The sequence below is a fragment of the Hevea brasiliensis genome, chromosome 9, assembly GCF_030052815.1.
Source record: "Hevea brasiliensis isolate MT/VB/25A 57/8 chromosome 9, ASM3005281v1, whole genome shotgun sequence".
NCBI lineage: Eukaryota > Viridiplantae > Streptophyta > Magnoliopsida > Malpighiales > Euphorbiaceae > Hevea > Hevea brasiliensis.
The window spans coordinates 23,041,653-23,185,225 of record NC_079501.1 but is presented as its reverse complement, the minus strand read 5'-3'; the positions used below and the strand labels follow the sequence as shown (position 1 = coordinate 23,185,225).

Here is a 143,573-nt window from a genome sequence, read left to right as displayed (position 1 = left end):
CCTAGTAATCCTGGGAGCCTCAGGCTTTACAGGTAAATATGTTGTCAGAGAAGCCCTCAAGTTCCTCAACATCCCTTCTTGTCCCCTTAAATCCCTTGCTCTAGCAGGTCGCAACCCCACTAAACTAACCCAAGCCCTCAATTGGGCTTCCCACCCCAGCACTTCTCCTCCGATCCCTATCCTCAAAGCCGACACTACCGACCCTTCTTCAATCCGTCATCTCTGCACCCAAACCAAGCTCATTCTCAATTGCGTTGGCCCTTTTCGCCTCTATGGTGAGCCCGTTGTTGCTGCTTGTGCTCAGTCTGGGTGCGCTTATAAACTCTATATTAGTGCTTAACTCTATTCTATATTCTTTATGTAACAGTGATTTCAATTTCATTGTGTCTGTGTACTCTACTTTCTGCCCTAAATTCTATTAGGTGCGATTACTTGGATATATGTGGGGAGCCTGAATTTATGGAGAGAATGGAAATGAAGTTCCACGAGAATGCAATGGAGACTGGTTCTTTAGTGGTTTCGGCATGTGGGTTTGATTCGGTTCCTGCTGAATTGGGGTGGATGTTTAATTCCAGGCAATGGGTGTCCCCGGCTGTACCAAACCAAATTGAGGCCTATTTGAGCTTGGAGTCGGAGAAAAGGATTGTTGGGAACTTTGGGACATATGAATCTGCAATTTTGGGAGTGTCCAATGCGGAAAAGTTGCAGGAGTTGAGGCGTTCAAGACCTAAAAGGGCAAAGCCCGTGGTAAGGAGTTTATCTATTTCAATCATGGGGATTAATGCAAACAATTGTTAGGAATTAATATTAATAAAATTATAAACATTGGTTTTTTTTATACATGATATGTATTTTTGTGTGTATTATATCAGTGGGCAGTAGGCTGCAGCAGATTCAAAACATATTCATTCTCCTATTTGAATTAACAGCTCAGCTAAGCATTACTCCCATTCTAGTTCCGGTGGTGTAAGTGGAACATTTTCCTCTTCGAAGTTTTAACTAGTGGTTGCACTTTACGCTGGGATAATGTACTTTATTACTACTATCAAACTCAATCTCTTAAACAGTTCTTATAACCTTTGCTTTAATAATTTATTTTCTTGTTTCTATGTTCAATGCTGAAATGGGCATTGTTGGTAACAGTAGAGACAGGACTGCCAACAGAGTGGTTGTAACTTCAGCTATAATGCCGGAATTACATGGCGTGTCAGTGATAACATCTCTAGTGGGAGTCCAACAGTTGAAACATGTGTTTTTTTAAACTTCTTAATGCTAAGTAACAATGATTTCCATTATCTCTTTTGTGGTTGCCTCTTTATGGTCCAAATAAGGTTGCGAAGGTTTTCTTGGCTCAGGGCCTTCTTGTGAAGAAAAGGAGAAAAAATCAATGACAATTTCTGGTCGAAATTAGGTTGTGAAGGTTTTCATACCTTTTATTCTTGTGGGGAAAAGAGGAAAAATCAATGACATTTTCACATTAACTTTTGTTATTATTATGAAAGAGAATCATGTTTGAAATGCCTTGATGAACATAATATTTATGGTGAAACTGTTTCAAGTAGGTGGTAAAATTTTCACCAAGTATACTTATTTCATTAAGAGGTTATTCAGTCTCTTCTATTGCAAAGTATTGCTGCCCACTTAGGTTCTCTCTAATATGGTAAAAATTTTACAATTAGATTGCCTCTAATGTGACCTTCTTAATCCGTCTCTTAGTCAAGATGGGATAATAGCAAATATAGACTGATTTTTCACATAAAGGTTTCGAAGTTGTAAATTATTGTGCTTCAATTGAATCTACAGTGTGATAACTGCTTTGTTTGAGGAAAATATGTCATCATTTCTCTCTCTCTCTCTCTCTTCTATTTATTATTTATTTTTTTTAAATGGACTTGGATATTTTTCTATCTTTCAGATCTCTGCGAACTTTCTAATCGCGTTTGTTTTGTCTTCCTAGTTGGAGTTGGACCATGAACTATAGTTAATGATTTACATGCATATTTGCAGATTCCTGGACCCTTTCCTCCTAAAGGACGACTGATTGAACACTCAAAGGAGATTCGTCTTTGGGCTGTAAAGCTACCTTCTGCAGATTCTATTGTTGTTCGAAGAACTCTTGCAACACTGACAGAAAACCCCCAAGGTCTTCCTGGGGTTAATGAGAGTGCTGAACATATTAAAAAGAGAGAGGCTTTCTGGTCAATGATGAAGCCTGCCCATTTTGGGGTGAAGCTTGCCTCTAAAACTCTATCGGGTGTCATTCGGTTTATAACAGTTGGCGTGTTCATGGGTCTATTGGGTGGAAATGCTATTGGGAGGTGGCTTCTATTTAAATTTCCATCTTTTTTTAGTCTTGGATGGTTTAGGAAGAAGGGCCCCTCAGAGGATGAGGTGAGAAGTGCTACATTTAAGATGTGGTTTGTTGGACGTGGTTTCAGTGATGGGAATCAAGTTTCACAGGCAAACATGAAACCAGATATGGAAATAGTAACAAGACTAATGGGGCCTGAGATTGGCTATTTGACAACCCCTATAATCCTAGTTCAATGTGCTCTTATCCTTCTAAGCGAACGTGACAACCTGCCAAAGGGAGGAGTTTTCCCCCCAGGTATTGTATTTGGCCCTACTGATCTTCAAGAACGACTCCAACAGAAAGGAATATCTTTCGATGTCATTTCAAAGAAAGCTCTCCCTGCTTAACTGGTGCAGGCTTCATCGAGCTCTAGGAAATATAACAAAACTTTTACCTGTTTTAAACAAGATAGTTATGATAGGAGATAGATAATTACGATAGGAGATAGGTACTTTCTTTCATCTTTTTTGTTCAAAAAAAAAAAAAAAAGAAAATGCTATGAAATTATCTTAATTTGAATCTGGTTTTCCTCAATGGTGTTGCGTGCTTGTTCCCTTTGCATGTTTGCAATTATTTAAACGAAGAGTAAGCGCTTAAACTAGGCAGAGCAACCATCCTTCATTTCCATCTATTAGATGTATCGACTTGTAGAGACAATTCCAGATGAATTCATATCTTCTTCCATGTCTCAATGAGTTCCATCAGCCCCTTCTTAGGACTGCCACCAATGAACACAGCTCTCCTAGCCTCTTCCGTGATGTGCATTGTTTGAATAGTTCATTGCCCATCATCTCTTTAATCTTTTCTGCGGTATCTGTCCCATTCACTACCATCTCTCCACCCCGCCCCCAACTCTTCACCCGAGTCCCTAATCACAATATCAGCATTGATTTTCTGGTCTCCATGTTGTGGCCGCGCAAATATGAGCAGTCTATGCGGTATAGTCTCTGTTGCAGAATTCCACCCACAATAACTCGTAAAACCACCTACTGCTGAGTGGCCTATTATGTCTTCGTGGTTTAGCCAGCATTTGCCACCAACCTCTTTTCCTTTCAACTTCTCCATTAATCCAGTTCCAATTACCTGATCCAAGTCTTCTTCATCCTCTCGATCAATTTTCGCATCCTTCACCATCCATAAATGCCTATAACCACTCCTTGCCAACCCTTCAACCAGCTCTCTTGAGCTACTTTCTTGACACAGCAGTCCCACTAGCAAAGCTGATATATACCACGGACCCAGACGGTTGGTCATCAAGCCATGCTAACGATTGGCTCTTTTCAAGTTCACATGGTGCAACTGGAAGTGCCAATGGCAATAACTGACAGTAACCCTTCTATTACTTTTCCATCATTTAGCTTTTGTGAGTGATTCTTGCTCAATGCCCTCAAAGGTATTGACCAGAATCCCACTTGACCCCGCCATTTTCTTACCATTCTCCAAGAAAGAGGTTTTAAGGAGATTATTTGTGTTCTATAGCAGTGGTGAGGGAATCCATGATCCCAATCGGTTCTAGGCTTAGAATTTTAATTGCATCATTCTCTTCTAAATCAGCTGTGCCTTTTGAACCGATCATAGCTTGGAAGGACATAAAAAGTGTTGACATGATGTGAAGAGAATATAATTAGGAAGATCAAGAGCTTAAGTGAGAAATAGCTGGAAAGGCCAAGCTCATGTCTGTAATAAGAGCACAGAGAGGTGGAGATAGTGAAGAGAACAGAAGAGAAGGAAGGTGAGAGGATTGACAAATGCGTTCCATGCGGTAATGGAAAGGATCCTTTTAGTTGAATGGATGCTTGTCAAGAGGAAGGAGATGAAACTGCTTTTGATTGATCTGAGGAAAGGAAGTGAAGAAGCGAAATAAGGTTTGTGACTCAGCCAGGGAGACTGTTGGATTTGAGGTGATGAAGGTTACTGACATTATCGACTGTAAGCAAAGCAGCAAGCCTAAAGAGGGTGTGATATACTGTGAACCATGCCCGCACTTTGGAGGAGAGCTACGTAAGCAAGTTTTAAGATCACTGGAACTGGAAATTTTGAATTATAGTTTTATGTACAATGATTAAACTCTCACCCTTCATCATAGTAGGATCCATGTGAGACTCACTGTTATTAACTATCAGGACAAAACCATTGTGCATACTATGGATATATTAAATAATTTTCCATAAAGAAGAGTCGAATATGGCAATCAGCAATTGAATTCCCTTCATAGACTACGTTTCCATCAAGCGCAGATGCATTGAACTTGCCTGCTAACAAGAAACAAAAATAGCAAAGCCGATCGTGTTATGCACAGGTTGAAGGCCAAGAAAGTTTGAACTGAATTGATCCCCAAGTAAGCAAAACAGATTTATTCAGAATACTTGGTCTTCTGTTCACTTCTGTCTAAAGAACAAACTGAGCCAAAGCCTGAATCCTTAAATATTGTGTATGGATTAACTTCCACTAGGATATCTACTAAAAATTTCACTGTTTCCCTTTGGATCACTAATAATGACTCGATGAGAAACGGCACAATCTGCACTACTTTCATTTGCCCTGCATTTCATTATTCATGGTAATTATTTCTCTCAGCATCTCTCTACTCACGGTCGATTCCGTTTGTAATTATTTACCAGACAAGAATGCATTTGGGTGCCCCATTAGTTGGCCAGACAACCTCAAACTTGTGCGAGTTGACCCCAAGAATGCAATGCTTCTCTTATCATCACTGGGAAAAATAGCAACAAACAGGTTTTCTACTTATTAATATTAACTCATGCTATTTTTTCTTTAATTTTTATTTTTAGTTGGAGGAAGAACCACGGGATACATTGATACCAGAAAGACCAGAGGGTGAAACGTCTAACCTCATTTCAACATAGTTTTTCAATGACTCCCGTGATTGCCTTATCAGAACTTCCTCCAATTTCAGTAGCCTTCCTGGCTTCTTCTCCAACCTTCTTGGCTCTACTCCTCAGCTCTGCATCATCCATCAGCCTCACAATCTCTTTAGCTAACTCTTCTTGCGTCACCAACCTTTCAGCCCCCACACCCCATGTAGTCTCCAATATTCCGAGCCCTGCCTTCTGCAAAACTTCTGCATTCACCCTTTGAACTTTCAATTAATCAATGATTAATTATATATTTTCTAACCAAAAACTTTACATTGTAAAGTTAAAGAAATATTACAATTATACAATTATAATATAGAATTATTCTTTCTTCATACCTTTCTCAATTTATTTGTTTTCTTAGTAGAAAATAATAGAATAGAGATTCGAATATGAGTCTGTCAATCATATCATATGCCTTTGATAATTAAATAAGTCAGGCTAAACAATTTATCTCTTTTAATTATCAATATTTCTTCTCTTAATTTTTTTTTCTCATCCTCTTTCTTTATCGTTAATATATTTATATTGTTAATATAATTATAATAAAATATATAATGTGTATTGTACTCATAAATAATACAATGTGCAAATTCACAAATATACGAATCTTTAAGAGTAATAGAGTATTGAGAAAAAGTATCATCCTACAAAGACTATCGTTTAATTGCCAATCAATTAATTACTGAGTTTTTGTAAACAGCCATTAATGGAGATCTCAATTTAACATAAGTACCAATTAACCAGCTAAATTCTTAACTAGGCAAGCATATCAAGTAATTAAAACTAAATTATAGTGATAATAATAAAACATAGAAAAATAAAATCCATAGCAAATAACAAAATCAAGTCTTCATGATTTTTATAGCCCTAGTAGGGAAATTTATTTAATCAACATTATCAGGAAATTACGCAAAAATATAATAATTATAACATTAATTTTTTATATATTTAAAATATAATTATATTTTTAATATGTTACATAATAAATTAATAATTACATAATTTTATTAAATATTTAACATATATTAATTATAATTGATTATCAGCAATTAATAATCAGTTATCCATGTTTAACAGAAGTAGACCTTTAATAATTTTATTTTTTAAGACAATAATACGATAATGGAAAGAAAATCTGCCAAAACGACAGTCTCAAACAGACTTCGTCTTCTATTCTAGGCCCGCGAAGCCATATCCATAACCATAAGCCTACATCCTCTCCGCTAATCTGGGCGCCAACATCCAAAAATGAGATCCTGCGAAACCTTAACCCTAATCTGCACATCGATTTCTTCCATCGAAAAATCAAAACCACATTTCTTCAATTCCAAATCTTTCTTTCCATTCTCTCTCCGCTCTGTTCCCTTCCTCTCCCTCAATTTTCATCTCCTCTCTCGATCCCTTCCAGGTCCGCTCTACATTTGCGTTGAAATTTTTTTATATTTTGTAATTTGTTTCTGATTTATTTTCTTCATTGATCGGTGTCGCTGGGTGCAGGAACTAGTCCCTGCAGAGTCCGTGCAAGGCCTTATGGGACTCTGCAAGGAGCAATCTCGTTAGAATCCACAGAATTTGAAGCAGGCGAATCCCAAGATAACTCCGAGAAAAACAACACCGTAGAGTACTTGCTCAACAACCGCGATGATGTTTCGACACTGATGAAAATGGAGAGGAGGTTGTCGCCGGTTTTCGACAGTGGAGTTGAGCCCGCACAACTGCTAGGGCGGTGGTTTCCTTACTTGGATAGGTTTAAGTGTGGGAATGGGGTATATTTGAATAGCGGGGAAGTATTGGAGGCGGTGGGGCCGTACATAATGGAAGAGAGGAAGGAAAGGTTTAGGAGTGCGGTGAAGAACCGGAGCTACTCGGTGTGCCTGGTGGTGGAAGGATTGAGTGATTTTGGCAACGTTTCAGCCGCGTTTCGGTCTGCGGACGCGCTGGGATTCCAGTCAGTTCATGTGGTCTCGTGTGATAGCTCGAAAAGGTGCATGGGGATTTGAGGTGAAATGGATTGATGCATTTCGTTTCCCCCCCTTTTTTGGCATTACTTAATTTATAGTTAATAATAAGTTTGGATGTTTATTGGTTGTCTGTCTGGTGGATACACAACTCGAGTTTTGCATTAAAGACCAATGGCAGTGGCATGTCATATTACGGAAAATTTTATGATTCAATAGGTTGAGATGTGTGTTTTAGGATATTTTTAGGTTCAAGCTTAATGGTTGATTGTGTTGATTGGTTTGCTTTGAGCGTTTGATACGAAAGAAAAAGGGTGGGTATTTGAGTCAGAATAAGTTTTAAGTAAAATTCCAGTCCTTTACATTGCATTTGCTAGTATAGGATACTAGACCAGATTAATGTTCTTATCAAGTTTGAATCTTTGTTCAAGGATTTTTATAAGTTATTTACTTGTTCAATATCCTGTATAAGATCAATAGGATGTCATGATAGTGAGAGAAAACTGTCAAGAGTATGCCCTTCTTACACTTCCACCCGTTCTTGCCCGGTTCAATTCAAGTTTTAAGGTTCCTAATGTTGCTGCTTTGCCAATTCAAGGTTTCGGGGGAAGATTTCACGGATCAAGTGTCAACTAAATATCAGTTCCCTTGGGAGTGCCAAGAGTCCCACATTGGAAAGAAACAACAAGTTAACAAGTTAAAAGGGTATATAAGGATAGAAGACCAACTAACTGATTGGTTAGTTCTAACTTTTAGTAGTGGTTGGTCTAAGTTCGAGTATGTCCGTCTCATACTTCATGGACTATTGCCTTAGCCTAGTCATTCACCTCCACCCATTTAACTCAATTCAATAATAAAAACATATCATTTGGACTGAGGCCATATATCCATAGCTGAAAAGCCTGAAATTGATTTTGTTACATGAATTGGTGCAAAACCCATGCCATGGAGGTTTTCATACGTCTCTCATGACTTGTTCACAGTGGTACAAGGCACAATTTAGTTTCTTTTAGCTGTTCCTGGTTTTCCAGAAGCTTTAAGAGAAAAGTGATATGTTACTTCACCAACACCCCATGCTTTCTTGTTGTTGCAGGTATAGAGACAATCGCCACGTTAGCATGGGTGCAGAGAAATGGTTGGATATTGAACTTTGGGACTCAACCCAAGAGTGCTTTCAAGTTCTAAAATCACGTGGTTATCAAATTGCCACGACACACGTTGGAATGGATGCTGTAATGACCTATTCTAATCTGTTTTGCAAAGTTTTTCTCATGGAAGACTATATTTAGAATAAATAGTTTTGTAGGTTTGTATGGGAAGGCAATTTATCATCTAACAAGTTCTATTGCTATAAGTTGGCAATGATAATCAGTGTTGAACTGTATAGCATCTTTGGCAATTGAAGTGAAATGTCCTTGGTTTAGATATATGTCTGAACCGCTCTCTTGTCATGCTCAGGTATCCATTTATGACATGGATTGGTCATGCCCAATTGCAATAGTAGTTGGAAATGAAAATAGGTAACTAATTGTCTAATTTTACTATTTGTTCATAATATATAAAGCTAGAGTATTTTCATTGTGCTTTAAACAGAGTTGTTATGCTTATAAATGCCAATGTTTTAGTGTAATTTCTCTTTTGTCTTCAATTTTTTATATTTTTCCTTGCTTTGGAAACAAATTTGAATTTCTAAATTGCTGTTAAAAATGAAAGATGAGAGCATCAAAAGATGAGAACTCCATTTAAAGACTTCTTTTTGTAATTTTTCTTATGGTGATAATATTTAATAGTTTATATGCATTTTTTGTGTCGTCTGTCCTAGCTATTTAGTGTTTATAATGAATATGAGACAGATTGTGTACTTGTAAGTCTGCTTGGCTTCATGATTGTCATTTACATGCTCAAGAATATCTGTCAAGCTTATAGTTTTCTTTATTTATTTATTTATTTTTAAATACCAAGGTCCTTGAGTTGCTGATCGCAGGGGGATAAGTGATGAAGCCCTGGAACATTCAGATTTGCACTGCAGTATTCCAATGAAAGGCATGGTAGACTCTTTCAATGTTTCAGTTGCAGCAGGCATCCTCATGCATCATGCTGTTTGTGACAGAACTTCTCGGCTGGTAATGATAGATGCTTTACCGTACACTATGTTATATGGTAGTGAGTGTTGGGCACTGAAAGAGTCGTATGCATCTAAGATAAGAGTTGCAGAGATGAGAATGTTAAGGTGGATGAGTGGCCATACTAGACTAGATAAAGTCCGTAATGAGAGTATTAGAGAAAAAGTAGTAGTGGTGCCAATTGAAAATAAGTTGAGAGAAGGGAGATTGAGGTGGTTTGTTCATGTGAAGAGTAGACATACGGAGGCTCCAGTTAGACAAGTAGAGCACATTAGGTTAGAGGATAGAAAGAAAAAAAGGGGTAGACCTAAATTGACTTGAAGGAGAGTAGTACAACATGACCTAGAAGCATTACACGTTTCTGAGGATTTAACCCAAAATCGTTCAGAGTGGAGAAAGCGAATCCATATAGCTGACCCAAAATTTTTGGAATAAAGGCTTAATTGAGTTGAGTTTAGTTGAGTACTATAAATGAGATGTTCCATTCTCTGATGATGATATCTAACTTTAAAAGTGTGTAAACTAAATTAATAGCGTCATTCATCTATCATAAACCGATGAAAGTTTTGGTACAATTTTTACAGCTCTTTGAGGAGACAAATTGGATTCCTAAACTCAAAAACGCAACAAGTGTGTGTGTCAATGTAATATGGCTAATTGATACCCTCTTACATCATTCAAGTGTGTGTGTCAATGTAATATAGCTAATTGAATTGATAAACTCATACATCCAGTTGTTGTGGTCAAATGTTGTAGTACAATTGTTGCTGGTAGAAGGCAGATTCAAATAAAGCTACATGCCAAAATTTTTTTTCCCGTGTGTATTTGTCTATCTGCCTATCAGTTGGCATGTTTGTATTCATATTCATTTCATTTGTATACTCGAGTCAATTCCAATTCCGTGTTGGTGACGAGCATAATTCCTCAGTTCTAGATTTTTTATACTTATCTATTTGGTCTTTGATTGTTTTCTCTGAGACAGCAAACAAAATTATATGAACTTCAAGGAAGTTCATGTTCATCCTTGAAATGAGGGTGATCAGATGCTGTTGTTCTTGGAGCCAACTAATTTGCTTATCAGAAAGGAGAATATGAGAGAGGACCATTATTTTGTCTGGTATCCCAGATTTATAAGTTCATTGCATCCGTTGGCAAATGTTGTTAAAATGTTATGCTTCTTGATGCTATCTGCAAGACAAGGAAGGGTCAGAAAGCCAATGGGGTGTATTTCCCCGTTGGCACTCTGATGATTGTGGATTGGTACCATGGTTATTCGGCTATTACTTCTAATACTTAACAATGGTTATCATCAAACTCTGATGTACATGAATCCCAATTATTTATGTAATTCAATTTCAATTAAAGCTTCGATCCCAAACAGGTTGACTAGGAGTTATTTTCCTTTCTTCTGTTCTTGTGTGGGGCCGAACTTTTCATTTGCGGTTGCAATTTTATTTTAAAATTTAATGAAAACATTAAATTTTGCATTAATATTTGCAGGGCTGTCATGGTGATTTGACATCAGAAGAAAGCCAGATCCTACTAGCAGAGTTCTCACTGCGGCATAGTAAGAGTGCAATAAGCATTGCTCATGAGTATGCAAAGCGCAAGGCAGCTGTGCCCTTGCCAAAGCTTTGATAGAAAGTGAACCATGAAATGTTTGAATTTTACATCTTCCAACTTTAGCATTTATATTGCAACTTAAGAAACTGATGAAGTTGTGCCAATTGGTGTGAATGCTATTGTGGATCCATTTTAAGTCAAATCAGACCAAGTTACTTGATTGAGATATTACGGTGGAGAAAACCCCAGCTTGCCAAAAAATCTGTTAATGGGAAGGGTGAGCAGAATAGTTCACCTAGTGGCCGGGAATGCCTAAAGTTGAAATGTATTTTGGGCTGAAAATATTGATCAAGAAAGAGAGGACATTTGTTCATTTGTCTGTTTTGTCAAATAATTTTAATATCTTAGTCGTGTTTGTCATGAATAGGACTAGAGAAGAAAGAACATATTTTTACGTTCCTATTATTTTGGAGGGGTAAATGCTATTTAACTATGATAATTGATAGGCTGCCAAGCAATGTATTATCAGCTTTATGCATCCATTTTTGTGGTATAGTAAAAGATCAGTAAACTTTGTCAATTTGAATCAAGTGTGCCGATATGTTATTATTGAAATGCTTATTTTATTTTATTTTATTTTATTTATCGCAAATTTTATAATAAATAAATATTATTAATGTGATCTAACAAACTTCCATGAAATAACGTGATTAGCTACTCATAATTTATTGCATTTAATACCCCTACTCCGATTTCTTTTTCCCATTCTTATTTGACAATTTTATTCATCAATCTTCATTTATCTATTATTTTTAGCAAATAGTGTGTTTGATAAAAGGTTGAAAAATCAGAAGTTAAATGCTATTTTTGTAAGAAGTTGTTTGGTACGAGATTAATATGGGGTTTATTATTATTCATATAAATTTTAACTTTCATTAATGTTATTTAAATACTTAAAAGAGAATAGGTTAATTTTTTACCTCATTAATATTTATACCTTTTTGAGAGGATAAATGTTAACTTTGGTAGCTTAGGTTAATAATTAGATTCCTGAATGGTGTGTTTGATAGAAGGCTAAAAAAATTAAGGATGAAATATTATCCTTGTAGATTAAAAAATTAAGTATTAAATATCAATAAAGTGAAAAGTTAATTTATTCTCTTTTAAGTATCTAAATAATAATGATGAGAGTTAAAAGTTACAAGGGTAACAATTACCTTTTGTTAAATTCATACCTAACACCCTAAAGGTTAAACTACAAGTATAACATTTAATCCTTAATTTTTTAACTTTTTATTAAATACACCTAAGTTTTAATTTTTAAGGAGAGTAATTATTAACCTAGACCCTCAAAATTAATATTTAACCTCCCAAGAACATAAATATTAATGAGGTAAAAAGTTAATTTAATTCAAATAACATTAATGAAAGTTAAAAGTTATAAGGATAACGATTATCTCTTATTAAACTCATATCAAATAGCCTATGATCTAAACTCAACTCAAATCAACTAAGCCTTTATCTCAAAAATTTGAGATCGGCTATATGGATTCGCTTCCTCCACTCTAAACCCCATGATCTAAATAATAAAATCAATTTTCCTTTTTATGTCAAGTGGATAAAAAAATTGAAGAATGTTCAGCACTAGACTACGTATCGGTACCCCAAGTAATAACTCTTTTAACATTACTGATATATTTTTAAAAAATTATTATGGAAAGATTTTACAATCAATATTAAAGAATTGATTAAAAAAATAATTTTTAAAATTGTAAACAATTAAATTTTCAGTGACTTTCAATAATAATAGTAAAATAGTCACTTCCTGCTGGTGAAATTTTTCAGATGAACGGCTAGACCCAATCAAACACATGCAAAAGATCAGAAGATAAAGGAACAAGAAATAGATTCTGAGACTTGCAGCAAATTTATAGAAGACAATTTTGAGGATTCACAAATTAACCGGGTAAAACCTATTGCACAATGTGACGAGTGAAGTTGGCCAACAGTTTGGCTGTAAATAATAAATTAACAAGCACTAAAAAATCAAAAAGCTTTCGTCTGAAACCATTTTGTCATTTTACATTTGACATTTAGAAGTCGGAACTGGGATGCCCCAAGGTAAAAGCTTTAATAAACTTCTATAAAAGCTCTAATGCCCTAGTCAATTAACATGTCTCCAGTTGTTCTTTGTATCGCCGCTTTAGAGCTCTGCATGCTGAAGTCATCCCCGTGCCTTTTTAATTCTTGGGATCTAATGAATTCCTCAATTCTTGCCTTCAACTCAACATTTGGAATCAGCATGTCCGCAGTGAGATGGGAGCGGTTGAATGGATCACTCTGCAGTAGTGCAGTTCACATTAAATCAATTTGGATGCCTGATAAAATGTAGGCTTTTGTGATAAAATTGAACATGAAAGCATGAAGCAAGTGAAATTTTACATTGTCACTAAGAAGATGCCTTTGAATGACAGGTCTGTCTACTGTGATTCTTGAAGAAGGTAAGATCACCGGATCCTTCATCAAAGTGTACTGCAAAATACAAAAATACATACATAAAACATTATCGTGTTGTGTTATACATCCTTGATTCACTGTCCCCCTTCATAAATGGCAGATCATTATCACGCCTCACTCACCAAGACACTTTCAGGGAAACTAAAAAAAAAAAAAAAGAAAAAGAAAAAGGTGCACAGGACATACCTGAATTGGATCAAGGAATTCATCCGGTATCTCTCCAAGGGCAGCTTCAGTGTCCATTGCCTCAGAAGCTGCCACTTTGGCTTTGACACCGAGCTCAATGAATTCCTGTATAACCCTCCCATCTTCACCAATTCTCCTAAGCACATTAGCTGCAGCATTAAATAACTAGAGCAGGCAAATAAAGTCAGATTGTGTTCAATCAACTAGTACAGATTCTCTCATGAAAGTTTGGATTCTAATAGCACATTAGAAGTTTGTGGAGAAGCTTCAAAACAGTTACACTACCTGCTCATTGTATGATCGACCATCCTTAGAGATAGCAGCTGGAAATATGTTTTCTGTATCACCCCTTGCCAGATGAACATATACATGGACAATCTTCAAGTGAACGAATAAAAAGAAAGTAAAATAGTGATAACAAAACAGAAATGTATGTATAATAAATTTTATGGTGATACCAAACAAAAATGCATTTATAATTTTCACCCAGTTTAGCCTGATAACATAATAATAAAATTTCTCCTATAGAAGCAGAATCTGTTGATCCTGGATTAAAAATTCACTTGAGCAAGTAAGCACTAACACAAGATGTCAGCGGATTCAACAGAATTAATTAGAGCTGCATGCTAACCTGTTTAAGCAACTGTTTTGGGCGGAATTCATACTTTTCTGGGTCTTTAAGAGTTAGAGATTTTCTTTGGGGACCCACAAGTTGGAACAAAAAGTAATTGAGCATGCTGGCCACTCTTTCAACCTGTAACACGGAAACATGTAATCAGTCAAAAATACATAAAAAGGAAATAACATTAAGCCATTCAACTGCTGATTGATAGTAGCATAGATAAGCAAGCTGGAGAAAAAGATTGTACCATCTCAGGAAGTAGAAAAGGTGCTGTAATTTGCTCTGATGTAAATGCTAGCATGCTCACATCTTCATTTGCCAATTTCATATCAATCCGAATGATCTAAAAACAAGAAGAAATATCGACCCAAGTACTTTAGCTTTCTTAAAGATTCTTCAATAAAGTTATGAACATTATTACATATACCAACATTCTCTTGGGAATGGAAAAGACGGGTCCTCTCCTGCCTCTCTTGAGCTGGCCTTCGCTCCCATTCTGTAGTGTTTGACATCTCAGCTTCCAACTCTTTAAGTTCAAGAATTTTGTTCAGACTTTCATCAAGAAGAAAGATGCTATCATTGATCAGGAAGTTTAAGAAATTCAGATAGACACCCTTTTCCTCTTCCTTAGCAATCTGGAATGACATAAAATAGAGTGTGCGTGAGAGAGAGAGAGAGAGAGAGAGAGAGGGAGAGTAGATAATTCCAGCCCTTGCTACTCTACCTGTCTCCAAGAATTTCGATGACTAGGGACCTCCCATAGGTATTCAAGAAGTTCTGCAATATTATGTCGGATGTTGAACTTATCATAAAACTGCACAAGATAGAAAACAGAACAATTATGGTCCATGGAACCCAAAAATTCCATTATTTGACATTGAAGACAGATAAATCATTACTTGATAATTCAATTAGATAAAAATGCAACATGAAATACAATAAAAGGGATGCATTGAGAACTAGTCCTGATAAAAGGAGTGAGCTAAATGCCTAATTAGAATATTCAAGAAAGAACGTAGATCATATTCCTCCTGACATATGACAATACCAGACAAAAACAAGAGAGCCAGTCCCCCACCACTGTTGACTCTAGATTGTTTGTCAAGTGTATAGCCAATATAAAGAAATTACTGCCTGTGGGATTAAAATATATCTAGAATAAATGCTTAAATTCAATGGTATGATAAATAACATTTGCACAAATCAGCTGGTTGCAAAGGATTAATGCTACAGTTTGCTTCCAGCCAAGTGATGAAAACAATTGTCTCTCAGAAAATCAAATGTCATGGAAGTCACCTGGGTGTGAGAACCAGTAAACTCAATGTCAACATAAAGCTTCAAGAGGTTCCTGACAAGATACTCAAGGGACAATTGATGCCCTTCAAACAGAGTAGTCGCAGGAGATGAACCACTGCAATTGCAACAACCAAATGTTGTGAAAACCTATATTTACATGTTTCCAAATTCAAATGAAAATTTTGAAACAATCTATGCATGCAAAATGGAAGACATCAAAATCACCTTCTACGAGGCATCCAGCAGTTCAATACTTCAACCATCTTTGCTCTTAGATAAGGGTTTCTAATGTATGTTGGACTTGCCATGAACATGATAATAAAGTTCATAAAATCATCCTGCCAAGCAAGGATCATATGAACAAAAAAAAAAATCCATATTAATGATGTGAAGTTTGTCAAAAATGAAAAAGGCATAATTTCAGTATAAAGCATTTTAACAAAAAGCCTACCAACAAGACCCCATCCAAAGCTTTTGGAATCCGGGAAGCAAATATAAGCAATTCCATGGCATCATCCACAAAATGTTCAGGCAAGGATGCAAACTCCATAGGGCATGTTGGTGGCAGAGGCATTTTAAATCCACCAACCAGACCAACCAACCAAACCACGATTAACCGGTAGAAAGAAAGTGCCCGCTGAATAAGTGCTTCATCCTTTTAAAAAGGATAGAAAGAAGACATCAGCATAATCAGAAAGAAAAGATAGCCACTTAAAATTGACACATTAAGTCGGTAAGTGTCACACACAATGGATAAAAACATTACTTAGATGACAATAAAGCAGGGAGAAGGTTGAGAAAACACAAAGATGGCAAATATCCTGGACAAAGTGCTACATAAAGCTTAAGAGTTGGCCTAAAACAAAGGTTCCTAAAATAAAGTAACAAGTCATCAAGCAGCAACTTCCATCACTGATCACACTTATTCAATCTTCTTCCGTAATAACATGATTACCCTTTAACTCTCAGTACACTAATGCTCCACATGAGCTCCACACAAAAAATAAACAGCTGGCATTAGAAGATGCCATTGCTTAGCACATTTTGTGAGAATGTGTATATATGCAGGTGCATTTTGAAGAAGAGGAGTGAAAAACAGAGAGAAGGGAGATCATCTACCCTTAGTATCTGAGCTTCATAGCAAAGCTTTTCTTGTGAATACAACTCTAAATCTTTCTCAAGGCGAGCAATATCCAGCTGCAGTTGTGGAGAAGGTGACTGCTCTTGCATGGCCTTCAGCGTCGAGAGACTGTCTTCACACCTTGAAATGTCCTGTAATTATGTTTATTAGTAAAGATAAGTCTCTCTCTCTCTCTCTCTCTCTCTCTCTCTCTCTCTCTCTCTCTTACACACACACACACATATGAAGCAGTCTAAATGATATATAACAGAGAACCAACGATTACAAATGTGGCATACCTCTGCCTAGGCATAAAGGATGTATCCATTACCTGAACTAGATGCTTAAAGTCCGAAAATGCTTTTAAGAGACCCAAGTTGAGCACTCTTGCAGTCATAAAGAAGCATTCACAGATAAATGTGTATTTAGCCTTTTTACCACTACTTGATGTAGGGTTATCAGCACCACTACCAGAACTGGAGGCTTCATGAGATTGAAGCAAGCGATTTTCACCATCACTAGAATGAGAAGGAACAACTGCTTTCCCATGATTATCTTTATTAATCCACTCAGCAACTTCTTCTGATGATGCATGTAGTGCTGTCAGCCCCCTACAATACATTGAAATCAATTAAGAACTAAAAATCAGGACAGCAGGATAATCAATAATATCATAACAATAATTGAACTGTATTAAGCAATGCATCACCTTAGATCCAAACGATTACCATAAAACACATATTTTGGATCAATCTTATCCCTTTTTGTCAAATTTAGATCCAAAAATGGTTCACAAAGCTTAAGCATGACAGCACTTAGATTAACAAACATGCCTGAACTTGCACAAGATATAGGATCAACCTGAAACAAATGTAGAATACATTGTCAAAGTAGAGGGGGGAAGATATTTGTATAATCTAAGGGATATTATTACTTAGAAAATCATCATGCACACGCCAGGTTAGAATAGAAAGATAAATTTTCAAAAGCATGTTAATTTACTGGAATTATTATTGACCGAGATAAAGAAAAAGTAACATTCTTGTTTAAATCATAAGCATTCAAATCCCGGCACAAATAACCCATACATGAAAGAAAAGTACCTGTATATGGGCTCTCGATGGATTTCTATTGATCACCTCAGCAAGATATTGAAGAACATTCTCACGTGTATCACTGCTTTTAAGCAAAGTGAAGAGAACCTTTTCTAGATCATCATATAGATTATTCATAAGAGTCTTAATTGTGGTGAATGAAGATAACAAATCAGCTTGTCGACGAGTCGATACTTCAGAGAAACACTGCTGTCTGGTGTTTTCAGGAGATCAAGAATCAGTTAGATACTCTTATTTGTTAATAAACATCCCAGCCAAGAGAACTTGACAAAATTTCCTTAAATACAATCCAGCATAGATGACAGTGTTCTATATTTCTGAAAAACACTTTTTTTTTTTTTGCATTTAAATTGTAAATGGCAAGAAAAGAATAATTAATGAATCTAACAATAAGAGAACAAAACTTCAATTATGACTAAAGCATCTAAAAAGCACTGTGCCATGCCTTAACTAGAGATATCTAAGAAATGAAAGAGACCCTCTTTCAAATCACTTAAATTAAACCCTCGATAATTCTCAGAATGCAATGATTCTAAATAAACCAAAGAAAAGCACCCAATGTCAGCATCCCCAGCATATACCTCCCCCATATCTGAACCTGTAATGCCTAGAGACAGAGGGAAAGGAATTAAAGGGAAGAGTAAGGGAGGGACATGTGTAAAGAAGGAAAGGCCTAAAACACTTGGCCAATTAAGCACTAGAAAGACCATGTCAATTTTGTGAAGAACGATAATTGTTCTTTGCCCTCAGCATCAACGCTGGAAGGGAGGGGAACTCCATGTGTAAAGAAGGAAAGACCTAAGCACTTGGCCAATTAAGCACTAGAAAGACCATGCCAATATTGTGAAGAACGATAGTTGTGCCTTGCCCTCAGCCTCAACGCTGCTCCCACCCAATGAAGAGTAATGTATGAGAATTAAAGAAAAATTGAATTGGAAATTAACCAAGTTAACATCATAGCCTTGCAGTCAAAACCTTAATATAATAAACAGAAAGCAGCAAAACATAAACCAAAATCATTTGTAAGTTTATTCTACCATGACCTCATTCTGTATAACAACAATATATACCCACTTTACCTAATCCAACAACAATCAAGAAAATTTCTGAAGAATACTAGCAACCAGAAAATCTAACACGGGGCGATTGGTCATTGCCCATTGGTTGAACAGGCAGACACCATTGCAAATGAATAAGAAATAGCATACTTATGCTTATCATCCATGAAGTCTGTAGCAAATCTCACAAGCCTAGGCTATACCCTGCTAAGTTTACTTCATCACAAGGTCATGGAAACAAACTACCAAATGATCTAACCAATACACGTAACAGAAGGCTATAATTCACTGCCCACCTCAGGACCATTAAACCTCCTTCCAGGCTTGCAAATCTAGAACAAACAAGAGATGATGGACATCCAATGCCATTAATTTATAGTGCTAATTTGAAACGATAACTTCAGTCTGGCTGAAATTAATTATTTCAAGGATAATTTTTGTAACATTTTAATGGCAAAATAATGGCGTTACCGTTGCATGAAATATGAGGATAGAATTGAGTAAGAGAACTAGGCTCTAAGCTGCATTGTCAGAGGCAACTAAAACTAATTTATCATTGCAAGCAATATTGAATTGATTAACTAATGATAGATGTATATATAGCAAGGCAAATTAAATCTAATTAACATCATTACTGAACTTCTGCTTGGCAAGAATCTTTCATTAAATCAAGTGCAACACATGTTGTCATCATATTTTTTCAGATAGGGAAAATGAAACTTATGCCATCTCATTCATCCAAAATTGCTAATTAAGTGTCGCTCCCATGTACTTAATATAAACTACAAAGATAAAAAAAAAAAAAAAAAAAAAAAAAAAAAAAAAAAAAAATACAAACAAATCTCTGAACGTTTTAGGACTTCCTAATATAAATATTGCAGTTTGTAGAAGCCTAAAGAATTGCATTTATGTGGCTGTATGTTCAATTTCCATGCGACACTTCCATATTTAGCAGCAAAATGAGGTCTGGCATGACTATCATTTATCTTATAGAGACATTAAAATTAAAGGGGGCAAAAATCCAAACCTTGATCAAATTTACAAATATCGCCAATCCTTTTTAATTTTGTCAATTATAGACACAGTCTTTCAAATTGGTGTCAATAAAATCAATACAAGCTAACTTCAAAATATACTTTCCTTTACTTTTACATATCAGACATCAAAATTCGTTTACTTTTCTCAACCTCTCAACAGCCAAAAAAAACCTTAATGACAAGCAAATGTACAAAACAAATCAGAAAAATTAATATTCTACTCACCCAACATCCGGCTCGCTCTTGAAAATGGTGTGATCAGGCAATGCACTAACATGAAAAAAGGGCCCCAAAATACTGGTCATTTCGATAACTCTTCCATTCAAATAAGCCCCTTTGGGAATCCACCACGGATGATTCACAAGGGACTTAACTCCCACGGGAAAAGTAAGCAAAAACTTCAACGCCCTTAAAGGCTGCTGAAAATTCCCCAACACTGATACCTTTATAACATTCCCTCTCAAATCCTCGTAAAGCCCCTTCAATATGGGGTCCAAGCTATCAAAATCCCCTTCCAGAAACAAATCTTCCAAAAACCTCGGAGGCGGCGGCTGTGTTCCGCCGCTGTTAAACTCATCTACGTCAGCGAAAATGAGAGGAAGAAGCGGCGAAACATTGGATTTTTTAGGATCAGAATTAAAAGGGAACATGTCTGGATTCCCCAAATGAATTCTACAATAAGAAACGAACAACTTCTTCGCTTGCTTGATTGAGGATTCCAATTCTAATTTGATATTTTTGTCCTTCATATTAGCAATTTTCTTCTCCTCTTCCGTCGCGCGGCGATAGCAGCCAAGTAGGTACTGGAACGGAGGCTCAGCTCCTGGGAATTGTCCCGATAGGCGATCAATCAGCACGCGTTCCACCAAGTCGCGATTCACCTTCAAGTCTTTCCCTTCACTAAGGATCTCTGCTGCGGTCATCTCCAAGTAGACAATTCGAGAATCAGCAACTATGGAGTCGGTGAGGGAGACTAGCATGATTTTGCGGAGGATGATATCCTCGATTTCCTCGAGGGACCTTTGGGGCTTCTTAGAGGAGGCCATGGAAAATAACAACCAAATTATATAAAATAACGAGAATAATAATTAAAAAGTGTTATGATTTAGAAATTTTTCTGGAGAAACAAACGGAAAGGGTTTAGGGAAGGCAGAGCCCAGAGGAAGGAGGAGGCGCAGCTGAAGGGAACCGTGCGTTGTTGAACCCTTTTGTAATGCTTTCGTTTTCAGAGGCCTCTAGGCCAACCCAAACATAAACCGTATCCAATTTTACTTGGAGTAGGAGTAAAAATAATGATGATGATTATTCTTCATAAAATACAAGAATTTATATTTTTAATGAAGTATAATTTTTTTTCTTTTATATGGGATAATTAAATAAATATTAAAAATTAAATTCGAAATTTTTTATCTATAATATAGTGAGAATATAAAGAGAATGATGGATTGAAAAAAATATTAATAATAATTTAATATTATAATAATAAAAAATTAAATTTAATTAGTTATTAAAAATAATTTATTTTAAATTTTTATTATTTAAATTAATTTTAATATATATTTATATTTATATAATTTGTAATCCAACCTATACTTAAATTTTACAACATTTTAAACAATAATTTCACTTATATAAAATTATAATATTATTTTTATATAATTTAATTTAATAACTAAAAACATATTATATATTTGACAGGTTTAGGTTTAAATTTCTATTCTCCAAAGTTTTTTATTTAAAAAATTATATAATAATTTTATCGTTTATTAATTACTTCTTGCTACTTTCTTTCTTCCAAATCTTGCCCTTCCTTCTATAAATTTTCTCCCCCTTTAGCTTTACCCCACAAAAGAAAAATAATAATAATTACAGTAGCAAGGGCGGGAACTTTTAACTGAAATTTGGATTTCTCTTTTTCATATTTAGATTTTGGATTTTACTGAAAGCTGGGATGAATTTACAGACAAATTTAGCAGGAAAAGAATTGATTTTCGGAAGCAAGCAGATTCTAAGACATCACAAAAAGTGGATGAACGAAAAATAAACATTTTATTTCCTTGGGAAGACTGCAGCTATTTTCCAATGCTCACATCATACAAAAAAGAAAGTAACTATTCCATGGCTTACCATGGTGAAATTTTTTGCCTAAAGAAAGAAATAATACTTTTATTAAACAAGGGAGAGAAGAGAAGAGTTGGTAAACAAGTTCTTATTCGAGGTGGTCATGTGGCCTGATTGACATGAACATTGCAGCATACTGCAGTAGCCGACGTTCAGTGCCTCCATTTTCTATTACAGGAATCATCGGACCTCTAGTCCTCGTCCTGTATCGCCGCCAAGCAAATTGTATATTCACTGCTGCCCATGTTCGCCAATTCGATGAGTAATACCTCGCAGTTCGCTTAAGCCTTTCGTTGGCAAATTTGTAGCGGAAGTGATCTGTGATGTAACGAAGATGGTCTGCACCAAGACCATATGCTTCTGTGGATTCTACACAAACAAATGTAGCAGATGAGGCTGGAAGCCTGTCTATGAATGGGCGACGAAGGCACCAAGAGAGCAGCTCATCACCCAGAAACCCTCCTGGTTCAAGCACACTTGTTGCTACCATGCCTTTGCTGAGGCTTTGGCTTCTCTTTATACGTCCGCGAACAATGAACAGCATCCTTTGCACAGGGTCTCCTTCTCTAATTATCTGCTTCACAAGGCCAGGAAAATTTGTCACACACTTATTACTATTAAGGCAGCGAAATGATATAAACTAAATCTGGTTTTGCACCTTTTCATCTTTAGAGAATACAAGAGGCTTAACCCGATCACAGATGTTGTCAAGAATAAGATCATCCAAGTTGTGGAATAGAGGTACCTGAAGGGAATTTCAAGTTATGGTAAACAATGATTAACAAAATGATATAGAGGATTAAATATTTCAATGGCAATGGTTATGTCCGCTACCTTCTTAATGAGGTCTAAGCAAAGGTAGCGTTTGATATCTCTTCGGAGTCCTTCAGGTAAGTCTTTGATTAATTCCATCTCATCATGTCCTCCCATGGCTGCCCATCTTTGTCGTTCAAAATGGCTAACTCTCTGCCTCAAACGAGATGGTAACTGTCTCCGCCTCATCCACCATTCCATATCTCTGCATCTCAGCTGCATTTTCCTCTTCTTTGCCATGACCGCGTGCAAAAACACCTTCATTGATTAATCTATTAGTTTGAATCAGATGTTTAAAAATTGTTAACAATTTTTCAACATATACATGAAATGAACCTCACCTGGATATTCCCAATCAACAAAGTAAAGAGCAACAAACCACTGAGCACTATGCATATACTGAACATCACTTCTATCCAATTGCTGGTGGGTTCAAGATCATTGCCAAAGGTGCTGCAGATTAATAAGGACAAACTCATGACTTCAATTCTATTTTAGTTTTCAGAGACCAAGAATTGCTAGAAATGACTTTCAGTTTTGTTGTATCAAATACCTGAGGGTTATTAAACCCCAGAATATGGGATAAAGGATCTTGACAGCAAAAGAATTGCTAGAAATGACAGGAAGAGCAGTCTTATAAATTCCATATTTGAATGGCCCTGTAGTATCCAAGCACATTGGCTTTCTGATAGTGGTAGTAAAGTTACCAGCACATGGATTTCCAATTGTGCTTGCCGGTACCAGAAACCGATAACAGATCTCCTCTGAGCAGGACAAAGAGAGGTCACACTTTGGTCTTCTTTGACACTGCTGCCTGAGGCACGAAGCGGCACGTTGAATAGCAAGAACATACCAACATCCTCCAGCAACCTGTAAATTAACAAACATATTTCTTTCTAATCCCAGAATTTGTCGCATGAAGCAAAATGTATTCAGATAAAGAGGAAGATTAATTATTAACATACGTGAGATGCTATGAAGTAGGCAATGAGATTAAGGCCAAAACCCCACCAAATAGTACCGAAGATGTAACCTGTGACCTTCTGCATTTTTCTCATCAAGTAAATGCAGTGATACACTTTAGGCAGGAATTGGAACATGAAGATCAATAGAAGTATTGTCATTATGAGCTTAATCTGCTCTTCTCTGATCAATTTGGGAAGAACTAACCAGAATACAAACTGCAAAACCAAAATGAACAAAGAAAGATCTAATTGTGAGCTTAACAGATAGTAATCACCAGCTGGCCCTGAAATCAAACAAAAGATTTGGCGGTGGTTTCATTGTCAACTCAACTAAAGCTAGATAAACAGTGAGTAGATTCTTTCACCTAGAGAAGTGGAATCTGCTTAATCATCATAATCAAAATCAAATGACGTACGTATCCAACAGTCGACAATGCAAATTAATCACTTCAATTCCCTTAGTAAAATGCAGGGTGGGGTATTGTGGAACCCAGAACCCAACCACTTATTCCTTCCACCAAATTATTCAACTCTGGAGATCACTGTAGAGTGTAGACATTGTCATAATCAGCAAAAACACAAAATCTCCCACTTACCTTCCTCTTTTCTTCTTTTATATTATCATTCTCTCACGGTAACAAATCTTAACATTCATGGAAAAGGACAAGCATGACCATTATACTAATCTTCCCAAAATAATTTATCCATAAAAAACTTTGGATACAAATTGGTTAGTAAAGCAAAGTCCCACTACATAATTTTATATATAATTGGTTTTAGCTGATATTTAAATTGGAAATTTGATGATATTAAAGACAGACTCCAATATTATTATATTAAAGTTAAGAAATTTTTGGCTCCACTTATTAAATAAATAGGTGAACCTCACATATTATGTATCTTTGATTCATGGTCCACTTATTAAATAGGTGAAGCCCACCTATTATGTGTCTTTGATTCATTGTGGATATTTTAAATTAAATTAATTTTTTAAATTGAAAAAAATACTTTTTAAAAAATAATATTTTAAATGTTGTTGAAAATTTATTTTAAAATTTTTATGTTTAAAATATATTAAATTTAATTTTAATTAATATATATAATGAAGACAGAACCTCAAAATTAACATTCAAAATATTCAAAACTACTCTGAGCCTCTCATCACTAACTTGTAGAGTTGAACTGAAATTACAAATAATATACAATTAAAATTCAATCAGATATATGAAAATAAATTTGCTCAACGTTATAAAATAGCGCACCGACAACTACAAAACTGTAACTGAATCGTAGCATATTAACCCAGAAATAAACAAAACGACAAACGACATGATCACCGTGCACTACGCCAGACAAGCTACGCTTAAAATTAAAACCCGAACCGGTAACCCACACCCTTTTTTTATTAATCAGCCCTATCATAGTATATGGAGAATGATATTATACTCTTGGATTTGTGTAAATTTTCTTATATGGAATAATAAATTATTAATAATATATAAATATATAAAAGTAAAAAAATATGATAATTGTCAAATAATTTTATAATTTTAAAAAATAATTTTTTTTTTAAATTGCAAATAAAATCTATTAGTGTACATGTGTCTTCATGTAATCTTCTTACATGAAATTACAGTATTTCAAAAAATTACCATACACCCTTATGCTTAATTGTTGAAATTTTCTATTTGGTAAAATTGATGTATTTAGAATAGTTTAAGCTTAATTATTAAATATATTGAAAATATTAAAAAATAATATTTACTTAAATATAATAAAGTAAATTTTACTTAATTATAAGGAGATGAAATTCATATTTACGAAGTGAAGATGCATGTCGTAATAATCTTTTTAGTTTTATTGTTCACTTAAGTTTCCACGTGGCAAAAAACGATTGGACAAGTTTAAGGCAGTAACTTTGAAGAAACAGAGCTGAGCTCTACAAAGTTCACTGACCTGTGGGACTGGCACTATCACAAACGCATCGAACCAGAACCCTCTGAGGGAGCGCACGTAATGGGAGGCGATGGCAGGTGCGTCCCACACGAGTTTCCCACACCCAATTACTAGTGACTCTCGCGACACGTACGCCAACCTGAACTGCAACCACAGGTGGCACAAATGCACGGCGTCCACGCACGTGCGGAGAACAGTCAGGATTGCGGCTAACGCACCATCCATGTACAGGCACGGAGCTCCACCTCTTCCGATTGACAACGCGTAGAAGAACAATGGATCAATGGCCACAGCCATGCCACGTGCCAGAAGGAAAGCGCGGTTCCACTTCTGGACGCGCTTGCTACGCGGGTCGAGGACGGTTCCGAACGGGCCTGTGGGTAGGCGCGATTGGGCCCGGGATGAGGGACACTTCTTGGGATCCGGCCGGTTCTGAATAGGGACAAGAGATGAACCAGCAGAGGCCACCCATTCGGGCTGATGGGCGTGGTCGCAGCTAGTGGAATGGAAGACAGGGACGCCAACCTGGGTGCAGGCATAACATTCTATGGAGTTAGTGATGGGGTTGTCATCCATATTGATGTTATTGTTACTGCTACTGCTGCTGCTGTTGTTAACGCTATTGTTGCTACTCTCATTCTGCTTGTTCCCCCGGTGGCAAAGCAGTCCAATCCACCTGCCATATACATTAGAATAATTTATTAAACATGTATTTATACAAGCAAGAGGGAAGGAGGGAGTAGTGTGCATAAGTACCTTGGGAGAGAGAAGTGGAAGTGGGGCTGAGAAGGCATGATTGGAAGAGTAGAACCATGGGAGAGAAGAAGGTGGTGAAGAGGAAAAGAAGGAAAGGAAGGAGGAGTTTAAAGAGAGAGAGAGAGAGAGGGAGTTGATAGAAGAGGTGGGAAAGAAGAGGGGGAGAGGGGAGATGATTTTGGAGGCATTATAATGGAAAGAAGTCTGTCACGTAGCACATGAAGAGTTGCAAGAGGTGAAGGGCCAATGGAATGCGAAAGATGCGGTGGTGGGGTTGATGTATGTCTGGTGAACCACGGCGCTGGGTCCACCATGCACCTTCATGTCACTGCTGTTTGGACCACTACTTACCAACTCTAAGCCTCCTGTATGTTAGACAATTGCTTGAGTTACAGCAGCGCCAGTAGAGGCAAATGGAAAAAATATACACTCAGAGTATATCCCTTTCACTGTGTTCCACTTGCATGGGATTTTCTGTTATCACTTCCTAGAAATTTTGCAACAAAACAATTGGTAAATTTGAAACGTAAGGAAACAAGATATACTTCTGGTAAATATACATTAACATATGTTTATCATCTCATCTTAATATAAGAGAGGAAGTATGTGTTCCAATTAGCTAGCTTTAATTACACTAAAGAATTAGCAGCGTACGTCTTCTTCATTGAAAAATAATAAATTACCCAACAGTTTAAATAAACTCTAATTCAATATCAAATGTTAAATCATCACATCTATGCATAGCAAATTAAGATAAGATATTTTTCTAACTAAAACTACATATATTCAGATTTATCTACCTAACTTCTTTCAATCAACCTTCGCCTGTAATTAGCCATCAATTAATCCTATGAAAATCAGTACTGACTGGATATTCAGTGCAGTACAACTACTGATTTTGTGTATTCAATGACTTTATATATTTTAAGCAATACCTCTCTCAATTCTACTTGGGATAATACTAAAGATGTTAGGAAAAAGTGTTTAAAAAATTGACATTGCATTTATTAATGAGTTTCAGCTCATTGATGATAATGGAATCGTTTTCAGAATTTTTAAAATTTTAAATTTAAATTTTAATCGGATATATTTATAAAAAAATTACACATTATATTTCAATAATTATATGGAGGCTTTTGGAGATTATCATATATATTTATAAAAAAATTAGACATTATATTTCAATAATTATATGGAGGCTTTTGGAGATTAGTTCCTATATATATATATATATTATCAATCAACTTCTGTCAATTAAAAATAATGTGAGGCTTCAAAATAATTACAAACAATAATTAATTAATATCTTTTACTTATCAAAAAGAAGCAATTAATTAATATGTCAAAGTTGGCATAACCTAGTGTTTGATGAAATCAATGCAACTTAATTAGGGCAAATATGACTTGTCAATTGATAATAATTAACCATGGAAGAAGAAATAATGTGCTAAAAAAGATTATTGATCAATTTTTTATATATGAGACTCGATTTATTATAAATTTAAAATTTATTTATTAAATATATAAATTTATTTTAAATTTATAATATTTCTCATATAAATAAAAATTTTCACAAAGAGTGATAACACCGCATCATGATTGATCCTTTGATATTAATTAAATTCTGCCATTTCTAGGAGAAATATCTAGCAAGGTTTTTTCTACAACACAATAAAAATTATACATTTGTACAAATAAAAACAAATAATTTTCATATATATATATATAGAGAGAGAGAGAGAGTAGAGATGTCCTCTCTTTATAGGCCAACTTATTTTTTGTTAGTTTCTTAAAATAGGATAGCTCTATTCAGCTGGCACAAGAGTGCACCAGTGGCCTACGCTTCCCCTAAAATCAATTTTCTACGCGGAATAAAGTCCAATTTCCCACGCGCGTAATTATTGAGAGGTTTAATTTAACTTAATTTTAATTTTTAATTTAATTTAATTTAATTTAAAATTTTAATTTATATTTAATTTAATCTAAATTTAAGAAAGGTATAACTCAACTATCACTTTAGCGCGTGAGTTATTATTATTGTTTTTAAATATTTTTAAAATTAATTATCTTTTAATATTAATTACTTAGTTAATTATTTTTAATTTTAATTAATTATAATTAGTTATTTTTATATTTACTTTTTTAATATTAATTAATAATATAAAAAAAATAATATTTTTAGTTTTATTTAATTATAATTTTCTATTGTTAAATTAAAAGCATGAAATACAAAAATCATATTTTCTCATTTAAATAATTAAAATTAGTTATAGTAATAATTTTTTATTTTAATTAATTATATGAAAATATAAAGATATTTTTTATATTTTCAGTTTAATTAATAATATTGAATAATAAAAATAATATTTTTATTTTTTATTTAAATAATTACACAATATAAAAAGTAATATTTTAATATAAAAAAATAATTAAATATTAAAAAATGACACATAATAGTTAATCGAGCTAATTTGAATATAAATCAAAATTTATGGATTAAATTAGATCAAAAGTTAAAAATATATTAAATTAAACATCCTAATAAATATAAGGAACAAATTGATCCTTATTCGAATTTTAATTATGAATTGTTTAAAATTAGGTTTCAATAATAATTGAACTACAAGAGAATAAATAAACAAATAATTTAATACAAGCAAATGAAAGACAAAGGGATACGGATGAATGGTATCTTGTCCCTTACCAATAATGATTTTATATATTTATATATCCATATTCTAAAATATGTTCGTTGCACAGACGACATTAGTATATTCTTCGGTGTATTCTCTCTTCTAATCCTTAAGCCCGCATGCATATATATATATGAGACATTTTTTCACAAAAAAAAATACTTTATTAAAGATTTTTTTGTTATTATTTAAATGAGATTCAACCAATATAATTAATAAATTAAATAATAGATAATTTTTTTTATATATAATTATTACGATATATAAGGAATGACTTTAGTTAAAGATTAATAAGTTTTTAAGCATTCTCCCATTATAAAATGAATTTTAAGAGTGAATTTTACCTAAATGACTTATTCCTCACATGGGTCGATGCAATTCATTGTGTACATTAATTCATATTAATTATTAATTTTAATTAGAAAATAAATTTGAGACCTTAATTTTTATTTAAAAATAATAAATTTTAAAATAAATAATTAACTAGGAGAATTTAAATTTAAAATCATTCTGTATTATACATTTTTAAAAGATTGATTAAAATTTTTATGTTTCGAATGCAAATTTTTCCTTTATAAATGTAATTTTTGGATAAACAATTTTATTTAATTGAATATTTTATTATTCAATAAAGTATTTTAATATTTATTTCTAGAATTAAAATTAAAAAAGAAAAGAGAGATCCACAAAATTTTGATGCTGTCAAATTAATGATGATGTGGTAAGGAAGTCACGATATTATGGGTATTAGCTTCTTAATTATATAACTGTCTCAAAATCTTAATTTTGTAACAGATAAATTATTCAATTCTTCCCCTCTACCTCTATTATTTTCCTTGTCCTCTTCCTAAAATCAGCAATATCAAGATCCTCTCCCATTGTAAAATTATGATACCTTCATTTTATCTCCATTTTCTTTATTTTCTTTTTTTTTAAATACGTATTATAAATGTGTAAATTTAAAATTAATATTTTCAATTTTTTTTTCATTTAATGTCATGTTAATTTAAATTAAATATATTTAAAGAATTTTTTTTTATTTAAATTCAGTTCGGTATAAATCAAATATACAAGATATATCATAAAATTTACTTATTAAATATATGAATTTCATATATTTATATTTTAAAATTATGATAAACTGAATTTAAATAAGAATTTTTTGTATTTAAAATTCTTAGCAACCCAACAACCTCACTGTGAGGAGCTTTATGAACCTGTAACCTTCCATGGCTGTAGACCGCAAGATTCGCAAGCTTGTATGCCACAAAATTTGCCTTTCGAAAACAATGGAAAATTACCACCTCCTAAGGCTTTTTGTAGGAACTGCTGGCAATTGGCAATCACACTTATCTGATGCAAATTCATTTTTTCTTAGCTGTTCAATAGTACGCAATTCATGAGTATTTCCATAAGTTCCAAATTCAATATTTTATTTCTTTTTTATCATATTTGGAAGTTGGTAGCATATTTATATCAGAAATTTTGACTTTTAGTGTCATTATTGTTGAAAGAAATTCTTAAGCGTGAGCAAATATGTTACATCAGAAATGAAGAATTGAATTTCCAATCAAAATACTAGAGTAGAAATAACTTATTAAAATGCTTTTTTTTTAACCTTTTGGGATGCAATTAGAATGCAGCCTAATTAAGGCTGATGTTCTACAGGACGTTTCCAATGCTTGGAAAATAGGCAATAATTTATCAATATTTGTTTGATTCATTATTGATAAATTTCTTGAATATAATTGTTTAGGTGATCAAAATTGACTTTCGTCATCCTCTCAGTTGCTCAGTGACATTTGAATGATCTGTGAATAAATATTGATTTTATTTATAACTTCAATATTACTAAATTATATTCAAGGTATGCTCATGCGTTCACTTATAAATATATATATTAATAGTTAAATGCTAGGTATGCTCTTGTATTATATATTTTATTGATGAACTTGGTTGTAGATATCACCTTAAAGTAATTTGGAGCTCTGTGTGTGTTGGCGTGCGTGTAGTGTGGGTATAGATATGGATAGGATGAGTTGTCGTGCCTGGAGCTTGACTCGCTAGGACCCAATCTTTATATATGAATAAGTCGGGGTGTGTCACGACCCAACCTATGGGCCGGACCGGCACTAGGACCTGAGCCGGCATAAAGCCCCCGAGGCCCGTAGTAAGCCTTACTGTTCTCAAATCCATAACCAAGCCCACAATTTAGGCCCAATATGCATATAAAATAATTTTAAATTAAACTGTTATAATTTTATTTCGAGCCATCTTAGCTCAGAAATTATCAGAAACAAAAATTAGGGAGCCTACTCAACCTCAAGTACCTCATTTATAACCATTTAAAACTCATAAATTTTTTTTTTTCATTTATTAATATGAAAACTTGAATTCATACTGATCCTCGATGTGCTTAATGCTACTACTAGCACATGCGGAGTCCTAAATTACAAATTTAGAGAATAATAATACAATTAAGTAATCTTTTCATAACCTGAGAGGAAAGGGACAGGTTATTCTGAAAAATGTCTCCTCCTGTAGCCTGGAAAAATATGGTGAACAGGAGTGAGCGTTCGACTCAGAGAGTAAAATATCAATTTTAACCATAATCTCTATAACTATCTAGAACTAATGCAACCTGTGGAGTGAAATTCAACAGCAATAATATTTTCACATCATAACAGCAAAAAGGTAATTTGGAGCACTCACACACCCAGTAATGTCAATCATAATATATATGGGAGTTGATCCCCTATACAGCTCTCTTAATTCCAACTGTGCCAGCGAAGAACTCAGCTCGGACTTCCACTTAATAACCAAATCGAGGGTCCCAGCGAAGAACTCAAGCCGTGACTACCCCCCGAAGGATCGGGTCCCAGCGAAGATCTCAAGCCGTGACTACCCGTCCTATCCATAGTCCACACCACATCACACGCACGCCAACGCACGCACACTGCTCTAAATTACCACAACAACATCCATGGCACATTGCCAGATATGAATGCAACATAAATCGTGCCTAGAGTTTAACTACATAAATATATGCATATAAGTGATGTGTGGGCATGCTTGAACATATAATAATATCGAAATTACAATTAAAATTAATATTTTACTCACAGTACACCGATGATTATTGTAGCTACTGGATGCAGAAAAATAGCTGACCTCGATCATCTAATAATTAAATTATAAATTTATTAGTACTAAGTTAAGATAAAACTCTAAAGAGGCAATAGACAGCCTAATTCATGCCGGAAATTCGGCAGAGTTTCCCCTATACCTGGGACCTACCCAACCTGCAAAAAGGCTCAAATAACACTTCTAGATTCTCAATTTTCACAATCACATCTCATCAATATCACATGGCCCCTCCTGGGCCCTCCAAATCAGATAATACTCAAAATCTTAAAAATTACGTTTTAGTCCCTATAATTGACATTTTTCAAAAATCCACTCAAACAAGCTCTAAAAATTCTAAAATTTTGCCCCGCGGTCCTTAATAATATTATAAGGCTATTGCAAAATGAATTGTAATTTTCTAATCACCCATGAATATTTTATTCAAGAATTTTACTCGATTCCATAAGTTTCCAACATCTAACGTATTCTTAATTCAACCCAATTAAATATTTACATATTTAAACTTCCATCCTCAAGCTTCAACCAATTATATAAAATTTAATTATCTTAATTTCAAATAATCTTATATGCCCATATGCTAAAAATCTAACTAAAATCTATCTATATTTTTCAAAAATATTCTACAATCACTCAAAAATTCAACAAACACCATAGAATATCTCCAAATAATTTTACTTTCATCATATATTTTTCTTATAATTTTTCTCCAATTTTTCCTGTTTAAGAAACACTGTATTTATGCTCCGCAGACAGAGAAATAATAGAAATTGTCTTACCCGAAGCTTATCTGTGTCTCAAAAATTCCAAAAATTTATGAGGAAGCCTCTGGAAGTTGAATCATCTCCATAGCTCATCGGAGCCACTGCCGGCACCACCGAGTACGGTGGCCGGCCGCCGGTCTCCGGCGACATTTGCCGAATCTGATCATACCACCATGTTCCTCTCCTCTTCCTCAGTCCATAGGTGGTCTCGGATCGTCGATCCAACGGTCGGATCGTCGTAGATCTGACGAAAAAACTCGAAAAACCCGAAACTTCTCTCCTCCATATCTCACTCATCCGACCTCCATTTGCTGCAAAATTGGTGTCAAAAGAAAGCTCTCGGAACAAGCTTTCCAACGCCACCGGAATCGCCTCGATCGGACGTCGGATGAAGCCGGAATCGCGCTGGAAAGTCGCTGCCCACTGTGCGCGCGTTTTCTCTCTCTTCTCCCTCTCTTGCTGCCGTTTCTGGTGGTCCTGGTGGTCGCCGGAGGGTCGCCGACTGGTGGGGAGTTGCTTGGGACGTCGCCGGCCGGTCACCGGAGAAAGGAAGAAGAAGAAGAAAGGGAAGGAGAGGAGAGAAGAGAGGTTCGGGGGGGGAGGGGTTCCTCCTCCCGATTTTTGAAGTTTTTTTTTTTTTTTTTTAATTAAAAAGGCTGCTGTGACAGTGGGAAACCCACTGTCACACGCCAATCCCATCATTCAATTTTTTTTTTTTTTCTGGATGTTACATTCTTCCCCCCTTAAGAAAAATTCGTCCTCGAATTTTCGAATAAACAAGAGATAAGGAAAAGAAGATTATTAGAACAAGCACAATCATTACTCTGATCGTCCTTTCATACTTAACACTAGGTATGCACTTACTGTCATTTTCATATCAGGAAATTGTATATGAATTGGTGCCTACCAAACTCTCAAATAACTCGGTCTCCTTGACTCAGTCTCTGTTCCTTATATAACCTTCTAGAACCAAAAGCACAAGCTAAACTTGAAAAGAAAGAAAAATATCCTCTTATATTCAATTGCGCCCAATTGTCCATATAACAACGTTTAACCTATGTTTCTTGGTCTCTCTTTTCAAATTTCATCATCTCCTAGCATAATTGTCCTTTACCTATAAGATATCATCTGTATGAACCCTTTATCGTACTATTGTCCTTCCTGACATAATGTTTTATAATTTATTAATTTTACTTATACTCGACCTATGATTCATATCTAACATCGTTTATATTATGCCCTTAACTTTTGTTGATTCCTGAAAGATTTCTCTTACTAATAGATTCTTCCAACACTAATTCCACCCTTATCTATGGTCATTAATTTGATCCTTGAACTTTCTAGTGATTTATAACCACCCAGACTTGTCACTTCTCGTTCTACCGCTACTGTTGTTCTGTCGTTATTGCTTCACTGCAAAGTGATTCTGTTGGTCACACTAAAAATGCTTGCCTGACATTCATAATGAACCTCTAACTACCTTCTCAATATCTCAAAAGTCTAACCTAAAGCCTATGTGTCATTATCTATAATTCTTTCCACTCATCATACCTATTTGATCCCTTAGACTGACTTTTATTCAACTTACTGCTTACTAACTTCTCTTTCTCTACCTATTTAGGTAGTCCGCAATACCATCGCACACCTTCTAACATTTACTCATTATTATTGTATTCCATACCTCAATCACTGTTCTCACTAATGTGGTCCCATTTTGGGTTTTCCATCATTGTCATTCTCTAATGTGGTCCGCAATACCATCGCACACCTTCTAACATTTACTCATTATTATTGTATTCCATACCTCAATCACTGTTCTCACTAATGTGGTCCCATTTTGGGTTTTCCATCCTTGACATTCATAATGAATCTCTAACTACCTTCTCAATATCTCAAAAGTCTAACCTAAAGCCTATGTGTCATTATCTATAATTCTTTCCACTCATCATACCTATTTGATCCCTTAGACTGACTTTTATTCAACTTACTGCTTACTAACTTCTCTTTCTCTACCTATTTAGGTAGTCCGCAATACCATCGCACACCTTCTAACATTTACTCATTATTATTGTATTCCATACCTCAATCACTGTTCTCACTAATGTGGTCCCATTTTGGGTTTTCCATCCTTGTCATTCTCTAATGTGGTCCGTAATACCATCGCACACCTTCTAACATTTACTCATTATTATTGTATTCCATACCTCAATCACTGTTCTCACTAATGTGGTCCCATTTTGGGTTTTTCATCCTTGACATTCATAATGAACCTCTAACTACCTTCTCAATATCTCAAAAGTCTAACCTAAAGCCTATGTGTCATTATCTATAATTCTTTCCACTCATCATACCTATTTGATCCCTTAGACTGACTTTTATTCAACTTACTGCTTACTAACTTCTCTTTCTCTACCTATTTAGGTAGTCCGCAATACCATCGCACACCTTCTAACATTTACTCATTATTATTGTATTCCATACCTCAATCACTGTTCTCACTAATGTGGTCCCATTTTGGGTTTTCCATCCTTGTCATTCTCCTTGTCAAGAATAATACTTAGCCTATCCTATATCTTAACTTTGTTCCTTTTATTATGCGCTCTTTAGGTTGTCCTTTCATTTATTTCCTTTGTCTTACCCAAAATAGAACTTGACTATTCTATCCCTGGTTCTATTCTTCTTCCTAACATAACATCTGTACTTGCTAACTATAGCTTTCAGAGTCTCTATCGCGTTATCATATGTCTGTGCTACTCAGGTGTGGTCTTTTGACCACTCTAGCTAGTACTCCCACTGGCACTTAGATTATATTGCATCTGTAATCAATTATCCAAATTTTTACTCTACACTTTCTCTATCTACTGGCCTTCTGTGATTTATCTTCGCTAATTTATTACTCTTAACACTATTATAATTAGATTATACTACTGTTTGAACAATATGAAGTCAGAAAAGAACTTAGGAAATTATAGTCATACTTTTATTGTATGATCTCTATTCTTATCCTTTAGCTTACATAATACCCTTACTACCTCGAGAACTGATTCTGTAGTAATTATTATTATTATTATTATTATTATTATTATTATTATTATTATTACTATTATTATTATTATTATTATTATTATTATTATTATTATTATTATTATTATTATTATTATTATTATTATTATTATTTTTCATGTTTACTCAATTAGCCAAAACTTAAGATTCCGGGCACCCAAACCCGTCATCCAATTCAAAGGATTTACATCCATCGTGATCTGATTATATATGATTCCTATAATGAAACTTGTATCCTCTGCAGGATACCCTAGCCAACTACTCTCTACTACACCCTACAGTCCTATCTGGGGTACTATTTTGTTGGTCACCATTATTAGTAATAACTTTCGATCCCGTATGAAAAGATAGGACTATACCCTAACTTGCTGCAACAAAGTAACTACATTTACCACCTTGCCCAAAACCATGTCAATTTAATGTCTCCTTTATCATATCATAGCTCTGTAAATCATCCATTCATAATTTCGACCTTCTCTAGGTAGTAGGGTTGTACTTTATTCCTTACTGATACACACAAGGTATACTATGCTCACTAAGCTCTAAGCAAAATGTTTGTCATACTACAAAAATCATCCAAAATTCCATACCGAAGATTAGATGGTCCCACTCCATAGGTGTCACCTTTACTTTGCAACTAGTCCGAAACCTCTGGTCTGATGGCAACTCTTGATGTAACTCTAGCTCATGTTAGGGTAACTGAGTCACTGACTCTAGTTATCATCCCACTGTGACCTTTCAATATTCTAACTCTAGACTCTTAACCAGGAGTTCCCAACTTCTCTGCAGATATAGAACTCTGTTCTGGTATTACTGTACCAAAACAGAAGCCATCCGCAAACACCCTCATTATGGAGCACCATGGGGATGCACGCAGCTCTACACAATAATCTCATGTCGGTACTGTAATCTGCAGCTTACAGAGCAGACATCGAGAACATTGTATAGTTACTACGATACGTCTTGACAGACTAGGTCTCTTAATCTCTTATCTCTCTTGAATCTTCTATTATCATAAACTTATTCTGACTGGGTCATCCACTGATGACTACCAGCAGTGGTATCCTCATCCTTATCTAGGGCAACTGTACTTTCAAGACTCACCTTTATGTACACGTGCCTTGCACGAAATGGGCACACCATTTAAACCCATACTGACAGAAATATAATGTTTCTTGGAGTACGTATCCTCATGATAGACCTCAACATGTCTGCTAACTCTATTTCACCTTTCTATGTACTCCACGAAAATCAAGACACTAATTAAAGCATTTTATATTTCCCGAGGTATAACGCAGAATCTAGAAACAAAGAATTACAGAAAAAGACGAAACAGAATCCTATACTCCGCATGTAACATCCTAACAAGACTCCTTTTTCACTCCCAAGTATTTTATTTCTCATGAATCTAGAGCCTAAGCTCTGATACCAACTTTGTCACGACCCAACCTATGGGCCGGACCGGCACTAGGACCTGGGCCGGCATAAAGCCCCCGAGGCCCGTAGTAAGCCTTACTGTTCTCAAATCCATAACCAAGCCCACAATTTAGGCCCAATATGCATATAAAATAATTTTAAATTAAACTGTTATAATTTTATTTCGAGCCATCTTAGCCCAGAAATTATCAGAAACAAAAATTAGGGGAGCCCAGCTCAACCCTATTACCTCATTTATAACCATTTAAAACTCATAAAATTTTTTTTTCTTTTCATTTATTAATATGAAAACTTGAATTCATACAGTCCCTGACAGGCTTAATGCTACTACTAGCATATGCAGAGTCCTAAATTACAAATTTAGAGAATAATAATACAATTAAGTAATCTTTTCATAACCTGAGAGGAAAGGGACAGGTTATTCTGAAAAATGTCTCCTCCTGTAGCCTGGAAAAATATGGTGAACAGGAGTGAGCGTTCGACTCAGAGAGTAAAATATCAATTTTAACCATAATCTCTATAACTATCTAGAACTAATGCAACCTGTGGAGTGAAATTCAACAGCAACAATATTTTCACATCATAATAGCAAAAAGGTAATTTGGAGCACTCACACACCCAGTAATGTCAATCATAATATATATGGGAGCTGATCCCCTATACAGCTCTCTTAATTCCAACTGTGCCAGCGAAGAACTCAGCTCGGACTTTCACTTAATAACCAAATCGGGGGTCCCAGCGAAGAACTCAAGCCGTGACTACCCCCCGAAGGATCGGGTCCCAGTGAAGATCTCAAGCCGTGACTACCCGTCCTATCCATAGTCCACACCACATCACACGCACGCCAACGCACGCACACTGCTCCAAATTACCACAACAACATCCATGGCACATTGCCAGATATGAATGCAACAATAAATTGTGCCTAGAGTTTAACTACATAAATATATGCATATAAGTGATGCGTGGGCATGCTTGAACATATAATAATATCGAAATTACAATTAAAATTAATATTTTACTCACAGTACACCGATGACTATTGTGGCTGCTGGATGCAGAAAAATAGCTGACCTCGATCACCTAATAATTAAATTATAAATTTATTAGTACTAAGTTAAGATAAAACTCTAAAGAGGCAATAGACAGCCTAATTCATGCCGGAAATTCGGCAGAGTTTCCCCTATACCTGGGACCTACCCAACCTGCAAAAAGGCTCAAATAATACTTCTAGATTCTTAATTTTCACAATCACATCTCATCAATATCACATGGCTCCTCCTGGGCCCTCCAAATCAGATAATACTCAAAATTTTAAAAATTACGTTTTAGTCCCTATAATTGACATTTTTCAAAAATCCACTCAAACAAGCTCTAAAAATTCTAAAATTTTGCCCCGCGGTCCTTAATAATATTATAAGGCTATTGCAAAATGAATTGTAATTTTCTAATCACCCATGAATATTTTATTCAAGAATTTTACTCGATTCCATAAGTTTCCAACATCTAACGTATTCTTAATTCAACCCAATTAAATATTTACATATTTAAACTTCCATCCTCAAGCTTCAACCAATTATATAAAATTTAATTATCTTAATTTCAAATAATCTTATATGCCCATATGCTAAAAATCTAACTAAAATCTATCTATATTTTTCAAAAATATTCTACAATCACTCAAAAATTCAACAAACACCATAGAATATCTCCAAATAATTTTACTTTCATCATATATTTTTCTTATAATTTTTCTCCAATTTTTCCTGTTTAATAAACACTGTATTTATGCTCATGATGAGAGAAATAATAGAAATTGTCTTACTAAGTTTATCTGTGTCTCAAAAATTCCAAAAATTTATGAGGAAGCCTCGAAGTTGAACCATCTCCATAGCTCCGGAGCCACATGGCACCACCGCAAGACGGTGTGACGCCACGGCGACATTTGCCAAATCTGATCATACCACCATGTTCCTCTCCTCTTCCTCAGTCCATAGGTGGTCTCGGATCGTCGATCCAACGGTCGGATCGTCAGAGATCCGATTTAAAAAGCTCGAAAAACCCAAACTTCTCTCCTCCATATCTCACTCATCCGACCTCCATTTGCTGCAAATTGGTGTCAAAAGAAAGCTCGAACAAGCTTTCCAACGCCACCGAATCGCCTCGATCGAAGTCGGATGAAGCCGAATCGCTACGGAAAGCCGCGCCCATCAGGCGGCATTTTTTCTCTCTTCTCCCTCTCTGCCGCCGCTCGTGGTCCTGGTGGTCGCCGGAGGGTCGCCGGCCGGTGGGGAGCTGCTTGGGACGTCGCCGGCCGGTCACCGGAGAAAGGAAGAAGAAGAAGAAAGGGAAGGAGAGGAGAGAAGAGAGGTTTGGGGGGGGAGGGGTTCCTCCTCCCGATTTTTGAAGTTTTTTTTTTTTTTTTAATTAAAAAGGCTGTTATGACAGTGGGAAACCCACTGTCACACGCCAATCCCATCATTCAATTTTTTTTTTTTTCTGGATGTTACAGGGTGAGTATGGCTTTGAGTGAATCTCGCTGACCCTCGTATTTGGATTATTAAAAAAAGTCCGATTTGAGTTGACATCGCTGACAGATATTGGAATTAAAAGAGCTGTATAAGATATTAGCTCTCATATATATATATATATATATATATATATATATATATATATATATATATATATTATGCTATGTGACACACAGGTGTATGAGTATTCTAAATTATCTTTTATGCGAATACTATTTGACTTATTTGAAATTATGTGAGTATGTTGCATTTCATACATAGGAATGCATTAGGTTTAGGTATTTATAGAAATTGTATTTAAAATCAGTATCTTGCTCTATGAGTTGAACACTCATCTTTGTTCAACTATTTTTTCTCAAGTGACAAATGAACTTATTAAGAATAACATGTTTTCTTTCTTGCAAGTTCAAGCATAAAAGCTTAGCTGTATTTTTATTATCCTTGTTTCAATTTTAGAACTCCGTATGTACCAATAGCATATTATTTTTATTTTTAGTTGTAATAACTTAATTTTCTGGAGTTGTAAACTTAGTCGTGTTGGATAGCTTGTATGATTGGAATTTTATTACTGTGGATGGAGAGAGCTAAGCTCCCAAATATTTATTTATCTGTTTGAGGATTGTGAGGGTGAGTTAAACTCTCCAGATTTTGATTTTTGTGTTTACAGGTCAGGTAAGTTAATGTTCTCCATTGAATAATCCAATTTATGGTTGGACTCTATCTGTTTATTTTCTTAAATTTAAATTTGGACTACATTAATGGGCTTTATAGTTAGGCTAGAAAAAATTAGGTTTACTATGAGTTTCGGAGGCCTTATACTGACCCAAGTACTAGTGTCAATTCGATCCAGAAATCAGATTGTGACAGCAAGATTTGCAAGCTTGTCTGCCACGAAATTTGCCTCTCGAAAACAATGGGAAATTACCACCTCCTAAGGCTTTTTGTAGCAACTGCTGGCAATTGGCAATCACACCCATCAGGTGCAAATTCATTTGATTTTCTTAGCTGTTCAAAAGTATGCAATTCATGAGTATTTCCATAAGTTCCAAATTCAATATTTTATTTCTTTTTCTATCATATCTTAAAGTTGATAGCATATTTATATCAATAGAGTCATCATTGTTAAGAGAAATTCTTAAACATAAGCAAATATGTTACATCAGAAATGTAGGATTGAATTTCCAATCAAAATACTAGAGTAGAAATAACTTGGCAAAATGTGCTATTTTACTTTTTGGGATGCAATTAGAATGCAGCCTAATTAAGATTGATGTTCTACAGGACATTACCAATGCTTGGAAAATAGGCAATAATTTCTTTTCGCTACCTTTGGCTTTGATCTATGGCTTCAATTTTACTCTCATCCTTGGGGTTCATTTCAGTAGGATAAGTAGAGCAGGATTTATAGACAATGACAGCACTCTTGTACAATAGGACCCCACTTTTGTTGAATTATTGAGAAGATTATTTCTTGTCCTTTTTTTTTTTAATTTTTTACCTCCTATAATCCAAATTAGTGGGTCCTAAGTGTGTGTGATTGATGGTGAAAAGCTCTTTTGTTATTATTACTTTCTTATTTATTTTCAAATTTCACATGTCGTAGAGCAATATCATTGTTAGGTTAACATTTACGATGATGCTGCGTGTGAGACACATGTCATATTTTTTTGTGATCAATATGATTTTGGAAGTATATATCTAATTAATTTGTTGACAAAATTAAAATTCAGTACTAGAGTAGGGCAGGGTCATGATCCTAATTTTTGAACGTGGCACTACTTCACAACCCCACTTTATAATATTGCATCAGTACATTATTTCGTGCCTTCATTTCTTCACATAACTTAATAAAGTGGAGTTTTGAAATTCTTGTATATATAATTAGGGTGTTATTAACAGGAATGAGCATTCCTAGATTCACCCCATACATCTATTTGCTGAACTACTGCAACCTGTCGATGAAAAAAACCCCACAAGAACAAGACAAGAAGTCTACGGAACTGCTGGATAAAGTAACCTCAGCTAGCATCCTGTCCTTGTAGACAAACTATTTAGCACAAGCAGAAATATCACAAAGTTCAAAGCAACTCCCAGCCTGGTTCACTTGTGTGCTTTTAGAATTCATCCTCCTGAAAGAACGCCATTGTTTCATGTAGGACGCGGTCATGGACTCGAATCAGGCTTCCCTGGGAGGTTATATTCGACTCGGGCTTGCTCCAAAGATTGAGGATAATATTTGTATTTAATTTATAATTTAAAAGAAGTTTGAAATTAGCTACGAGTATGAGTAAACTAACAGGAGTGATTCTATGCGTTCTCTCTCCGTCTCTCTCTCTCTCTCTCTCTCTGTGTCTCCTATACGTAGCCAATCCTCTGCTTGAGTTACTACTAGATATGGCACTGTTAACGAGTTTTTCATTTGTGGCTACATATTTTGATAGCTATATCTCTAGTTTATGCTATTACTAAGTTTTCAAGGGGAAAAAAAAGGAGGAAGATAAGAAAGAAAGAAATGTGATGTAATTCCCATAAAAAGAAAAGAAAATAGTAATTCCATTATTTGATATGACTTAGTTTATCCGCATTTGGAATAATTCTGTAAAATATTTAAAATATAATATATAAAATTATATTAGAAAAAATAAATATTTTATATTTAATTAATTATTTATACATAAAATCTGAACTTATCAAAATTCAGCATAAATATAATTTTTTAAACTCAAACCATCTAAACACAATAATATATGTAATATTCAAACATGTTTCAAAAGAATTGAATGAATTGAATATTACAAAACACTAGACCTATTATCATTTCTATTTCATATACACAATTATAATTATATTATTTATAAAATATAAATTATTTATTAATTAAATTTTTTAATATAAAATAACTTATAAGTATTATATTAGAGATATAAAATTAAAATTATTATTATTTATAAACTTAAACTTTAAATTAATTAATTTTTGGAGCAGAAGACTCCAAAGTATTAGAGAGAATATTAATAAATAATAATAAAAGGCTTGGAAGCAAATCCCAAGTTAGCTTGGCTTTATCGTTGTTCTGTATGGGAAGAGCAATCACTTTTAAATGAGACGTGCCTCACGTTTGTGCTGCTGTTGGCCATGATTAGACAACAACTATTTCCTTTTGAAAATTATTGCTTCCTTTTTACTCCATTTCATTCTTTATTTTTTTTCCTTTTCTTTCTTTGACGTAACTTTTCTTGTGAAAATGATCAGCAAAGAGAGAAGATTTTGTAGGCCATATCATTTAGGCAGCTGGAGAATAAATAAAATCAATCAATTTTTTACGGAAGGTAATTTGCTGTGCATAAAACGAATAGATTTTAGCCATAAATTATGATGGACTCAACATAATCAAAAGAAAATCATTATAAATCGTAAAATTAATACACACTCAACCATAAATTTACTGGCCCAATGGTTCATCGAACACCAGAATGAAATCACCTTATTACTTGCTTATTTTTCTATATTGGACAGTACAAAAGCAAAAGAAATGAAAGAAAATGATAGGGAAGTTAGCTCTTTCCTTTTTCTTTCACTCACTGTCAAGTCATACACCAGTAAATTCTATCCAAAAAGAATCATTTGGGACAAGAATCTTTTCTTGAAATTAGTTAATTTGTTACTTTAATTTCTTCTATTTTGGCAACTCAAGCATCCAATCATCTAGTCAGATGTATAGTCTGGGCAGCAACAAGTTTGGTGAGATCCATCAGGAATCAATATAAAAAAATCAAAACGCATTATGAAATGGAATGTGGTCACAGAATGCACAGTATATCAAGAATCTGTATGAGAGCTGGCTACCTAGCAGCAGTGTTATAGCTTAGCTCTCATAATAATTAATATTCTTATCACTAGCTAGTGTACATTAGCACACATGCACTTTCCTGACCAATTACAAGCAAACATATATTTATTCTGTGAGGACCCAACACTTTGATACATCTTTTTCTACATATTTACTTTTTAAAGAGCTGATTGGATCCACAACACTGTTCCTTTCTTGGATTATTTAATAATCATGCATTTGCAGCTGCACAGTTGCCTCCTGAATCCTCTAGGAAGCTTCCACTTACGTTCAAAGTGAGAAAGGAACATCAAGATTCAACACACAAGTTGCCTTCCACATAACTACATGTATATATATTTCCCATCATCAATTAATATGATATAATTATTTGTGAAACATCGTGTACTTTTTTTTTTCTAGTTTGTTAAAATATTTATTTAATTTTAAAGTTTAAGTTTATAAGTGAGTGTCTTAAAAATAATTTTATATCTATATATAATTTACTGCGAATGCTACTAAACTCGAATAGTGAATAAATATAAATTTATTTTATTTTGTATTCTAAATATTTAATTAATAAATAAAAACAGAGTTGGATTTCTTATTTTTTTTAATAATGGGAGTCTCAAAAATTAATATTTTTTTTTTATATCTCTAATAATGGGTTTCACTCACAGGATGAGATGGAATTTCTCTTTTGACCAAATAAGCAAGAGGGAGGGAGAGATTTAAATCCAGGAAGCTGAAGTGCAGGAGCTAGCCAACAGGTCAGGCCCCACCCCAGTAAACCTGTTTTTTCACATGTTAATGTTACATAGAGAGGTGAAATTCTTGTTTAGAGTTTCTCTTACCTAAACTCGATTTATTATAGACCTAAGGTATAAGATATATGTGAGTTCATGATGGACAAAGTCTACACAAGAATATGCATATATGTATGTACATGTAATTAACTCATGCTCATAAAAAAAAAATTGCATGTATGAAATTAATATGGTGAATATACATGTCAACCTATCTATTCAAAAAAGGAAGCATGCATGCATTTACTGAGTATGCGTGTGATAGCTTGCATTATTAGCCATGCATGCTCATACAATAGAAGGGCATCTTCTGGGTGACCTCAATAAGCAAATTGTGAAGTACATGATATTTGTAACCTAGCTAACTATAGCAAAGAATTACTTTCTTTCTGGAAAAACCAGCAGTGACCCAATAATAGCCAATAGACAATATATTTACAAGACGATAATAATTAATAATAATTAAGTACATTGGCAAGTTAAAAGGAAAGAGCAAAGAAACTTCTGTCCTTTTGGAATATATATTATAAAGAGCAACAAAAAATGAGAGACTCCATTAATTGTTCTCTTTGTTCAATTTCCTAATTATTTTGCTTTTTATTTACTGCTCTTTTGTTATCATGGATTAAAGCAAGCGTTTAAATCAAGATTAATTAACCCTTATAATTAATCAAAGCATTTTGAAAATTTGAGACAAGTGTTTAGAATTTAATCCCTAAATAATCATATTATTGGCAGACTGCGAGGGGACTATTTTTAAGAGCTGGTAGTAGAAAACTAGAGAAAGAAAGAAAGAAAGAAAGAAAGAAAGAAACTGTGGAAGATGACAGCAACTTTGAGATTTCCAAGGCGTGTCGATCCCATCTCTCCTCTCTATATCTTCAAACTTATGGTGGGCCGTAGATCTCATAAAGCATGTGCAGATTAACATTCACATATCTCTAGCTAGAAGCAGCTGCAAATATATACACTATCAGATGAAGCAATTATTGCTCGTGATTTGTATATATTAATGTTTAAAGATTGCATTTATACAGTGCAAGAATATGTCATATCTAAATATCACTACAAGTTTTCTACAGAAAAAAGACAATCAAATATATATATATATAAATCAAATACAACAAATAATCATAAAATCTTTCCATGCATGGTAGGAAGCAAATGGCTGTTAGAGAGGAGGATGTTGCATGTTTAATTACCCTTTTGTCTCGTCTTTAAAGATCTGCTGTTGAAGCTTATGAGATCAAAATCAGGTTTGCAGGAGAGCTCTAGCTAGCTACCAGATTATGTTCTGCTACCTGCTTCAAAGGAGATGCCGGCCACTAGTAGTAATAGAGCAACAGGAGATTGGTACGTCTAAATTTGGGTAATCTTTTACATTGTTTGGTTGCTTTTCTTTTATATTTTAACCAAGAAAAGAAACTTGCATTGCATGGTTTATCTCTAATTTTTTATTATCAAATTTAGAAGAGAATCAATTAAGTTTCTTATAGTTAATCATTACAAAGTAAGTAATTACGCTAATTATGCATAAAGACAGGTGTGCGAACACATTAGCCAGATCATCACTATGATAAACTTTATTAGATTCTCGATAGATTTTAAAATTGACATTTAAAGATTTGGTTTCCGTACATATAAAAGCAGCAGCGCGCAGCCATGATGAGTGAATTATTAAATCCCTCGAAAATTAGTTTCCTTGCATATATTATCACGGCCGGACAATTATTATTTCTTATTAATTTTGATAGGTTTAAGTGGAATTTCAGTCAATCACGACAAAAACAGAAATTATCTGTCACGTTAATTATGGATAAATTTTAACAATTGTTCCTAAATTTATGTAGTTATAATATTAGAATTTTTCAATTTTAAAATTTAACATAAAACCCTCTAAACTTTTAAATTTTGCACAGTAAAATCTCTCTGACTTTCAAATGCTTATTTTTCAGTTAGAAACTGATGTGAATAGCTCTCACATGACACTTAGTCAACATTTCTCTGTCCTCTCTTATACAAAGTATAAAATTATTCTCTTTATGCATAAAAAATTATTCTGTCTATAAAGAGTAAAATGATTCAATTTACACATGGCTTGAAAGAGAAAAGAGAAATACTGACAAACTCCATGCTGGAACTGTCTAAGTCAGCGTTTAACTAAAAAACTGATAATTGAATGTTAGAGGGATTTTACTGTGTAAAATTTGAAAGTTGATGAGGCTTTATGTTACATTTTTAAGTTGAAGGACTGTAATGTTACAATTAGATAAATTCAAGGACAGTTGTCAAATTTTATCTCATTATTTATAAATTAATTTATAAATTTTTTAATGTTAATATAATTTATTATGAATATATAATTTATTAAATTACAATAATACAAGAAATTATTAATTAATTAATTAATTTATTTATTTATAAATGACATGATATACTAAATCTAAATCCTAATGATTAATTATTGATTTATTTTTATATGTAGATGTTTAATTATGAATTTAGAATTTTTTTATATACCTAAAAAGAGACTAGGAAAGCATATTGATATATATACCTCTCTCTAGATTCCTAGAGAGGGAATTTCTCTTTATGGAGTGTTTTTATTTCTTGGATTAAATCGAGCGTTTTGAATTCAGCGTTGGCTTCCCCTGCCCTTTCAAGTTCTCTTTCAATTCGAGTGTGGGTCGTCATTCTCCCTAAGCTTAGTTTGCCATATATATATATATATATATTTTTTGTTTGGGTTTGGCTTTAGTTTGCTGACCTTGAGACTCAAACGTGAGGACAATTTCTTTGAAGGTTAAAGGGAGGTTATCATCTGGAAAAGGCTAGTCAATTGGTTGGTGCAGTAGAGGCTAAGTCGAAAGGATCATCTCCTTTGAGTGATGCAATGTCACACCTTACCCCTCTGTAAGGCATAACATGATCCCGTAGAATACCTAATGAACTACCAAACTTCACCTACCGATAACTCATTAAGTACCCTACAAGGGATTTTACAACAATTTTCTTACTTTTATAAGTAGTGAGCATTTTCTAATAGGTATTAAAATCATTTATTCAAAGTTTAACTAGTTAAAATTTTTTGCTCATTTTATTTTTCCGTAAATTTTATAAAAATTTCGGCAGAGTGCCATCTGTATTTTGAGAAAATAGTTTTTCAAATACCTGTAAAAAGCACTTCTAATAATTTATCTCAACAATTTTAACAACTCCACAACAATCCCAACTAATTTCTCAAGTTTCAAAATTCAACGATCATCATTTCTCAATTTCCAAAAATTCAGTAATCATCAAAATACTATCAATCAATTTCATTCAAATTAAAATAAAATATTTCCATTCATATTTCTTTAAAGATAAAACAATTTATATACATCATACTAAAAATTTATATTAGGAAAATCCAAACTAAAATTTATTACAAACTTTATACAAGCTGCTCAAGCCCAATTTTACATGTCCATACATTTACGTGCATTACATACATCAAAATAAATATTTACAGTCAGGGTATAAATTATACTCGGTAGCTTTAAAGGTGTAGCTCCTCTGTCTCAAGACTCACTCCGCTTCTTCTAGTCTCTATATCTGATAAAGAATAATACCATCTGAATACTAGGACTCAGTGGTGCACAACATACTAAAATAATCTTTATGCAAAATTTAAATCACATTTATTCAAAAATTGGACTGAACATGAGAATTAAATACAAAATATGAATTATGAGATTTTAATCCAAATAAATTCATTTCGAAGTGTCAAAACACATTTCATAAAACCCACAGTTATATCATGCCATTCGAAACAAATATAATCTCAATAGCCAGAGGCTAAGGAGAAGTCACATCACAAGGCTAGCTAGTTCAAATATATGGATATCCATTCAATTTCTTCTTCTACTAGCACACACCCCAACACTTCAGTCAGAGAAGCAATCAAAATTCGAAACTGATAACCCCCACTAGTCATGCTAGTGAGGTGTTCAAATATATGGTCATAACACTGTGGTTTCAAAACTTATCTTAACAATTTACTAAACATTGCCAATTCAAATATACACAAATAAACTTTCAACAATTCAAAGTAAAAGTAAAATACATATTTCATTCACTTTGTCAATAAATTTTAAAGCATGTTGAGGTTGTGCACAAACCTTAAGCGAGTCGCCTCTTGGCCTTCACTCGATTCCTCGGGTTCTTTCCCGGTGTTCTTTTCCACTGAAACATATAGTTTCACAGTGTTTCAGCATCATAACTTAGCATAAATCCAAAAATAAATTTAAATTCACTTTTACCTAGCTCTAATGTGCTAAACTTGACGTTCTTTAAATTTTGTGTTTCGGGGTTACTATTCACTATACTATTCAAGTTAATTTATTGACTTTCTAAGGCTTAATGGGTATGGGAATTCCAACTTCACCCACAAACCACATTTTGGTCACTAAATTTGTTAGTTTTGGTTGTTTACTCAAATTCTAAGTCTTTTAGGCAAATTTGCAAATTTTCAGTTTTGGTATCTTAAGTTGCACTGTTCCATTGGTCATTTTTCTGTTAGAATTTGGAAAAACTTCCTTCATAGAAAATGTTCCCTATTGTCTTAAATTTATTCTCCTTTTTGGATCACTCCAATTGGAATTTTGTAGCTCAAGTTATAGCCATTTGAATCATGACTGCCGAATTGGACTTAACCCAAATTTTTGGGCACCAAAATGGTTCTGGCAGTTTTAGGTCACCAACTTTGGGTGGCCAAATGACTTAGTTAAGGGCATAATTTGGGTTTGTATTCTTCATAAAAGTTTTAGGTCTATATCTCAGCTGTCCACTGGTAAAATTTCAAGTCATTTAGACCTGACTATCCCAAGTTATGGCCAAATGAATAAACACTATTTATTTGGTCATTTTTGTACAGGTCAGACTGAGAAAATTCGGATTTGGTCAATTTGTTCACTAGGTTTTGGTTACTTTTTGGGCATGATTCCTAAATAAAAATTGTGTCATTTTGTGTCTATTTTCATTCCCAATTGGTCTGATACCAATTGGACTTGTAAATTTTCAGTTTTGGTCCCTCAAAGGGACCTTGGTCCTGTTGCCAGCAGCATGACCACATTCAATCCGAATTTAATCTCAATTCCAACACTTTCAACACACTTCATTTAGTCACAAATGACCATTTCTCACCTCAAACTAAGTCAAACACATCATTTCACAATTTCTCACATTTTTGACTCCTAAACCCTAAGTGCCAAACCCTAACCACACTAGTAGTTACATTTAACCAAATCTAAGCATATCAATCTCACTTTCACATTCATACAAGCTTGCCTACACTTTTAATCCAATCAAATTCATGCATTATCATAGCAAACCCTAGCTGACCAAAATCCATTATTAGTCATCTAATAATTAATTTCATTTCATTTTAAGTTTATTTCTAAGTTAGTTAAGCTCTAAACACAACTAATAAACTAAATTTTGCAACTTAAATCACTAACATCAACTTGGATGCTAAATCTTCAATTTCCTTCTTCTTTTCCTCTTTCTTTTGTGATCAATCTTCTTCTCAAGTGAGGTTAACAAGTTTTTATGGAAGAATTTGGGGTAATGTAGGGTTAAATGAGTGTTTACAAGCTTGAACTCAAGCTTTCATGGAGGAAAACAATGGTGAAGCTTAGGGAGAGATGGCTATCAAACTGGTTGGGAGCAGAAAATGAAACTTTTTTTTTTTAATTTTATGTATTTTAGGTCTTACTTTATGTATTTGAATGGGTCAAAAATTGTGGGAATTTAAAAATTAATTTTGACATCATTTTGATGTCATAAAAGTGATGTAATTAACTTTTTAACTTTTTTTTTTCTTTTCTTTCTTTTTTTTTCATTTATTTTTCCTTAGTTCTTTAATTTAATTTTTGATCCCGAAAATTTCTTTTCTCTGATTTTATTTGACAGTTAGGTCAGGAGTCAGCTCTCGGGGTCAATTGACCAAATTGCCCCTCGCCGGTTCAACCCAGTTTGCAAATAATTTAATATTTCTTCTGGCTTCCTGACCTAATTATTTGACTAGCTTAACAACCCTTTTCCATGATTTTCTCTTTTCTACTGTTGTCGACACCATATTTTGGCCGATCCCCAAAATCAACAAGACTTTGAAACCGATCCCCAGCACTAGGTCTCCCTGGGCCAGCCAATGACATTTCCGACTTCTCTTCATTTTTCTTTACCAGATGACCATATTTCCGAACTCTCCTTAAAAGGAATTGAATCAATGCTAAGTCCTAACATTCATTAAAGCCCTGCCGATCTCTCAAATCATTTACCGATCTCTTAAACCCGCTGTCGAATTTCCGGACCCGTCGGGTATATCCCTGATCTCTGTTGATAAATGAAGTGAACTAGCACTAGATCTTTTCTTACCAGTTTTATAGCCGATCTCCTTTTCGGAAGATCAAGAGCTAAGGTTTTGGTTCGGTTTAACGAGGGTTCCGATCTTAAATTTTCAATTTTAATCAAGTCCCGTTCAGCATTTCTTCCCCACCGATCTCATGCTTATTGTGCCTTCCGATCTCTTATACTTAGATTAATAATTGCATTTTTGTCTTGCTGTGCTCATACAATCAAATACTCAGACAAACAATGGTTTAAAATGTTCCGATCACAACCCTTCATTGAACAAAGAGGCATTCTATTTCATTTCATAATTTGTACAAGTTATTCGGCTGGGGGATCACCCCCAGCCTGATTTACATTCTGCTCACTCTCTCTCTCACCCTCGGCTTCCTCCTCACTGTCCTCATCGTCGCCTCAGAGCCAGTCGGCCATCCAGAGAAGTCCTCTTGAGTAGCGCTCGAGTTCGGTCAAGAGGTCCTTGTGAGCATTCACATAGGCTCCGACTATCCCTGTCACCATCTCTTCGTCTTTCTCCTTAAGCTCCTCATCCTTCGCCTTAAGCTCCTCGTCTTTCTCCTTAAGCTCCTCTATGAGTTGGGCGACCTGAGCAGCTTCGTTGGCCTGAAGTGCCTGGACTTCCCCGAGAGCCCGATCCCTTTTAGCCAGGACACGAGTCTGTTCGGCCAGCCTGTCTTCATAGTACTTTGCCCGTCCCTCAACTTGAGATATATAATCCCGAGCGGATGAGAGTTGGGATCGGAGGGAAGCCAATTCCTGATTTTTCTTCCCGATCTCCTTACCTGCAGCTGGACCTTTTCAAAACCATGGTCCGATTCACGGGCACTCCACATTCGCACTCATGGAGTGAGTCAAGATGTCATCAAGGTCGCTCGAGGATAGCTTTGTCCGATCCTCGAAGAAAGATGGAAGACCCCAAGACTTGGGCAAAGCAGGGTTCTCCGTCTGATCGGTTATTCTTCAAAGACTCCATTAACCAGGCGCCACGAGAGGAGGTCCTCCCAGAAGATTGAGAAGGCCCCCTTTCCGTGCTTGGGACAACTGAAAGAGTCTGAGGATGCGCTTCAGATCTAGGAGGAGATCGGACGGCCTTGACGGCAGATCCGAAGGTGGAGGCGGGTCTCCTTGTACTTCCCCAGGTTCACGACCAGGTGTTCGAAGCATTTCCGAACGCTTCATCTCCTTTATCTTCCGGGAGATCTCCCTTTCCTTCTTCCGCTTCCTAGAACCCTCACCACCCGCCATACCTGCACAAAGAAAAGGTTAGTGAGATCGCTAAGGTCGTGAGAACTGAGATATAGAAAATACCAATGCCGAGGTCAGAGAGCGGAAGTTCGTGGTGTTGGCCGGTGAGCAATTGAATAGTCCAATGGTGCAGCTCGGCAGTCACCGCATCCAAACAAGAATACTTTTGAGTGGCGGCCTGACTCTTCAGATCCATCACTATTAAACTTTCCTCCTGACTCAGGGTAATGTGCTTCGGAAGCAAGGGCCCCTGGTACCACCAGCTACGGGGGAAGTCCTCAAAGCAGCTCGGATCTTTGCTCCTCAGAATGAAGAAACGGTTCTTCCAATTCTTAAGGGATGAGGGCAGATCGGAAAAGAGCCATAATGAGGCTTACTGAAAGAACCAGTGTTAGTCATCCTTTCGTGAGTTAGTGCATGCGGCTCGGCAAACACCTTAGCCGTAGGTCTGATTCCCTTAGCTCGGCATAGACCTCGGAAGGCTACCAAGATCCGCCACGAGTTGGGGTGAATTTGAACAATTGATGCTCGGTGAAGTTTTAAGACCTCCTTGTAGAAATCGTCTAGAGGGAACCTCAGACCGGCCTTTAACTGTTCCTCGTACACCATAACCATGTCATTCTCTTCAAAGGAGTGATCGACACGAAGATCGCCGTGGCACTTGATTAGCTCGTACGAATCAGGCCGAATGTTATATTCTTGGCTAAACGATTGTAGATCGGATTCTCGAAGAACCGACGGTAGCTCGTCTATAGGGAGAGTCTCTCTCCCTGAAGAAGGTGCGAGCCTTGATGGTATGAACGCCCCCGAGTTGGAGCGGAGGCCACAGGAGGTTCTTGTTGAACGCTTGGCCCGACTGCCTCTTCTTCATCAGACGATGACCACGAGAACTGAATCGAAGGAGGGCTCGCCGCTCTCTGACCTTCGGCACCGTTCATTTTCAAAAGAAACAAAGAATTTAAATTAAAAAGAGGATCAAAGCCCTTACCGGAGTCTGATCGGCGTCGGAAGAACTTGAGGAAACGAGAGAACTTCGAAGTTGTGAGCAGGGGATTGAAAATGGAATGAGAGAACAACTGACTAACCCTCCCACCCCTATTTATACTAGTCCGAGCATTTAATGCTCGCGAGGTTCTAGGCAGCGCATCGATTGGTGGGACTCGACAGTTGTTCTGACACTTCTCTCAAATATCCGAATGTTCAGAGATCGGTTAATTGGAGATCGGCATAATAAGTTAAATATTTTGAATAAAGGATCAGTTAAGTGTCATTCAGGTAAAGAACCAGATCGGATAACCACTTTAGAGATCGGGAAAATAATCAATGCAAAAATAATAAGATGATAACCGATAAAATAAAGTCTTTATTTTCAAAAGATCGGATTACATCATTTGGGCGATCTCTAGGGATCGGATTACACTAACATTGGATCACATCATTTCTGTGATCTCTAGAGATCGGATTGCATTGAAAATAAAATACATCATTTGGGCGATCTCTAGGGATCGGACTACAATAAAGGTCTAACTACATCATTTGGGCGATCTCTAGAGATCTGATTACATTTTAGGATTACATCATTTGGGCGATCTCTAGAGACCGGTGGAACATCCTATCTAAAAGGCCTATGTCAAAGCCTAGTCTCGTGGCTGAATCAAAAGATGTGTTTGACCAGGAGACCGGCTGTCGGCATCGGATAGATGTGCAGCTCAGATGGGGTGACTATGACTCCCATGAAGATGAGAGATATCGTCACCGATGTTACCACCCGAAACCGACCCGCTGTCGGAACACCCAATGTGGAGGAAAACCGCTGTCGGAACACTCAATGTGATGAGAAACCGAATGAACTCAGTTGAGCGACTCGAGATCGGTACAACCAAGGTCCGCAATACAGATCGGTCAAATCCAGTCCTCTCACCATCGTCAGTTAAGGTCATTCGATCACCGGGATCGTGAATTTTCAGTCGGTGAGTAAAGAAGTTCATCGGAAAAAGATCAAAGCCACAGTTATAGCCAGAACTTCCACCGGAGCAGCTAGAACAGGGAAAGTAAGAAAAGAAGAGAGGAAAATCAGATGAAAGAAATGTCTCTGTCGACAGGAGTATATATAGGGGAAAATGAGCATTTATTGCTGAGCAGAAAAGGCTTAACGCTTCGGGAATCGAGGGACAATTAATACTTTGACCAGACCGGACTTGAAGAAGGGAAAAGATCGGAATAGTAGATCGGAAGGTGGGAGACCAGCATGAAAGGTCAGAAAGAACATGTGAAAAAGATCGGAAAGAGGAGGGATCGGTAGGCAAAAAGAATAAGACAAATTCCAATAACCGTCGCCGAATCGAGCCGAGGTAGTTAAGGCGTTGCAGCGAGATCTCGCCGACGCCTAAGAATCGCCGCAATCTTGACAGTGCGAGTATGTCATGACAGTCCTGTACATCCCAATCTCCACCGTTGATCCCACTTGTAAGGACAAACCCGGAACCCTTAGATCAAGAGAGAAGACGACAATACCAGCGTCTTTCGCTCTTAGCCCTCGGATCGTTCCGGACAAGGAAATTTGGACCGTCAGATGGAAAGAAGAAAAGGACAAATATTATGAAGAGTGATCTCAACCATTCATTTTGATTCTCTTTAATTCCTGAACCTCCGATCATGTCCTTCGAAATCTTGACCCTCCATCTCCCTCAAAATAAATCCTGACCCTTCACGAAGAGCACCCGATTCCTATAAATACCTGCATAAAAACTGTTCAAGGGACGGGCAAGCAAAAATAGACAAGAGGCTGTTATTATAGCAGAGGAACTCTGAAATTTCATTTAGTTTACTACTCTGCTACTTAGAAGTGTCAATCAAAAAGACTTTTGAAACAAGTTTTCTGAAGTGTTTTTCTTGAAAAGATTCTGAATACTGGAACTCTACATTTCCAGTTTATTCATTATCTGGTCACACTCTCACTTTCTGCCTTTTATCATCTCTGTTTTCATTGTCCAAGCTCAACTTCATTCCACTCGGTTCTTTTCATCTTGATCTGGTCGCATTTTAGCTAAGCACCCTCCAGTACACGAGGAACACCACCCCTCAGGCCAATCAATCCTTGCCTTATCACTATTTGGCACCCCATAGTTATTTTAGTAGCTTTGGCTCCTTACAGGTAAGAGCTCATACTCTTGCTTTATTAAGTGCTTACATTTACTTTACGCATTTTCCTTGTTCTTCTCACATCTGTGACTTCCTACTTTTGTACAAACGATCCCCAAAGAATGTTCTTGTAAGAGCTCATATCACTGCTTTATCAGTGTCTACATTTACTTTCCGCATTTTCCTGTGTTCTTCTTACATCTGCAACTTTCTTCAAGACTATTTTTGCACAAACAATCCCCAAAGAATGACACTCTCAAATCATCTATTTAGTGATCAGTTCATTTTTATTAATCTTCATCTTTTTTTGAAAGCAAGTTTTCTAACTCCTAGTAGTATGTAAGTGGTTGGGTAAACGTAGGTAACTGCAACTTAGGGGTCTCTTTTAAAAGAGAGAACATGAATAACACGTCAGGAAGATAGCCAAACTATTAGGCCGACGTAAACAGCAATTCGACAAAGATGTCATAAAGTGGAATAAGACCAAAGTAAACGAAACAGAGTAGATCGGTCATTAATAGATATCGGTAAAATGAACGCATGGAAGGTCGATAAATCAAGTCTAGTTTTCCCTATCTAGTCAAAAGGTATCGAGAAGCCTTATCCCCAGCATCTTAGAACGCCAGAATCTTTAGCTTTAGGTTCTTATGTCATGTAGTTGAAATTAAAAATCCGGGAGATCGGAGAAATCCCTTCCAGGCTCCTGTCAATCTGAAAGAGATCGGAAGAGAGTTCTTATCCGGTCTCAATCCAAATTTTAATAAACGTAAAAAGAGATCGGAGGAGAGTTCTTATCCGGTCTCCCTTCAAAATTTTAATAAACATTAAATGGGGATCGGAGGAGAGTTCTTATCCGGTCTCAACTCAAAACATTAATAAATAACTCTAAAGGAGATCGGAGGGGGTTTCTTATCCGGTCTCCCCTCAAGATTTTAATAAATAACTTAAAAGAGATCGGAGGAGGGTTCTTATCCGATCTCCCCTCAAAATTTTAATAAATAACTTAAAAGAGATCGGAGGAGGGTTCTTATCCGGTCTCCCCTCAAAATTTTAATAAACAACTTAAAAGAGATCGGAGGAGAGTTCTTATCCGATTCTCACACCCGTACACTAAGGTTGTCTCATTTACTTATGTATCTGGGTGATCCAAATTTAGTGAAAAATCAAATATTCCTTTTACCAAAGGATTAACATTGCCGTCTAAGCCCTCCTAACTAATTTATAAAGGACGCAGAATTAAATCTACTTACCCTTATTAAGGGACGAGGTGGGGTGCCTAACACCTTCCCTACCCGTTTACGGACCCCGAACTTAGAATCTCTGTTTTGAAGTGGTTTCATTTTTAATTTAACTTATCAAATGGTTTTCTTTAGTTTCCCTCAAAACTAAGGTGGCGACTCCTCACTTTTTCCCACTTCGGTGAGTGATCGTCCAGGCGACCGCAAAATCTATTGCATACGACTTAGCGACTCAATCGGGAACATCCCGGTCTAGTGGTCCAAAAGTAGATTTAATTTTGTCCGATCAAATTATAGTTAGATGGGCTCACTCGGCGATGTCTTATATGTTAATTATTATTACTGCTAACTATTTTGTTTACTTTGTTCTATCTCTTACGGCTCTTCATTTCAAAAAGGAAAAAAAAAGGAAAAAAATAGAAAAATAAAATCCCCCTAAATTGGGAAGAGGTAAAGGTGTCCCTTCACACACCGAACACTCACACAATGTCCTCACATACTATGGTCCTAACCCGGGCTTTCTTACCCTTTTAGGAAAGTAGGAGGGAGTCATGTAGCGGTACCCGTGGGTTTTACCCCGTTAGTATCCGTGAAGGCTTCTGCTCAAATTGAAACTCGCTCTATCCACTGTGATACTCGTGGAATTTTCCCGATAACATCACAGGGGTAGAATAGGGCTCTACTGTTTCTGATGAGGGGCAATTTGGGAACCGTGGCTTTTAGAAAATTAGTTCCTGAGCTAAACTATCACAATAGTTGAAGGCCGTAGTAAACTACCTCATAAGATATAACTATCCAGGTAGGTAGCACTCACCCGGTGTTAGGAGTCTCCCTACTATAGGACAAAAGGGGCATACTTTCTCTTACCCTATTCTGCTTTAATTTCCTTTTGTTCATTTCTTTTGAGGGTAATCTTGAATCCTACTAGAACACCTACACATTTTCCTACTTTGATAAATGTGTACGTGTCACTCTGTCAACAGTATGATTCAAAATTACCCTAATTTGTCTTACTAACGAATTTTCTCACAGGCATTACCAAACCAAGAGTCTGTAAAAGGATAGGCATCATTTTTATCATGGCATCCTCGAGTCAGTCGGCAGAAAAGGTTCAGAATGCTAAGTTTTGGTCCAAATCAGCTCATAGTCCGGTACCCTCGCAAAATGATGCTTCCGAGGCACCTGCTAGCTCGCTACCTTCGCTAGATCTGAATAAAATAGAGGTCAGAATGAACAGCCTAGAGGGTCTGTCTAACGGATGGAGGTCACTTCCCGATCAGGCCAAGGTACGTTTTGAAGAGAAGTACGGGAAGATTGCAACCTTAATGCAAGTCAAGGTCCAAATCCCGGCATTAAAAGCCATGTTGTCGGTTTGGAATCCTAAGTACGGGGTATTCTCTTTCAATGACATTGATACGGTCCCCACTATGGAAGAATATCAGGCATTGCTGGGGATTCCATACTCATTGCAGAACCGGATCTACTTACACCTCGAGCATAGGCAAACCTGGAAACGGTTGGCACATATGTTGGGGTCTCCCCCAGAAGAAGTAAAGTCCAAAGAAACTGCCAAGGGAAAAACACATGGTTGGTATTGGACATATCTCCAGAAATGTTTAGATCAATGCCTCCAAGAGAAACAGTGGGACCGGGCTTGATGGCTCGCTTTGGGAATCTGGTGCGATTCATTCCGGGACCATTGGGAATCATAACTTGCAACGCGGTGGAAGTGTTCTGGACGGTGGAAAGGCAGCAGATTAACCCGATACCTGCAATCCTTGCGGAGACTTTATTAACCCTTACCTACTGCAGACAACAGGGCAGAGGATCCCTTAAGTGTTGTTCTCAACTGTTATACCTCTGGATTATCAGTCACATGTGTCCTGTGGAGACAAAAGGATTGACTTGGTACCTTGACCAGCCCCCCATTGAGAAGATGATCCGATTAGTGATCAGCCCGAAGAATGAAAAATAATGGTGGAAACGGATTTTGAGTTTCAATAGTCATGATTACTGTTGGAGGAAGCTGTGGACGTCAAGCCAACCCGTTTTGATCGGTACAGGGGGTATTCAGTCGGTGTCCCTGATCGGAGTAACCGGATACACAAGTTACACTCCGGCGTTGGTAATGAGGCAGTTCGGCTCAACACAGTCTGTTATCAACATTGAAGAATACCACCAAGGTCGCTTCTACCACGAGCTCAAAGGAGAAGAAGGGTTGAAAAAGGCTCGCAAATCGTGGGAGAACGTCACTCTGATGGAGAGATCGCCTAAGGGCCCAAGCACCTCGGGCGATTATCTTAAATGCAGAGCTGACAGGGACCGAGAACATTCAACTGTGAAATTCGAAGACAGTAACCCGCTCCGAGATGTCCTATTAGAAGAAACGAATGGCCATCTGGATGACTCACTACGAGAGGCTAATACTGAGAACTCACAATTGCAGGAACAAATAAAACAGCTGAAGGACCAACAGCAGAAACTTAAAAGGAGAGTAAGAAGACTTAAGGAAGAGGTAAGGGCCGAAAGGATGGGGTTCGAGGAGCAAGAGGTACAGTGGGAAAGGGAAAGAGACTCTCTCCAAGCTGAGGTAAAAGAAGCGAAAGTACAGAATAGCAAGTTTCAGGAAAAGATGAAATACCAAGAGGTACTCGCCGAAGAATATAAGCAAGAAAGTAAGAAGAAGAAGCTCGAATTGAAAGAACAAGCACTACTCATCAACGATATCTTGAAAGAGTGTGCTAAAGAAAGGAAAGAGAAAGAAAAACAAGCTGCTCTCTATCAAGGACTGAAAGAGAATGTTGACCAGCTGGAGAGAACAATAGCACAGGGAAAACGAGAACTATTACCTGAATCCGAGTACGCTCTGAAAGCATTCGACCCCGCCAAGCAAGAAGAAAGGTTATATGAGTATCTCAGAAAATGTCATCTTATTATAAAGAACCTTCCAGAGCTTAGGCCAATGTAAAAGATACGATGTACAAATTACTCAGTTAATGAAGTGATTTTTGGACCATTGTTTAGCAAAATTTGTGAATGAATAGTATGACTCCCGTAGGAACTTCCTCGCTAGGGTTATGTGAAAAATTGAAATGCGCCATATGAACAGGTATCATAAATGCGCATTCAATCCCGTCATTCACAGTCAGACTATCGAACGATACCATGATAAAGCTGAGGCGATTATCCTTTTTACAGATTTCAACCTGGCTCTCAAATGCCACTGTATCCTTCGTCCAGACCAGGACTTTTAGTTTCTTTGCAAAATTCGAAGTTTATTTAAAATTTTCTTTTTTTTACTCCTTACAGGAAATCAATATTGCTTCTAACAACGCAAGTCTGACCAAGCACACGGTTCAACCCCAGCGAGTGTACTTAACAAGATCTCGAACAAGAAAACTAATGGAAGACCAGAACAAGTACAGTAACCTACAGGGGCAAGTGTCCGAACTAAAAGACTGTGTTTGAACTTATGAAGATGATGAGGAGATGTCCCAAAATAGGCCCACTGCACCCTAACCTACCATTACCTCCCCCACCTCCTACCTCGGTTGATTCTCACTACGCTTCAACCTACTTCACTTTCCAGCCATCAATCCCGGAACCGACCGTCACTGTCAATCCGGTGACCATAAATAATGACCTACCTTTTTCCTATTACCCGGCTATCTCAAATGCCGAGCCTCACCCTTCAATCCCGATCCTCCAGCTTACTCCACCCTCGGCTCCCGTTGAGGAGCGCATCATACGGTGGAAGGAGAACATAGGGCGAGAGAAAACGAGAAACTATCGGCTCTAGAAGAAAGATCGAGGGCAATAGAGGGGCTGAACATGTATGGTTCGATCGATGTGTCACACCGAGATTGGTGCGGATGTGGTGGTACCACCCAAATTCAAGGTTCCGGATTTCACAAGTACACCGAAACTCAGATCCTCGCATCCACTTGGCAACCTACATTGCCAAAGTGTCCGCTTTAACAGAAGACGATAGACTTCTCATTCACTTCTTTCACGAGCCTCTCGAGCAGCCTCCGAGATGGTGTATACAATTGGACAGAGCAAGTCGCACTCGGAAGGATTTAGCCGATACCTTTCTAAAGCAGATAATTTCAATTGTGATGCGGCACCCACAAGGAGGGACCTCCGTAACTGCACAGAAAGACCGGAAGGTTTCAAGCAAGATGCCCAACGATGGAGGGAGAAGGCTGCGAAGTATATCCTCCGTGGATCGACAATGAACTCGCTCCCTATTCATCGAAACATTGAAGGCTCCTACTTCAACTCGATGATTGGAAATACCTCCAACAGCTTCTCGATATCATCCAAGCCGTGAGAGAATTGAAGCTAACGAGAATAGGAAGACTACAGAGTTGGCCGAGAACCTCAGAAAGAAGACGCCACTTTGGCAAGAAGAAGGAGGGTGATGTACACTCTATCACCCGTCAGAATAATTACTCCCAGTTTCCCCAAAATAACTACCGGCCATATCCTCCCTCTCATGGCCAAACCATCGCAAACATTCCACCTTCTTTCCCTAATTATCCACAACCACGCCCACAATACGCCCCACCTACAAATTTCCAACCAAGACCACCTCCTCCTCCAGCTCAAGTAAGACCACCACAAAACAACCCGAGACCTCCAAGGAACCCTGATCCACCTCTTCCCCTCCCTCTCAGTGAAATATACCGATACCTTGTCGGTATAAACCAAATTGTACCAGTCCCCTTGGACCCAATCCAACCGCCATATCCCAGGTGGTATGATGCCACTGCCCGTTGTGAGTATCATGGAGGAGCACAAGGGCACTCAACCGACAACTGCGGGGCACTCAGAGGAAGAGTGCACGCTTTAATCCGAAACGGGTGGTTGAAGATCGAGGGAAATGGTTCCCTCCCCAATGTTACCTCAAATCCACTGCCTAACCACAATGCGGGCAGTGGTGTAAATATGATAGAGTCTAAGGGAGAAGGATCAACACCAGAAGTGGATAAGCTGGTTCCATACTTCGAGGAGATTTTTACTGTAGCAACGAGGGAAGGCTACCTTTGCCCTCAGGTAGCGGGATTCGAAGAGAGTACGAGGTGTCCTTACCATGGAGGGGCAGCTGACCATGAGCTGCGAGATTGTGAGGGGTTCAGGCAAGAAGTCCGGAACTTATTGTCACTCAAGGTTCTGAGATGCCAGACAAGGCTGAAGACGGAAAAGGGAGTGAACACCACTGGATGCAGTCAAAATGCTTCTACCTCCAAACCCAGAATCACCTTCTCGCCCCCGGTAGCCTCATCGCCGGTAACGGTTATCCGAACTCCACCTCAGCTCCCCATCACCAATACTCACGCTGTCCCTTGGAACTATAACTTCCAAGTTTACACTCAGGGAGCGTCAAGCAGTACATCCGCTCCTTGTCTTGCCTCACCTCCGGCACCACCAAAACCATGTTTCGCTCCTCACGAGCACTTCAGAATGACTTATGCTGGACCTGCTAGCAACATTACTCCCCAAACCTGTTCTCGACCCGTTATCACAACAAAGCCCTCTCTACATGAGCAAGAAGTCGAGTTTATAAGTCGAAGTGGGAGGTGTTACGGGAACGAAGAAAGAGAGAAGAGAAAAGGGAAAGTAAAAATGGGAGAGTCATCAAAAAATACAGAAGAGGAGGTTGAGAAAGCAGGGGAAGTAGAACCTACTGAACATAAAGAAGAAGAAGAACTACTGCTCCAAATAATGAAACAGAGTGAGTATGATGTAGTGGAGCAATTGAGGAAGACACCTGCCCGAATTTCACTGTTATCGCTGATCCTGAGCTCGGAAGTCCACCGACAAGCCTTACAAAGAATCCTGGATCAAGCCTTTGTGAACCCTGACATCACACCGGGACAGTTTGAGAAGATAGTAGAACAAATCCAGGCTTCCAACTTTGTAGCCTTTTCTGAAGAGGAGGTAGATCCCGCAGGCTTAGGGCACAATAAAGCTCTACATGTAACTGTGAAATGCAAGGGTTGTATAGTGGCCAAAGTTCTCATCGATAACGGATCGGCCCTTAATGTACTGCCTAGCGCAACCTTAGCCAGGCTGCCGGTCGACCAATCATATATACGTCAGAGTGCTATGGTGGTAAGAGCCTTTGACGGTACCAGGAGAGAGGTGCTGGGAGACATTGACTTGCCAATCCAAGTCGGTGCATGTACTTTCAACGTCACGTTCCAGGTGATGAACATTGAGCCGGCTTACACTATGCTGTTGGGGAGGCCATGGATCCATTCTGCGAATGCTGTTCCTTCGACTTTGCACCAGAAAATCAAATACATTAAGGACAGCAAAATCATCACTGTAAGGGGCGAAGAAGCCATACTGGTCACCAAGCCGCAATCACTTCCTTATGTGGAAGCGGCCGAAGAGTCATTGGAGAGTTCTTTCCAGGCCCTTGAACTGCAAGATACCGGGAAGGAGGGGGCTATGGCTATGGTGGCCAAAGTGATGTCGAGGAATGGGTATCAAGAAGGGAAAGGCTTGGGCACCACACTGCAAGGAATCGTGGAACCCATACCGGCTATTCAGAAGGTAGGCCGTTGTGGTCTGGGATATGAGGAGGATGCCCTCGTGGATGGGCGATTCTGGATGAGGAAAATACTTCGGGATCAGAGGTTTGACCAGAAGATGGGAAAGATGAAAGTAGTCCCGAGGATCACGGAGATCTTCACCAAACCGGTCATTCAACATCCGGCAAATACAGAAGAATCACCCGATGATCCATCCATCGATGTCATCCAAGCGACTCCTTGTATGAGGCCCTAGTCTCGCCAAATGGTTGAGGGGCAGGAGCTTGACAACTGGACAACGGAGGATATCCCTGTACTCAATCTCGAGTAAAGTACCTCTGGTTATCTACACTTGATCACTTTGTCCATGGTGACAAGTGTAATACTGTAAATGGACCTTTTCTTATGGCATTAATATTATTAATGAATTGATAGCGCATTTTTTAAATCCAACACTCTCTTTCTTTCCTTTTTAAATTCCATCCTTATAACATGTTCTATTCTTTATTCATTCAGGACCATTCATCAATTAACACCTAATAATCCAATAGACTCAGAAATTCCTCTGGTTAATTTTGAAATCCCCATAACTGCCATTACTTCAAGTGATTCTGAGGAAGACCTTCTGTAAGAAGACGATGAAAAAGATGAACCCTCCCTCATGCCTTGTGAAAACGAAACGCGCACAATAAACTTAGGCACGGAGGAAGTAAAAAGGGAACTTAAGGTAGTGGAGAGTGAGGAATTGGGAGATATGATCAGTCTGCTTAAAGAATTCATCGACGTGTTTTCATGGAGCTATGATGATATGGTGGGTTTGGACCCTCAGATAGTAATGCACAAAATTCCCTTAATCCCAGGAACAATTCCGGTGAAGCAGAAACGAAGGAGAATGAATCCCGACACACTGCTCAAGGTTCGGGATGAAGTCAAGAAACAGTATGATGCCGGATTCTTGGAAGTGGTCAAATATCCCCAATGGGTGGCTAACGTCGTTCGGAATGAAAAAGACGGAGAGTCGAGTGCGTTGACTACAGGGACCTTAATAAAGCTAGCTTGAAAGACGATTTCCCTCTCCCCCACATTGATGTGTTAGTTGACAATGCTGCGGGATTGGGCAGGTGTTCGTGTATTGATGGGGCATCAGGGTACAATCAGATCCCAATGGACGAAGAAGACAAGGATAAAACTGCTTTCATCACTCAATGGGGAGTATTCTGCTATCGGGTCATGCCCTTCGGGTTGAAAAATGCAGGGGCTACTTACCCGCGCGCAATGGTCACATTATTCCATGACATGATGCATAAAGAAGTGGAGGTGTACGTGGATGATATGATCATTAAATCCAGGGGAGAAGAGAGCCACGTTCAGGTGATGAGGAGGGTATTCGAAAGGCTCAGGAAATACCACTTGAAGTGAACCTCGCTAAATGCATATTCGAGCTAAATCGGGAAAGTTGTTGGGATTCATAGTAAGCGAGAAAGGGATAGAAGTAGATCCAGACAAGGTTCGAGCTATTCAAGAAATGCCATCCCCAAAAACAGAAAGGGAGGTGCGCAGTTTTCTGGGAAAGCTGAACTACATTTCGAGGTTTATTTCTAATCTTACTGCCAAAGCTGAGCCTATTTTCAGATTACTCCGGAAAAACAACTCTACTCAATGGGATTCAGTTTGTCAAGAGGCTTTTGAGAAAATCAAGCAGTATCTGTCAAATCCACCAGTATTGGTTCCACCTGTGGCAGGCAGGCCTTTGATACTGTACATGGCAGTCCAGCAGAATTCAATGGGATGTGTTTTGGGACAACATGATGATACCGGCCGAAAAGAGAGGGCCATTTATTACCTAAGCAAGAAGTTCAATGATTGTGAGTCAAGGTACTCTTCCTTAGAAAAGACTTGCTGCGCGTTAGCCTGGACAGCAAATCGCCTCAAGCACTACATGTTGAATCACAAGACATGGCTCATCTCCAGGATGGATCCTATTAGATATGTATTCGAGAGCCCATTCGTGCCAGGAAGGATAGCCAAGTGGCAGGTTATACTCTCCCAGTACGACATAGTCTACATGACCCGGAAAGCGGTGAAAGGCAGCGTAATTGCTGACCTCCTAGCAGAAAATCCTATCCAGGATTATGAAGCTCTGGATTTTGAGTTCCCTGATGAACACATTAATGAAGTAGACTGCGAAGAAGGGGGGCCAGCCGATGTATGGGAAATGTATTTTGATGGAGCAGTCAATTTATCCGGAAACGGAATCGGAGCTGTACTGGTATCCCCGGACGGAAAACACTTCCCGATAGCTGTCAAGTTGAGGTTTGACTGTACCAACAATGTCGCAGAGTATGAAGCTTGTGTGATGGGTCTACAAGCTGCTATCGAAATGAAAATCAGAAAGTTGGAGGTGTACGGAGACTCGGCTCTGATAATTTATCAAGTCAAGGGAGAATGGCAAACTAAGGATCCCAAGTTGATCCCATATCAGAAGTACTTACTGGAGCTGATTAAGGAATTCGAAGAAATCTCTTTCACTCATCTTAGCAGGGACAAGAATCAATTTGCTGATGCTTTAGCTACTCTAGCCGTTATGGCTCAAATGGAAGAAGGGCAGACAACTCAAGCATTGAGGGTTAAAGCAAGGGATGAGCCAGCTTATTGCTTCACGATTGAAGAAGAGCCCGATGAAAAGCCTTGGTATCATGACATCCTGGTCTACTGTAGAACCAGAGAATTCCCCTCAGGGGCAACCAAAAATGAAAAGAAGATGATTCGGAGATTAGCATTGGGATACTTCCCCAGTGGAGAATCCCTATACAAGAGGAGCTCCAACGGCGAATTACTGAGATGCGTAGATGCAAAAGAAGCAAAGAGAATCCTCTTTGAGACACATGAGGGAAATTGTGCGACCCATGCCAATGGACACATGATGGCTAAGCAAATCATGCGACGTGGGTATTTTTGGACCACAATGGAGAAGGATAGCATCGAGTATTTCCGGAAGTGCCATAAGTGTCAGATCTATGCCGATCCGATAAACGTCCCACCTCATAAACTGTTCAACCTCGTCTCACCATGGCCTTTCGCAATGTGGGGCATCGATGTGATTGGTCCTATCAATCCTAAGGCATCCAATGGGCACAGATTCATCCTAGTGGCCATCGACTATTTCTCCAAATGGGTGAAACAGCGTCGTATGCTCACATCACGCGAATCGTTCCTTAAATTCTTCAAAAGCAACATCATCTGCCGGCATGGTCTCCCGAATGAAATTGTCACTGATAATGCCAAGAACTTGAATGGTCCGAAGATTCAGGAATTATGTGATCAATACAAAATCCGGCATCTCAATTCCTCCCCGTACCGTCCCCAGATGAGTGGAGCGGTAGAAGCCGCAAACAAGAACCTCAAGAGGATAATCTGGAAAATGACGGTCACATATAGGGATTGGCATGATATGCTTCCCTATGCTCTTCACGCATACCGGACTTCCGTGAGAACCTCAACCGGGGCAACTCCATACTCACTGGTCTACGGGATGGAAGCAGTATTACCTATTGAGGTCGAAATTCCTTCCTTTAGGATTCTGAAGGAATCAGGGATTGATGAATCAGAATGGATCCAGTCAAGGTTGGATCAGTTAAATTTGCTGGACGAAAAAAGGTTAACAGCAGCATGTCATGGGCAATTATACCAGAGGAGAATGGCTAGGGCATTTGATAAAGGTGTTCGCCTACGTGAATTCCAACCCGGGGACCTAGTGTTGAAGAAAGTGCTGTCGAACCAAAATGATCCCCGGGGCAAATGGTCACCAACTTATGAGGGACCCTATGTGGTTAAAAAGGCATTTTCCGGAGGAGCCTTAATCTTGACCCATATGGACGGTGAAGAATTCCCGAGACCCGTGAATGCCGACACTGTCAAGAGATACTATGCATAAAATGAGTGAAGGACGAAAACCCGAAAGGGCGTCCTAAAAAAAAAAAAAAAAAAAAAAATCTTAGAGCGAAAACCCGAAAGGGCGCCCCAAGAACCAAAGTGGAGAAATAAGGAAGAGGGTATGAAACCAAGGATGGAGAAGAGACCATTATGGCATGAGGCTGCAGAGAACTTGAAATAATGGCAGTTAAAAGACTTCAAAACCAACTAAAAGGAACATGTGAGATCTATCTTTGTACCTTTTTCTTCTCCTTTGAAAGTCTATTTTTCCTAATAAAGTTATACTTCATTCCTTCTGTTTTCCCGTTTACCCACTTTTTAATGCTATCCTTTCTCTTTGTTTAACGCGCTATTGATTAGTTAAAATTTTTGCCATAAGATTTGAATTCGAAGATTGATAACCTCACGTACTTTATTATGAGATTTGCAGGAAGTGGCCTTCAAAAAAAAAAAAAAAAAAAACTAGAGGTGAAAACCCTAAAGGGCGCTTCTGGTTAAATGGACGGAAAGAAAGTGAAAACCCGCAAGGGCGCTTTCCATAAAATAAGAAGAAAAATCGGGAATAGAAGAGGGGCATTTGAAGCCTTGAAGGTCATGGGCCAAGTCTTGCAACTCCTTTTCCATTAATCATCGGCCTTCGGTATCTTGTTAAGTACACTTCATCAAGGAAGAACTTCATGTGTCAGGGTTAGACTTGCTTTGTAAGTTGATTTTAATTTCCAGCAATCTAAATTTTCTGTCATCAACCTCTGGTTCCTTGATCTAAGTTGATTTTAATTTCATGCAATTTAAATTTCTTGCTATCAACCTCTAGTTCCTTGATCTAAGTTGATTTTATTTTCATGCGATTTACATTTCCCGCTATCAACCTCTGGTTCCTTGATCTAAGTTGATTTTATTTTCATGCGATTTACATTTCCCGCTATCAACCTCTGGTTCCTTGATCTTAGTTGATTTTAATTTCCTGCATTTACATTTCTTACTATCAACCTCTGGTTCCTTGATCTAAGTTGATTTTATTTTCATGCAATTTACATTTCCCGCTATCAACCTCTAGTTCCTTGATCTAAGTTGATTTTAATTTCATGCAATTTAAATTTCCTGTCATCAACCTCTGGTTCCTTGATCTAAGTTGATTTTAATTTCCTGCATTTACATTTCCTGTCATCAACCTCTGGTTCCTTGATCTAAGTTGATTTTAATTTCCTGCATTTACATTTCTTGTCATCAACCTCTGGTTCCTTGATCTAAGTTGATTTTAATGCAATTTACATTTCCTGCTATCAACCTCTGGTTCCTTGATCTAAGTTGATTTTAATTTCATGCAATTTACATTTCCTGCTATCAACCTCTGGTTCCTTGATCTAAGTTGATTTTAAATTTCATGCAATTTACATTTCTTGCTATCAACCTCTGGTTCCTTGATCTAAGTTGATTTTAATTTTCTGGTACGTCAACCTCTGTTAACAATTTCTAGGTCATTAGTTCCCTAATTTCAAACACTTAATCGTCCAAAATATGAGTCTGAATCTTTACATAATTCCTACACGGAAATTTCTTTCCTTTAATAGAAATTATGTAAAGAGGGGCAGCTGTCGACACCATATTTTGGCCGATCCCTAAAATCAACAAGACTTTGAAACCGATCCCCAGCACTAGGTCTCCCTGGGCCAGCCAATGACATTTCCGACTTCTCTTCATTTTTCTTTACCAGATGACCATATTTCCGAACTCTCCTTAAAAGGAATTGAATCAATGCTAAGTCCTAACATTCGTTAAAGCCCTGCCGATCTCTCAAATCATTTACCGATCTCTTAAACCCGCTGTCGAATTTCCGGACCCGTCGGGTATATCCCTGATCTCTGTTGATAAATGAAGTGAACTAGCACTAGATCTTTTCTTACCAGTTTTATAGCCGATCTCCTTTTCGGAAGATCAAGAGCTAAGGTTTTGGTTCGGTTTAACGAGGGTTCCGATCTTAAATTTTCAATTTTAATCAAGTCCCGTTCAGCATTTCTTCCCCACCGATCTCATGCTTATTGTGCCTTCCGATCTCTTATACTTAGATTAATAATTGCATTTTTGTCTTGCTGTGCTCATACAATCAAATACTCAGACAAACAATGGTTTAAAATGTTCCGATCACAACCCTTCATTGAACAAAGAGGCATTCTATTTCATTTCATAATTTGTACAAGTTATTCGGCTGGGGGATCACCCCCAGCCTGATTTATATTCTGCTCACTCTCTCTCTCACCCTCGGCTTCCTCCTCACTGTCCTCATCGTCGCCCTCAGGAGCCAGGTCGGCCATCCAGGAGAAGTCCTCTTCAGGGTAGCGCTTCTGGAGTTCGGTCAAGAGGTCCTTGTGAGCATTCACATAGGCTCCGACTATCCCTGTCACCATCTCTTCGTCTTTCTCCTTAAGCTCCTCATCCTTCGCCTTAAGCTCCTCGTCTTTCTCCTTAAGCTCCTCTATGAGTTGGGCGACCTGAGCGGCTCGTTGGCACAAGCGCTGGACTTCCCAGAGCCCGATCCCTTTAGCCAGGGACACGAGTCTGCTCGCCACTGTCTTCATAGTACTTTGCCGTCCCTCAACTTGAGATATATAATCCCGGCGGATGAGAGTTGGGATCGGAGGAAGCCAATTCTGATTTTTCTTCCCGATCTCCTTACCCACGCCTGGACCTTTTCCAAACCATGGTCCGATTCACGGGCACTCCACATTCGGACTCATGGAGTGAGTCAAGATGTCATCAAGGCTGCTCGAGGATAGCTGTCCGATCCTCGAAGAAAGATGGAAGACCCCAAGACTTGGGCAAAACCGGGTTCTCCTGCTGATCGGTTATTCTTCAAAGACTCCATTAACAACTGGGCGCCACGAGAGGAGGTCCTCCCAGAAGATTGAGAAGGCCCCCTTTCCGTGCTTGGGACAACTGAAAGAGTCGGAGGCTGCTCTTCCGATCTAGGAGGAGATCGGACAGCTTCAGTGGACGGCAGATCCGAAGGTGGAGGCGGGTCTCCTTGTACTTCCCCAGGTTCACGACCAGGTGTTCGAAGCATTTCCGAACGCTTCATCTCCTTTATCTTCCGGGAGATCTCCCTTTCCTTCTTCCGCTTCCTAGAACCCTCACCACCCGCCATACCTGCACAAAGAAAAGGTTAGTGAGATCGCTAAGGTCGTGAGAACTGAGATATAGAAAATACCAATGCCGAGGTCAGAGAGCGGAAGTTCGTGGTGTTGGCCGGTGAGCAATTGAATAGTCCAATGGTGCAGCTCGGCAGTCACCGCATCCAAACAAGAATACTTTTGAGTGGCGGCCTGACTCTTCAGATCCATCACTATTAAACTTTCCTCGACTCGGGGTAATGTGCTTGAAGCAAGGGCCCCTGGTACCACCGGCTACGGGGAAGTCCTCAGCGGCTCGGATCTTTGCTCCTCGAGAATGAAGAAGCGGTTCTTCCAATTCTTAAGGGATGAGGCGGATCGGAAAGAGCCCGCATAATGAGGCTTCGCTGAAAAGAACCGATGTTCGTCATCCTTTCGCGAGTTAGTCTGTGCAGCTCGGCGAACACCTTAGCCGTAGGTCTGATTCCCTTAGCTCGGCATAGACCTCGGAAGGCTACCAAGATCCGCCACGAGTTGGGGTGAATTTGAACAATTGATGCTCGGTGAAGTTTTAAGACCTCCTTGTAGAAATCGTCTAGAGGGAACCTCAGACCGGCCTTTAACTGTTCCTCGTACACCATAACCATGTCATTCTCTTCAAAGGAGTGATCGACACGAAGATCGCCGTGGCACTTGATTAGCTCGCATTTAATCGGGCGAATGTTATTTTATTGGATAAACGATTGTTGATCGGATTCTCGAAGAACCGACGGTAGCTCGTCTATAGGGAGAGTCTCTCTCCCTGAAGAAGGTGCGAGCCTTGATGGTATGACCCGCCCGAAGTTGGAGCGGAGGCCACAGGAGGTTCTTGTTGAACGCTTGGCCCGATCGCCTCTTCTTCATCGGGACGATGACCACGAGAATCGAATCGAAGGAGGGCTCGCGGCTCTCGACCTTGGCACCGTTCATTTTCAAAAGAAACAAAGAATTTAAATTAAAAGAGGATCAAAGCCCTTACCGAGTCGATGGCGTCGGAAGAACTTGAGGAAATGAGAGAACTTGAAGTTGTGAGCAGGGATTGAAAATGGAATGAGAGAACAAGCGACTAACCCTCCCACCCCTATTTATACTAGTCAGAGCATTTAATGCTCGCGAGGTTCTAGGCGCATCGATTGGTGGGACTCGGCGGTTGTTACGACACTTCTCTCAAATATCCGAATGTTCGAGATCGGTTAATTGGAGATCGGCATAATAAGTTAAATATTTTGAATAAAGGATCAGTTAATTGTCATTCAGGTAAAGAATCAGATCGGATAATCACTATATAGATCTGTAAAATAATCAATTAAAAAATAAAAATATGATAAACTATAAAATAAAGTCTTTATTTTAAAAATATCGTATTACATAATTTTGGAGATCTCTAGGTATCATATTACACTAACATTGGATCACATCATTTATGTGATCTCTAGAGATCGTATTGCATTGAAAATAAAATACATCATTTGTGCGATCTCTAGGGATCGTACTACAATAAAGGTCTAACTACATCATTTGGGCGATCTCTAGAGATCGATTACATTTAGGATTACATCATTTGGGCGATCTCTAGAGACCGGTGGAACATCCTATCTAAAAGGCCTATGTCAAAGCCTAGTCTCGTGGTGAATCAAAAGATGTGTTTGACGGAGGCCATTGTCGGCATCGGATAGATGTGCAGCTCAGATGGGGTGACTATGACTCCCATGAAGATGAGAGATATCGTCACCGATGTTACCACCCGAAACCGACCCGCTGTCGGAACACCCAATGTGGAGGAAAACCGCTGTCGGAACACTCAATGTGATGAGAAACCGAATGAACTCAGTTGAGCGACTCGAGATCGGTACAACCAAGGTCCGCAATACAGATCGGTCAAATCCAGTCCTCTCACCATCGTCGATTAAGGTCATTCGATCACCGGATCGTGAATTTTGATCGGTGAGTAAAGAAGTTCATCGGAAAAGATCAAAGCCACGATTATAGCGAACTTCCACGGGCGGCTAGAGCGAGGAAAGTAAGAAAAGAAGTTAGGAAAATCAGATGATAGAATTGTCTCTGTCGACATGAGTATATATAGGGGAAAATGAGCATTTATTCGAGCGAAAAGCGTTAACGCTTGGGAATCGAGGGACATTTAATACTTTGACCAGTCCGGACCTGAAGAAGGGAAAAGATCGGAATAGTAGATCGGAAGGTGGGAGACCATCATGAAAGTTCGGAAAGAACATGTTAAAAAGATCGGAAAGAGGAGGATCGGTAGGCAAAAGACTAAGACAAATTCCAATAACCGTCGTCAGAATCAGAGCCGAGGTAGTTAAGGCGTTGCAGACGAGATCTCGCCGCACGCCTAAGAATCGCCCGCAATGCTGACAGGTGCCAGGGTATGTCATGACAGTCCTGTACATCCCAATCTCCACCGTTGATCCCACTTGTAAGGACAAACCCGAAACCCTTAGATCAAGAGAGAAGACGACAATACCAGCGTCTTTCGCTCTTAGCCCTCGGATCGTTCCGGACAAGGAAATTTGGACCGTCAGATGGAAAGAAGAAAAGGACAAATATTATGAAGAGTGATCTCAACCATTCATTTTGATTCTCTTTAATTCCTGAACCTCCGATCATGTCCTTCGAAATCTTGACCCTCCATCTCCCTCAAAATAAATCCTGACCCTTCACGAAGAGCACCCGATTCCTATAAATACCTACATAAAAACTGTTCAAGGGACGGGCAAGCAAAAATAGACAAGAGGCTGTTATTATAGCAGAGGAACTCTGAAATTTCATTTAGTTTACTACTCTGCTACTTAGAAGTGTCAATCAAAAAGACTTTTGAAACAAGTTTTCTGAAGTGTTTTTCTTGAAAAGATTCTGAATACTGGAACTCTACATTTCCAGTTTGTTCATTATCTGGTCACACTCTCACTTTCTGCCTTTTATCATCTCTGTTTTCATTGTCCAAGCTCAACTTCATTCCACTCGGTTCTTTTCATCTTGATCTGGTCGCATTTTAGCTAAGCACCCTCCAGTACACGAGGAACACCACCCCTCAGGCCAATCAATCCTTGCCTTATCACTATTTGGCACCCCATAGTTATTTTAGTAGCTTTGGCTCCTTACAGGTAAGAGCTCATACTACTGTTTTATTAAGTGCTTACATTTACTTTCTGCATTTTCCTTGTTCTTCTCACATCTGTGACTTCCTACTTTTGTACAAACGATCCCCAAAGAATGTTACTGTAAGAGCTCATATCACTGTTTTATCGAGTGTTTACATTTACTTTCCGCATTTTCCTGTGTTCTTCTTACATCTGCAACTTTCTTCAAGACTATTTTTGCACAAACAATCCCCAAAGAATGACACTCTCAAATCATCTATTTAGTGATCAATTCATTTTTATTAATCTTCATTTTTTTTGAAAGCAAGTTTTCTAACTCCTAGTAGTATGTAAGTGGTTGGGTAAACGTAGGTAACTGCAACTTAGGGGTCTCTTTTAAAAGAGAGAACATGAATAACACGTCAGGAAGATAGCCAAACTATTAGGCCGACGTAAGCGACAATTCGACAAAGATGTCATAAAGTGGAATAAGACCAAAGTAAACGAAACAGAGTAGATCGGTCATTAATAGATATCGGTAAAATGAACGCATGGAAGGTCGATAAATCAAGTCTAGTTTTCCCTATCTAGTCAAAAGGTATCGAGAAGCCTTATCCCCAGCATCTTAGAACGCCAGAATCTTTAGCTTTAGGTTCTTATGTCATGTAGTTGAAATTAAAAATCCGGGAGATCGGAGAAATCCCTTCCAGGCTCCTGTCAATCTGAAAGAGATCGGAAGAGAGTTCTTATCCGGTCTCAATCCAAATTTTAATAAACGTAAAAAGAGATCGGAGGAGAGTTCTTATCCGGTCTCCCTTCAAAATTTTAATAAACATTAAATGGGGATCGGAGGAGAGTTCTTATCCGGTCTCAACTCAAAACATTAATAAATAACTCTAAAGGAGATCGGAGGGGGTTTCTTATCCGGTCTCCCCTCAAGATTTTAATAAATAACTTAAAAGAGATCGGAGGATGGTTCTTATCCGATCTCCCCTCAAAATTTTAATAAATAACTTAAAAGAGATCGGAGGAGGGTTCTTATCCGGTCTCCCCTCAAAATTTTAATAAACAACTTAAAAGAGATCGGAGGAGAGTTCTTATCCGATTCTCACACCCGTACACTAAGGTTGTCTCATTTACTTATGTATCTGGGTGATCCAAATTTAGTGAAAAATCAAATATTCCTTTTACCAAAAGGATTAACATTGCCGTCTAAGCCCTCCTAACTAATTTATAAAGGACGCAGAATTAAATCTACTTACCCTTATTAAGGGACGAGGTGGGGTGCCTAACACCTTCCCCACCCGTTTACGGACCCCGAACTTAGAATCTCTGTTTTGAAGTGGTTTCATTTTTAATTTAACTTCTCAAATGGTTTTCTTTAGTTTCCCTCAAAACTAAGGTGGCGACTCCTCACTTTTTCCCACTTCGGTGAGTGATCGTCCAGGCGACCGCAAAATCTATTGCGACAACTGTGTTCGCAATGGTCCTAAGGACCGACGTCACATTCTGATTCAAAAGTCGAGTTTAAATCGACTTCGTAATCCTTCCCGAGAAGGTCACCCATTGCTGTGACTCTCGGCTCGCTTAACTTCTTATGTTCTGTTTTTCTTATTTATACTTAAATAATTGATAATTACTAATTATTTGTATTTATGGCTTATCTAGTTGTCTTAAGTGTGGTTCTAATCCTCTTAATTGTCTAGACCGACTCCGGTTACCGGAACAGTGAAATATACCAAGCTATACAAATAGGGGTGTTACATGCAAACCTTCTAGGATCTGATGGGAAATCAACTCTGATGATATATGATCCGTGAGGCTAAACGAGACTAAGATGTCGTGGGAAGCTTTGCATTTTGTCCCATTCTAGAAGCCTCCGACGATAGCTCTGTTTTGAGAGGTTTTAGGCTTATGTATGATCAGCCGGGGTAGAGTTTTTGTCACGATTCGATTCCACAGGCCGGATCGACACTAGGACTTAGACTAGCATAAAGCTCCCGGGGCCCGTAGTAAACCTTGTTATTCCCAAACTCATAACTAAGACCAAAAATTAAGGCCCAACATACCAACTAAAATAAAATAAAATATTATAAATTTATTTGGGCTAACCCAACCCAAAACTATTAGAAATCCACTATTAGGGGAGTCTAGATCAATCCTGATACACAATATGTACACTTTATTTAATATCATTAATTAATATAATATATTCATAAACTAGTGTCACGACAGAGTTCCAGTAATCAAATAAATAGATAAATAAACAAATAAATAGATAAATAAACAAACAAATAAATAGACATAATAAAAACTATTTTCGAAACAGGTTAGATTTGAAAATAAATTCGCTCCTCCTGCAACTTGGGAAAAAATATTTGAATAGAAATGAGTGTTCGTCTCAGAGAGTAGATATTGATTATAGATGCAATTTCTATAATTATCTAAAACTAATGCAATCCTATCGTAAAATGCACATTCGTCACATATAACAGTAATTCATTTAATATTCGCATGAGAAAATAATTTGAAGCTACTCACGCACCTAGTATGTCACATTAATACATATATGGGAGTTGATCCCATATACAACTCTCTTAATCTAATATCTGCCAGCGATGTCAACTCAAGCCGGACTTTCACTTAATAATCAAAGTGCGAGGCCAGCGAGATCAACTCAAAGCCGTGCTCACTCCAACTTATTCATATATAAGGATCGGATCCCAGCGAGTCAAGCTCTAGCTATGACTACCCATCCTACCGATATCCATATCCATATATAAATAATACACCTAGCTCCAAATTATCTTCAAGGCGGCAATAACAAATAAATAACAACAATTAAATATACAGCGACCAAAATGCTTCTAATATATTAATTATTTATGTGCATAATTAAAAATTTATAAAATGCATGAGCATGCCAAATATATAATTAATATTGAAATTACAAAAATAATCAATATCTAACTCACAAATTGGTCGACTCGATTGCAGCTGGTCCGACTGAAGAGAAGAAAGGCTAGCCAGCACCAATCTCTTATATAGACACACCAACCTCTATCAATTTACTGGCAAAAATTAACTAATTAATTTAATTAAAGAAACAAGAATAATTTTTATGGTCTTGCCAAAATTTTAGCAAAGTCTTCCCTATAACTGGACCTAACCCTTTGCGAAAAAAATTCAACTGCAGCAATACACAAGGCCTCAGGTCTACAACAGCAATTATAATGCCCATCCAGAGCCTATAAAAAACCTAATTTAGGTCCAATCTACCAAACTCCAGCTCAGGTCCCTAACTCTTTTACAATGCAAATAATTATTTTCAGCGCTTCAAAAATTATAAAAATATTTTTGGAGGTCCTTTTACATCATTTTTGTATTAATTAAAGTTATTTTACTTAATTTTACTAAGTCATGAATATTTTATAGATTTAACCAGCTAACTTAATTAAAACACAAACTACATAACTTGAGTTAGGGATTACCTTTACAAATTATGTTACTTGAAATACTTTCAAAACGTTTAAAAATGCTAGGATCGACTGTAATATTGACTATATTTTGGGACGGGCTGCTAGGCTTTTGGATTAGACTGAAAACTCAGTCCAAAGAGCCTGTGAGCTATCATCTATCCGAGTGCATATTCAGGATGCCTATGAGTTGCTGGTGAAGGATTCGTTGAAGGTTCATAAAAAATCTGCTCCGATCGCCTGATATCGACCAATTTAGTTCAGGCTGTCCAATGAGCATCTTCTCCATTTGATCTCTGATCAAGGCGTAATTGGTGTCAAAATGAAACTTAAGAAGTGGAGATCATGATCCTCGGGTCCCATCATCTAAACTGGCCGCCGATTGTCTGGGATCTAGCCGGAAAGTCACGAAAACTCAAAACTTATCTCTTCTTGATCTCACTCATCTGACCACCAAATGTTGCAACATTAGTATTAAAAGAAAGCTCACGGAATAAGCTTTACAATGCCACCAAAAATGCCTTGATCGAACTTTGGATGAAGTCGAAATCGTGCCTACAAGTTCCCCTAACGGCGCCACCTGGGTGGTGGTGCTCCTTGTTGGCCGTCGCTGGTGGCTAGGGGCTTGCAAACCAAAAGAAGAAGGGAGGGGGAAGTAAGGTGACTTTGAGAGAGAGGAGATAAAGAGGGAGAGGGAGAGAGAGAGAAAAAAAAAAAAAGAGTTGTTTTTTTTTTTAATTTTTAATTACCTTTTCAGTCATTGAACTTGTTAGGTATCTTCAAATGGGTCTAAAATTCTTCTATTATATTTAAATTAATTAAAATTTTGGTAATAATAGTAATAATAATATATGCAAAATAATATTCATAATAAAAAAAATATTATTATTATTATGAAAATATTAATTTACCACCGTGAATATAATAGTAATAAATTAATAGTCTAATTAAGAATATTTTATATATAAAAAAAATGGTTATTACAGTTTCGTTCGAGTGTTTGTGCAAGATTTGGCATTATGCTTGCTCTTAATGGCAAAGCTTCGTTTCTTCCATTGGTTGATTATTTAGATTCAGGAATGGGAAGACCGACGGCGCCATATGTTTCTGCTCCTTGTGGTTTTTGGTATTTGGGGCCTCTAAGGAGAAAGAGCAGTAGGCTCTATTTGTTGGGGCTGGATTGTTGGGCCTTTAATTTATTATTTAGCTATTAGGAGGTCCTGCTTTATGTTGTTTTTGTGTAATACTGTAATGTTCAGTGTGCCTTGTCCTTGCTTTCACAGTTGATGTCCCTTGGATTGATGCCACTTTGAGGAAATTTATTGAATAAAAATAGCAAGTGGATTAGATATCATATCACATCCTCTTCTCAGGCTGCAAATTGGGTTTAAGAAGTTTCTAACTTCCAATGGGTATCAATTACTTGAACAAGATATTCATTTTATGGCTCAACAAACAGGATTACAATTTAAACTCCTATTCACAAGCTTAGCCTGATATTAAATACATTACAGGACTTGAACAAGATTGAAGTTCAAATCCTTCTCTTCTCCCTTTTTCAACATAAAAATCAATATTTGAGCAACAAATTTGATTTCCCAATTCATGAGTTATGTTTAAAACACAATTAATTAATAGGGTAGGGCACAAATTTTTATATTTAGGGTATAAATTTATAAGGTCTTTGGCTTTGCTTGGACGCTTGTTATAATAGCTTATTCAATCAATTGAAATTATACATCCTTCAAAGAATTTTGAACTTCTCATGATATCAATTGAATATTGGACTTAACAGTAATGGAGTTCGAATTTGAGGCTAGATGAATCACGACGGACCGTTTTGTGCTGGTAATAAAAAAATACCGACAACAGCGTCGGCATCAATTTCCATGGAACGACCACATTAACTCTCCCCAACCAATAGAAGCCACGTGGACCACTAAAAAAGACTCATCCGCACCGTTTTAATCTGTTACCCAAGATTCCAAACCCCCTAAACTAACTATTTGTCCAATCTTTATAGTTTCAGAGAAAGAGGGAGACGAAGAGTAGAGGGTTTTATTTGAATCACCCTCTTTTTCTTCTTTTTTTGTTTTTTTTTTCCTGGATCAAGTATCACTGGTAAGATTATAGAGTTTCACGTTCTCTTTATTTTTTTATAATATTCAAGTTCTTCGGTTAACTATTTTTTTTTTTTTTGGGTTAATTTTTGCTCATCAGGCTTAGATCTACATGGATTGGTTGTTTTTATGTTCCATTTTTTTATATACTTTCTTGTATGTCTTGATCTTGATTGGATTATTAATTGTGGAATTGCTGCTTGAGTTAATAGTGTCTTTTTGGTTGGATTATTATTGGGTTTGGGTTATATTGAAATGGGTGTTTCTTAAACTGATCATATATGCTATTCTCTCTCTTTGCCTCTGTTTTTGATGCTCATGTTGACTGAGAACTTTGAGTGGTTGTTAGGATTAGCGCAAGCAGATTACTCAGTTGATCAATTACAGAATCATATTCACATCCATTTGTATCTGCATTCTAATATAATCAGTTGATCAATTAGTTTATTCCTTGTCATTGTCACTATCTTCTTTATTATCTTTTGTATTTGGTTCTAAGTGTAATCTGTCTTTTCATTGTAGCTGCTAGCTAGCATAGCATGTAGGTAATGCAAATTTTCCAAGGATACAAATTGTGCAATTGAATTTGTGTGACTAAAAGGTAAACAATGTAAGAGCTGTGTGTTTAATCAAATAAGCTGTCCCAATCTTGTGGTTATCGATGAATATGCCCTGTTGCTGTGGAGTTCTTAATTCCTTAATTTTCTATTTTGCTCTGGGGTTAGAAGCAATGGTTCTGTTTTGGGCAAAAACTGGAAGGATCCCTTCATCATGAAGTTAAATTTTTTTTTATTGAGCCCTTTTTGGTCATCTTATTCTTCTTCTTTCTAATCGATTGATTCAATTGTCCATTTTTTATTTGGAGTTTTTTGTGCTATTATATTGATATTCTCTACTGTGGGTAGCATTAAGCACCTAACTAGGCTATCATTATAATATCTTATCCATTGGCAATTTGTCAAGTTACAATGGAAAATTGGAAATGGATGCCCAACTGAACTTGACAGTTCTAAATTACCAGGAAACTAGTTTGCTTCTCATTCTTACTCCTATTCTTGTTCCAGGTGCACTGATTGTTAATGGTGCTAATAATAGCAAGGGGAGGCCTTCATGGTATGAGTTAATGGTTATTGAGTTCATTTTCTATAGGCATAGAATTAGAATGTGATTCTGCTTTCACAAGTTACTTGCCTTTGCTATCAAAATGTGGAATTTCACATCCAATTGCATTGCTGGAAGTGTTGGCTTGAACAGTACTCCAAAGCTAACTCAAGCTGCATCAGATTACTCAGATGATGAGTTGTCATCTGTCATTAGCAGAGAAGAAGGCCTAGAGTGCCCAATATGCTTGGAGTCTTTCAATATTGTGGAAAATGTGCCTTATGTTTTATGGTGCGGCCATACGCTTTGTAAAAATTGCATACTAGGACTTCAATGGGCAGTTGTGAAATTCCCCACATTACCAGTTCAACTTCCGCTCTTTATTTCCTGTCCGTGGTGCAATGTCTTATCCTTCCGCCTTGTCTACAGAGGCAACTTGAATTTTCCTCGCAAGAATTACTTTCTACTTTGGATGGTTGAAAGAAAAAATGATGCTGGACATAAGTCCCATAATACCTTCTGTGAAGATCATCAACCCCTATGGTCATCAGACAGCAATTTAGCTCCCAGAAATGAGTCAAGTCTCAATAACATCAGAAGTGGACGTCATCCAGAGCCATCAAGAACAAATCATTATTATAATCAAAGCAATAACATCCTCAATTTCGGAAGAATAAATTCTACCCTGCAGAAGTCACTGGTTTTCTTCATTCATCTGACAGCTAAGTTTCCTTTGGTCATTATATTCCTGTTGATTATTTTATATGCAATACCTGCTAGTGCAGCCATTTTGGCCCTGTACATTCTTATTACGGTTCTATTTGCTATCCCATCATTTCTAATACTGTACTTCGCTTATCCTAGTTTGGATTGGCTTGTCAGAGAAATCATCACTTGATAAGGCAATTAGCATCTTAGTCTTAATCTTTGTGAATAGAAGTTTGCACCGAGAAACAGTCTTCTATTTATGTAGAGGCCTAGACTTTGTAATTTGACGACTTTCCAGTTTCCAAGGCCGCCTTTATTCTTTGGCTTCCAGGTGGCTTAAGTACACATTCTTAAAATGCTTCATGATAGAAGCACTTCTGCTTTCTTTAGAATTTGGCTGGTATCAAGGTTGTGCGTAGTCTGGAGTTTTTGGTGACAACGAAGGCCCACCACATGGAAACCTCACCTGCCAATTCAGGGTTGTTTTGCGGATTAGCAAAGCTATTGTAAGTATACAAAATATTTAATTAGTGCGAGGGCTTTTACCAAGGTGCTGGATTGCTTCTTTGTATTGAGACCCATCCCATGTTTATTGAATCTATATTATGGTTTTGCTCCCATGTGTATAATTTCTCTGTATGAGTTCTGATGGATTCTGGAGGAGGATAAAAAAAAAAAAAAAAAAAAAAAAAAAAGAAGAAGTTCTGGTGCTATATTTTAATGTCTTTAATGTTAAAAACTATTTCAACCAGCTATATTCTGATTTGATATTGTTCTTGCACTGGTGAAGAAAAGTGGAATTTCAATTTCAAATGGCTGTAATTATATTGCGTTTTCTCGTTTAATATCAAATCAAACGATTAAACGTTAGTATGAACAATGGTTTACACCACATTGATCGTGTGATCTCTCCAACACTTGATTATGTTACGCTCGAGTTAGTACTATTTGTGCAAGTGAAAAATGAGGGCCGGCCCATTCTTCATGTTGCTGCTTTGCTTTGCTTTTCAGGTGGAAACTAGGCATGAAAAATTTTGCAATCTGCTCGTCAATCCGTAAAACATGATATGATATTGCGACTTGTGCTTGCAAACCTAGTTAGGAAACAGAAACAGCAAAGGACATTTTGGATCAGCTTATTGATTAGCGAGTGCATTAGTCCAACAAGCTCCGGCGATTCTATCTTCATATGTGTGAACCAATGGATTAATTTCTTTCTTTTTGAACTTAGCCAATCTAATAACAACCTCTGAACCCGACTTAAGGTTCAAATTTTTTTTTTTTTTTTTTTTCTGGTCTGATTCAGTGGTCAAGAAATTGAATTTGTAATTCATGGTTAGAGAAAGTTCAAAGGCATTCGTATTAACCAATCTAAAAAGTCCATAGGAAAATCCAACACAAACCGAACTCCACGTGTCACAAACACAGCCCCGAAAGATGCAACTATAGATTCTGTTAACTTCATGCTCGCCCCACTCACTTTGAACTTCCTGGTATATTGTAAAAACAAGAGCAGTTTCAAAACATGGTGGCAGGGATCACCATTTCTTCTCCAAAATCCACAATCTTGCAGAATCCGATCTCCTTAAAAGAACCAAATTCCAGTTTTCCCGGCGGTTCCTTGAAGGGTCTTTCTTTACCATTTAAACACAGAAATAAAATAAGAGATAACGTTAGTTTGGTGGTTGCTGCAGCAATTAGTACCCCCTCCAAAACTAGCACCACCAGCACCAGTCGCGGCAGGTTTTATTTTAACTTTACAGGGTTTCCTTTTCCTCTTGGTCCTTTCCTCAATAGAAGTACCATAAGGACTGAGGTCAGTATCTTTATTTTATCTTAAAGTTTTAATTGCTCCCACTCTCTTGTAGTTCTAATCGCCATCTCATTGAAATTTACATAATTAGAGAGAAAATATTGTGACTGCATTCTTTATTAGTGCATTAATCTGTCTTTCTATTCATTATTTCCCCCATATGCTACTTGGTATGTTTCAATTTGAGGTAGATGAGCTGACACTAATTTTGCACGTATTGCTGTTGTTACAATGTGTTTTGTCTGTTGAACCAACATTCTGGTATATTTCTTTTGTCTGTAATTCAGCCGCTGTCATTTTTTCTCTTATATTAAGCCATAAAATATTTTAAATATATGGCTTGAATCGGGCAGATAGAGAATAATTTTGTAGTTTGTATGATTGATTTTTGGAGGGAAAGGGGAAGGGGAAGGAGAAGGAGAATGGATGGGAAGAAGCACTTTTTATTTTTGAAGTCTCTTAGCTAATAGTTTTAATTTGTTCCTTTTCTGAAGAAAGCTTTTTCCAGCCTTTTCCATATTATAATTCTGGGATGCTATGTATTTGTACGCCATTGGCTCAAACTTACAAATTATTGTATTTCAAATACCCTTGGAAGAATGAGAAAGAAGCAAAACGCTCTTTGCAAGCACTTCCTTTCCTTTCTGAGCTGGGGTTCTCAATTGACACAGGAGCTTTATGTTATCATCTAAAGTTTCAAGTTGTCTTTGAACTGGCAATAAATGACATTTTGGCTTATTCAATCTAGATTGCAGAACAGCTGTGTACTAGACATCTATGGGATATACAAATACGAACTATACCCAAGAAGTTGGCCTAAAAGATAGGACTTATATGTGGAAAAAAATTTTTTTTTCCAACTTCTACATGATTGAATGTGTTGTCAACCTGTTATTGACTCTGTAAGAAAGGAAAGAGTCCAATTTGACTGGATGAGAAAAATTAATGTTAAGGACATAATTTTTATTTATTTCATTTGATAAAGTTTTTTTTTTCTTTTTCTTTTTATTCTGTTAATGTACCTTGTAGGCTGTGAAAGGTTCCATATGGCTATTCGAACAAGAGCAAGCATTAGGCTTCAGCAGTGTGTCAACAAACATTCGAATGACAGTCATCAAACTCAAATCTGGAGGATTATGGGTCCATGCACCTATTGCTCCAACCAACGAGTGTATTCAGGTTCTCTCCTGTTTTCTGATTTTAGCCTTTAACAAGGATACTAAATAGTCAACTTAGCACTATTATTTGGAATTTGTGCACATATGAATTTTGAGTTTATTTCCACATGTGAAATGCATCTTTTATACCTTATCTCTTCTTTTTAATTTCGTAATTCAGCATTGAATAACGCATTCAAGGTTTCAAACATACTTCTGAATTTCTGGTTATTATATCTTTGTATTTTTAATGGTTAGTTACTACATTTGGCTAGCACCTCCTATGAGCTTATACAGATGAGCCTTTTAAGGACAACTCAAGATCACTGCTTAGAAACCAAAACACCACTTTTCAGACAGATAAAAGGCAAACCAAAAGCCTTCTGTGTAGTTTTTCTTCTTATTCTGTCTCTCGTGTTTGAAACTTTATGGCAGGAAATGTTAACTATAGGCAGTGTGCATAAAGATCATTATTGTCTATTGGCTCTGCATCCATACATGCAGAACTTTTAGAAGGAGATCTGATTCTGACCATATTGCTTAGATGAATTAACACAGCAGGATTTTAGTTCTTGAAAAGAATTACTTTTTTAGGCATTATGTAGTCAAAAATATGAAAGTACCTGCTTTTAATAGGAATATAACCTATTTTTTTCCCCTCTTAATGGCCAGAAACTAAGAAATGGACATCCAATAGCCCCTAAAGTGTTAGTTGCCTAAGAGTGACCTGGAGAAACACCATCCAGTATTCATAGAAGTTGATATTCTGTGGTTACCAAATTCCTTTGGTAACAGAATTTTCTTCACAGTGTTTAGTCCTTTCTATTAACATTAGTTCTCCATCTCTAATTAATTCTGCATGGTCTGCACTTCTGCAAACTTGGGTGCCTCTAACAAGAGGGCTTTCTTTCCAGCTTGTGAAGGAGTTGGAGGCTCCAGTAGAATACATTGTCCTGCCTACATTTGCTTATGAGCATAAAATTTTTGTTGGCCCATTTTCAAGAAAATTTCCACGGGCCCAAATATGGGTGGCACCAAGGCAATGGAGTTGGCCATTGAATTTGCCACTTGAATTTTTTGGGATTTTTCGTGCCAAAACGTTAACAGATGAAGATTTGTCTACCCCATGGGCTGATGAGATCGAACAAAAAGTTTTAAGCTCACCAGAAGTTGGTAATGTGAATTAATTGCACGCTAAATCAAACTTCTTTTGGATGAATAATATTACAAACAAATTTACTTGTGGATTGTTTCAGGAATTGGACCATATGTAGAGGTAGCTTTCTATCATAAGCGTTCAAGAACACTGTTGGTAACAGATGCTGTAATTTTTGTCCCAAGACAGCCACCTAAATGTATTGGCAAGGAATCCTTGTTAGCATCAGCAAAGAATGGCTTGGCTGTAAAACTTCTGAGTAAAGGAAAGGAGGTTCCTCAGGAACCAGTTGTTGACAATCAGATGAACCGTCAAAAAGGTCAGTTCTTTAGTCCCAGGTCCAATAGTAGAATTGAGTGTGCTTTTGGTGCAATAGAGTTAACATGCTTTTTTATGAAAAAATTGAAGAAATAGTCTTTGGTGCAGGGTGGGAAAGAATGGTTCTCCAGATATTGTTTCTTGGACCATCCAACCTGTTGGAACCTAATGCTAGTTTTGCTCAAATGTCACAAAAATTGATTGTATCCCCTATTGTGAAGACTCTAGTCTTCAGCAAGGTTCCTGAAAAGGTAAAGAAATGATTCTGATGCAAAATTCCTTTTAATGGGTCTATATGGTTTTGATGATTATAACAGCCAGAAAATGACCATGCTGCCAACTCTGTCTTGAGATGATATGCTATGAGTTGTAACTGATCAAACCAAAGGAATGTGGTGAATTTTATTTGAATTTTTTGTCTTTGCATACTATATAGTATGCAAATGAACTAAATTTCAGTATGGTTAACATTCTTCTAAACTATGCCAACCTTTGTTCTTGTTAAAACTTCAGGTCAGGGATTGGATTGATAGAATTGCCCGGGACTGGAGATTCAAGAGAATCATCCCTGCTCATTTTGCTGCTCCAATAAATGCAGGCAGGTCTGATTTCTTAGCCGCATTTGCTTTCCTAGATGACCTTTTGGGTGAGCGTGAATTTACCTGGCCTTCACTTTCTCTTCTATTCACATCCCTTATGGGAAAGGCTGCCAGTTACTTCCCACCTGATGACATGAAGACCTTATCCTCCCTCGATCAATTTTTAGTCTCAGTGGGAGCTGTGAAGAAGACAGTCTCGGGGAGGAAAAGAGCAGCATGACAGATAAATTTAGCCACAAAAGTTTCACCAACCTAAACTTACAAATACTTTTATGTCAATAGTTTGATGGATCATCATTGTATTCCACGTTCATATTTGAATAGAAAAAGCGTATAGCTTTGAATTTCGCTGCCAACAAGTGTTATATGTTCAGATGTGATGATACCCATAAGTTAAAAGATAAAGCCGAAAATTGATTTCTTCTTCGAGTGAATTGCTAGTAAAAGGAGATTCTTTAAAGCAGGTTCTCTTGATTTCCAACAGCTTTAACTTAGAAACAAAGCAAAGAAAAAAAGTAGTTACAGGCTGGAGGACCTCAAATGGGGTATCTTTGGTAAGGCCTGAAGTTTCTAATTTTCTATTTTTCTATTTTACTCTATAGGTGGCAAGAAAAGCATGCAATGCTTAGCTGGTATGATGTTCTCTACCCCATTACACCTGCCAAATGAAAGAGAAATTGTGAAGACAGTATCCAGATTCTTGCCAAAACACAGTTAATCTGTTGATCTTGATCATATGCAAATCCCTCATAAAAAGAGCAGCATCCTGCTATTTTCCTATACATAAACCTGTATACTTAGGGTGCTTGTGCTTTTGTCCTTATCTGATCAGTGATCACTAAATGGACAGCCTTGGCCATTGGCTTCTTAAAGGCATCCCAAGACATGTGCCCTTAGGTCACCCTAAAACTCTTTTCAACCATATGACTTGCAATTTATTTTGAGCTGTGTTTAGTGGTCCAGTAATCGAATATTTATTAATTATGTTGTTTTTAAATTATAATTTTGAAATTAATAGTTGAATATCTATTTTATAATATAAGAGATTAAAGTTATAAGAAAGAGAAAATTCAAGCAAGAAGCAGAAACTTTTGGACCATTTCTCATATTAGTCCTTGTTTGGTGAAGAAAACATCTCTTCTTATGGATCAACTAATGGACATGTTCCATTAGAGAAAATCAGAAATCTAAAATAGAATGAAACATTGATTGATTGATAGCCCTAAACAATATTATATATACCTACAAATTTGGTTGGAAGTTGGAGGGTCATGGGTCACCTTCCCAACTAAGCCACCAACTATATTGAAATTTCATTCTCACACGCTCACAAATGAACACACGTGCAAACCAACCCTGCAAAATAAACATAAGAAGAAGTCTCATGTTTCTTGTGGTCCATCTCTCCTTTTAAAGGGGTGTGATGACTTTCCTCAACATGATGAAAGCTAAAGAACATGCTAGATTTTGAAGCATGGGCCATGAGAGATAGTGTGTGTTAGAGAGAATCCAAGGTGATTTCTCCTATTACTCAATTGTCTTTTTCCTCTCATCTTCCTTCATTTTGGCCCATAACTTTGACATTAGGCATGGTTCCATATATTGATGCAATCATCTTCTCTCTTTACTCTTCCCCATCTTAGAAATGATTCAAGAAACATACTTTTTCCCCACAATGGAAGCCAATGGCTTTATCTTGGAAAAGCCAATTGTGAATTGTCCACCCTTGTGAAATTCCAAGCAGAAACCACTACAAATTTTCCTTTTCCTTTGAGGAACAGTATCCTTAAACTAGCCAACAAACAAGACAATATAAATTTTTTTTTTTAATATAACAAAAATCTTTAAAGAGATTTGGAACTTTCATTTGAAGTTTAATTATTCTAATATTATTATTATTATCATTAACACATTGGATACCCTTCATCATGAAATCTTAATTTGATGCTATCAATTCATGCCCTATAGGCCAACTTTCCTTGTGCCACGAACTTATCCTCAGTTTGAAAAATTGGTCTTCATAATGATCCACAAGAAAACCCTAAAAAGAACATACAAAAATTAATTCTTTAGTAATGTTACTTAACCTTAATACCAGTGTATTTACGGAAGCGGGAATTCAATTGTTAATTATTCCATTGCAAGAGGTCACCTTCCCTAAATATTGGACTAGTTGTCCATTTATGGGCATCAACATTTTGAACAGAACTTCAGAAAGAAACTTTCAATAGTCTAGTTAAAGAAGCTTCGTATGAAATTTCCAAGATATAATGTCAAGCCTTTGTAATATATAAAGGACTATAAACTTTCATTTTCCATATCTTGAATTTTATTTTATCATATTAACAAAAATTAAATGAAAAATAAAATAGTTTTATTCCAATTTAAGACTTCACTGTCAATATAATTTTTTTCCCGTTTCCTTTTAATACTTAGGTTCTGTTTATTTTATAAAAAATATATATTTTTTTATAATATATTTAGCATTTTTTAGTATTTAGATACTTAAAAATTTAGTTAATAAAAAATATTTTTTTTAATTAAAGGCAATACTAAATTATTTTTCATTTTTAATATTTTAATAATTTTATTAAAATATGAAAGTACTTATACATATATGATATAAATATATACCATTTATTTAATATTATAATTAAATAATAAAAAATATTTACATGAAAAATATTTATTTTCAAAAAATATTTTTCTTCTACATATAAGTTATTTTTCGTGAAACAAATAAAGTTTTTATGAAAAATATTTTTATAAAAATTATTTTTTTATATTTTCTAATATTTTGAAACACTAAAAAAGTAGGTCAATAAAAAATATTATCTGATCAAAAAAAAATTAAATTATTTTATAAAAAATAATTTATATATGAAAAATATTTGTTATTATGTATATATATTAACTTGATTATGTTATTCACTTGATAACATGAGTGACATAATCCGAGATTGGGTTGATAAACAAATAAGTAAACTCATGGAGGAAGTAATGATGAATCATTAACCAAGTCAAATAATATTATTAGTAACCGACCAAACAATATAATATAATATAATATAATATAATATAATATAATATAATATAATATGCGAAGTCATTAGAAGATGTTATCCAAAATCATCTAATGGTCCTCAAATCTCATTTTAATAGTAATTAAGATCGTGCCAAGCATCCTTGTACTTTGTATACTTATCGTTGCAATAATAAACTCTTTATTTTCTTAAATTAACTATCATTAATAAAATCTAAATAAATAATATTGAAATCATTTTAAAATTCTAAAATTTCTAATTTAAATATTTATTGAAACTCAATTAAAAAACCTATAATTCATAAAAAAAAATCTATTAATTACTAAAAGTAAAAGAATTTTATAATCTAAAAATTATATTGGCAATATAGATTTTAATAAAAAATAATTAATCAATATGAGATATTAACACACTCTTCACGTTTAAATTCAAATATATCAAATATAAAATATATGAAAAATTAAAATATTAATTAAAAAAACTCTGATATCATTTTAAGAAAATTAATTAGGTCTAACTACAATGATATATTTAAAGGGCTTGCTTCACTTTTATATTATTCAAATTGTAATTGTATAGTAGAATTATACCACCTAATAATTACTATTTATGTGTGCATCAATATTACTAATATTTTATATTTAATCAATATATCAATTTTTACCATGAATATTTTGTCTATCAACAATGAATATCATAAATGCATTCTTAAATTTCTTAACTAATAAGCAAAATATTTATTGGTCCATTTTTGTAGATAAAAACAATAATTTTTTCTTATTAATAATGGAGTTGATTTGATTTAAGATGTTGATATTATAATTTTTTATAAGAAAATGATATTACAGATTGAATTTATAATATAATATGGCAACCATATGAATACTGAATTATTGATTAACATGTGAAACAAAAAAATAATAAAAATAAGATTTTTCACATAATAATCAAAATAAATGTGAGATTCAATTTATATTTTTATTAATAGAAGGAAATTTCAATTTTTTGCCAAATTAAATTAGCCAACTGCATTCCTTATTAATCCATCCCTTGGATTGGTGGGTACTTGGCTCCAAAAAAATAGTCTCTCTCTCTCTCTTTCTATCTATCAAGTCGGCGAGATGTATATAAGGAAACTTGCAACCAACGCGTATTTAGCAGGTAATAGCGCACCAAACTCCGAGAACTCAAAAACGGTTGCTTGCACGATCTCTCAAGTTGTCAAGCAAAACTGTTTTCATAGATTTCAGTTGCCTTTTGTTTCCTTCGCTTTCTTCTAAAGCACAGTTGGAGTTTTGGCACAACAAAGGTAACAGATAGCTTTCCATTATTTCTCTCTATTAAAGCTCTGTTTTGACACGAATGTAAGGTGGATTCTTGTTTTCCAAAAACGGGTTAGCTTCAAAATGGGATTTTGATGATGGGTTTTTGTGAACTGCTTGTTTTATTCTTTTTTTCGATTTTTGTGAATTGAATTTGCTTCTACATGGGCTTTTTTTTCTTATTAGTGCTGCTCATATTTGAATTCTGCTCTGTTTTTAATTTGATGATTTGGGTTGGGAGTTCTATAAGATCTTGGTGGTGGATTCAGAGCTTAAACTGAGTTGATTTTGTGCTGTTGGAGTTTCATTTTTGTAACCCTGTTGGGTTTAGATAAATTCTCTTAATTGCCGTTATGCTAATGCATATGGTGAGAAGTGATTGGAAGTGCATGTTGTTTTGAGATAAATTTCGCTTTGCTATTCGCTTGTTTAAATCAGCTTGTTCAAGAATATCTATTAGGTTTGCTAAGATTTCTGGATTTGACATTTCAGAGTTTCGGTACATTACCAGCTCCTAGTTATACCAATGAGGGATTTATATGAAAAACTAAAGTTTGTTTGTTATATAGGATTACCATGATATTTGTTTTGGGCTGTGAGTACATTTTTCATGTGATTCCACTTAACTATCCGTTTAATTGCCTTTATTGATTCCCTATTGTCAATTCATTGTGTCACGGATAGCTAACTCATCTCTGGTTAAAGTTTTCTCAGTTCTTGGCTATTTGGTTTTTAATGGATCCAGTCCAAAAAGAAATGATGCTTCCATTTACCCTTCAAATGGTTACAACAACATTATTGTCTCTTTCCAACTTTTCCCCATACTTGCTTCAGATTTTAAGGGTCTCAAAAACATGAAGTCAAGACATCCTAATTGTTATTAGAGTTTTAATATATTTAAGTTCAGAAAATAGAATTATTTGGGGAGTGTCTGGTTTGCTATATTCTATCTCAAAGGGTCAAACCTTGTAAAATTATCACAAAATTTCATATCTCATTAGAATCATGATAACATATTCGGTATTAATGACATTATTAACGCTCACTGGTGCTTATGAATTGATATTGATCTCAAGAGATTTTTTGTTTTTTTTTTTTAATTTATTTTATTTTTTATTCCATGCTGAGGATTAGAATTTGGTCCAGTTTGAAGTTGTTTTTAACTTGCCATAGACCAGGATACATCTAGTTGAATTCTTTTCTTATTAATGTTGACATTAGTTTTCTGAATTTTGTTGTATAAATAATGCAAAATCAACATCATAAATGGCTATGCTTGGTTTTCAGGGTTGTGTATTCCATTCATTGTTTCTGTTCACTTTGCACCTAATTAATAGCTGAGCAGAGCATCAGTCTACCAATGACCCCCAAATCGAATGAGTCAGATGCAAGTAATTCAAGAAGGCACTCGATAGGAAAGGCCACTTCTTCAGGAAGCGGAGAGAATATCCTTCCTCACTATCTCCGAGCTTCTACAGGTTCCTGTCATGATTTCTGTAAATATGGGAGGAAACATGCATTTGAAGAGAAAGCAAGGCGTCCATTTCTAAGAAGGAATGCAAAGAAACCACCTGATGAACAAAGCTCTGTAGAGTTTCAGCCAGAGAGAAATAACACGTCAAAGGATAAGCACAAAATTGGTAACTATACTCCACCAAATACTCCAGAGAGCATAAAGACGGAAATGTCTAGAAAATTACTCAACAGACAAACTCCTGCAACAAGTGAAGTTATGGGTGAGAAGAAGGCATCATCAGGGGTGTTGTTGACGAAATCAGCTGACAGGCAAAGTCCAGTGTTGAGGGAAGTTCTGGCCAGGAAGAAGACAGTGGCAAAGGAAGTGTTAACAAAATCAGTTGACAGCCAAAGTTCAGTATCAAGTGAAAATTGGGCTGAGAAGAGTAAGAAATCAACCCAGCAGAGGAAGAAGACAACAGCAGTTGAGCTCAGAACTTCATCTGAATCTAAAACCCGTTTATCCCCAAAAATAATGAAACTGGAAATGTCATCATCTTCTGAAAAGCTAGAGGTCTCTTCGAAACATGCTTCATCAAAAGTTAAAGAAGAAAACATGTCTGCAAAACATGCTAGTTTTCCAGAGATGAAATTGTCTTCTTCTGATTCTTCGAGAGTATTAGATGTCAGAGAAAACAGTGATACTAAAATAGGGCGGAGGACAGTGACATCTGAAATAGCTGTAAAGAGAGAACAGATACCCCCAAGAGCTTTGCTGTCCCCTAAAATATCCAGCGGTGGAAATGCAAGAGGACTGGCATCCCCAAGAGCTTCCTTGTCCCTCAAGCCTACTCTCAGATTACAGATGTCTCCGAGAGTTTTGTTGTCCCCTAAAACTTCCAGTGGTGGAATTGTGAAAGGACAGGCATCCTCAAGAGCTTCCTTGTCCCGAAAGCCTTCTCCCAGTAAAGTTTCAAACCTAAAAGCAAGAAAGCATTGGGGCTCAGAAATCGCACCTCCACTGAAGAATCAGAACAAGATTGGCAAGGCCAATAATGAGCATCCCAAGATTAAGAATGCTGATTCTGACCAATCTACTGAAGGACTTAGCAATGATGTGGTCGAGGAGAAAACCCTGTATGTCATCAAAATGGAAACCGAATGCAAATGTTTGGAGTCTGATCATAAGGAAAATCATTCTGGTGAATTATCTCCACCTCCATTTTTGTCAGCCAAGTCTCCAGTCCTCTCAGAATCTCCTTTGTTCTCATCTCATAACGAAGAAGATGAACAGGAATCTGAGTATGCTGTAACTGAAGCAGAAGATGACCCTCTCTCTGAATGTGATGAAACGGAGTACATGGAAGAGTCTGATACTTTGGAAGGGGGATGCAAAGGATTGCAGCAGAAGGTTGGGATAATTCCTTCTGAGGATAAGGATGACCAAGCCGTGAAATTACAATTCAGGAGGGGAAAGGTGGTTGATGTTCAGACTAATCATAATGGTCCTAGGAGGCTCAAATTCAGGAGAGGAAGAATGTTGGAGGAGAACCGAAATCTCAAAGCTGAAGCCCAAAGAAGCTTCAAGAGGAGAGGAACTGAAGGCCACGCAAACATTGAGAAGCCTGATTCAGAAAAGGTTGTTTTGAGACATCAAGATGTGCATGGCAAGAAAGATGCGCAGGGTCTGTTTAATAATGTCATTGAAGAAACAGCAAGTAAACTTGTTGAAACCAGGAAAAGTAAGGTTAAGGCCTTGGTTGGTGCTTTTGAAACAGTGATCTCGCTCCAAGATAGCAAACCATCTTCAAACACTGTATCATGAGTTGGAAGGCAAAAAATAAAATAAAATAATAAAGTAAATAATTTTTTTTTAAAGTCAAAATAAATAAGACAGGAAAAAGAAAATGCTTTGAAGTGCACGTTCTTTCATTAACAGTCTTTTGGTTTTTGCAAAGGAATGGTGGGAAAATAAACCTAAGCTTGTAAGGAGAGAAGTGCAAGTTTACAAGTTTATGAAGTTGCAGAAGGATAAAAGTAGATTGCTTCTGTTGACATTAGACAACCTGGATGTAAAGTTTGACAAGAAGTCCTGTGAGTATTGATCTTGACATGCTTCTCGTGTTTTCTTTGAGGGTATGCATCTTCTCCCTTTTATTTTGTACTTGATGTGATTTGTTTCTATCTGTGAATGAGAAAAAATGTAGTTTGATCAGGAAAAGAGAGCTACACAACCGGTTTTAATCCTTGTATGATTTGGGGGATGTTGCTTTTTATCATTCAATGCAATGTCTAATCCTGTTTTTTTTTTTATTACCTTTTTCTTCGTGACTGAAGCTGGTGTTAGTTTATTTTGATTCGTTATCACACAATGTGTTTACAGGAGGCATATCAATTATGAAATACCGGTTGTATTTTCCTAATAACATCAGGGTATCTATGTATCTAAAATACCATATATAGCCATTTTGCCATTAGATTCTCTTTTATCAATTCTCTAACTCTCTACCAGCCAATAAAAATATCTTTGCTTATAAGTGTACAGCATTTCAAAACATAAAAATCCCTATTATATTTTCTTCAATATTAGTTTTTGAATGATCTCTCCTCTTGCTTCATCGGTTTGTCAGGGTTCTGTGCCGGCTTTAGCAAGAGAAAAGGCATTGAAATGATTGTTCTCTTCCCTCTAATGAGCCTTACAATGGTTTGAGGAAATAGTGAACACTTGGTGTATCCTACACCATGTAACATGAGTCTAATGTAGGAGAATAGAATGTCCCAATTTAGTAGGTGCATCCACCCATCCCTCAAAATGGGGTGGCATAACACATCAACCTTTTAGTAGGAGGATGAAGGGTTTCAATCAACAGACCAGTAGTATTGGCATGTTAACATAAATAAGAGTTGGATGTTCCATATTCAACTGAAGGCCAGTTTTAACTCTACAGGATGGCTTAAATGCACAAAAGCTGGGGCTACTGACACTCAGCTTCTCAAGAAAGCTAAGAAATAAAGCTTCATTGAAAAATGGAAAGTGTCTAAATGGTCGTAGCAATTATATTTTGGAGAAGGTTTAATTTAAACCAACCTTAATATCGGATTAAAAGCTGATGTTGAATGTGAACTTTAAATTTTTGATGTTGAACTTGAACTTTAATCGGATCCCTCTAGTTTAGGCTTAGCCCTCTTGCTATTCTTTTTATTATTATAAAAAAAAAAAAAGAAAACCTACCTTCTTATGCTTTTGAGCCGATCATTGAAAATTGAATACAAAGAGTTCAGCCTTGGGAAAAGAAATTATAGACTGGACTCACAAATGGATCTAGAAGTCCTCTCTCTAATGGGTTCCTCTATCCTCTTTGGATGATCTTATTCTTCTTTCTTTCTTTTCTAATGGCAAAAATTCATTCATCTAATTTATATTTGTATGTGTTCATTTTCTTTTCTTGATATTGAAAAGTGATGATCTAATATATTTTTTTCCAAGATAGAAAGCTTTCATTCAAATAATCAGAGTACAAATATGAATAATACTCATAAAATATATTAATATGCCTACATCTGTACTCATCAACAAAGGATGAAGAATAAAAGAGACACTCTTACAAAGATTTAAAAAAAAAAAAAAACATATTTTTTAGATAAGTGAAAATCGCGTTCATCTTTGAGCAGATCAATCTAAGGATTTTCTATTATCCTCAAATTAGTGGCATAATAAAAACTCACCTTGATACTCGGTTGCTTGAAAATCATCTCGTCTATTAAGTAGATTGTGGCAAAAATTTTCAATAATTTATAAAAATAACTAATCTTTTAAATTGAGAAATTTACCTAAGAAGACATAAATAAAAGTCAAAATAGGTCAAAATCTCCATGAGGAATAAAAAACAACTAAATTCAAGAAAAAAAAAACCCATGGATCAAAAAGAGCTACTCTTATTAAATAAGGAGAATTGAAAATACAAAAAAAGGGAAGAAAAAAGGGCTGTTGCCAATTAAAGAATAACTATGATAGCCCCTCAAACCAAGAACAAGAAAGAGGCTGTTTTAAGAGAGAAATGGAGAGAGAAAAAAAAGAGAGAGAAGAGAAAGCAATTCAAATTAATATCGATTTTACTAGCTTGGCTAACTACTTTTTCAATTTAGAATAGGAATGATGATTAATTTAGTGTGTATTTGAAGTCAAGATTATTTTTTAAGAAATAAATATTATTTTAAATGTCATTTGAAAAAAAATAATTTTATTATTTTAATATTATTATGATTAAAATTTATTAAATTTAATTATAAATTATTTTTTAATATTTTTAATTAATATATTTAAAAAGATATTTTTATATAACAAGAATAATTAAACACATTCTTAGTGTTTTATTATTTTAAGAATAAAAATAAATTTAATACCACATATAAAAAATATGATAATATTAAAAAAAATATTAATATGTTTGATTGTGCTGAACAATATTAATTATTAGCCATCATATGTTACGAAAATTTGTTTGTTTCCACGAAATATTTTTATTTTTTATTTTTCAATTACCACTTCTCTTATCTTATAACAAAAAAAAAAAAAAAATATATATATATATATATATATATATATAGAGAGAGAGAGAGAGAGAGAGAGAATGTTTGAATTTAGTCAGGGTGGTCTTAAGACAAGTTGGACAAGAAAGATACTACCAATGAGGGGATGCCAAATAAGGAACAGTAATCCAATGATGAAACCCAAAAAAATATGCAAGTGACACGTGGACAACGTTAGGGTTTAGAATCTTTCTGTAGACTGTGTACTGCTTTGGCAATCGGCATTTCCCTTTCGAGGTCCCGACACAAAATTTTTAAATACCAAAACCATACTCGCCGGCTACACTTAAATCACCTTATTGTCATTTTCGCTATAACCTCCCCAAATTATTTTCTTGACACATCATACAAACTACATCCAAGTCATCTTCCAAGAGGCGACACCTCATTCTCCTTGCTGTTATGATGGTGACATGGCTTAATGTAATTTGTCCTTGTTTTAAAGAATGAGCTAGGCTGTAACTTTATATTTTTTTTTAATAAAAACGCTGTGTAACTCCGTCGGTTCAAGTACTATTATAATCTCTTTTTTCCTTTAATATGGAACCGGAGGCCTCCTCTGCAATTTCTCCAGCACCAATCTGTCTGCGCTTGCTCTCTTTGTATCCATCCGAAGCGTATTATCTTTTCTTTTTGGACGAAAATATCCTTCTGAGGAAGCAAAAGTCTATACCTTTTGATTTTTTAGCGTGCAAGTATTTATCTTTGAATTTTATTTTGGATTTTTTCAGTTGATAAAATGCTAATCTGTTTTCATTTTCTTTCAAGCAGAGATTTTCTTTTTTTTTTTTTTAAGGTTTTTCTGACGTCATGAGAAGAGGATACTTTTCTTTTCTGAGGTGAGAAATTGGGTCTTCATTTCGAAGAAATTACGATCCAGCCTAGTATTAGTTTATTTGTTCTTGTTTTTTCAGTTGATTTTGATGTGTGTTAGGGTTTTGTCGAATCTTCAATTTGAATGCTGATTTCAAGCAATCTAGTGAATGCTTGATGTGGGTTTGTTTTGGATTTAGTGACTATCAAATTTGTAATGGGTTTTGTTAAAATGCCTTGAAGTTTGATAAGTGGGGTGATGTTGGATCTGAATTTTAGGCAGTAACTGACATGCAGTGAAAAATCTTCCAAACCTGTTTTTGTGATTGGGTTGCTATGGATGCTGGGATTTAGAGAAACTTTCAATGCTTTGAATGGATACTAGGCGCTAGTAGTGCTGCTTTTATTTGGAGCTGCTGCCTTCTTTTTTTCTTTCCTTTTTTTTTTTCTTCTGTTCCTCAAAACAAATAAAGAAAAGGAAAAACGAATGGCTACTAGTTTTTTTACCTAAAAGGTGAGTATGTCAGTGTCATTATTTTAGAAAAGTGCTTTTAAGTTCAGCTGCAAATGCAGAGCAATCTTGTCTCTTTGAGTTTTCCTTCTGTGGATTGGGGCAGCTTCTCTTATTTTTATCTTTGAAGTTTGATGGCAGATGACTATAGAACCTGAGTACTACGGTTCTCTGCTAAATGGGTTTGAGCTCTTCAAAAGGTTGTAACTGTTGGGGGAATTTTGAAATGTGAGAAATCCCATTAGCATGAATTTCCAGGGAAATGTAATAAGCTGGTATTCTACTGAAATTGAAGTTGAGCCAATATGTTGCAACATATGGCTCTCAAATATGTATTAACAATTCTTATGGGCTTGTTAACGTATTTAATAGGCTTCTTTTGAAATAATGGTGGATGAAATTTAAGATTAGTTATTATGGAATAGAGTGGAAACTACGAAAGAAAATGAATTAGTGGATAAGTGGAAGCTGTTATGACTAAAACCTTAGATAGCATTCTTATATGCTAAATCCTGCAATTTTATTTTATCCATATTGCTATCTGCGTATGTATTTATTTTGATTATCGTTGAATGACAACAGTGTGCCTAAGTTTAATTGAATTAGAGTCTCATTGAATTTAAATTTTTCTAATTTTGTTAATCTTGCTCTCTTTCTTTAATGAACATATGTGATGACTGGCTTGACTTGCATGTGGTAATTGACAATGCATTTCATATGTAATGCCAGCCCTAAAGACTTGAAAGTTGAAAGCATCTAATGTCTTGTTTGCCAGGTTCTGAATTTTGATCGAGTAACATGTCATGATCACTTTACCTCATAAGATGTTTTAGTTTGGGTCTTATTTGGTGCATTATGTTATTTGGATATCATATACAGGTATTTGTTTTAGTTAAATTGGAAGTTTTCTTGTTCAATAAATGATTTTGGCATTAAGCCTCTTCATTATGAATTCGTCAGATTTACCTTTTGAACTTATATGACTGTAAATTGTATGGCAGTTTATCTCCTTTCTTAACATTGTCATTTCTTGTTCTCCTATTCTGAGCACTAGTTGGTAAATCTTCAGCTTCAAAGTTTCACTTTATTCAGTTTTTTATTTTATTTTATTTTATTTTATTTTATGTTTTTTTCCTATTAAATGGATGTATTTTCCTTGAATTGGATATAGGTTTTACCAAAATAAAAACTGGTTTAGGTTTTCCATTTCACTTGTAATTGATACAATAACCTTAAATGTTTCTTGTTTTACTTGGATTCTGAGAAAGTTGTGGACCTTTGTGTACTCTCTCTCTCTCTCTCTCTCTCTCTCTCTCTCTCTCTCTCTCTATATATATATATATATATATATATATATATATATATTTGTTGTGGGCTTCTTAACCATTTGATTTCATAATTCAACAGTAATTTTACTACAGGGCTTATAAATGGGACCTCTATTGTTTTGTTGAGAAATTTGATTGGCAAATGTGGAATGCCATAACTGTGATTGTAGACTGTTGATCCTTAGAGAAATATGCAACAACAGCTTAGTATCCTTGTTTCTTTCTCTCATACTAGGTGGGGACCATGATTTTAACGAAGCAATATCGTTGCATACACTCGTCAAGCTGTCAATGCACAAAAGGGCATCTAAGCGAAGATGTGATTTTTTTAGTGTTTCAACAGCTGAACTGGAACCCTAAATTGGTTGCCACCTTGTCCTGTGTATGTAAATGGTTTGATGATTTGGCCAAGCGAGTGCTATGGAAAGAGTTTTGCCGAGCAAGGGCTCCAAAAATGATGCTGGACCTGCAATCTAGTGGAAGTCACAGTGTTGATGGGAATTGGAGAGCACTTGGAAAGTTGCTTATTTACTGCTCAGGATGTAGCAAGGGTGGCCTGTTCAATAGCATTCATATACCTGGTCATTTTGTTTACAGGACTCGGTTTTCTAGGACTTCAGGGAAGAGCTTTCTTTTGCCGCAATGCAGAACAGATGTTTTGTATGTCTCTGACCCTTGTGAACATCTTTACCAGGGGGAAGAAGGTGATGTTGGTTTTTTCCGTGGAATTTTCAAGTCATTCTCCATGTCAAAGGTTCGGAAGATGCTGATTAAAAGGAGGGCCCAGCTTCATCCAACAGAGGTGTGCCCTTATTGCAAGGCAAAGTTGTGGAGCATGCTGCAAGCCAAAATGATACCACAGAGTGCCAGCTGCAGGTTGGGTGCCTATGAAGATTGTGTCGAGTATTATGTGTGCCTCAATGGACATGTGCTTGGAGTCTGCACTCTTTTACCCTTGTCTGATTCAGAAGAGGCATCCGAGTTGGAGTGATAGTTGGCATAGAAACCAGGTATATCCTCCACCAAGCTCTTTTTTTCCTTTTTTTTTTTTTTTGTTGAAATCAAAATGTGGTAGAACTTTCGGGAGCTTTTGAAAATGGTAAGCTATTCAAGTTAAACAAACTCTTGTTATGGAAGCTGAAAAGGCTGGTTTTCAGCCTTTTGGCTGACTTGGACTAAGTCAAAAGAATTTGAGCCCATTTACACTTACCTTATTCTGCAGGTTGTTTATTTGTTACATTTTATTGGCTCTCCAGCCAGAAGTATAAGCAATTATGGGAAAAGATAAATGAATTGATGCTGAATTAGAAGAATCAAGAATACAGGACATGCCTTTTGAATATGGCAAAAAGAAAGGTCTTGGGTTTGTGCCATAAAGAATAGAGTGCTGATCGTTTAGATGAGATACATTGTATTTTGCATTGTATTGATGAACATTTGGTGGAAGTGCCTGTATAGGCATCTGTTATCTGTTGAAAAGTAGACATCTGGATCTTAAACCATTGAATAACTACCAAATTATTGGTGAATAATCACATCATACCTTGTAGTGATTAAGAATGATATTTAACAATAATGTTGAAATCCGTGTTCCACTTGGTAATAGCTGAAAGTTAAGCATTTTAAAAATAAGAATGAATTGTGCTAGGACAATCCTGACTGACTTTGGTCTTACATAACCCTTTATTGGTATTCAGTAGAATGTATAATTTCCTAATGGAGGGAAATGGCATTTTCGCTGGCAATGCATGGTCCTTGTTGTACTCTCTCTGCTATGCCCAGCACCCATATTACAGAATAGTCCAGAGAGTAATTTGATGTGCTTTGTTTATGAGAAAATTGTAACTGACAAGATCTATATCCTTTTCTTTGACAGTTAGCGTCATTGTTGGCATGGATTTTGCTTCTTGTGGAATTGACAAATGTGGACGAGACATGTGATAGACTTTTGGAGCTTTGCTGAAGCTGAAACCATCACAATCTCATCTGAAGGAAACTACACTACTTCCCTGTCATACCCTGGCTAAATGTTTCATAGTGAATGGATTGGAGCTTTTTCTGACCATCTTGTTTTTATCATCTATTAATTAATGTGAGCATGTAGTACCGTGTACATGTTAAGTGTGCGCCCACATAAAATTTCCATATCTGGATAACAGATTGATATCTGGATAACAGATTTGTATCTGGATAACAGATTGGTATCTGCGATAATTCACTATCTGTTTATGATTAATCAGTTGCTTTACCTTGTTTACTTGTTTTTGTGTTGCAAATTTTAATACAATTTAGAAGGTTAAATCTTCTGTACCTGCTATTGGCAGATGGATTATTTACATGAGTCCCAGGGATGCATAGAAGCCATTGTGGTAGAAGTGCGTGACAGGAAGTTAATGCATCTTCTCAAAAGTTGCGTCTTCGTTCTTATTTATCTCTGCTGTGATGGAATGTTTGATGTATTGGTCACTGTCTAGTATTGGCTTCATTTTCCTGTTGCCTATTCCTGCATCAAAGGATGGGTGGGGGGCCAAGAATGTGCAGCCAGCCATTGGTTTCTGCTATTTAAGAATCCATTGTCGTTAACCTACCCTGTAATAACTAGGGATTTTGATGTCACAGCCAACTTCCATCATACATGATAGGGTTCCATTTTATTACTCTGATTTCACTGTTTAGTTTTTTTTTTGGGCAAAGTGCATTACCTGTTGTACGCTTTGTATCAGGAAAGACAAGGTGAATCCATACCAAGTAGAATGCGGTATCAGTTAATGCAAGGCGCAAGTGTCAGGAGCAATGGTCTCCTGACGAAAGAGATACACAATGTCGTATTCAGTATTCTTCCCATTTTAGGGTCTGTTCTAAAATTTCTGAATTCAATCGATCCCTGTTCTTCATTTCCTTACAGTGAATCTGAGTAATGGTTGTTTGTGTCTGGTATTCATTCTATTTTTGGTTGGTTTTTGTCAAAGTCTCACATCTATTGAGAATTAGAAACTTCATCCAAATGTTTAGTACTGCAAATTTTTGTTGTACAGGTTTTTTTTTTTTTTTTTTTATACTGCTTTAAAACAGAAAAAGCAAGTTGTTGAAACTCTGGTGACTGGTGCCCTTTTTAAAATATTTAAAACCACAATCTAGTGGGAGTACTGTTCATTGAGTTTCTATTCCTTAAATTTATTGCATTGTGAATTTATTTATTATTAAAAGTGAAAAAAATTGTAAATGACGGTATTTAAAAAAAAAAAAAAAAGCGTGCTGCTTTGCTTTATAAAAATTTCACTACTTAATAGAAAAAAACTCTAAAATGTAATATAGTAACAGTCACATATATATATATAAAAGATTTCCTCAATATATATATATATAAAGATGCCATGCATCAGCTCACGTCATCTGTTTCATGGCTTGTCGTCCGCTTCGAAGTCCAACCCTGATAGCCTCATTTGCCCAATATTGACTGCATGTTTCCAACATCAGCAATCAGATTTAACAAGCCACTTCAAGCAATAAATATTTCACATAAAGTCGTAACTTGATAAGCGTACTAGACCACAACATTGGGAGGGCATGATTAGCCCAGTGAAAACCAGAATAAATCATCAATTGCAAGGATCATCTCATTACTTCCAAGAAACAGACTGTACAATCCAACATGACCAAGGAATATACCATCACCAGTCATTGAATATATTAAAGCAAATCGATTGTTCAAGGGTCGCTAGAAATATGTCTGCTTCTACTAAAACGGTTCAAAGCACTTCTTTCCCCTAAATATTGCACTATAGTTGGCCTTTCTTTCCCCAAAAATCGGAGATCTACAACTTGGCATGAGGAATCATTAAATAAGAAAAGATATTAACACGGAAATTCAAGATTGGCATGCATTTTGAGTTTTAGCGGCATTGATCACAGGCCGTTATAAGTCATGAGTCTTCATAAATGCTAGGGGTGCCAACTGCCAAACCATGAGCATAATTTTAAAACAGAACTGTAACAATCAGTTTTTCAATTCTTTGAACCTTAACCAGCCATTTATATTGGATAACCGGTTAACTGGTTAACCGGCTAACTAGTTAACCAGTTTCAACGGTTCAATTAACCATTATTCAAGGGTTAACCATTTATAATAATCTCTATAGAAAATAAGATAGTAAAATAACTTAATAAGCAAATAATACTCACTAAATTAGATATTTTCAATAGAAATTACTGCAGAAGAGGGATAACTAGTGATACCGGCGGCATAACCTCCACATGTTAATTTATTATTGGATTTGTTGTCATATATATATATATATATATATATATATATATATATATATATATATATATACTATCCCAGGTAAAAAATTCTTTAAACCCTTTGCTCTAAATTCCTCTGTCTTCTGTCTCTTTTCTTTTCTACCTTGTACCAACTTAACCATCGGATTGCCAAGAGGGAATACCCTCGGCTCTCTAACCCTTTGTTGCCTTGCAGGAAGAGTAGTCATAGCCAGCCTCTAACTTCACTAAAAGCGCACGAAAGCAATCGTATATACACCCTGCTGAGAATTATGGACCCAAGAGTATGAATATCAAATTGGGAAACTATAAACTGAACTTGACCTAAAACTAGGTTCCCCACCAACAAAATGATGCAAGCCATTTTAGTTTGGTTTGCCGACACTCGTATGCATTTTAGTTTTCTTGTGCATTGGCAATGTGAGACTTGTTCCCCCAAGAAATATTCCACCACTCCCTCCAAGTGGCAATCGGACATTTGATTGATACTTGGAACCTAAAATTGAAATGTGGCGGCAACACCAAGAAATTGAACTGAAATTGAAACGAGGCCCTAACCTACTTTGAAATTATGTTAAGAATTATGGACCCAAGAGTGTGAATATCAAACTGGTAGGCTACATACTGTATTGGGCTTGAAACTAACCTCCCCATCATCAAAATGACCTTCGTGAGGCACACCTAAGTGTGCCTCTTGGAGATCGTGCACCTTTGGGTTCTTCGAGCGCTAGGGGCCTTGCCTGGTGCACCTTGCGCTTCGGGCACGCTTGAGCCATTTTAGTTTGATTTGCCAATACCTATATAACCTTTAATTTTCTTGTATATTGCCGATCTAAGACTTGTTTCAACAAGTGATATTCCAAAATATCACTAACTTGAGATGAATAGGCAAATGCAAATAAGTGAGTTGAGATAAGAGTCTGTGAAGTATGAGATGAGTTTACTTGAGCTAAGACCAACCATTACTAAAATGTTAGAACTAACCAATTAGATAATTAAACCTTCACCCCTTACAAGCCATTTGAATTCTTTGTAATCTTTAGATGTAGGAGTCTTAACACATCCCAATTACTCGTATTTCTGCTACATTCTTAAATAGTACCCCGTACAAATGTCCCCCATCCAAATACCTCCAATATCCCCAGTTATATAATAGAAATAAAGTGCCCACACTAGAATTTTGAAGTGATCAAACTAAAGTTATACAAAGTTCAAAAGTAAAACACTAGAAAAATAATATATGTGTGTGGTTTGGTTTAGTTAACCGACCAGCCTTCGAATTTAAAAACCATAACCAAACTAGATTATCGGCTTTTTGAAATATTCAAACCTAAATGATTTGGTTAACCTATTTTGTGGTTCAGTTTTGCAGTTTTCTTTGCTCACCCCTAATATAAAGCCTAATGTAGGCCAGCTAAAAATAGTCTATCTAGTTGTGATCAATTATGAGTTTCAGTTCTATTAATACTCCAATAAATGATCTTATTATTTGTAAGATTTGGATCACAACATGGATTAAACACTGAGTATAGTGTTTTATTTTCCTTATCTTTTTTTTTATTTTATTTTTTTATTTTTTGATAAGCCACTGAATATAGTGTTAATATATCTAATATTGCAGAAGGGAAATAGAAATAACCTTTTCAAATGATAAGTAGGTTCAAACTACCATATCCTAAGCAGCTGATGGGCCACAGAGAGCTGGAAATGTAAATCAACAAAAGTTTTCTTCACAAATCAAAAGGGTTGTGAGATACATACCAACAGCATCTAGCCCAGCTAATTTTGGCATGAACTTCCTGATATGCTCTTCTGCAGCTTTCTCAGCTTTCAGTGTCTCACACTCGAATGAAACAAAAGTCTTTTGCTTCCCATGCTTTTGTTCTGCCATAGCTACAATGTCCTTTTCCCAGCTGTAACACAGGATGTGGAACATGAAATTGCAATTCACAAGGAAAAAATCTTGAGCAAAGTGATATGAGAAATGAAGTGGAAGTTTATCTAATGCTCAGCCCCAAAACAATACTCTCAACTAAAATTGGCTCATATAACATCAAGCATTACCCATTACCAAATAATTTCTGAGAGTGAAGTTTTTAACTGTTATTCTGTCCATCTCCAAACTTGGTCTGATCATTTGATTTTTTCAGATAGATTGCTTGCTTAAACCTCTTTTTTCTTTAAAGAGAATAATTAGCAAACAAGAAATTCACTTATGGAGTTATGGACAATTCGAAAATTAAAAAAAAAAAAAAAAAAGAAGAATAAATAAGTTACACAATATACAAACTGATCATCAAGCACAAATTACAGTAGTCAGTAAACTAACATCAATTTCCTATTTAAACAAAACATTACAAAGTTCTCTCTTTTTTTCCCATTAAAGTTTGCAAACATAATTTTTTTTTTCTTTTTTCATTTGTTATTATAATATGACTTTTTTGCCTACATATCCTGCTAGAGTGAATGACTGCAGATGTAAGAAAACAAGCAGTTAACAACTAAGCATTTTAAGGTCTAGTAGTAAAACCAAGATGGCTTACCCATCGGCATGATCAATGTTATGGAAGCGAGCAGCATCATGGCCTCTACACTCAACAACAACAGCTTGCTCTTTCCCACTCTATCATACCCCCAGAAAAAAAAAAATGTATTAAAACATGGTCATAAACATAGGAAGAAAAGCAGGAAATAGGAAACAAGGAAACAAAGACGCAAACAGCCCCATACATTGTAATCGGTGATTGTAAGCTTGATCAAGCGATAATCCTCACCCCTGCTGCACTCCCTATCACAAGCCAACTCTTTTCACCATAAAGAAAAAGGTTCAGAAAGGAAAAACACTTAAAAAGAAAATGCCCATAGAAAGAGCTCCTACAGTATTTTTTTTTTAAAGCAAGAATTCCTACATTTTCTCACTCTAGTTGAATAGCGTTTAGCCATGGAATTTTGTTTCAGTAGAAGACACCAAGAAGGAGAAGTGAACCTATTTATATCCAATCACTATCCAAATCCCAATACTACTTATAGCCAAAATTTCCAAAAGGAACACTCACATGCTAAATACACTAAATATAACCAAGCTTCCCCTGACTAAAAAACCCACTGACTGAAGAAATCAAAGCTTTCAGCCAGTGGCGGATTTACCACACAAAAAGGGGGGTCAATTGACCCCTTTTTTTCTTAAGAGTGTGGAAGGATTTACCACACAAGGGCTTGAGTGTGGAAGCATGAGCACTTATTCAAATGTTGGAATGCTCACTGCATCTCATAAACACAGGCACACATACGCAATAAATACACGCAAGGAACTGACAGAAGTCGAGTAGCAAGATAACTTAAGTTGCAAAGGTGCATTTCACATATGTTAAAGCTCTTGGTAAAACTTTTACAGGTCCCTACAGATAATGGGCAAAGTAGGACATATATTACTGCATAAATACAAAAGGATTAATTTTGTTTGTTTGGACACAAAATCAACTATTGGAGAGAAATGGATAAAATTAACAATATGAAACTTGATGAGACATGACTCCAAGTTCCTAAACTATTCATAAGCACATGCATCTTTACTTATGGTCAATGCATAATGCATCCTAAAGGCACCACCAATTCTCATCAGCAGTTTCAAAAATATTAGTTGCAAAGCAATGCTATAAAAACCAAATAGAGAAGAAGTACCAGTGCCATGAAGACCATAGCAAATGGACTGGGGAAGCTGGATGAAGTGGCCAGAGATGGATCCACATGGCAACAATGCTATTGATGCCACTCCTTCCTTCAGCTCCTCCATTTTCTCTCTATTTGGTTTTACTTGCTCTTCTCCTCCTCCTCCTTCCTCTGACATAGGTACGGACAGACAGACAGACATATAGAGTGTAAATTAATCAATTCGAAGGAAACCCTTTAGGAAAAACAAAAGAATGAACTTACCCATGAATTCAAATCTCTCGCGAACCGACCCTTCGGCTTGCAATTGATGATAGCTGTTGTTCCATTACACCCAGTTTTGATGAATCCTAAAAAGTTAAAACGCTGCGCATTGACGGGCGTGATGTGATAAATTGGGAATAAGCTTCGTAAGTAGAGTTAGCAAAACGACATGTCCTTCATTAGTAATTGATGACTTCTTCGGCTCCCAGGGAAAACCACTTAACGTTCAAGCATCAAGTCATTGTATCATTATCTAGACGACGAGTCGTTGACAATCATAAATCTTTGAACTAGTAAACAGACTTGCATCTGATTTTTTTTTTTTTTTTAATTTAATTCTTAACTTCAAACGCCAGTTGTTCACTTGGAATTACTTCGATTCTCTCATACTTTTAAATGGCCTATCATTTTCAACGACATGTCATGTTAGGGATCACTGTTCGTACATAAACAATGGTTGAATGTACAAATTGGTAATACAAAAATATAATCTCTGTACAAATTCAGTACTGTTTGATAATATAAAGGCAAATTTATGCAAATTTTCCAGATCAAAAGTAATTCTTCTCCCTTGCTTTGATTGATCAAGAAAACAATAGCAAAAGTTACACAAGGCTTAATATCTTGAAATTGGATGTTATTAAATATGAAATAGATTTACCAGTCAGCTTTAATTAAGTGATATTGGATTCGTCTCCAAAGCTATTTGATCTCAAGTTCTAGCACCAAACAGGGCAAGTTATACCCAAAAGAATATGAATTAGATTTATCACATTGTTTCAAATCTTCAAAGTGCATAGTCATTATTGATTCTGTGGAATAAATAACCTAGCAATACCATAGTTTGTATTTTCATATAAAATTTGTGTATAAAGAATCATGGTTTGGCTGAATGAAAAGCAAAAGCTCTGTTGTCTGCAGCCAGATTATCTGCATCAGTTTCAAGTCGCCTGAAGACGAGCTTTTGCCAAGGAAGTTGGTTATCAGATACTGCAGCAACTACTGTGTCTATTAGCAAATTGTCCTCATCCTTATTTCCCATTTAAGATACCCTTGGCAACTTCATCACTGCTGAATCACCGCTTCACTGGCCTTAGCATAGCACCATATTTGAGATATCATACCCAAGACTCCCTAAAAAAAGTAGCAGATTATCAGGGTTGTGATTGCTCCCTTAATATGTTCAGAGAATTAGGAGGGTTTTCCAGATACAGGAATAGTATTGATGCCAGTGTTTATAACACGATGATGTTTGTCTCTGGAAATGGAGGGGTGAAATTGGGTTGATGCAGAGAGGGAAAGTGGGATTTAGCTCTAAATATTTTCCAAAATATGTTGAATCGTGGGCTGAAACCAAATCTTACTGCATGCAACGCATTGATGAATTCACTTGGAAAAGCTGGAAAACTCAAACAAGTACTAAGGTCTTTGAAATAGCTAAATCTTTGGGTCATATACATGATGCATATATATGGACGCATTGCGTAATGGGCTATACACGGCAAGTCAACTTGCTGATGCCCTTCAGCTGTTTGAGAGCATGAGGAGCCAAAATGGAATCTGCTAAGAAGCTATACATCCAAATGCGCAGGAATGGTCCCAAACCTGATTGCAAAGCATGAGTTTTAATGCTTCAGAACCTGCGAAAGGTTTTGAACAAAGAGCGCAGGTTGTCTTACTCACTTGTGACAGTAACTAAGTTATCACCAAGCATCTTTCTTGAGCTTATCAAAAATGTCAAGCATTTTATTGACTTTTATCAGTAGTACTGGAGAAAAGAAAAGGGAGACTACGAAAATGTCCTGAAGCCAGGCAACCAATAAAATGCTTCCAAAATGGAGAAAATATTCCTTGAGGCTTTATATTTTCTGTAGGTGAAACATTGTACAAGACAAAGTTCCTTCAGTATCCTGCTTAGGATCTCCAGCAAGAACCTGTTTATAACAGCGTAATAATTTACAGAAATTCAAAGAGTCTGTGAAACAGCTTGGTTTTCTGCAGCTGAAGCATCTGCATCACTTGCAAGCCGCTTGAAGACTAGCTTTTGCTGGGGAAGCTGGCCATTGGAAAATGCTGTGACCTCTGTGTCTATTAACACAGAGTCCTCATCCTTAAATTCCCCTCTTAAGATACACTTGGCAAGTTCATTTTCAACATACTGCTGAATCACCCGCTTAACTGGCCTAGCTCCATAGTTGGGGTCATATCCAAGACTCCCTAAAAGCTCGACAGCTGCCTCAGTCACCTGTATTTTCATCTTCCGATCTGCAATCCTCTTCTGCACACGTTCCAACTGCAATACACACATAAACATGAAGTAAAAACCTGAAAATACAAAATAGAGAATGACCTCACACTGAGGACAACACCAGCGAAATCCAAATTCAAACACCAATCATCTCAGAGAACAAAAATTTGTGTCCCATAACCTTCATATAATGTTGTCGAATATCCAACGAAGCTCACATGTATGCTAACATATGCATGACACAATCTACAGAAGCCTTAATATGGCTGCAATTAATCAATTGGCTATACAAAGACAAATAAAGAACTAGTACACCCAACCAATTGTTAACCTTTCAATCATGATACAAAGTGAGTCCAGTAAATAAGATATAACATAAATCAAATTTCCAAAATGATATAACAAATATTTGGTCAGTCAACAGATTTCAGATTGTCTGCTGATGTTTTATCTCAAACAATTTCTAGCAGAATGAAAATTAAATTAACTGAATTAAATGATCCATGACAAGCAAACTTCAAGGTAAGAAAATTTACCTGTAATCTGACAATACTGTTTATCTGATTGCGATCCAGCGGCTGGAAAACTATGTACTCGTCAACCCTGTTCATGAACTCAGGTCGAAAGACTGATCTTGCAGCTTCCAATACCCTCTGCTTGATAGTTTCATAAGCTACCTCCTTTGGCATGTCATCATCTGTGTCAAGTATGTATTGTGAACCCACGTTGGAAGTCATGATGATGACAGTGTTGGTGAAACTAACAGTGCGACCCTGCGAATCCGTCACCCTTCCGTCGTCTAAGATCTGAAGGAAGACATTGAACACATCAGCATGGGCCTTCTCTATCTCATCAAAGAGAATAACTGCATATGGCCTCCTGCGAACTGTCTCTGTCAATTGTCCCCCTTCCTCATATCCCACATAACCAGGTGGGGCACCTATCAGCCGTGAAACTGCATGCTTTTCCATGTATTCACTCATGTCAATTCTTACAAGGGCTTCTTCAGTATTGAACATATAGGAAGCTAGTGCTTTAGCTAGTTCTGTTTTTCCAACACCAGTGGGACCCATGAACATGAAGCTAGCTATTGGACGCCGGGGATCTGAGAGACCAGCACGAGATCTCTGAATTGCCTCAGCTACTGATTTCACTGCAGGATCCTGACCCACCACACGTTTATGCAGCTCTTCCTCCAAATGTAGAAGCTTCTCTTTTTCTGATTGTTTGAGCTTGGAAACCGGGATGCCAGTCCACTTACTGACAATTTCAGCAATATCATCTCCAGTAACTTCTTCTCTTAACATGGATTTTCCAGATCTCAAATACTCATCCAACTCTTTCTCAGCACTTTCAAGTTGGCGTTGCAAAGAGTTCAGGCTACCATATTTCAGTTCAGCAGCAAGATTAAGATCATACTCACGCTCAGCCTGCTGAATCTCAAGATTTACCCTGTCTATCTACATAAAACAGGGGGAAAAAAGAGTTAGATAAGCAATGCTTGTATTTCACTTATTTATATAATTTGAGGTGAATGTCCTTAAGTATTGCAAAAATTTTCAGAAGCCAGCATAGTAATGTCAGTTTTCTGTTTTCAAAATTCATTTTTTTAACCTTGCAGACTAATTTTAGACTGTTTAAAGCACAGATTGAAGAGAAAGACAATTTATTATTAGATAAAATAAGTTAAAAACAACATAGTAGTAATAGTAATAGTAATAGTAATACCTCTTCCTTAATCGACTGAATGCGTGTCATGACTGTCTTCTCATGTTCCCATTGCTCTGTCAGCTCCCCTTGTTTCTCCTTTAACAGAGACAACTCCGCATCAAGACGGTTCAACCTATCTTTTGAAGCTCTGTCTGTATCATTTGCAAGAGATAGTTTCTCCATCTCCAATTTTAATACTGAACGGTCAATTTCATCAAGGGCAGTAGGTTTGGAAGTGATCTCCATCTTCAGTTTTGCAGCTGCTTCATCAACTAGATCAATAGCTGCAATTTGAAAAATGCATGAGCACGTGCTTAAAATGTATTTTGCAGACAATTTGGTGTTGATGCAAAAAATGTAGCTGGAAACAAATATTTTACCTAAAACCTAGAAATTTTGCAGGAAATTACAAAAAGTGAACCAAATGAAAACAAACTTTACAAAAAATATATAAATTGATTTTAAATATCCCTCCTGGATCCTGGGGAAAGCAGTTGAATCCTGAATCTCATTTTCAATACATTTAGCTCATTATATTGATATTTGACACTTTTACTTAGTTTTAAATGCAATGAATGTTTCAGGAGAATCAGAAAGTGATGCAATTTGCAAGCTGCCATCCATGGAAAAATATCATTAAACACAACCACCCTAGTTTAACCTTTGTCAGGTAAAAATCTTCCACTGATGTAACGGTCAGAGAGAATTGCAGCTTCCACAAGTGCACTGTCAGAAATACGAACTCCATGATGCAGCTCGTATCTTTCACGTAGTCCCCGAAGAATGGAAATTGTATCTTCAACTGAAGGTTGATCAACATAAACTTGCTGGAAACGACGCTCCAAGGCTGGATCCTTCTCAATATATTTTCGATATTCATCCAGTGTTGTTGCACCAATACACCTCAACTCTCCCCGGCCAAGCATTGGCTTCAAGAGATTGCCCGCATCCATTGCACCATTTGTAGCACCTGAAACATATAATAATATATTATTCATAGATATCCAAATTATCACCACCACATCTTCAATAAGCCTCAATTTCATAAGCTAGGGACAGCTATACTGCCATGCTGCCTGTCCTTTAAATTTTACATGTGCGTCACAAAGTAATAGAAAATTTCGCTAATATTTTATCTTTGATTTAAGAGATCAATTGGTAAACTCATAGAAACTAAAGAAAAAAGAGAAAAATTTGATATTTGACATGCATATTACCTGCACCAACAACTGTGTGGATCTCATCAATGAAAAGGATAATCTGACCATCTGACTCTGTAACTTCCTTAAGTACAGCCTTCAGTCTATCCTCAAATTCTCCTCGATATTTTGCCCCAGCAATGAGTGCACCCATGTCAAGTGATATTAGCTGGAAAGAGGAAGTGGGCAATATCAGCACCAAATTTAAATACAGATAGGATGGGTTACAGCCAATGCAGCAATATCCCTCCTCACAGCAATATCTCCACAACCCCACCCCTCAAAGAGGGGGGGAGAGCTGCAGGGGGGTAAGGAGAGAGCTATCAAAGGAAGTAAATAGTGCATAGTATAACAGAACTAAATTTGCAAACTAAGAACACACCTTCCTATTCATCAGAGCTTGAGGTACATCCCCTTGCACTATTCTCTGAGCCAGCCTGTCCAAGAGGTGCATTTAGATTAATTCACAGAAGACAGAAATAAACCACCTAGGTAAGGATTATGAAGTAATTTGGAGTCACACTAGACCAAAACAATTCAGTGTCCTCAGAACTTCCCATCAAACCCACAACCTCAAACCAAGCCCATAGCAAGCAAGCAATCATGACTCAGTGCATAAGCATTTATTGCAGATACATAGGATATTGAATTCCAAAGTTAATAAAGATTAGGGTAACTAACAGTTTCAGCAAATATCAAACAAGCAATGGCTGGTTAGGTTATAGACAAAATAAGCCATAAACATGCCAGAACAAGAAGTCAAAAAATCCATTTATCTCAAAAAGCCTAGGATCCTAGATTCTTCAACTCTTATGACAATGCCCTCTAGAAACATGCAAACACTTGCCTATGCTTACCCTTCAGAAATTGCAGTTTTCCCAACACCTGGTTCACCAATCAGCACCGGATTGTTCTTTGTTCTCCTGGAGAGAATCTGAATACATCTACGTATCTCATCATCCCTTCCAATAACTGGGTCAAGCTTTCCAGCTTTTGCCATGGCTGTCAAATCTTTTCCATATTTCTCTAGTGCTTCATACTTCCCTTCCGGATCTGTAACAACTGAAAATGTGAGACTTGCTAATATTATCAAGCTTACAACACTTGAAAGCAACAAAAACCAACAAATGACATGATGTAACACATATCAATAAATGAACAACTGAATAATACAGATGAATGAAAGCAAAATTTTTTATAAGCAATCATCTGCTTTTATAAGTAAATTTATAAGCATTATATTGATGATTAAAGTTCAAAGCTAACACAGTTAAAATTTGAAAATAGAAAGCTTCAATTGACTTGTCACTTGAAAGAATCAAGACTTTGACCTTACTAAAAAAATGCAATGCTACATGAATAAAAACTAAAGAACTAGAAAACAAATATAACACGCATACAACACAAACACGATCAGATAAATGCACACGCAGGTTTGTGCATGTGTGGATGTACACAAGCTTAACAATTATTCCACCTTGGTCTATAACTGATTGGCGCCCCCTTATTGATTCTATTGCAGATCTCAGTGTCTGCAGAGATATCTGAAAATCACGAAACAACTGCTTCCCGAATCGTTGATCCTGAGTGAACGCAAGAACCAAGTGTTCAACAGAAATAAATGAATCCCCATAGTCTTTCTTATATTCCCTGGCTCGCTGGATCAAAGCCTCCAAATCACGTCCTAACATTGAACCAGCAGATTCACCAAGAACCTTATGTAATTTGACAGACAGACAGACAGGTAATGCAATCAGATAATTGTAATAAAGTTATCTGACATTAAATGTTAAAGAATTGAAAATTGTAAACTTATGGAACTGGTGAACCTAGTGCAGGCTGGAATATCTCGCAAACTGTGTATAAATAAACTTGGAAATACCTTGGGTTGCCGTTGGATAAACTTATCAGTAGCTCCTAAAAGACGAGTATTATCAACCCCAATTTTTGAAAAGATCCGTCGAGCAAGTCCATTCTTCTGCTCCAATAGAGCTTTCATCAAATGCTCTGTCTCCACTATCTGATGCTTGTTATCTTTGGCCACATCAGGAGAAGAAACAATTCCTTGCCATGCCATATCCGTAAATTCTTGCTGACTAATCTGTTTAAGCCCCAGCAGCCCAAGTAAAACAAACCACATCACTTCTAATGCAAATCCCAAATCCCCAGTAAAGTAAGATAAGCACCAGAGAACTTACCCTTCCATTAGAAGCATCACATCTGACGATGAAGGACCTTCGAGTCCTGGAAATCCTCTGATAACCAACGCCCCTCCTCTTCAATAAAAACGACTTGAGAGAATTCCGTTTTGCAGGGAAGCTTAAAGACTGCGAAAACAACGCGTTCCTATTACTCTGATGTGGGGACGGAGGACGGAGACTAACTCCACCAAACGACGCGGTAGTTGCCGCTGCCATTGCCGGAGCAGCACCCAGAAAGGAATTAAAGAAAACGAATAAAAAAAAACACACACACACACAAAAGAAAGAGAGGAGTTACAGGTAATTAAAGAGAAAGGCAAGGGATTTGCGTGGGAATAAAGAAATTAAAGATAGAGAGCTAGTGTTGTGGAGTGTTCGTGCCTTTTTCACCATGTGCATATACGTGGCTGCTTCTGTGTATCGAGCTATGGATATGACAGAGAAATGAGCGGAGTACATTTGAAAATTCTTCCAGATATCGTTCGTTTTCTGTAATTTGGTTACAATTTGTGGGCTAAATTTTAAATAATCTTATAATAGAACATTTTCATTCCTACCCTTATGGCAACGACAAGTCGTTTCTCTTTTTGGTTCTAACGCAAGTCATTTTTTCTTTTTGAATTTTTCATCGAACCAAATAAATGAAGACAGCCTATAAATGACATGTCGTTATTCCGTAGAAAATAATTCTAGTGGGCTTCGCATTCGTGTCCGATAGCCCAACACGGTCCACTAGAAGGCCCTTTATTAGCCTCCTTTAATAGGATTTTTCATTTTGACGGTATATTAAAAAATAATATATAAAATACTCTAAATAATTCTTTATTATTTATCATATTTTAATAAATTTTCATCAAAATCAATATAATTTAAAAAAATTTATTTAATGTATAAAATTTATTTAGTAAAAGTATTGATGTTTTATTTACATAAACAAGTATTTGAATTTAAATTTACATTTTAAATAAAAATTTATAAATATTAACCAAAATATCATATATTTTAAATTTTGTTATACTCACCAGAATTATACATCTTAAAATTAATAAAATAATTTAAAATTATACTATAAAAATTATCACATAGAGTTAAATATTTTGTTCTCTTATCACATGAAGTTAAAAAATTTATCCTATCTCTCTTTTTTATATATTTAATAAATTTTAATTTATCTTGATTTTATTTTATTTTAACACATATTTAATAAAAACATATTTTTAATTATACATTGAATGTTATATATATATATATATATATATAATAAATTATGAAAAAAAAATAAAATTTTATTTTCATGGCAATGAAAAATAAGAAATTTATGTTAATATTTAATTTTTATTATTTTTTTGATATTCTTTATAGTATAATTAATAAATAACTAATATTAGTATTAAACAATATAATAAAATTAGTAATTTAAATATTTTAAAATTTATAAATTTTGTACACTAATTAAATATTTATCATTTTATATTATATTTTAAATTTAAGTAATAATATATTTTAAGATAAAATTATTTAATTAAACATTATTTAAAATTAATAATTAAACTTATAATTAGAAAAAATAAATTAAAATGAAATTTTTAAATAAAATTATTATTTTTAAGTATGTCAAGTGTCAATTAATAGTGGATCTAAGAGTAAAAAAATATTTTTAAATCTTTAACTTTCATATATATATATATATATATATATATATATATATATATATATATATATATATATACACATTTGGAACCTTGTAATTTTGTTTTGACAAAAAAGTTCATTCTGACCTTTTAATTTTACGTCAATAGTTATATTTTTGTATTTTCTTTCTTGATAAGTTGGAGAAAAAAGGGGTTTCTCTTTGAAATACTTTAATATTATCAAATTATTTTTTATTGGATAAATTTGAAAATTAAAATTAAATTTATGTAATTTTCATTTCTTAATTTATAATTCAACAGATTTTAATTTCAAAATATGCTAATTAAAATATAAAATTTTAACCCCTAACTATCAAAATTTTCACATTTGATTTCAAGGAATAATTAATTCATCAATTTAATTTGGTATTATCATCCTTATGTATTTACTTACAAAATTAGAAGTAAATTCTTCCTTTTTTTAATTATATATATATAAAAAGGGGAAATCGAATGTGAGTCTTCCAAATTCAATATATATGCAGCTGCTACTGACTGTGTCCACCGCTGCAATAAATTCTTCCTATGATGCTGATTTGTTAAAGATTACCTGCTCCTAAGGGGAAGACTAAATGAGCAGAACCTATCAAAAAAAAAAAAAAAAAAGACTTAAAAGCACCAAAATCACCCAAATCCACTGCATTTGACAATTCCTATCCACCCACTTGCCCCGTTTCCCTTTACCAGAAAAGGGAAGAAAATAACTGTTTCATTACCTGCTTTTGACCCATTAAAACTGACATTTTAAGAGCTAATGCCACCAAACGTCTTTGAAAGAAACTTGCAGGCATTCTCCAGCCAAATCCCACTCATAGAAATAATGTAATTGGAATTCCAGGGATTATTCAGGCTGGAAGGAGTCTCATAAAATAAATAAATCAATGTCTACACATGGTGATACCAATCAAATTTGGCAAGAAAGTTGCAGGCAATTCAAAATGGCTGAGCAACAATTTACAAGCCTAAAGTTTAATAAGGGTATTGGTTTTTGATATTTCTAAAAAAATATGCCTTGTTTATTTGGGCATTTGGTGGAGAACATGTCATCATCTATAATTTATACACTGATAGAATAAGTTTGCGTTATTTATTCAGAAAAAAAGCATAAATATAGAAAGCATCAAACAACACTTCATTTCTTATGGAATAAAGAATCCAATTTTCATTTTTATATAGCAGTATAGCTTTTGACTACCATGAAAAGACATTCAGATGAAAAAGAGAGAGCACTCAAACATTTGTTCAGAACATCATAAGCACTACAGATGTGGTTAAAAGTTGCTGATGAAAAACTAAATGAACTCACTTGAAATCCTTTCTGAAAGGTAAGGACTCTTCGGACTAAATTTCCCTCAATATTCAAATGCATATAAATATATTTGTCCAGTACAAGCCAAGAATTTTATTGCATGTCACCACTCAGTTGGTAGCTTTCAGTGCTTCAACTTTCAACTTGGTAAAATAATGACCATGGACATGACTTGGAATACATTTGAATTGTGCAACTATGAATGATAAAAGACAACATGACACAAGTTTTAAATGAAAATATGATAATATGCAACTACCAGTAATTTTCAACATATAAATCAGAGATCCAGTAGCATACAAACCAAGTAAAAATAAAGCTTAACATTAATCACGATATAAAAAATGGATTGAAGCACGGCTATATGATGAAGGCAAAGAATGGCGCCAAAAGATGACCTAAGATAAATGTGCATGATGCCACTGTCTCTCATCAATATAAGCAATTGCTATCTAAACCATCTCCAAATTCTTTACCTGCATAATAAGAAACGGGACAAGAGAGAGAGAGAGAGAGAGAGTTAACTTTAAGAGCCAAACACCTCCAATGATGATGAAAGGGATATCAAGCAACAAAATTTACCTTGCCATCCAAGATCGTGGAACTTTTGTTATAATATAACACAAACACATTTGTTCTGGTTTGATTGGCTAGTTGATTTCTTTTCTGCTCCAACAGAAAGAGATACAATTCAAATAAGAGACTTTAATAATTATTATAACAGTTCAACTAAATGCATTTTAAAAGGAAATAGCAGAAGAATCCATTCAAAAAAACTTAGGACATTGAGAAAAAGCCAATGCAATTATAGGATATGCAGTTGGCAAATTTTAGTGCATTCCCTTATGAGGTGACCAATAATGGCAAATTAACATATATTATTGTATTAAAGAAGGCTTTTGGTGGATACACTAATGTAATAATGTCTGCTTGCTGTCCCTAGCCCTTAACGTGTTGATAAATGCCTAAATGGGACCAAGAAATGAAGCCATCATTCAACATAAACTAGAAAACAGAAGAAAAGAATTGGTTGGATTGCCATTCTTAAAACTATTAAAACAGCTTTTTCTTTCCTCCTTTAAAAAAAGGGGGCCTATTGGAGTTATTCAAAACAAAGGGGGAAAATTTATATTCAAAAGTCTGAGGCTCCCAGAAACAGCTAGGAAAAAGAAATATAATATGAAACTTTTGGCCATAGTTTTTGGAAGGTTACGGAGATTATTAGTACCTTTATCCAAGGAAGATGGTTGAACAATTACATGCATGGTTGTAACGCCACCGGGGATATCACACAGGGGGCTCTGGCATTCCCCTACAGTTCTGTTGTTCTCCAATATTTTTCCTGCACTGATTAACTTGACATCTTTCACTGTCCTTGGACCATTCTCCTTCTCTGATCAATTATATATTAACAAGTTTAAATTTCTTTAATGATACAGGGCAGAAAGTACTTAATATTAGACAAAGCATCAAAGTTTGAGGTTTAAATCTTGGGTTTAATAAACAATAAGAGCAGTGATAAAAGAGAGACTAGATATGGTTGACCTAGTACCAATGAGCCGAGCAATCAGAAACTATTTAATCATATTTGCTGGTTCATGTTTCCTGTTTCTCAATAAGCTGAAAATTAAAAGTTCATCACACTTGGGCTATAAATGGACCTAAAACCAACATGATTCACAACCTGTACTAAATTCTTCTCTCTCCATGCCGCTATTCTATTCTATGCCATGTTAATTTCTCAATTATTTCATTGAAGAAATAACAAAAACACAAAATCAACAACTCCAAACTAGAAAGAGATGAGATGACAAAACAAGTAAGACAACAACTCAACTCAACTCAACTAAGCCTTTATCCCAAAAATTTGGAGTCGGCTATATAGATTCGCTTTCTCCACTCTAAAAGATTTTGGGTTAAATCCTCAGAATTGTGTAATACTTTTAGGTCATGTTGTACTACTATACTCCAAGTCAATTTAGGTCTACCCCTTTTTTTCTTTCTATCCTCTAACTTAATGTGCTCTACTTGTCTAACTGGAGCCTCCGTATGTCTACGTTTCACATGATCAAACCATCTCAATCTCCCTTCTCTCAACTTATCCTCAATTGGCACCACTCCTACTTTTTCTCTAATACTGTCACTACGGATTTTATCTAGTCTAGTATGGCCACTCATCTACCTTAACATTCTCATCTCTGCAACACTTATCTTAGACGCATATAACTCCTTCAGTGCCTAACACTCACTACCATATAACATGGCCGGTCGTATGACTGTACGCTAAAATTTTCCTTTCAACTTATTGGAAATCTTGCGATCACATAAAACTACAGTGGCACGTCTCCACTTCAACCATCTGTCTTTAATCCTATGACTAACATCCTCCTCACATCCCCCATCTACTTAAAGGACCGAGCCGAGATATTTAAAGTGATTACTTTGGGACAGTACCACTCCATCCAAACTAACTCCTTCCCTATCACCAGTTTGGCCTTCACTGAACTTGCAATGCATGTATTCTATTTTCGTTCTACTTAATTTAAAGCCCTTTGACTCAAGAGTACTTCTCCAAAGCTCTAGCTTTCTATTGACTACTTCTCGCTTCTCATCTATCAGAACAATATCATCTGCAAACATCATGCACCAAGGAATATTGTCTTGTATGTGTTTCGTCAATTCATCTAAAACTAATGTAAAAAGGTAAGGGCTTATAGCTGATTCTTGGTGTAATCCAACTGAGATCGAAAAATATCTTATGTCTCCTCCTACTGTGCGCACAATAATAGTTGCTCCTTCATACATATCTTTCAACACTTATATGTACCTAATAGATACCCTCTCATGTACCTAATAGATACCCTCTTTTGTTCTAACATTTTTCATAAGACATCTTTTGGAACACTATCATAACCCTTCTCCAAATTAATAAAAATCATGTGTAGATCTTTTTTCACATCTCTATTTTTCTCCATCAAGCTTCTAATGAGAAAGATCGTTTCCATAGTTGAACGACCAGGCATGAAGCCAAATTGATTGAGAGAGATAGAAGTATCATGACGTAGTCGATGCTCCACAACTCTCTCCCATAACTTCATAGTATGGCTCATGAGTTTAATTCCCCTATAATTTGAGCAACTCTGTATGTCTCCCTTATTTTTAAAAATAGGTATTAAAATACTCTTCCTCCATTCATCAGGCATTTTCTTTGAGTTTAGAATCTTATTAAATAATTTAGTTAACCATGCCACTCCCATATCTCCCAAACAATTCCACACTTCAATTGGTATTCCATCGAGTTTACAGGCTTTACCCACTTTCATTCTCTTGAGTGCTTCCTTTATTTATAAAGATCTAATCTTTCTAGTATAATTCACATTTTTTTCTATTGTTCTATAGTCTATATTCACGCTATTACCATTTTGACTATTATTAAATAGATTATTAAAATAATTTCTCCATCTTTCTTTAATGTCCTCATCTTTCACCAACACTTTTCCTTCGTTATCCTTAATGCACCTAACTTGATTGAGATCTTGACATTTAATTTCTCTCCTCCTTACTAATCTATAAATATCTTTCTCCCCTTCTTTAGTTCCAAGTTTCTCATATAACTTTTCAAAGATTTGTGCTCTTGCTTGACTAACTGCCTTTTTTGCATCTTTCTTTTCATGATATGCCTCATTATTATCACATTTAGGTAATTTCTTATATCATTCTCTTTTTCTCTTCACTGCCTTTTGTATTTTCTCATTCGACCACTATCTCTCTTTTGAGGGTGGTCCATGTCCTTTAGACTCTCCAATTACTTTTTTAGCTACTTCTCTAATCTTTGATACCATCTGTATCCACATATCATTGGCCTCCATATCCAGCTTCCATACTTCGGACTTGAGAAGCTCATTTTTGAACTTCACTTGCTTTACTCCTTTGAACTCCCACCATTTTGTTCGAGCTACACTATTTTTTCTGACCTTACTTGAATTGTTCCTAAACTTGACATCCAAGACCACTAACCGATGTTGACTTGTTAAAACCTCTCCTGAAATGACTTTGCAATCCTCGCATAGAGCTCTATTTGTCTTCCTATTTAAGAGGAAGTCGATTTGGCTTCTATGTTGCCAACTCTTTTTTTTTTTTTTGGTTTAGTTGACGGGTTATAGCAGTACTGAAATTTATTACAGGTCCCATCAAATAGCAATACTGAAATTTAATTCAGGTCTCTTCAATATGCATAAGAATTCAATTGCATAAAGTTCATATATTCCCACAACTGCACCAAAACACAAATATTTCCATGAAAAACAGACCGCATCATAATAATTAACAGGTAAAGTAACCAAAATGCACATTCACCAAACAATAATCCATCACATAAGCACCATAACATGCTTTTGTGGCCTACTCGGACGGTTCTAAATTTTCAAGCAAGCCTACAAGCTACTTTCATATGTTTCATAGTTAGCATTTTTTTTTCTGTCCACAATTGTGGCGTCAAAAGAAACATGGAAGGAGGCAAAGCAACAGGGGGTCTAGTCCAGGCCCCCAAGCACTTCCTGTCTCCATCATTTGCTGCACTCACAAGAGCATGCATGCCTTTTCAAGAATCCGAGTTCGAGTAGTTGCCTTCAAAGGACAAACCAGAATCAAGAATTTCATCAAGTATGCTAATTCAACAAGGCTATCACTAATTTGTTGATCTTATAATATTATATGGAGCTTCATTCCAAAGGTTGTATTAGAGCCTATATATATGATTCACGGCATAAGTGTGAGAATTAGGATATATGCAAAGGTTCTTGCTTCTGAACTGTCACCATCAAACAGAAAGTTGGAAAAATTTTGAGAACAAATCGAGCACTAGGATTGTTCTATTCTAGAATACATGTTATTACCCAAAAAATAAACATTGAAATTATTCAAAAGAAATAAACACTTAACTCACCTTTTGGCCATTGAGCGAGAATACTCTCCTTCAAGGTTGCAACACTTGTAGCAGCAGCAAAGGTTTTGGGACCAATATCAGATCCATCAGTCAATCGAAACTTGATCTCTAACTGATCTTGCACCCCAGCCATCTTTGGAGAATCACCAACTTCCAACCTAATCTATCCACAAACCTCAGGGGAATTTTCTATCTGAGTTCAATAGCCCACCTAAATACTTATTTGTGGTCCTCCCAAGACAAAGATTTCACCAAATTATCAATCGGTTCTGCCAAATTAAAAATAAAAAAAAATTAGGAAAAATGGTCCTTCAACCCATAAATTTAGTACATATAAGCCACAGAAGCATAGAACAGGAAACTAGAGTCAAAAAATAAACACCATGAAAGATTTAGCTTTAAATTGGGATTTCCAGTAGTGAAAATTGACAACCAAACTTGATCAGTTGAACCTATCGAGAAATAGAACCATTTTCTTGCAACAAATCAGGCCTAAGAAAATGAAAGAAAAAAAGATAGAAAAACCCACAATCAGAGTACAAACTCTAAATTCCAACGAATCACCAAATTATCACAAAGACCTGCTATGGTCCTGAACTGGGTCTTCTCCAAATTAATTCAAACAATTGTTTTAATATCAAAGATCCTGCAAGGAAAATATATAAAATCTGTAACAGCCACTAGCTACAAACACCAATAGGAACGCCACCAAATCACCAGTTGGATACCCTCGAGAACACAAAAGTCAACTCAAATCCTCAACTTGGTCATACCCAATTCCAAACCACTCAAAAACCAAAACAAATACCCAAAAGAATTGGAACTCCTTAATGGGTAAGCTTGCTTGCTGTAAAGCTGATCTGGGTCAATCTCTTTTTGGCTAAAAAAAATCCACAATTTAGAAGAAGAAGAAGCAGAAGCAGAGACAAGTGATGTGTATATCAATAGTGAATGGCAAATGCAGAAAAAGAGATCAAATAAATCCCCATATACAGAAGGCTATTTCGGAGTTTTCAAAGTCTTCCAAATCTGTGGTCAATGCTCCCATTCTTGCTTCTCCTAGCAATTTCCTACGACCATGTAAATAGACAGGTTTCTCTCTTTTTAATGCAAGGACTGACCTTTTAGCTTTTGGCCTGCTTCCCACCATCTCACCTAATGTTGAAATCAAACCGTACCATTATGTGTTTCACATAAATTTCGTTTAAGCACCATTTTAGCCATAGATCATGACTATGATCCACTGTTTTCCTCTTTTTATACAAGCCAGTAACTTTGATTTTCATCCAATGAAGTGTAAAATGAGTAACAGAAGTGCGGTTTGAGATGTGCTGTTAAAAGTATTAGACTAATAATTTATCTATTAATTATTAGATTTACAGTTTAATCATCATGTGTTTGTTTCTTAATGAAGTAAATTAAGCATTTAAATCTTAACAACTTACCCTTCTTTAAAAATTTTAATTTTTTTTAAAAAAATATTAATAAAGTATTTAATTCATAATAGAATAACATAATATATATATATATATATACACACACACACATTAAAATAAAATAGATTTAAGAATTGTCTTTGATGTTGTCTTTTGAACCCCTCCATCATCTAAGCGTTGAGGGGGCAAAATGTTCTTTTGCACATAAATATGAATTAACTGTTCATTGATAGCTGCTAATTTTGAATGAAGATACTAGAGCACAATAATTGGTTGTATGAATGCAAGCAGAGTATGAGATGGGGTTGCAAACCGCAATGACCACTCACTCAGAGACATTTTGTTAATAGCTTCTGTACTAATTAGCATTGCAGATATTGGGCCCATCCAAGGTATCTTTACTTCATTAGAATGGTCTGAACTGAAGTCAGCCTAAGCTAGGAGACTTCTCTCTACACAGAAGGTGAATTTTCATGTCATGTGAACTCTGACCAAGGAAATATGGGACATAACCCATCATCAAATGAAACTGCAATTCTTTTTGCTGGTGATAAAAGGTTTTTTTTTTTTGGATGGTGGGTTGGAGGTGATTATCATGTGGCAGTTGTATTGTCAAAGAACCTTTCAGATTCTTCTGCTCTAACTTTGTTAGAATCAACTAATATCTTATATCATTAGAACTAAATGACAGGAGTCCAGTTCTAATCATTTAGTTGATTTATTGATTAAACAATAAGAAAAGCAAAATACAAAGAGAAGGTCCAATCAAATGTGGAAAAATTTTTGAGATAATTAATAATGTGTTAGTGCACATGAAATCCTCCACCTTGAAAGATGAGAAATTCAGAATTACCAAATTAGGCTGTTGGAAGCTTAAAGGAAGACAATTATAGTAAATGGATTTCTTGTCATCATCAACTTAGGAAATTCCAAGAATAAGAATAACCTTTCTTGTTGCTAAAGACATTGTAATTAAAATCACTTTCTCTATGTCAAGGGTATCGTTATGGACAAGGCTCCTTTGGACATCCAATAGCGACCTCGCGTTTTCACAGGCATTATACAATGATGGTGGTTGTCCAATGAACTCAGAATCTCAATCTGGGCCCAAAACATGGGCTGCCAAGGCATATATTAATGTTTTCTTGTTCTGCATACGAAAATATATTTCCTTATGCATTTGAATCTGAAAAATAGTAGTCTTCAAGACTGAGAATATGGGCTTGAATATCAACAAAAGCCTAATAAAAAAAAGAATCTGTTTCTCATATATTACAGCAGGTTTGGTAGTCCTTCCCTAGCTTGTACCAAAAAAAGATAAAATGAAAGCAAGGAAGATGAGCTTTTCTGCAATTTCTTAACAAAATTATTGGAGACATAATAAGAAGTTTGGAAAAAGAATTTTCTGCACATTTTAAATGTATATATCGTGAATCGTATATAAAAAATACTGCTACAAACAGTTCCCCAACTACAATGGGGCCTGTAACAAAGCAATCTCCATTACCTACTCCTAAAATTTCACTATCATGATATCAAAGTAACTGGAAAAAAATGGGAAATGCTAACAAAAATGAAACCACAGGAGAACAAAAAAAAAATGAAGGGAGAACATTTTTGGGCTAATGTGGCAGCCCTCACAAAAGACCCATGCTAGCCTTCCTCTTCCTTGCACCAATCAGCATGATATATTGACATATGCTCTGGTGTATATCTCGTTTTATTGGAAAACGTAAGTGCCAAGAAATCAGGCTAGACTTCCTGCAGGAAGACCAATAATAGTATCCTTTCTCCAGCCAAAAAATTAAATGACGGATTACTATGTTACAGATCAAAAGAATGAATCTCATGCCCGTGCTATTGATATGCAGGCCTTATCATGCAATAGTGAGGGATGACAGTGAATTCAGACCTGAAACACTACCCTTCTTGACAAAATTCTGCTTGCCTTCTCAATAGATCTCAACAAAATCCTGAGCCATGAAATAACTAATGTGACCAAAAATCGTTGGTGTTGTTTCCTGTTCCACCTCTAGTTTCTAGCAGCTATGGACCTATGGTTGATCAGCTATGACTCCAAGATGTGGCAGTTCCTCACAAAATCATTGGAGTAATTAACATACTTAGTCCAAAACGGTCGGAGATGCTCAAAGCCAATCTGCAGCCATGGTTTTGACTGGCCATTATAGTGAATAACAGCAGCCTTTTTCACACTCTCAATGTTTGTCTTGTTCTGATAGCCCAAACCAAGCATATGCCAAGATGGATCAATAGGGCGAACATGACCTTTAAATGCAATTAACGCTGGTGGTAGGGTACCGAGTTTCCACATTGTCAGGTTGGACTTCAAGTTCTGCAAAGAAAAACCCGAAGATACACAATTTATTATCAACAATAAATAGCCATTGGTAAATACAAACAAAACAAAACAAATAATAAAAATTTGAGGATTCACCATGCTAAATATTGGACCTAAATTCCAGTTCCACATTGTCATAATATTCCATCAACCTACCAAGAAAGGATGCAAGACTTGGAAAGTGCAAGGATTTGAAAATATTTCAAGGGAAAACAACACAAAGTGATTTACATTAATTACTAAGTAATAGAGCCAACAATATAACTTCAAGCATATGCATGGCATGGTCCTTAGTCAAGTAGATAGAGAAAAGAACTAATGGTGATAGAAGAATATTGGCAATTTTGAGATTCACTTTCATGCAGAAAGTGCCAAGGACTCTCCAGATCAGGCCAGTGATAAACCATTTGTTAAATTCAGCTTATTCAGTTCTGTTGTCTTAATCCTCATTATACACCCACAAAAAGGTGAATAAAGAAGGCAAAAACAATAACGCACATGAGCAGGAGAAGAGTAGTGAAGTTCTTACCTCTTTCAGCCAGGAATGGTAGGTTTCCCTAATATTTGTTTTCCTCCAAGCACGCAGATCAAATATATTCATTCCATAAGCCCACGCACATTCACTGGGATCCAAATTCTTTGCAATGAGGGGATGAGAAAAATTGAAGTAGTTTTTGAAATGCTTGGACATTACCCACTCATCTTCTCCTTTACAAGTTTCAACGGCTCCATTAACTTTTCCCTCAAGGTCAATTTCCCAAAGTGGAGACAAGTCACCCTGAATGACAACATCATCATCTAAGAAGACCACCTTGTCAAGGTTTGGAAAGAGCTGTTGAATATACATAATCAGAACAACAATTTTGGGGCAAAGATGAAAGAAAGAATGAATGAATCAATAGCCCAAAAAAGAAAACTGTAATACACCCATGGCCACCCTCACTGGCATAACAGATTATAATACACACATTTCTAGGAACCAAAACCAATGTCCTTAAAATTAACAGCAAATTAAATATTCTTGTCAGCAACATAATCAAATTTAGCATCTTTTCTTGATAAATCACCCTACATTTCACATCTTATCCATACATGACCTTGTTTAGCTGACAAAAATATGCTTTATTAGCGTAAGTTGATTTGCATGAATTTAGGAAATTTCAGTATATTCACATTATCCCTATCTACACAAATTTAATGTATGTTCATATAGCATCCCAGGATCTTTAAGAAGTGTACCAAATTTATTTTTCCGACTTATTTGGCTGGTAAGAAACTAGAATTCTTTGAAACCCATATTCAATGACAGATGTTGGTCCTCATTAATGAGAAACTATAAATCCATGCCGACAGAGTAACTGCTCAAAGGCATAGTCTTATATCAAGCATCGTAAGTCTTTTCCCCTGTTCAGTTTTTATTTTGTAGTTTTCCCCTTTCTGTCCCCATTTCATTATGATAGACATCATAATACAGATTCTAGCCCCTGGTAAACTTAAATGAAATGTTTCAAACTATATCTGATTACCTCAGGTAAATATATGCGGAGATGGTTGAGCAAGGATATGTACTTCGGACTTCTAGCCTGCAATTTTGAAGCAAACATTCGAGGAGTCGTAGTACTGAGATTGGCCCCTGCAATGTGATTCCCGTGGTAGTAATTCCTGATACCATTATGGTTCTCTACAGCTTCAAGCACAGGCACATTCTCCCTTGTTAACCAGTCAAACTGGTGAACACCTTTCACTTCAACAATAGCAGGGGAGACTGAATTAAGTGCAAACCATGAGTGCATACCCGCATAAGTTTTCTTGTCAGTAATGACATGAAAGACTATCTTTTCAGGTTTTAGAGATGACTGGACAGTAGAAGTGACAACAACTGAAGCAGCTAAAATGTTATCGGTGGACAGAACAAAGTGATGGTAAGAATTGTCAGAAAGCAAAGGAAGCAACTCTGGAGAAGGCAACTGTTTGCGTGCATGAGCATTGGAGGAATATTCATCGGTCAAACGTAGAGAGAGACAGTGGATGCCTTTGGGAATGGAACTTGCAGCAAAGTGTTTGTTCATCAGCTCTGAAAATTTAGATTCCCTGATTTCCCTTTCGAATTTCTCCATCTGTACCCAAAAAAAAAAAAAAAAACAAAAGAAAGGCATTAGTTGGAATTTTCTTTTCTCTCAACACCCATTGACATATTTTTCTCCTGTTTTCTTTCTGAGTATGTGTAACTTCATTCCATGCATTTATTTATCTATTTAAGAGCATATGAGGACATGGACAACTGGAATCAAGACATAAAACAAGTATGTATGCTTATACACATGAAATATTGAATTGATCTGCCAATAATCAGAGTCGAATAATCAACATAGACAAACAGACAACATAGATAAAACTTTTATATTTCACCTCTCCCACTCCAACTATAGGAAATATCACAAACAAATTGCAGTCAAAAGATCTAACGCTAAATATTCAGTTATCCACCAGTACTAACACTCATTACTATACCACTTAGGCTTCAACAAAGTAAAACCATTAAATTTAATATTGAAGAAAGAAGATTCATTTAAAGATATTATGGACTTGTTTGGAGGAAGTAGGGTCAGGAAGTAGAACTTCCTAGGAGTTGCACCAACAAACTTTGTCAAAACTCAAGAAAATAAGAAAATTATTTTACAAATAAAATAAAGTAATAAGATAAATGAAAAAATAAACATAATTTGCTACCCATCCAATCTCATCATTGCCACCCCCCCCACCCAATGTTTCTTCCATTCCCACCTTCCCCTCCATCTCAAAATTCACCAACATGCACCAATACCATTTGATGTAGAGCAAGAAAAAACCAAAGATCTAGAGAAACAAATTCTCTAAACTTTATTGATTCTCAATTGTCAATAATATCATACTAAAATCTATAAATATGTAGAGATCCTAATCCAATACTAATTAGGAATCCTAAATAAAACAAACTAGAAAAATAATAATAAACCTAATAGAATAATAAAAATTCTAAACCTAATAAAATTCTTAAACTTAATAATTCTACAATGACTATAATTCCTAAGTTTAATCCTCTTCCAATACTGTATCATTCTCTCGTGATTGGATAAAACTCAACCTTGAGTTTTGAAGTGCGGAAGGATCAAGAACTGAGTGAGAACACAGATTCTATCTTCTTGGGAGACAGCAACAAAGTTGAAACAAAGAACTCTATTTCTTTCTCTAGAAACATCAGAAAAGATAAAATCAATCAGAACAACTTCCCTACCATCTCCCCCTAACTCCTCCTTCCAGCCACCCCCAACTACAAAACCGTCAAATTTTGATTCAAGCCACTGAAGTAAAAATGTGAATGTGTGTTAGGCAGAGTGGAGCGGAGGGGGTTTGATAGGGAAGTAAAAGAGAGAGAGAGAAAACGAAAAGAAAGAAGGAGGAAGACAAGGAGGGGGAGGCTTGGGAAAAAAGGGAGGCAGAAGAGAGCTCCAGCAGATCTTGAAAAAGTCTTTTATACTAACTAATACCATAAAAACCATATTTCTTATACCTTAATTTGAACGTGAGCATGTTATTGTCTTTTGTGGCATTACTTCCCAGCAAAAAGGAATATGAACCAAATGAATGAAAAAAAATTCTAAATCGCTAAGAAGTTAGCAAGTGAACCTAACACATTTATGTCCTCCTTAGGAATTGAACCTCCCGACTCCTGATAAGTAGATCATTTTGAAACAAACAAGGCTTAAAATCTTTTGCTAACAATTTTGTCAAAAACATCTAGTGAGAGATACAAAAGAAAAGTGGAGAGATGGTATGGGAATATTATATCTCCTTTTGAGTGGGCAGTATGATAAAGGGCCACAAAAAAAAAAAAAAAGGAGGATGCAAGCAAATTGTAAGAGAACTTCTGAAGAAACAAGTAAAAATTCAAAATACCCCAATTAGTTAACAATAGAATAAGAAGATAATGTCAGTGAATTTTCTGATTGATAAAGGTATCTCCACAGTAGGTAAAAGAAGAAGATACCCCACTTAGCTAAAGATAGAAGAAGATAAGGTCACTAAACTTTCTGATAGATTAAGGTAGCTCCAAACTCAGTAAATGTATCCTTCCCTTAATTTATGAAATCAGCCAACTTCATAATTGTGAACTAAGAAATACCCCTAACATTAGCCTTCATTAGACCCTAATATGATCATCACATAATAAAGGTACAAGAATCCCTGCTGCATTATGACCTAAAGAATACAGAAAGAATGAGGTCTCACAAACAAGGGAAATCCCTAAAACACTAAGCAACAAGCAGAGATGTTAAACAAAGAAAGACATAACACACTTGGTTCCCAAATTAATACCACTCATTTATGGAAGTATCCAAGAAATAGAAAGATGGATAAGAAATGCTGAAGCAATAATAAAATGCTTACAGCCTACAACATGAACTATTTGGAAATCTGTCCTCGGAAGGAATCTCAGATTTAGAAGAGCCTGCAAAGATTGTGTTATGTGATATGTCAGAAAGACGCGTGTAATGCTTCAACATGAAAATGGAAGTTCTTCAGTTTATGAACATTTGAGCTGCGCATTATATGTCTTTATAAATTTAAGCTAAACATATATCTTTTAAAAAGAATAACAACAAATAAGATATCTTAAATGTATATCTTCTTTAGTCTTTGGATGTCATGGTAGAAGAATATACAAAACTAATATTCAATTCAACTCAACTCAACTCAACTCAACTCAACTCAACTCAACTCAACTAAGCCTTTATCCCAAGAATTTGGGGTCGGCTATATAGATTCTCTTTTTCCATTCTAAACGATTTTGGGTTAAATCCTCGGAAATGTGTAATGCTTTTAGGTCATGTTGTACTACTCTCCTCCAAGTCAGTTTAGGTCTACCCTTTCTTTTCTTTCTATCATTTAACCTAGTGTGCTCTACTTGTCTAACTGGAGTCTCCGTATGTCTACGTTTCACATGACCAAACCACCTCAATCTCCCTTCCCTCAACTTATCCTCAATTAACACCACTCCTGCCTTTTCTCTAATACTCTCGTTACGGACTTTATCTAGTCTAGTATGACCACTCATCTACCTTAACATTCTCATCTCCGCAACCCTTACATATACAAAACTAATAAAGACAACTAAATGAGATAAGCCATACACACTTTTTAAGCATCCAAGAAGTGTCATGTCAAGAAACATGCCCAATATCATAAAGAAAAAAAGTTGTGGACGACACAGTAAAAGGGCACAACTAAGTTTATAGATATACAAAGAAGAACGGCCAGAAATGATTTGGCAAATGATCATGAGGAAAAATAATACAAGCTGCTTGAATAATAACATTATCTACAAAACCAAAAATCAGGCAATGATTTCGCAAATGAGATTGAGGAAAATCATACAAGCTTCTTAAATAATAACATTATCTACAAAGCCAACAAATCAGGCATTGGCTCAGACTAGCTTAACAATTCTATGTGCATGAATAAATATACCTAGCATAAAAAAAACTGTGGAAATAAAATGTGACATATCACCATGGAGGAGACAATTAAGGGCATGGAAATTAAGAAATGAAATACTAAATATATATGACGCGAGCAAGGCCAACCAACTATAATGTGATTTATCATAGAGCCCATACATAATATTCTAACTTTTCCAGCCAAAAACACTTTCAACAACTGTAAATGATAATATATATATATATATATATATATATATATATAGAGAGAGAGAGAGAGAGAGAGAGAGAGAGAGAGAGAGAGAGAGAGAAACGGATCTTATCAATTAATTTGCAGACAGCTAATCTTCAACTATATCATATTCACCAGTAAATTGCCGTTTGCAACCATTCTGTGATACTCGGGCCATTAAGAACCAAAATGGCCCAAGCAAACAGTTTTGATCTGATCAATCATGACTTCAAGGCATATAAAGGAGAAAACTTGTGCATCTTCTACACTCCATCTTCGCTTCTGATAATCTCATTTGTTTTGCAGACAAAAACAATAATCACCAATGCTACTAAGTTCACCACCAAATATATATTTACCAAGTATCGTTCCCATGGTATAAAGATCATGGTCAACAAAAGGCACAAGTCTAGAGTGAAGGAGGAAAAAAAAAAGGTTCTTGCCTGTGAACTTAATAGTACCTCACTCAATAACAATGCCACTTAAAAACAACATATGAAATGTGCAGTTAGCAGAAGTTCAGAACAATAAGACTACCTCAGTTTTGAACCCTACACCCCTCCAAGAAATTCCAAGGCAAAAAGAAAACAAACAACACTAGAGAATATCAGCCTAAACGGGATAACATTAAACATACCATAGCCCTCAGCATGAAAGCAAATGTTTTTGCATCATACTGGTTGCTCTTCATTTCAGATACAAGTTGGTTATAAGAATCTGGGAGCTTTAGACCATCTGGGATTTCCTCGTTGTTAACTTGATTGAGAATCTTATAGAAGTCTTTAACCAACCTCTGCTGCATCATCACCACCAGTACAAGAATTCAGCTATATTAACTAGATTAACAAATTATTGGCCAGAAAATTATCCAAAAGTACGATTTTGATGTCATCTTAAAAACAATAGAACATAAAGGGAAAAAGTTATTTACCCCTGAATCATCCACTCTACCCAGAAGCCTTGGCCCCAGTCGCCTACCTAAACAATCTGAATCACAGAAGCATACTGAGAATAAGGACAACAGGTCCACCACAACACAGTACAATCAAAATGAAAGAGAATTCTACACCCTGATCCAGGAAACAGACACTAAAAAATATAGATGCGCGGTAACAGATGATGTGCATTTGGAACCAGAAAAAAAAATCTCATCAACAAAGGAATTTCAGGAAGAAAAATTGAAATGAGGCATCCAAATGAATGAAAAACAATTTTCACAAAATGTGGCTGGGAAGGGCCCAAAATTAATTTAGAACTTTTTTGTGAAAAAATTGAAAAATAGGGGTTCAATCTGCCCATTAATCAAATATAGTTGTCGTGCAAGGACTAAAAAGACTAATTCATCCACATTGTAATTCCATGATTAAATATTAGATGTAAAAAATACCACAAGCAAAATCCACCAAATAAACTTTCATCTTTAACTCAAACATTGGAGCCTAATCTCCCAGCATTTAGATATTAAGGATTTTGAAAGCCCATCCCAAATCTATTTACTATAGCAAAACCCCTTTGGTTAAAAACAAAACATGATGCGCATGCATGAAAAATCAAATGATTACGATTCAGCTATAAATTCATCATGCTAAACACAACAATCGAAATCCAATTTTTATAAATCAAATGAATACATTGAACAGCAGAACATTACTGTGGCAACAAAAAAAGTAGGCCATAACATATTACCTAAATCAAATCACAATTAAATGAATACAGTTCATGTATATGCATTTCCACACGTGTATTAGCAAGGAGAACAAGATATGGCGATAACTAATAAGGTTTGATAGTTGAGACATACCATGCCAACCATCACAAGCATATAATAAGCGTAACCTGTGATCTATTAACATCCATGGGTTGTAAGAGAATGCAATAAAATATGACATAACACACAGTGCATTTCATGTCAAACACGAACCAAATCAAAACAGGATCCATCCATCAGATAACAATCACAATCAAATATATACATACATGGATGAGCAATAAGAAACAAGGAAATCCCAACTGAAAACTAATTCAGGACAAAGAACTCTCATAATACGAGGACAATAATCACAAACCCAAATCAACCAAGATCCGTCCATTCATTCATGACTAAATAATTACATTTTTAAATTAATAACTGACTACAAACATGCATAAAGAGAAAAATCAACCAAGGAAAGGTCAATAATAATAATAATGATGATGATGAAGAAGAAGAAAGAAAGAAAAAAAAAAAGGTACCAAATGAAGAACACTTGTTGACACCTTCAAGGGTAACAAGAGCGGTAAGAATAAAGACAAAGGGCAACAGAAAAGCGAGAATGAGGATGGTATGAAAAAGGGTTCGATAAGAGATGTGGCGAGCTGCGACCTTGATCTTCATCAAGTCAATAAACCCATTGCTGCTGCTGCTCGATATCGTGATGCTTCTCATGCTAGGCGAGATATGAAGCTGCATATTCCTTCCCTATGCAGCCCCACCTAGCAGCACCACCTCCACAACAATAAAGAACCAGCTGCTTGACTCCTTCCAATCCCAATAATGCCCCACCCACCATCAGATCCACGCCCGTTGTTATCCAATCTTTCTATTCCTTCCTGAGATCCACCACTACTATTTCTTTTCTGGGTTGTGTTCCTACTGATGCTATATTCTTGTCTTTGTGGTCTACTCAAAGACCGCATTGGAGATTTGGCAAACAGCAATATGGGTATTTTCAATACCCTCCGAGAAACCAAAGATTTTGAATTCAAGAATCAATTACAATCAATAGTGGGCAAATGGGTTTTTTTTATTTTTCCCTCGAAAACCACATAGCATACCATGGAAATGGATAAAAAGAAAAAAGAGAGACAGAAACCAAAGAAAAGAGGAGAGAAAAGAAAATTGGTTTTCTTTAATTTCTTGATTTTGTTTGAGTTTTTGTGCAAGTTTTTCTCTTTCTTGCTTAATTTTCTTAGATCGTGCGGTCTAATTTTCGTTTCTTTCAAAATAAAAAAATAATATAATTAAACTCAATAATTAAAAAAAAATAATAGTCAAAAAGAATCAAAACCGTGTTGGGGCTTAGAGAGAGAAAACTGGGGCTGTAGAGAGAGAAAATTTGACCATTGAGAGGCTAGTGTGTGATCTTAGACTGAAGAGAGCTAAATTTGGATGTCTCCCGCCTTCATGGGCAAGCATTTGCTCAGCTAGCTCATTATGTGGACACTGTTACATATAAGCCCTCCTTAATTTTAGCTAAACTTTCCACTTTTTATAGTCTCTAATCTCTATATCATAACATAAAATAAAATGGGATTAGAAAAATATAATTATTTGAAAATTAAATTGAATTGAATTTCTTATACACTACGTAAGTGCTTTAATTTCCAAAACTCATAAATAATGTTTGAATTATAACAAATAAAATACTAACATCATTATTTGCTTATTCAAATAGTTATTGTCCAATTGTTTGTTCAATTAAGGCCATAGATAATTAGTTAGCACTTTTTTAAATTCAACTAATCAAACAAAATAAATAAAAATTTTTACAAAATACTAATCATTTCGTTTATAAATAATAATCATATTTAAAATTTTATTCACAAATAATAATCACATTTATAGTTTTCACAGTAGTGATTAAAAAAATAATTTGATGACTTCAATTTCATAAAAAGAAAAATAAATAATTTACTTAATTATCCTTTTTTAAAAATATGAAGAAATGAATATTAATGTAACAAATAAAGATGTGATAATATTAATTCTAGCAAATTGTATAGATATTTATTGTATTTTATAGAGATAAAAAGTAAAATTAAAAAAAAATTAATTAATTCTCCTTAATTTTGTAAATGTGACAGATAATTTAGATAAAATAAAAAATTAAATGTGATTATTATTTATAGACGGAACGAGTAATTTTCAATAAAAAAATTTCATAAAAACTCATTCACTTAAATTAAAATGAATTCTTGAGTAAGAATAGTGTTCTAAAAAGCAAATGCCATAAATGGATTGAAGTAATTAAATCAATAATTGACTCAATAAATAATTTAATTTATTAATTGACTTCCTGTTAATGCACAATTGCACAGGATGAATTGATAAGAAATCTATGGAGTTACAAGCCTTAATTGATTTGGATCCAACTAACTATGAGGCTGATTGGAGAAGTTCATAACAAGAATCTTACAATCTAAAATTCATCACATCAATGGTTGAAGAGGGAAAGTGCATGAGACCCACAAATTTGTCAAATGCTTAAAATCATTTGGTGGAGCTAATGCAATATTGGTAGTAAATGAAACAATTGTAAAAAAAAAAAAAAATGCAATTTAAAAAAAAAATTCAAGAAAAATTATTATTTAATTAGGTACTTGGATAATGGAGGTTTGCTAATTATACTAAATTACATTATTACTTCAGTTATCTATTTTCTGGTTTATTCTAATGAATTAATTTGATAAATTAAAATTCATATTATAGTCCATGACTAATCCTTCACAATTGAAAAACAAATGAAATTATTATGGGAAAATTATTATTTAATTTATATATTATAGCAAAATCAATTATTTAATTTTTAATTTTTTTAAATATATCATTTACTTTCTAATTTTTATTTCATCATACATTTTTATTATATTGTCTATTTTTTTTTAATTTTTATCATTAACAATAAACACTTTTGTCTCTAAATTTTTACTGTTATAAATATTTTTGTCTCTGAACTTTTAATATTATTAATATTTTTATCAAGGTCCACATTTTATTTAGTCAATTAAATTAATAAATAATACAAGAAATAAATAATAATAATAATAAATTTTCAATATCATATTAATTGCATGTTTTGTGATATATGCAATTAAAAGATTTAAATAATCACATTTTCTATGAATTATTGGCCAGAAAATGCTGTTTTGGCCACCGACAAAAAGAAAGGAGAAAAATGACAACTCAGAAAAGCGACCGTTAGTTAGATTTTTTATTTTTTAGATTAAATTTAAGAAAAATCTAAACGAAGAAAAAATAATTTATTTTATTTTATTAATTAGATAAAATCAATAGTGAAATTAAAATTACGACACCAACCCATTTCAAACACCTGCCCTTTAAAACTCAAACAGTCACTTTCAATGTGAAAGCTTCCCTCTTAGAATTGTAATATATCTACATTAAAAAAAATTAAAAAAAAAAACCATATTGAGAGGTTTAATCATTTTGAGCTTAGAAAATCAAATTAAAATAAATTTATTTTTAATTAGATTAAAAAAAATTAATATGGTGTGCGTATAATATCATATTATAACAATAAAACCCTTTAATATAAAAAAAAATTACACAAATTAGAATAAGTTTTGGGATTTTAAAAATTGATCTCCATAGCTGCACAAAAAAAACGTAGACATGGACAAAAACAATGGAGCCCCATCAAAAGAGTATCTAAATTAGAGGGGGAAAAAGGTAGAGGCACATGAGTTGTAGCTGTGAATTGGAGACAGAGGATTTAAAAAACTAGCTAAGACATCTGGATTTCCTTATTTTACAGGCAAACAAAGCTATCACTTGGATAACTACATGGCAACAACAGTCACGCTTTGTGTTTCATATAGCCAATTCATTCCACTTATTACATCCTGTTCATTTGTCTAAAGCTATTTGTTTTCCATCTCAATACTTGAATTCCCTTGTGATATGGTCCTGCAGCTTGGAAGTTTTGTATTGAGAGGAAGGGTTAAATTGCATACTAAATGATTACTCAATTTTATACTGATCAAATTTTCAAATTATACTGATCAAATTTTCAAAGTTTATTTTTTTCTTAATTCTAATTACTTTGATTTAATATAAATAATTTGAAAATTCAATGGTAATATCTCTTATAAATTATTTTATAATAAAATTTATAAAATGTTTGAAATATATTTTGCTTGCACTCAACAAGATTATTTCAGTTTGGCCAATCAGGCCAATGCAGAAACTTCACCCTTAGACTTTGAATCAATAGTGGCCTTTTCCCATTGCCATGGGACAACTTAAATCCATATGCCACGCTAGAAGCCAGTTACAAGCGTTATGTATTTGACTTGTGCTATCCCATTGATTTTCCAAGTGCATACTTACCGCTGGCATTTTCGTATCTCTTAATTTAACTAATTGAAATTGAAAACAGGATTATCATATTAAAAGAGAATGTCAAACAAAGCATCTTCTAGTCTAATCATCATAACCAATAATGTCAGCAAAAGCAACGTTTTAAGAGGTCAACAATGCTAAGTTTGGTTTAAATCCAAACACGTTCATCTCTAACACGTAATCTTGACTCCAATTGTTGTTTCGAGTAAAATAACTACAAGTCAAGCATACTTTCTTCAGGATATGATTTCATTTTGCCAAGTTAGTGTATAATACAAAGGCATATATGCCTTTTTTTTTTTTTTAAGGGAAAAAGACATATATACTTGTTAAAGAAAGGAAAAATAGGTTCACAAGCAGAGATATTTTAAGAATAATACCCCACAAACATTTCAATTCCCGAAGTCTTACATGCAATATGATAGAAGGCAGGGGCGGTGGAATCCAAATAAAATCAAGTAAGTTAAAACCTACATAGTGCTTCACATCAACTTTATCATAATGAGATCTATATATAGTATAAATCACCTCAGCATATCTCGACAGCTAATCCGCATAGATTTGACATGGCCTGGTAATAAGCCATGCTAAACAGGCATATCATGCAACCTACTCGCCCTGACTCAGGCTATCTTGACATTCCATAATATCACCCATGCTTCCACTCTAACCAGTTCTGTTTCTCAATAATACCAGAGAGGAGCCCATTCCAGACATTAAACATAATTCAAGAAAAGATAACCATGAAAATTTTTAGCAAAACGTTGCCAATTTGTTTGACCAATGAGTTGCTTCTGCACTTGCAATGCTGTACCGTTGAAATATCTGATTCATCACAATCATAAGTTAGTTAGGAAGGCATTCCTTGCTTCCACTTTCAGAAAACTCCTTTGGTTCAACCAAATGAGCCCTTCATATACAATGATTAGCGATTACGTGATCATATGCTCTTCAATATGGATGTTCACCCTGGCTTTGGATGCAGCATATATTCATCTATACATGAACCCCATAGCAAGCTGATGAGTTTTTCCATTTGACGTAACAAAATGTTACATTTCATATATTTACGGCATCAATCAAACTGTGGGCTGGTGCTTTTCTCAATCCTATGTCATTCATCATATGTCTCACATTTTCTGCATCTTCCCATCTTCCCACTGCAGCATAAAGTTTTGCCAGCAGTATGTAGTTTCCTGTGTTCTCTGGCTCAAGCTCAAAAACGTGTTGGGCTGCAACTTCACCCACTTCAACATTACCATGTATTACACAAGCACCAAGCAATGCACCCCAAACAGCATGGCTAGGTACAAAAGGCATTGTTCTAATAAGATCATATGCTTCATCCAATCGACCTGCACGACCAAGCAGATCAACAATGCAAGTGTAGTGATCATCATGAGGTTGCATCTTGTGGTCTTTGAGCATGAATTCAAACAAACACAAACCCTCATCCACCAAACCAGCATGACTGCAAGCATGCAATACAGAAGTAAAAGTAACTTCATTTGGTTTCACCCCAGACCAAACCATTTGTCTGAAAAGTGAAACAGCAGTCTCACCATGACCATGCATTCCATAACCAGATACTATTACACTCCACACGAAAATATCCTTGACATCTATGGGGATAGCATTAAAAATCTGGTGAGCGGATTCTAGACTTCCACACTTGGAATATATGTCAATCACACATGTAGCAACTTCTATTCCTGAAAGAAACCCAGACCTTGTTAGGTAACCATGTATGTTCTTCGATGGCTGCAAATCAGCAAGAATGGCATATGCTGGAAGTAGACTGTTCATTGTTGCACCATCTGGTTCAACTCCTTTTACTAGCATTTGCTTGAAAAGTCCTATCGCCTCAGTTGCAAGACCGTTATGAATGCACCCAGAGAGCATTGCATTCCATGGAGCTGTTCTATTTGTTGAAGTTCTTGTGAAGACTCCAAAGCTAAGGTCCACACGATGGCATTTTGCATACATGTCAATCAATGAAGTAATTACAATAACTTCCAGATCGAGATTTTGCCTTATTGTCCACCCGTGCAAACAACAACCGTCCCTCAAATTATCGCAAGCTGAAAGAATTGAGGCTATAGTCACAGAATTGGGTCTTATCCCTTCAGTCTGCATGATCCTACAAAGCATCAAAGCACTTCTCACGTCATCATTCAAAATGTACCCGTTAATCATGGAAGTCCAACTAATCACATCCTTTTCATCTATCCTGTCAAAAACTAACCTTGCTTCAGCCATGCTATTGCATTTTGCATACATATCGACCAATGCATTCCTTACTGCTGTTTTCTTACCCAAACCCTTATCTTCCAGTAATGCATGAACCCTTCTTCCCAACTCCAATTCTCTCAAATATCCACAAGCTGGCAACACAGAAACCACAGTAGCACAATCAATCTCAACCCCAAAATCAACCATCTGATTAAAAACCATTAAAGCAGTCTTGGCACACCCATTTTTGAAATAGCCGCTAATCATAGTATTCCAAGACACCACACTCCTCTCCTTCATCGCATCAAAAACTCTCTGTGCTGCCTCCTTCTTCCCACAATTCATATACATTGCCAGTAAGGAATTTTGCACATAGGTGTAAGAACCAAACATGGACACCACTGTCTGCCCGTGAAATACTCTACCCAATCCAAGCAACGAAAGCTCACTACAAGCCTTGATAACAATAGGATACGTATAGTTGTCAGGGAGGCAAAATCCTGATTGAAGCATTTCAACATACGCCTTTAGCGCATGAAGATATAGCCCACTATTTACGTACATAGTCATCAAGTTATTGTATAAGAGTGCACTTCGTTCAGGCAATTCGTCGAACAGCTTACGAGCATGAGGGATATACCCGCAATGCATATAGGCATCAGCGAGGCTTGAGCGGAGGCGGGAGGAGGAGAGATGGCCTGCAGTGATGGTTTGGGCATGGAGTTGTTTAGTCTTGGTAAGGGAACGAGTGGATGCATAGTGCTTTAAAAGAGAGAGGTATTGGGTTCTTGTGGCTGTAAGCAAGTGCTTGGTTTTGGATAGAGTTTGAGAGGGGCCATTCATGAACTCCTTTCAATCGTATTTCGAAAGTTACCGTTGGTTTGGCGAGGACTATATGAATAGATATGACGGGCAGTTTGGCTGAAGGCAGCAAGGGAAAACCATTTTCATCTCCTGATTTTAAAAATAAATTAGAAAAACCTCCAACGACAAGACGTTTACTTATGACCTCATTGACATGGTCGTTCTCCCATCAAACGGATTGCCGTTTTCAGTTCTTAGTTTTTTTTTTTTTAATAATATTTTGTCCATTTTATGAGTCTCAAAAACAATGCAGGCTTCAAAATTTAATAGATAGGCATGCACGTGACGCCACGTGATCATTTATAAATTTAAATACAATTTCTTTTTTTTGAAAAAAAAAAATTGAGGAGTTTAACTGAGCTCCTTAATTTTGGAGCTTATCAGAGTCTTTTTCTCCTTTAACAAAATGTTTCCATTTTTTATAATTACTGGCATCAATCAGATGTGGGCTGGTTATTCATTATATGGCTCTCATTTTCTGCATATTTTCATTTTCCCATTGCAAGCACAAAGTTTACATTCAAAAGTCCATTGAGCTGCAACTTCTCCCACTTCAATACTTACATGTATTTACACATGTCTCAAGCAAATCATTGAAGGCATTATTCTAGTCAAATCATATGCTTTATCCAAGCAGATCAACAGGCGTTCCTAATTCAAACTGCAGTAGTTAAACTTGGAAAGTAAACTATGTATGGGTACTACACTAATTTGGAATCCACAAAAGAGAAATTGATGATATAGAAAAGAATATTACAAGATGATGAAGGAAAAAATTGAGCTATTAATAAAAAAATAATATGCAGAAATTGACGAGTTAAAATTATTTTTTAAAATAATAAAAAAAATTAATAAATCAAAAGAATCATAATAAATAAAAAAATGATAAAAATCAGATTAAATAACTTACGATTAAGTTGATAAAGTTGAGTAGATATTGATTTAGTAAGTTAAGTAAAGTAAAGAATAATTGGCTCAACATAGCTTTTGACCTGAATATGTTTGATATAAACAATATATGACCACACTGTCATTCCTCCTAACACATCCAGTAAAGAGATATGAACTCAATTGCAACTAAGTTACAGCACACATGAGTTACCTTAAGCCAATTTTCACCTATGTTCCCCTTGTTAGCGTTTCTATAGCCTATAATGGGCACCATACATAATTTGAGAAGGAAATTATTTTACGCTTGACATAAAATAATTTACTAAAATTTGAAACTGCATATAAGTATAAATATTTATTCTAAGTTTGATGAATTGTGGCAAGACTTGCAGGAGTGATTGGTGGGCATATCTGAGGGCAGCAAAGTGGCTATAGGCCACTTAACAATGCAATCTTGATGTGAAAAAGGTGGGAGCATGGTATTTAAATCAAATTATATCTCCAACCCATGTTACCACCAATCAATACCCTACTCCCTTTCTTTTGCCTACTATAGCCACTTAGAAATTATTATTTAAATCTGATATATTATAAATTTAAAATATAAATATATAAGATTCACTTATTTAATAGATAAATTTTATTATATATCTTGTATCTTGGATTCATGCATATTCAGATTTAAATGAAAAGAAAATAAATTTATTTTGTCTTATTTGTAAAGAGAATGAGTAAAAAAGGTTAAAATTACTATTTTATCTTCAATTTATAAATTGTATTGACCATTTTACCTAATAAAGACATAAATAAAAAATTAAATAAATATTATACATATAATTATACAAATTTCAATGTATTATTCCTTTGCTCTTTAAATTAAAAAAAATAATATTTATTTTTCTTTCTCTTTATTTTTCTTTCTCTTTCTAAACAATAAAATGTGAGAATTTTTTTTTTATTTTCTACAACTTATTTTCCTTTTCCCCCCTTCCCCAACATGGGTTAAAGGGTAAATTGATATTATAAAATTCTCTCGTTGAACCCCGTGTGAATGGAAAGATCAATTTGGTGTAATGTAATTTTCAAAATAGAGAGAATGATTAGTGAATAATGGCAAACCTTAAAGGACTAATATGTAATTTTCCATTTTGTTTATATCATTGCTATGTTATTAAATATATAAAAAAAAAAGGGTGAAAAAGAGGTTGGGAGATGGTAATTTGCGTCCCCTCATCCTTTCTGGTCCGTGGCAGCGTTTTATCGTCCTCGTCCCTCTCCTACAAAGGTAACAAGCTCAGGACATCCATTTCTTTTGTTTTTTTCCTAAAAAAACAAAAGAAAATTGCAAGAGTTGCTTAGTTCTCCTTGTTCTTGTCGAGGTTACGGTTTCTGGGGCTTTTTTTTTTTTGGGGGGGGGGGGGTGCGGCGCGGCAATTTTGAGCTTGTAAAAGGGATAATAGTTAATAGTTTTTCT

At 35.9% G+C, this 143,573-nt stretch overlaps 13 protein-coding genes, 1 long non-coding RNA gene and 1 pseudogene across 22 annotated transcripts in view; 6 read left to right on the top strand and 9 right to left on the bottom strand.

The window, feature by feature from the left end:
- The window catches only part of LOC131182838 (probable mitochondrial saccharopine dehydrogenase-like oxidoreductase At5g39410), a 2,916-nt gene extending 29 nt beyond the window's left edge, over positions 1–2,887 (top strand). The window contains exons 1-3 of the mRNA XM_058152179.1: positions 1–309; positions 423–747; positions 2,008–2,887. The exon at positions 1–309 is cut by the window's left edge and continues 29 nt beyond it. Of these exons, the coding sequence (XP_058008162.1) occupies positions 1–309; positions 423–747; positions 2,008–2,700 (1,327 nt within the window). The 3' untranslated portion in view covers positions 2,701–2,887. The remainder of the gene's footprint in view (positions 310–422; positions 748–2,007) is intronic.
- A 135-nt stretch (positions 2,888–3,022) lies between these two features.
- LOC110663602 (UDP-glycosyltransferase 13-like) lies at positions 3,023–5,875 on the bottom strand (annotated as a pseudogene).
- Positions 5,876–6,381: 506 nt separating this feature from the next.
- Positions 6,382–11,462, top strand: LOC110663572 (uncharacterized). Of its 3 annotated transcripts, none has more exons than XM_021822946.2 (6): positions 6,386–6,640; positions 6,730–7,216; positions 8,284–8,422; positions 8,649–8,710; positions 9,175–9,313; positions 10,296–11,462. In XM_021822946.2, exons 1-6 carry the CDS (start codon positions 6,481–6,483, stop codon positions 10,344–10,346), a joined length of 1,038 nt encoding a protein of 345 aa, XP_021678638.1. In that variant the 5' UTR covers positions 6,386–6,480; the 3' UTR covers positions 10,347–11,462. The 3 variants fall into 3 exon arrangements, with proteins under 3 accessions (XP_058009438.1, XP_021678638.1, XP_021678625.1); XM_021822933.2 differs by having other exon boundaries at positions 6,389–6,640; positions 10,814–11,462; XM_058153455.1 differs by lacking the exon at positions 10,296–11,462 and having other exon boundaries at positions 6,382–6,640; positions 9,175–10,289.
- Positions 11,463–12,765: 1,303 nt separating this feature from the next.
- On the bottom strand, positions 12,766–21,068 carry LOC131183194 (probable ubiquitin conjugation factor E4). The gene is made up of 16 exons (XM_058153454.1): positions 20,053–21,068; positions 17,721–17,925; positions 17,327–17,478; positions 16,949–17,228; positions 16,617–16,769; positions 15,949–16,152; positions 15,723–15,835; positions 15,498–15,612; positions 14,926–15,015; positions 14,633–14,836; positions 14,449–14,544; positions 14,211–14,333; positions 13,865–13,957; positions 13,580–13,744; positions 13,319–13,408; positions 12,766–13,216 (listed from the first exon to the last, which is right to left on the bottom strand). Exons 1-16 carry the CDS (start codon positions 20,871–20,873, stop codon positions 13,037–13,039), a joined length of 3,084 nt encoding a protein of 1,027 aa, XP_058009437.1. The 5' UTR covers positions 20,874–21,068; the 3' UTR covers positions 12,766–13,036.
- A 789-nt stretch (positions 21,069–21,857) lies between these two features.
- Positions 21,858–26,597, bottom strand: LOC131183193 (cyclic nucleotide-gated ion channel 2-like). The gene is made up of 8 exons (XM_058153453.1): positions 26,439–26,597; positions 25,683–26,358; positions 23,727–23,942; positions 23,315–23,631; positions 23,103–23,214; positions 22,783–23,019; positions 22,607–22,693; positions 21,858–22,522 (listed from the first exon to the last, which is right to left on the bottom strand). Exons 1-8 carry the CDS (start codon positions 26,474–26,476, stop codon positions 22,037–22,039), a joined length of 2,169 nt encoding a protein of 722 aa, XP_058009436.1. The 5' UTR covers positions 26,477–26,597; the 3' UTR covers positions 21,858–22,036.
- An 11,193-nt stretch (positions 26,598–37,790) lies between these two features.
- On the bottom strand, positions 37,791–38,755 carry LOC131183391 (uncharacterized). Its single transcript, XR_009151492.1, has 2 exons — positions 38,566–38,755; positions 37,791–37,986 (listed from the first exon to the last, which is right to left on the bottom strand). It is a non-coding gene; the product is annotated as an uncharacterized LOC131183391 (long non-coding RNA).
- Positions 38,756–78,696: 39,941 nt separating this feature from the next.
- Positions 78,697–81,484, top strand: LOC110663537 (uncharacterized). The gene is made up of 2 exons (XM_021822886.2): positions 78,697–79,056; positions 80,120–81,484. Exon 2 carries the CDS (start codon positions 80,260–80,262, stop codon positions 81,052–81,054), a length of 795 nt encoding a protein of 264 aa, XP_021678578.1. The 5' UTR covers positions 78,697–79,056; positions 80,120–80,259; the 3' UTR covers positions 81,055–81,484.
- Positions 81,485–82,165: 681 nt separating this feature from the next.
- Positions 82,166–86,330, top strand: LOC131183192 (uncharacterized). The gene is made up of 6 exons (XM_058153452.1): positions 82,166–82,680; positions 83,707–83,856; positions 84,749–85,007; positions 85,091–85,309; positions 85,417–85,559; positions 85,822–86,330. The coding sequence occupies exons 1-6, from the start codon at positions 82,390–82,392 to the stop codon at positions 86,125–86,127; spliced, it is 1,368 nt and encodes a 455-aa protein (XP_058009435.1). The 5' UTR covers positions 82,166–82,389; the 3' UTR covers positions 86,128–86,330.
- A 3,689-nt stretch (positions 86,331–90,019) lies between these two features.
- Positions 90,020–94,037, top strand: LOC110663533 (uncharacterized). The gene is made up of 2 exons (XM_021822877.2): positions 90,020–90,260; positions 91,561–94,037. The coding sequence occupies exon 2, from the start codon at positions 91,634–91,636 to the stop codon at positions 93,551–93,553; it is 1,920 nt and encodes a 639-aa protein (XP_021678569.2). The 5' UTR covers positions 90,020–90,260; positions 91,561–91,633; the 3' UTR covers positions 93,554–94,037.
- Positions 94,038–96,792: 2,755 nt separating this feature from the next.
- Positions 96,793–101,227, top strand: LOC131183191 (EID1-like F-box protein 2). Its single transcript, XM_058153451.1, has 3 exons — positions 96,793–97,157; positions 99,206–99,980; positions 100,847–101,227. The coding sequence occupies exon 2, from the start codon at positions 99,215–99,217 to the stop codon at positions 99,959–99,961; it is 747 nt and encodes a 248-aa protein (XP_058009434.1). The 5' UTR covers positions 96,793–97,157; positions 99,206–99,214; the 3' UTR covers positions 99,962–99,980; positions 100,847–101,227.
- Positions 101,228–102,207: 980 nt separating this feature from the next.
- Positions 102,208–107,334, bottom strand: LOC110663525 (uncharacterized). Its single transcript, XM_021822868.2, has 6 exons — positions 107,185–107,334; positions 106,933–107,091; positions 105,982–106,055; positions 105,795–105,874; positions 105,013–105,164; positions 102,208–102,427 (listed from the first exon to the last, which is right to left on the bottom strand). The coding sequence occupies exons 1-6, from the start codon at positions 107,186–107,188 to the stop codon at positions 102,369–102,371; spliced, it is 528 nt and encodes a 175-aa protein (XP_021678560.2). The 5' UTR covers positions 107,189–107,334; the 3' UTR covers positions 102,208–102,368.
- Positions 107,335–109,020: 1,686 nt separating this feature from the next.
- LOC110663504 (chaperone protein ClpB3, chloroplastic) lies at positions 109,021–114,940 on the bottom strand. Its single transcript, XM_021822820.2, has 10 exons — positions 114,540–114,940; positions 114,224–114,442; positions 113,819–114,056; positions 113,199–113,394; positions 112,724–112,778; positions 112,360–112,510; positions 111,804–112,112; positions 111,161–111,426; positions 109,969–110,892; positions 109,021–109,477 (listed from the first exon to the last, which is right to left on the bottom strand). Exons 1-10 carry the CDS (start codon positions 114,756–114,758, stop codon positions 109,151–109,153), a joined length of 2,904 nt encoding a protein of 967 aa, XP_021678512.2. The 5' UTR covers positions 114,759–114,940; the 3' UTR covers positions 109,021–109,150.
- Positions 114,941–117,568: 2,628 nt separating this feature from the next.
- LOC110663474 (membrane-anchored ubiquitin-fold protein 2) lies at positions 117,569–123,765 on the bottom strand. 4 transcript variants are annotated; one of them, XM_021822797.2, is made up of 5 exons: positions 123,609–123,765; positions 122,488–122,756; positions 118,771–118,935; positions 118,125–118,208; positions 117,569–118,018 (listed from the first exon to the last, which is right to left on the bottom strand). In XM_021822797.2, the coding sequence occupies exons 2-4, from the start codon at positions 122,618–122,620 to the stop codon at positions 118,153–118,155; spliced, it is 354 nt and encodes a 117-aa protein (XP_021678489.2). In that variant the 5' UTR covers positions 122,621–122,756; positions 123,609–123,765; the 3' UTR covers positions 117,569–118,018; positions 118,125–118,152. The 4 variants fall into 4 exon arrangements, with proteins under 4 accessions (XP_021678489.2, XP_021678484.2, XP_021678503.2 ...); XM_021822792.2 differs by having other exon boundaries at positions 123,332–123,620; XM_021822811.2 differs by lacking the exon at positions 123,609–123,765 and adding an exon at positions 123,017–123,324.
- A 1,542-nt stretch (positions 123,766–125,307) lies between these two features.
- On the bottom strand, positions 125,308–135,178 carry LOC110663450 (probable galacturonosyltransferase 13). 4 transcript variants are annotated; one of them, XM_021822764.2, is made up of 6 exons: positions 134,248–135,178; positions 132,923–132,978; positions 132,629–132,787; positions 127,809–128,399; positions 126,812–127,114; positions 125,308–126,276 (listed from the first exon to the last, which is right to left on the bottom strand). In XM_021822764.2, the coding sequence occupies exons 1-6, from the start codon at positions 134,438–134,440 to the stop codon at positions 125,992–125,994; spliced, it is 1,587 nt and encodes a 528-aa protein (XP_021678456.2). In that variant the 5' UTR covers positions 134,441–135,178; the 3' UTR covers positions 125,308–125,991. The 4 variants fall into 4 exon arrangements, with proteins under 4 accessions (XP_021678456.2, XP_021678439.2, XP_021678449.2 ...); XM_021822747.2 differs by having other exon boundaries at positions 134,224–135,177; XM_021822757.2 differs by having other exon boundaries at positions 132,629–132,784; positions 134,224–135,177.
- Positions 135,179–138,475: 3,297 nt separating this feature from the next.
- Positions 138,476–141,387, bottom strand: LOC110663444 (pentatricopeptide repeat-containing protein At5g39350). The gene has a single exon (XM_021822734.2). The coding sequence runs from the start codon at positions 141,185–141,187 to the stop codon at positions 139,172–139,174; it is 2,016 nt and encodes a 671-aa protein (XP_021678426.2). The 5' UTR covers positions 141,188–141,387; the 3' UTR covers positions 138,476–139,171.
- Between the last annotated feature and the right edge of the window lie 2,186 nt (positions 141,388–143,573).

Coding starts and splice junctions, on each gene's coding strand:
- LOC110663572 (XM_058153455.1), top strand. CDS start 6,481: ATGAGATCCTGCGAAACCTTAACCCTAATCTGCACATCGATTTCTTCC. Junction 6,641..6,729: donor CCTCTCTCGATCCCTTCCAG/GTCCGCTCTACA, acceptor CGCTGGGTGCAG/GAACTAGTCCCTGCAGAGTC. Junction 7,217..8,283: donor TCGTGTGATAGCTCGAAAAG/GTGCATGGGGAT, acceptor TTGTTGTTGCAG/GTATAGAGACAATCGCCACG.
- LOC131183194 (XM_058153454.1), bottom strand. CDS start 20,873: ATGGCCTCCTCTAAGAAGCCCCAAAGGTCCCTCGAGGAAATCGAGGAT. Junction 15,613..15,722: donor TGCTGGATGCCTCGTAGAAG/GTGATTTTGATG, acceptor TTGCAATTGCAG/TGGTTCATCTCCTGCGACTA. Junction 13,217..13,318: donor GGCATCTTCTTAGTGACAAT/GTAAAATTTCAC, acceptor GCACTACTGCAG/AGTGATCCATTCAACCGCTC.
- LOC131183193 (XM_058153453.1), bottom strand. CDS start 26,476: ATGCCTTCTCAGCCCCACTTCCACTTCTCTCTCCCAAG. Junction 23,632..23,726: donor CCTACTTCATAGCATCTCAC/GTATGTTAATAA, acceptor GTTAATTTACAG/GTTGCTGGAGGATGTTGGTA. Junction 22,523..22,606: donor TATTCTCTAAAGATGAAAAG/GTGCAAAACCAG, acceptor CTTGTGAAGCAG/ATAATTAGAGAAGGAGACCC.
- LOC110663537 (XM_021822886.2), top strand. CDS start 80,260: ATGTGGAATTTCACATCCAATTGCATTGCTGGAAGTGTTGGCTTGAAC.
- LOC131183192 (XM_058153452.1), top strand. CDS start 82,390: ATGGTGGCAGGGATCACCATTTCTTCTCCAAAATCCACAATCTTGCAG. Junction 83,857..84,748: donor CAACCAACGAGTGTATTCAG/GTTCTCTCCTGT, acceptor CTTTCTTTCCAG/CTTGTGAAGGAGTTGGAGGC. Junction 85,008..85,090: donor TTTAAGCTCACCAGAAGTTG/GTAATGTGAATT, acceptor GGATTGTTTCAG/GAATTGGACCATATGTAGAG.
- LOC110663533 (XM_021822877.2), top strand. CDS start 91,634: ATGACCCCCAAATCGAATGAGTCAGATGCAAGTAATTCAAGAAGGCAC.
- LOC131183191 (XM_058153451.1), top strand. CDS start 99,215: ATGATTTTAACGAAGCAATATCGTTGCATACACTCGTCAAGCTGTCAA.
- LOC110663525 (XM_021822868.2), bottom strand. Junction 105,165..105,794: donor AACATTGATCATGCCGATGG/GTAAGCCATCTT, acceptor CCTGTGTTACAG/CTGGGAAAAGGACATTGTAG. Junction 102,428..105,012: donor AGCTGGGCTAGATGCTGTTG/GTATGTATCTCA, acceptor GGAAACATGCAG/TCAATATTGGGCAAATGAGG.
- LOC110663504 (XM_021822820.2), bottom strand. CDS start 114,758: ATGGCAGCGGCAACTACCGCGTCGTTTGGTGGAGTTAGTCTCCGTCCT. Junction 113,395..113,818: donor CCAATCAGTTATAGACCAAG/GTGGAATAATTG, acceptor CAGTTGTTACAG/ATCCGGAAGGGAAGTATGAA. Junction 111,427..111,803: donor AAGATTTTTACCTGACAAAG/GTTAAACTAGGG, acceptor TTCAAATTGCAG/CTATTGATCTAGTTGATGAA.
- LOC110663474 (XM_021822797.2), bottom strand. CDS start 122,620: ATGGCTGGGGTGCAAGATCAGTTAGAGATCAAGTTTCGATTGACTGAT. Junction 118,936..122,487: donor TCTCGCTCAATGGCCAAAAG/GTGAGTTAAGTG, acceptor ATAATTGATCAG/AGAAGGAGAATGGTCCAAGG. Junction 118,209..118,770: donor ACCATCTTCCTTGGATAAAG/GTACTAATAATC, acceptor CTGTTGGAGCAG/AAAAGAAATCAACTAGCCAA.
- LOC110663450 (XM_021822747.2), bottom strand. CDS start 134,440: ATGCAGCTTCATATCTCGCCTAGCATGAGAAGCATCACGATATCGAGC. Junction 132,788..132,922: donor GTAGAGTGGATGATTCAGGG/GTAAATAACTTT, acceptor GTGATGATGCAG/CAGAGGTTGGTTAAAGACTT. Junction 128,400..132,628: donor CTTTCATGCTGAGGGCTATG/GTATGTTTAATG, acceptor TTTTGGGTACAG/ATGGAGAAATTCGAAAGGGA.
- LOC110663444 (XM_021822734.2), bottom strand. CDS start 141,187: ATGAATGGCCCCTCTCAAACTCTATCCAAAACCAAGCACTTGCTTACA.